The sequence below is a fragment of the Amphiura filiformis genome, chromosome 1, assembly GCF_039555335.1.
Source record: "Amphiura filiformis chromosome 1, Afil_fr2py, whole genome shotgun sequence".
NCBI lineage: Eukaryota > Metazoa > Echinodermata > Ophiuroidea > Amphilepidida > Amphiuridae > Amphiura > Amphiura filiformis.
Window position 1 is genome coordinate 55,884,190 of NC_092628.1, and position 144,179 is coordinate 56,028,368.

Here is a 144,179-nt window from a genome sequence, read left to right on the forward strand (position 1 = left end):
CATCAACAAAGTATGTAGCTAGCCTTAAGTCATGTCTTAATTATAGGATCAGAATGGGACATGTCTTACTTCATATCCTAATTAAAGACACATTATTGAATAAGTGACTTTTAACAAATCACTAATGCTTCGAGTCGTGTCTTATCACAATTTCCTATGTCTCTAAACTAGACATGACTCATATGCATAAAGACATGTGGTTATGATAATGTGACTTGCACAAAGACGCTAAATTAAGACATGTCTTCTGACGTGTCTCCATGTTAGACACAATTTTTGTAGTGTAGGCCTATCTTTTATCATGTTCAGTCTACCTTGTTGAAATTATTCTAAGTCGTACGAATCTCCCTAAAATTCACCACATCACGACCAAGCTCACATTGGGCGCCCAAATAAGTCCTTTTTAAAGGAATTTTTATTCTTCTTGTTAGCATTTCAATAAGCTTCAATATGAAATGGATATTGGTGTAGGGCTGGCACTTTCACAGTAAGGAGCATTCGGTGAGAGCAAAATATAAAAAAATATGGGGTCATTGGGTGAGAGCATAAATCTTGGCATTCAGTGAGAGCAAAATGCATAAAATATGGGGTCATCGGAGTGGCAAACGGACCGTTTGGATCTAAATTAGGGGGGCATTGGGGAGAGCGGGGAGTTCGCCCTATTTTTTCTGACCAGCCTAGCGATGTCAATTTTAAGGTCCTACTTCCAAAGTGGGAGTGCCCCCGGGTGTTAGCCCTAAAGACCGCTTCTTACCCTTTTTACCACGAGGATTCTAGACTTAGATTTAGGTAGGTGTGTACGGCTGGGATTTCGAAACCGTACCCCCAAAAGACCCACAAATTTGTGAGTATTTTTATGAATTTACGGTAACATTGTCTGCAAATTGTTCAGCTTTGGGGGGAAATTTTTTATATTTAATAGTCCTCGAAGTAAACTTTATAAATCTAATAATATATACTTAAAGTGTATCCCCCCCTCCCCTCTATGTATAGCTGTGATGAAAAGCCGGCCATCAATATTGAACATTTTGACCTTTCATTGTCTTTGAAGATACACATTTTTCCCAAAAGACCTATACAATACATTATTTTGGTGTTTGGGGGAAATCTATATCTTCAAATATACGAAAAAAAGGGCCAAAATGTTCATATGATGGACGGCTTTTCATCCCAGCTACATACACTTTAAGTACATATCATTGGATTTATACAATTTACTTCGAGGTCAGTTAACTTGGAAAAATATCAAAATTATTTGTCAATCTTAATACATTGTAAAGAAATTTTGTGATTGCAAATTTGAATAAATGGTTTTGTATTTCAATTCCAGCGATTTGTCACGATGTGACTTCTATTGTCATTTTGTATAGTGCCTTGGACCCGGCATTGAAGGTTAAGGACTTGGATTTGGCCTTGCACGACATATATCTTTGCTCAGTCCATCACTGATAACAGCAGGATAGTATATACAATCATCATGATCATGATAGCAACAATAATATGACCGTGACCCATTCCCGCAAACCTCTCTTCACTGGGCATCTACCATACTGACCATCTCCCGCAATGAACAAAGAAAAAATGTAATTGAGCGTATATGCATTTAGATTGTGGATGACCAGATAGGAATGATATACGGCGCGAGGGGGTTATTTTATTTTCTTAGAATTTTTCCATTTGTATAATGATTGCAAATACACAGTTTTCTGATAACAGTTTTGTTTTGCTTTGTTTTTTTTTTGTTTTTTTTATTATTTTTTTTTATTATGTGTGTTTTGCAGTTGCATTTTCGTGCATCAAGGTAAAGACATGGCTTCAACACCCCGTATACTCTCTAAAAGAGTGCAATTGTCAAAGAGTGGATTCTACTCGAAAAAAGTGCCATTTTCATTCTTTATGGAGCCTTATACATGATATAAAGGATCACTCCAAAAAGAGTTGGCCCTCTCATGGCTTCTTAAGAACATTGCACTCTTTTTAGTGAAATTCCGACATTCTCTTGACGAATAAAATATTTTCTGGTGCAGGAAAAATAGATGGGGTACACTGCATACTTAGCAAGATCGTTTTCAAATTTTGAAATGAGTTAAGTTAAGGGAAAAGGTCCAGTTGGACAATATACGTACAGAATATATGCATTTTGAGTGTCATCTTTTTCGATTTCTCCAAAAAAGAAGAGTGGGCTGCATTGAGGTTTATTTTGTGGTCACACATTTTGGAAAAAACCCTTTCTATCTACTGAAGATAGCACACAAACAAAAAACATAAATCAGTCTCATCCAATTTCATGAATTCACACCTTTTGGAAAATCCCTTGCTATCTACTGAAGATAGCAGCCAAATAAAAAACAAAAGTCAGTCGCATCCAATTTCTTGAATTCACATGCACACCTTTTGAAAAAAGACCTTTCTATCTACTGAAGATAGCACACAAACAAAAAACATAAATCAGTCTCATCCAATTTCTTGAATTCACACCTTTTGGAAAATCCCTTGCTATCTACTGAAGATAGCAGCCAAATAAAAAACAAAAGTCAGTCGCATCCAATTTCTTGAATTCACATGCACACCTTTTGAAAAAAACCTTTCTATCTACTGAAGATAGCACACAAACAAAAAACATAAATCAGTCTCATCCAATTTCATGAATTCACACCTTTTGAAAATCCTTGCTATCTACTGAAGATAGCAGCCAAATAAAAAACAAAAATCAGTCTCATCCAATTTCATGAATTCACACCTTTTAGAAAATCCCTTGCTATCTACTGCAGATAGCAGCCAAATAAAAAACAAACGTCAGTCGCATCCAATTTCTTGAATTCACACCTTTTGAAAAAAACCCTTGCTATCTACTGAAGATAGCACACAAACAAAAAACATAAATCAGTCTCATCCAATTTCATGAATTCACACCTTTTGGAAAATCCCTTGCTATCTACTGAAGATAGCAGCCAAATAAAAAACAAAAGTCAGTCGCATCCAATTTCTTGAATTCACACCTTTTGAAAAAACCCTTGCTATCTCCTGAAGATAGCCGACAAATAAAAAACAAAAGTCAGTCGCATCCAATTTCTTGAATTCACACCTTTCGAAAAAACCCTTGCTATCTACTGAAGATAGCCGACAAATAAAAAACAAGTCAGTCGCATCCAATTTCTTGAATTCACACCTTTTGAAAAAACCCTTGCTATCTACTGAAGATAGCAGCCAAATAAAAAACAAAAGTCAGTCTCATCCAATTTCATGAATTCACACCTTTTGAAAAAACCCTTGCTATCTACTGAAGATAGCAGCCAAATAAAAAACAAAAGTCAGTCTCATCCAATTTCTTGAATTCACACCTTTTGTCAAACCTTTTGGGAAACCCTTTGCTATCTACTGAAGATAGAGGTTATCCACTTTACTCATGCGTGACTTCTAACAAAGGGCGCTGATTCCCGTAGTATTCCTCATTCAAACTAATTCAATGCATGACCTCGGAGTTACCTGCATTACTTTGGCGGGCTATTTTGAAACAGTCATGGTTGCACATGCAGGTAGGCCTACTTCTTTTGAAAGGTATAGCAGTCGTTGATAGGATATGCAGCTTATAGAACACCGATAACCTCTATAGCAGACACATAGAAACATAAATCGGTTTCCTCTAATTTCTTGAAATAAAACAAATAAATAATAAAAATAAATTTCGGATTTATATAGCGCCTTTTTCCAGCCCTTTTACGAAACCTTTGAAAAAACCCTTAAACAAAAAACATGAATCGGTTTCCTCTAAATTCTTGAAACCTTTTGGAAAACCCCTTGCTATCTACTGAAGATAGCAGACAAATAAAAACATAAATCGGTTTTTTTTCTTCTTGAATTAAACCCAATAAAATTGTCTTTTGGTATAGAGTATGTGGGCATGGTGGGGGGATGTGCGTGACCAAAGAAAGTTAATTTTGGTATTTCCATATCTTTCATCAAACCTTAAGAAGCTTTCTATCTACTCAAGATAGCAAAAAGAAAAAGTGAAATTGAAAGAAAATATATCTTTCAAATTCGGTTTCCACCAATCAAAACCGATAAAATAGTCTTTTGGTGTGAGGGGGAATGTATGTGTGGGGATGTGGTGTGTGGGTGCGTAACCAAAGAAAGTTTACATTGGTATTTTCATGTTTTATATCACTTCTTTTCAAATACTTGCTATCTACTGAAGATCGCAAAAATGAAAAGGCATGTAAACTAATATACCTTTTTGCATGCACGATTTTTCAATAACATCTTCTCTGACTAATACATTTCAATAGTTTTGTTTGTTTGTTTGCCGGTGTTTATTTGTTTTGTTTTTGGTAGACTAAATCTTAAAACTTACCAAGTTTCAGGACCGCAGTACTAGTGATAGGCCTATACTATTCCGTAGGTCTCCTCCTCACAAATGCTGTGGGGTGTAATTGGTTCAATTGACAGAAATTTGATGTGACTTGCTAAGTATACAGCTTGAATCGAATCATTGCGAAATAGATTTGCAAAATGTCTGATATAAAAGTTTGGTGATTCTTAGGTAGTATATAAAATGTTATCTAGTCCAGTGGTACTTGAAGTATGGATCGGAGTGAACTCTTACACACACATATATTCTCCCGTATTGTTGATGAAATCATTCCACTTAATTTGTGTTGCCAACTGTTTATAATTGGCGCGCATTGTATTTATGCAGAATTGCGTAGTTGATTGTACAAATGGAAATATGAATAATAAATATACGGCGCATGTGGTCATAATTATATATCATAATTAGCACAGGTGACAAGCGAAAAACCTTCAATCAATGTAAGGTTCAGTATTACGCATTTTAATACATTAAAAGTTTCAGATTTTTGTGATTTTAATGTACTTAGGCCTAAATGAATGTGCTATATTTTTGACATTGAAAATGTCTGAATTCGTCAGAAATATTACAGAAGAGAAGTATCTATGCATCGTTCTCTTACCCTGAAGGGCATGCTTTTTAAAAGTTCAGTTGTAGTTTTATTTCATTATAGGGTCTATACATCTCATGACAATATAGGCACCTACATAACGAATTACGAATAGCACATAGCAAGGACTTGATAGTGGATAATGATATGGTTCATGAGTCAAGGCTATTTTTAATGCAGGCGTATCAATACGAACGTTTTGGACGCGCGTTTTCACCAACCAACAAAAAATTGTGCACATATATGGGGTGGAAATAACACCCATGCCATTCCTCTTGTGTGTCAGCTTTATTCGTCTCAATATTTGAGTGCAAACCCGGCTAGATCATGCTCCCTTCCTACCCGCCATGCTTACAAGTGACGTGATCAAGCAAAATCAGTCGGAACTCGAGAATATTAAATTTTTAGTTTCTTATACGATACTAAAAAGAATTAACAAAGCTGTATTTTGCAGAAAACCCCATTGAAATTGAACAACCAGTTCCAAAGATATGAGCAATTAAAGAGTTTCCAAAACAACAGGAAACAAAGGGAAATATTACCTTTGTTTGGCTATATCTCAAAATCAATATTCCCGAGTTCCGACTGATTTTGCTTGATCGCATCACAATTAAGTGTGCTTTGTGATATGGCCACATATTATTAAGGTTTTGGTTGACACTAATTAATTGCTGATCATTATAAGTCATATATCGCATGGTTCGTTGAAGCTTTAGGTATATTTTGTTTACACTTCGCTATGGTTATCCATATCCCTGCAGGGTGGAAGAATTAGGACACAGTATGACTGTATAGCGTCATGGGAACTTCTAATTATTATGGGCGTAACTGTAAAATGGCACAAAGAGGACCAGTAGAGAAATAAGAACAATATTTACGATCTATACAATAATTGAAGCTAATTAAAGAGCTTGAAAGGTCCACAACTTACATTCTCTTCTTTAATATTTCTGACAAGAACAGAATATAGCAACACTACATGGTGCCCCCCCCAAGACACAGATACCTCATTGCGCCCTCTTTTTCTCCTAATTCTGAAAAGTTCAACAATAAAAAACAGACAGATACCTCATTGCGCCCTCTTTTTCTCATATTTCTGAAAAGTTCATCAAATAGGCCTATATGTTATATGAGCCAATCCATGTCAACTCCGGGGATGTGCACCGCAGCACCTCTTAAATTGTTTTTCTTTTTCTGTGTGGTGGTAGATATTGATGAGAAAGTAAAATCCTGAAAATTTGAGCTTCATACTCCATTTCGTTTTCCCGTGGCATCAAGTTGAAATTTAGGGGGGGGGGGTCAGCGTAAAAAATGTGTCACAACGCGAAAGACCCGGGGGCGAAAGACGATGTTTCGAGGTCCATAAATTTATAAAGGGAACCCCCTACAACTTTGAAAAGTATCATTTGAACCGGCCCCCGTCTTTGTTGAGAGATGGTTCACATCAAAGCCAACCAACCATCTCTCAACAAAGACGGGGCCGGTTCAAACTCTCAGGAGTCTACGAGTCTGTTATCAGGTCAAAGGTCAAAAAGATCACGACCTGATACAGTCACTCTCTCGCTGAAGAAAGATGGAGTACCATCTGAAAATTCCGAGGTAGGAATTAATTCCTTGTGTTTGGATCATAAGTTTAAATCAAAACCATGATTTATACCAACACAGATGAACTTTCATGAAATATACAAAAGTATCAACAGGAAAACTTGTCATCATATTCTTTCAATGATGTGCTCAGTGGATACAACGTCAGAAGTGGGAAGTAAAATAGCTGCCTTGTGTAGCTGCCAAGTGTTAGGAGTACAATATAGCAGCAGGGGTGCAAATTGTGATTTCTTCCTCAGGAGCAAGATTTTTAGGCTCAAGATTTCCTCAATCATAACATGCATAAAATAGCTTTATTCTACACTTCAAAAGATGATAATGTTATCACAGCGTGTATTTTTAGAGCTTCCAAAAAAGGCTTTATGAGGACAATGTGCACGCGTAAAATTGGGTATTTTGCACTAGTTTGGGGTCAATTTTGATGGGACAGAGGCTCCTTTCCCCTTTTATTTTCCTTTACCCCCTAATTCCTTTCATTTTTTGTCACAGAGGGAGCACAACTTGTTCAGTGCTAAATGGTTCTTCTTATTAAATTTCCTCAATATTCTCCAGTTTGTCCTCTTCTCAGTGGCATTAGTATTGATACACTGAATTCCTTCGAGACTTTTGTTCCCATAAAATCCTCATTGTTACCTCTCTATAAATTTCCTCAGATATGATTGCCGCCTCTCTGTAAATCTCCTCAGATATGTGCCCTGTTTCCACCTGCCTTCATCCAACTTGGTTTTTCTTCTGGTTAAATTACATTGAATACCTCCTATGCATGGTGGATGAATTGTAAATTTCCTCATATCCCATTTCCATATTCTAACACCAACACCTTCCTCTTTTTTGCTTTTATTTCTTGAACAATAATGTGAATTGCACAACCAATGTCTTTAAAGATTTCCTCTATTCCATTCAATAGCTTCTCTGCCTCACAGCCTTCCGCAATTATCTTGAACCTCACTCTTCTTCTTTTTCTTTCCTCTTTTCCCCTACCTCTCCCCTTTCTTTTCTCTCTCTCCTTCTTTTTTTTCCTCTCTTTTCTTTTTTTCTTCCCATGGCATTATTTCCTCAATTTTGACTCTCATTTCCTAGGAGCGGTGCTCCCCGCTCCCGCACAATTTGCATCCCTGTATAATATAATACCAGTATAAATTGCCAAAATGTTCACATGGCAGCTATTTGCACTTGCCCACTTCTGTGACTGCTCAGTCAGTGGCGAACTAGGGGGCAAGGGGCAATGTGCACGGGGGGTGCTACCACTAGGGGGTGCCAAATTAACCTTACTTAAAAAAATATTGCATGATTGCAATTTATTTTAATATCATAATGCTGATGCTATTCCCACACCCCCACATCTGGGTAAGATGGAATAGCTGCCATGTGTTAAATGAGTAAAATATACTGCAATATACTGCCAAATGTTCACCAGGGGCAACTATTTGCACTTACCACTTCTGGCACTAAGCAATAAAATAACAATAAAACATGACTAAAATGTACCTTTGTCAAATATTTTATTCTCAACCATACTATCACCTAGGATTTGTAATTCCTACTGGATAAGCCATTTTTACCTTTCATGTATTATAAAATTGAAATGATTTATTTGGTTTAATGTGTTCGGTCATCATTGTTATCCGATGCTACCGCTTTCTAGATTTGGAAAAGTCAGTGTGGTCAACTACACAAAACTCTGCTCGTTTTTGTTTTTCCAAGAACATGAGCACACAGAAGCGTCACCATATAATATTTCTTTTTAACGAAAATAGTACTTTTTTTCTAATTTATAAATATGTTCCTTTGTCCAATTAAGTTTGGTATTATTTTGACAAAAATCCAATCTATCAATTACACATTAAGTCTTTGCAAAATGTGCTTAAGGTTGACATCCCTATATCGAGGGAAAGCAAAATCCAGTACAACACGACTTACTGAATGTTAACCACTGACTGGGAAAAAAACCAGTCCGATTCCCTGAGCCTCCTTTCAAAATGAGTTTTAGCTTAAAGCTAAAAAAACATGAATTTTTCTTGTGTACCAAACACCAAGATGCAATATCGTATCTTGTTTAAATTAAATCACAAATATAATATACATGGTCATGTATGCACAAAAAGTAACGCAGCTGTTATAAATACGCCTATACATGTAGCTTCAGAACTAATAATTGTTTCGCTATTTTATTGATTTGAAGTCAGCACGAAGATAATAATGTGCTACAGTCAGTACAGTGCTTGCATAATAACCATTGATTGCTGCAAACTGCAACTTTTAAATTCAGGTATTTTTCTTTAAGAGCTCCACTGTGTTGTTAATATTGAACGAAATTTGACAAAATGGAGTATCAAAATGCACGTAAATAAATCATCCTTCTCTCTATGTTGAAATATTGTGAAAACAATTATTAGTTCTGAAGCTATAGGCGTATAAACAGCTGTGTTACTTTTTGTGCAGACTTTAGATTGTAAAGTAGGTTGGATCATCAGATTTTGAATTTTCAGGAAACAATAAGTCTTATTAAGGGATCTGTGAATGAGCTGCTTTTGTGCGTTTCAACAGTATTTTTGTGGGACATGAGAGCACATCAGACATATCGAATTGCATTCTGAATACTGAAGAATGTCTTTCTGATATCAAATAATTTTCATTTTTCACGATATAATACAAATTTTATGACAAATTATTAAAATTTGATATTTTTCACATTTTTGATATATTACAATGATATATTCTTAAAGTGTATGTAGCTGGGAGGAAAAGCCAACGATCAATTGAAAATTTTGACCTTTCATATTGAAAATATGGATTTTTTTTAAAAAAAAAGAACTAATTTTTTTTGGTGTTTGGGGAAAAAAAATTCATATCTTCAATATGAAAGGTCAAAATTTTCAATTGATCGTCGACTTTTCATCCCACCTACATACACTTTAAGTATAAATTATCAGATTTATAAAGTTAAATTAAAGTTAAATAGTACTGTTAAATATCAAAAATATCAATTTGTAATCATTTGCCATAAAATGTGTATTACATTGCGAATTTCAAAAAATCAAAATTATTTAATATCAGAAGGACATTCTTCGTATTCAGAATGCAATTCGATATGTCTGATGTGCTCTAATGTCCCACAATAAATACTGTCCAAACGTTCATACCCCAGCCGGCCTTAATTTCATCTTGCACATCATTATTTTACCATTTTTCGTGGGCATTTTGTGCATACATGTACACATCCCTTTTCTTGATTTCTTTATTAAAAAAGAAACAGAAATTCACACAGCATTTTAGCATAATCACATCACAACCAATAAAGCACATAATAAACTACTTTGATGTTTGATGTCAGGTTCTGAAACTTTTTCTGAATAACCAAGGGCTCAATATACCTAAATGAGTATATGGAAAATAGAGAATTTTTCACTCAGGGTTAGTCAGTATTCACTTGTACAATTTTTGTAACAGGTACCAGTATTTATTTACTCAATAAAATTATGCCCCCTTTTTTTTACTCGACTGTAAATACCTACTGATCTGTTATTTCATGTTTTTTGTTATTTGATGTTTCCTATGTTATTTGATGTTTCTTGTTTCTAATATGTTTTATGTTTGGCACACAAAATGTCCATGATAAGTGTTTGGCAATCGATATTTCATTACTTCATTAGAGGACTCAAAATGCATTTTTGATTACAATGGCTATTTGATCAGATTCTACAAAAAGTAGCCCTTGAGTATAATTTTTGCAATTGACAAATATTTATGGGGGAAATTTAGAGGAAAACCCCCTTGAATTTTGAGCGGTTATTGGAGATGCTAGACTTGTACGACTATATTTTCATAATTTTCATATTTGTATAAGTTCATATAATGTATAGAACAAGAACATGCTGTTCCTCTGTAGTCCTATACCTTGTATACATGTAATTATTTAAAATTAACATCTGGAAAATTATATTTTAAGTGTAAAGTGTAAAAAAAAGTGGACAAAACTACAGAATGTCTGATAATCTGACTTTCTTACTTCCTAATGAATCAAAAACTACTGGTCCCCCTGATCGCTTCCTGCGATTCCGTGCAAGCTCTTTTTGTACGCCTAATGGATCCAGTGTAGCATGTGAATTAGCATTTGCTACCATAGACTCCAAATCAGTAATATAACCTTGCAGTAACGACATATCTTTAACTAGTAAAGAATAATCAAGAAGTTCTCGTGTTAAGGCTTTCATTTTGCACACAAGACCTATTCTTTGCACTTTGCGTTGAGTTTTATTCTGTGTCGTTGTGGTCTCGATGGTAGCATCAGCTGGTATAATTTCCTGAGATGATTGATCTAGTTCATGAGATACCTGTACAAGTTCTTGAGGTGTCGGCACCAGTTCTTGTGAGGTGAACACAATCTGTGTGGTAGGTTCAGTGGTTGTCATGATTTGTGACCCATCTGGTATCATGGACGTGGATGCCATCTGAGTTGTGACTGGAATCATCTGAGGAGTTGTGGGGACAATTGTTTGAGGTGGTGCATGCATTGTTGATGTGGCTACTACTTCTTGTTGCATGGTTCCTGCCATTCCGGTTGTGGTGTTAAGTAGGGTTAGGAAGCTCTCGTGCTCGGATCTTGTTGATACCGGCTGCTGAAAATATTATTAGAAAAAAGAATCACTAGTACCTCTAACATTAAGTACGCTAATGAAAGTATAAAACTGAGGTCTTCTTTGTTGAAAGTATAAAGGATGCCCAATCATGTGAGACCATATGTGACCTGCTACCACAAAATCAGTGGAAAATCGCAAGAGTTAGTCACTCAAAATGATCTGGCTACTGCGTTGGTGTTCACTCACCTGTTAAAAGCCACTAAGTATGTCTGTATGTCCTTTGTGAATGGGGGCACAATTGGCCATTCACGAAGGATAATACTACTGGCTTGTACAGGTGGCGGCAAACAAAGAACATCAACTTAGACCAAATATCTTGAAACTACCAACTCAACAAAATGAGTATAAAGTCGCGGCGACTTTACGCTGATTTCGTGGTAGTAGGTCACATATGACTAATTGCTGATCTTTTCAGTACATTAATTGGAATTCCAATTGAAAAGAAACTGCACGAAAGTTGTTTGCTATCTTTCAATGCCAAGGTATCCTGCCCTTTAGTCATCCCTCTATGCAAAGCTGTACTGGTTATATAACCTATTCATACATGATGTGATGCTCTACAATGTGGATGATGCTTACATATAAATTAGAATTTGTTGTCATCTATGGAAAAAATATAAATTTATATTCAATGAAAATATAATATCAGTGTACACACCGTGACTGCTATAAATAATATACTTGTATAAATATGAAAATTCAGTATTTAGAAACACAGTTATTTACTTCATCTTTTCTCTCTTAGAATGGTTGCATGTTGCATAGGAAACATATACAGGCTTTTTTAACAGCCATTTACAGGTCTAACAGGATCATCCCACAATGGCCTCACTATTAAATGGCCTCACTATCAAATGGTTTCAGGGTGCTACAAATGATGACTTTACATGTAATTTGGCTTTGTGTTGGGTGTCTCTGTAGTCTATACTTGTACAGAGGGAGCTGAAAATTGTGCCTAGATGTTTGATACCAACAACTGCTGGTCAATTTGAATCATCATTCCATCCACAAGCAATACATACACAGGCCTTTAACATTACCAACTGGGTGCCCAGACAGGACTTAATTATAATACTATCAGTAAATAGATCATATCGTTATGAATTCGGCAGACGGCCGAATCCAAATTCATTTTACGCATGCATTATTTTTTAATTAGAGAACAAGGGATCTATGCTTTACCTATAGAGGGTAGCATATCGATTTTTAACGGTTATCGTCGTTGACCGCACTGCGATGCACCGTTAGCTAACCCTGTATGTCGCCCTCTTTTGATTACTTACAATGTATTATGCTGTTATCATCTGATCTCCGTTAAAAAATTGATATGCTGCCCTCTATTATGTACATCATTGATCCCTTGTTCTCTAATTCAAATGTTATGCCTGCGTAAAATGAATTTACCAAAAGCCGAATCCGGATTCGGCCGTCTGCCGAATTCATAACGATATGAGCAGTTGATCAGCAGCACTGCAAAATTATATGAAGTATGCCTTTAGAAAACTGGTTTACAATTTGCATAGGCTTTACCCACCTGTTGTGGTTGGAAAGTCACACTGACTATGTGCTCTTGATGGTTATCATTCACCACCTGTGCATTGTCTGCTCCATCATCTTCCCAATCCATCAACGGTATCTGTCCTTCTACTGAGACCGTTTCCTTATCTGGTCCCCAAGTAGTACTCTTATGTTTAGTCAAGAAATTCTGGATGTCTTTCACTACTGGGAAGTATCTTCGTCTTGTTCTAGGTGGAAGTGGTTTGTCTTTGAACAGTTCTTTCTCAACGTAAGCAAAGACAAGTTTTTGTAAGGCAATGTAAGAGGACACCCCGGCATCTGCAAGCTGCTGCATTTTATCATGGACTCGTTTGTCTATTGGTTCCTTCTTGGCTGCTTCCTGTAAATAGGAAAGTAACAAAGATTTTGACACAATCCTAAATAAAGACAAATGTGTCAAAATTAAAACAAGCAGCCGATGCCTGTACTCTTTAGCTCTGATTTAAGACCTTATTTGTTGAAATTGGTTGAGAATTAAAGAAACGGTAGTCCAAAACCTGATGAAGATACAAAATAAAAAGTTGCACATTTGTGTTCTAATCAATGAAAGCACGACGCTAGTTTTCCGTGCTAATCAATGAAAGCACAGCGCTAGTTATCTTGTTCGCGAACGCGTTGTGTACAAATCAATAGGGTATGCAATGTGGCAAACTGCAACTTTTAAATTTGCATCTTCCTTGGGTTTTTGGATCGTCGTGTCTTTATTTCTTGAACAATGTCAACGAATGAGGTCTTAAATTCGAGCTAAAAGATGCAGCTATTGGCTGTTGGTTGAGTTGGTTCCAATTATGACATATCTGCCTTTGTTTAGGATATACAGGGGGTGAACGTAACTGGTACCTTAATTATTTGGCTTACTGTAGAGTCGACTTAGATTTTTAATTCTTTAATTGCAATTCCAAGATAGTCAACAGGAACTGCCATGAGGGTGTGATGAGCAGGGTTGTAGCTAGCATATTTTTAGTGCTGGGTGGCATTTTATTTAAATCTTGCATATTTGGCAATTTGTTGTCAAAATTGACAAAATTCTTGATTAATTCAATAAAATGGTGCAATTTTGGTCTCTCAGTGGTGGGCTCCACTGCTAGGCCCCAGTGCTAAAATTGTAGCTGCCTGGTGGGCTCCAAAACCGAGTGGTGGGCTCTGCCGCCCACCACCGCCTGCAATAGCTATATTGTACAACCCTGGTGATGAGTTGGTCAAAGATATGATATTGCTTACAGGCTCCATCATCAGTGCTTAAGAGTATCCTTTCCCGTTCTGCAGATCCAAATGGCTTCTTTGAGCCACGTGGTGGTCTTATCAGCTTTTCTATCAATGGCGCTTGAGTCCTCCTAATTGATGGAATGATATGTAGGGGCTACATATTCGGTGTCAGCTGATGATTTACCACTAGCATCATGCATGTATGGCATTGATTCAAATTTCATTGATGATTTTAAATTGATAAGAGTTATATAAGACCCCAGGTGGTTCAAAGAAGCCATTTGGATCTGTAAAAACACACTGAACATGGATGAGGGAGCTTCCGTAAAAGGAATTGCTCAGTTTATAATGGGTTGCCAGTCTGATGAAACCACTAGAATGTAATGGTGTCACTAAAATGTGAGTAAACATCATCATTTTATCTTGGAATTGCACAAAAAGAATGAAAAACTCAGCATTAATTTACATTCCAGATGAACTTGTTCCAAGATATAGTCGACTTATTAGTCATGCAACTCGACTGATTTGTTTATAACACGTAAAGTTTATAACAAGATGCTAGTACCGTACTTATAATTACCTCTCCCATGGGGTGATCTTTATGATCTTGTATACAAGGAAACTTTACATAGTACTGGATTTGTTTCATCACTTCCTCGCTGTCATGGTTGAGTGCTGCTAGCAGTCTCTTATTGTTTTGTCTTTGGTCATAGTTCTGTTCTTTGCCTTCCTCGAGCTAAAGTAGGATCAATGAAAATAAACCAATTTTACTTTTTAAAAAGCAACTATTAATATAACATTATTGGTTTTCATTTCATCACTTCTGAATAAATTTGTTAGAAATATGATCGCTTCAAATGTGATGTCTTTGCATTTCATGTGGATATAACATTAGGAGGAAGCAGTTTCAACATTGAATATATTACCAAGTGATAAGTGATTCAGGGTGTGCACAATGTTTGAATGACAATCGTACTAGGTACACTATAAGAACGAAGCGTTTTTAAACCGTTGAAAATAGTAACATATATCGCTACCAATTTATTTTTAGATCTGCCATTCATGCGGATTACAATTTCCAAGAACTTGCAGGAATGAGTCAGGTCTGCCAACAAAGGAGATAATAATACCCCTGGCTCTGGGCATCAGGGAGCCTTGGACAGACAGCACATGAGCACAACAGCAAAACTTAAGCACATTGCTCTAGGTGATGTAAACATACATTGTATCATTTCCCTCAGGGGGGGCCGGCCAAGATTGGCTGAATTTTGACGTTGTCATTGGTTTTACACGTAAACACAAAAATGTCTCAAATTATTCCAAAACTGTACGTATGTTATTAAGCACTATTTTATCAGTCTAAATCCGTTGAGGTTCGCCAGTGAACCTCATTGTAAGTACCGCTTTTTTGAATGTTTTGTATGAATAACATACGGTATGTTTATGATATACCTAAAATTTCCCCATTGTGTATCACGGTTCGCTTGGTCTAATGGTAACGGGTCTCGCCTGCGGTGCATAGGGTCCCGAGATCGAGTCCCGCTCACTCCCGGCTATAATTTTTTTTTTCTTCACATTTATTTTGAATCCAAAAATATTTATTTTTATGTGAAAATTTATACATTCACTGAGAAATATATTTTGTGCATTTTTTTCTGTGACGGGCCAATAGAGCTAAAAACACAACTCAGCACGGGCGCCCAATGTCCAGGCAGTGTTGCCGCCATATTGTCTGTTTTGTTTACGATATTGGCTGTTGCCACAGTGAATAATGTAGTCCACCATCGTCTGATTTCCCTGTAAAAAATGTCTCTATTTCCAACCTGATACCCTCTCCCCATTTCATCTGCCTCCAGGTCCCAGGTCAATTCAGGTCCACTCCAGCGCCCTGTTTATGATCATTCTTAAAATTAATTCTGACTTGAAATAAAACTGAACTTACTTGATACTCTGGGAATTTGACAATCTTTTTGATGGATATTTTGGCTGTACATGTACTCTTCTTGGTGGGTACTGGTGCTCTCTTTCGATACTTTCTCAATCCTTCAGCCTGAAAGTCAAATTCATTGCCGTATACTTGAGTGTCATTTGTGATAGTGCTTACTTTACATGTATATACAAAATTACACAATTTTGTTGATTGTGTCACTTTCCAGTTGACTGAAAATCAACAACACATTCTGAAATTTAATTTTGCACATTAAAAATTTAAAAACATTTGGCATTTGAAGCATACTTTTAATACTATCCTTGTATCTGGTACGGGTACCAAAAGTTTTAAAACATGGTAAGTTTAATTTATTATCCAACACCATTTCATCAATGAAACTTTAGTTGCTTAAATGCTGTACACACCTCTGCCTTGGCCTTCTGAGCTTGATATTTTGCCTTTGTAGCTTTTCCTCTGTCCTCCCCCATATGACAAGTCATAGCTTTTTTACCGACAAAACAGAACGGAATGCGGTCATATGGAATTGAAACACCATCATCATTTCTGGCATTGACATACCATCGAAAACGATTGACCTTCATCTCTGAAAATAAAGAAATCAGTGTATACATGTCAACAAGGCATGTCAGTCGTCCCTACTGAATAAGCCTACCGTACTTATTTTATCACCCTTTAATATCCTTCACTTTTAAGCTATTCTACAAATTTTAATCAATTTGTTTTTTGTTAAAAAGTGAGCTGTTGTAAACTGCTTATCCACAAAAATAGCCTGTTAACGCGGCTGTGTACTCTATCTAGACATTGTTTCTTTCCCGAAATTGAGTTTTTTTTATATGTTTGTACTTTGTTATGTTTTTTATAAATACAAGGAATGAAAATCCAGATTTATAAACTCCAACTGCAATATTTTAAGGATTTTATTTCACTATTCCACTCGTGTTTGAAATTTAAAAGGAAAGAAAATCTTTGTTGTACCAGCAGGGTACACGCGCAGCAACAACGCATCGCTCACGTATCGCATAATATGGTAACGCACAGATACGCTTACGATACGCGACGCTTATCTGCATGCGTGGCGCATCTTATGGAAGCACTGATTTCACAAAAACCTGGCGGTCAAATGGCTCCGTTTTAGCAGATAAAATGTGATTTTTTTTTCCAAGTTCTTTCTCCCGATTTAAACATCAAGATATGAATAGATTTCGCCCAAACTTCTCAAGGGGCTGTGGATTTACCCGATGTTTACGTAATGTAAGGTAGAAAAACGAGAACTGCCGCATTCTCCTGTAAGCTTCGATAAGTGCAAAATGTGACCACTTTAAACTTCAACGGCCTTTATTTCAATGTTCATTTTCTCGGTAAAATGATGGTAGGTACACAATAACTCAATAAATACAGCATCTATAGGTAAGCAATTATGCTCATCATAAAAAGCATGATTGACTTAAGAAACGGTTTTCTCATTTTTTTTATATTTTGGTCTATTTCCAATTTTAGGCATCATTTTGTGCAAATAGGTGGTTGTGAATTTTAAAAAGTTCATTTTGATGCCTTATATGGTCAATATCTCCAAAAATAAGGCCAATATCAAAAAACTAAAAAAAACGTTTTTGGAATGGTGCCTCAAGAGAAAAAAGCAAAACAAAATTTTTTGGAAAGAGTGTTTTTTGTTATGATGTACCGAACAAAAATTGCCAAAAATTCACTTTTTTGTGATTTTCTTCATAATTGTTGTTTTTACACCAAAACTATACTTATATTTAGATTCATTGATGTCTTGCCTTTATAAAAATGTATGTACTTTTACATGTCTTGCGTGAATAATTACAAAGTTATGGCACTTTTACTACATGCGTATCTGAGAGTACACAGCTACCTTAAGTAAAATTTCTATTAAGTTTATAGGGTCCTGAGCTTTCGATCCTAGCAGGATCTTTATCAAAGGCAAAGATAAAAATGAAGATCTTGCTACAATTTGTTTTTGTAACTACAAATTGTTTTTAAATTGCTCAAATTGATGGTATCACTAGTGCCTTTAATTTTTTCAATCACTAAGCAGCCCAGGCCCTATAGTTAAAGTTCATCACTTTGTGCCCTTCTTTTTCTTTGCCCAGTGGCCTTGAAACTGGGTGCCCTAAAAAATTATATACCGTATTCATTCCAATAAGCGCCGCCGCCCATGCCCCAATAAGCGCCCACCCAGGGTATTTTCAATTTGCTAAAGGGTACCATTAATGTTGAAGTGACAGATAGATGTCGATACAGGGAAATAGCTGCAGGACTACACAAGTCCTGCGTATAACTTGCAATACATTTTCTGCATCAGAAAAGCTATTAGAACGTCTCAGGACCCTTTTATAACATTATGTAAATATTCATCTCTAATAAACGCCCAGCTCATGAAAAAATTAAAGGTAATAAAATAAGCGCCCACCCAAAATGACTTTGCTTAGCGCCCTGGGCGCTTATTGAAATGAATACGGTAATTCAAGGCCTGCTAATCGGATTTGCTGAAGCATGACACCCTGTTAAGCAATAGAAGTTCAGAAATAAACACAGCTGATCACACCGAGTGATCACATCAAAACTGTTGCTAAAATTGCATTAAGTTCAATAAAATCGTTGGCCTGGTCTTGGAACTAAATATCAACAATTACTTAATGTTTATACTAGAATTTGGGCAGGTAACCTTGCCCTTACATATATCACAGTGTTCTTCTAGATGGTCAAGACCTTGACGAGTTGGACACTTTTATTTTATAGATTATATGTTATGCTATACCTGATCTCATGTACCAATACCCTTAAAGTTCAACAAAATTTTGGATTGTTCAAAATAGGCAATCTTTGGAGCGATTACCGAATAGGGTGCAACTCTACTAGTCTTATTTGAAGACTGCCCTACCCCAACCCTAACCCTAAACGAGGACTGGACTCAAGTCTAGCAGCAAGTTGCACCCTATTCGGTAATTGTACATATGTAATGTGTACAATCTTTATTCAAAATATACTCATCAAAATTACTTTCATCCGAATTTCAACTTTAATAACAGTATAAATAACGTACATTGCAAAAAATGTCAACACTGACCGACCGAAAAAAGATAGCAACATACAACTTACAAGTATACTCTTTTAAGTTCTAGCATCGATTGTCAGTGTGATTGTGTAAAGTAGGCCTATTATTCAGATTTCCTTTTACAAATTAAGCGTACTGCTAGCCGTCCAGCGCGTATTATTTTGCCCAATGGTCCAATACACACGCTTGACGTCGCGCACGTACACGACGGTTTAATTTGTAAAAGGAAATCTGAATAATATTTTAAAATGTGCAAATTGAAATTTGAAACTAGATCGAGTGACGAGTAAGATCATTGCAATTTATATTCAGAACCAGCCAGTTTCAACAAAACACATGGAAAGACCATTAAGACTTGGACACTAGACTGTGTCTAGTATATCATGGTAAAAACTTTATCCAACCAGTGGTTGTCACTGTGCTCAAAACCTGAAGAAATCAAGCACGTGCTGTTTGTTTACAAATAATAATTAATTGCATGTAAACAAGAAACGACATGCCCATGAAAATGTTTAACAACTTTTCGTAAACTTTCCAAATCTTTAACTTACCCTAATACATAAGGTTGACACAATGCCATTGATAGAAAAGGATGCAAGCAGTAATATAGAGATCCAAGAGTTGAATATTATAAATGAATTTTATGAAAACAAAAGTTTCTTACCCGAATTCGAGAAGGATTTCATGACTGTTGAAGTCACAAAATGTGTGACAGTTTCTTCTTCATAAACCCGAATAGCCTCATTTACTTCTGCCTCTGTCTTGAAAACTACAATTTGGCCTGCATATTCGGCCATTTTTGCATGGACTAAATGGTTATTATACCTAATAAATACGGAGAAAACTCGGTGGGTATTTATTCCTTGCAAGATGACAAAATGGCGAATAACAAGAAGTAAGAGGGGGTCAGCAGGGGTCATACGTTCGAGGATATTCTTATTCGTTGTAATTTTGTTTTGTTTTTAAAAGAAATAAATAATTTAAACTACTTATTGAGTAAATAAAACTTACGAAATGATAGGATTTGTTTTATTTTACTTATATATTACTCTGATTTTAAAAAGCATAAACTTATATTACCATTTAAACAAATATTGAAAGAGCCTAAATATGGCTGCGCCCATGTGACGGAAAAACAAGAAAGTCGAGGCACAGCAGTGACAGCACAGCAGCACAGAGCCAAAGGTCCAGCCCAGCATATAGCAGTCAGCATTATATTACCTGAAAGTAGAAGTTCAAAGGGAACGAATACAAAGCCGTAAGTTGACTGTTCGGCTATATGATCATGATACAGCAGGAACACACTGATGTCGCATAGGGACAGGCATAAAAATTTCAAATTAATTCTATTAACATGAATTGTTGTTTATTGGAAGAGAGAACTTCTCAGAAACAATTTGACACCAAAACCAATCTTCTACTGTATTGCTAAGTGAAGTTATGATGAAATTACTGTCGGAACATTGGGCCATTTTCTCTGATATTTACTAGGTAGGTATCCTAGGTGAATTCAAATTTGCCATCAAACTGCATCATTTTATATATCAAATTAAAGCCCTTGAGTAAACAAAGCCAAAACTGAAAACCTTTTTTTCATAGCACTTTCCGTAGCAAAGTTACATCTTGTCAAAGCCTGACTTTCATCAAAAAGATTCATCTAGCAAAATTCCCCAAAACGGCATTTCGGGGTGTTTCTAGATCTTAGTCTCATGGCGATAGCAGCTTTTTTTAATGGAACTGCTATCAAAATCCTCTGAAATTCCATGTCGGGTGACTTATCACCATAAAAATTATATATTTGGGTCAAGTGAAGTATAGAAAACATATTTATGTAGGTTTCTTTCTTCGGGCACAAGTTTTAAATTTCTATGTAAAAATGCATTGACATTGTCGGCGAATTTGGCTGACCAGCAAATGTGTTAACTAAGGTTTGCCTGGGTTACCTATATTTACCATAGGAGTGCATGGGGGACTTGATAATTTTTGTGCCCCCCTGTCAATTTTTTGTTTTCACTGTAATTTAATCTAATTTTTGTTGAATATTATGTATGTTATCATTTTCAACACATCTGTGAAATTTTGTATGAAAATTCAAATTTTAAGGTGGTAAAAAGTGATTTTTGTGCTAATTTTGGTCAAATTTTGCCATTTTTCGGCCATTTTGGGCCCATTTTAGGCAAAAACAATGATTTTTCCCAAGCGATATAACAAAAAAGTGCTTTCTCCCAGCAAATAAGTAAACTGGAATTGTTATGTGAAAAGGATGAAAGTTTAGGCTATTCCAGATGTATTCGCACCCCCCCTATGGAAGACACTTCCGGAATTCGGGGCTAAATTGACAGCCGGAATTCACATGTCAGGAAAAACCCATGGAAGACACTGCGGAATTGTGGTAATATGGCCAGCGAATTCACGTAAATGTAAATGTCTTCCATAGGGTTCCAGCTGGAATTAGAACATTTTTTTGTTTCCAGCCAGAATTCATGTAAATGTCTTTCATAGCAGGGACGGATTTAAGCAGTGGCCCGGTGGCCCGGGCCAGTGGATTTTGCGTCGGGCCAGTAAACTTCCAACAATGCTGGCCGTTGGGCCACTAGAGTTTTGAGCCTGATATAACACTTACGAGACAAGATATCAGTGATGGTCATATTTACACAGTTTTCTGCTCTGCCTGTCACTTGCAGTGAAATTTATATCTTTATTCAATGATTTTTTTTGTATAATATTTATATTCTTATTCTTGCGTTGCTAGCAACTTGGAAATATACAGCGGCTTTTTACAATGATAGCAGGCCTATGTACTACTTAGCTCTTCCATGCACTACATAATTAAATCTGATGATGATAGCGATACCGCAAATACCGCCTAGTTTGAAACTTTTGGAACTACTGACTGAACTTGTGTTAGTGACTACACTCTCTACATTGAGTAATTCAGTACAAAACAAATTAAAATGTTAAGGTTTGCTTGACCTTAAGGGATCGGATAGTGATGTTTCCACATATTTTTGTGGGACCTGAGAGCACATCAGACATATCGAATTGCATTTTGAAAACGAGGAATATCAAATAATTTTGATTTTTTGATATTTGCGATATGATACACATTGTATATGATGACAAATGATTAAAAATTGATATAGATTTTCCCCCAAAAGCACAGACAAAAAAGTTTTTTTTTGTTTTGTTTTTTGCAGTACAATGTAGAACATATTGAAAAAGCTGGGCCAGTAAATTTATTGCAGGGCCACTAGATTTGCCATTTCACTGGCCCGGAGGGCCAGTAGAAAACTGAAACCTAAGTCTGTCCCTGTTTCATAGGTTAATCGAGATGTTGATCATAAGTGAAGATTCTGCTGGAATTGGAGCATTTTTGACCATTTTCCAGCCGGAATATTAAGAAATGTGAATGTCTTCCATAGACACATCATGGCCTTTCACAATCCCCACTCTTGTTTTTTCGTTTTATTTTAGCAGCCGAATTTCACCTAATCTCAATGTCTTCCATACCCTCCAGCCGGAATCTTTACTAAAATGACTGCTGGAATTCTAGACACATCTCAATTCCAGCTGGAATTGTATTTTTTTTAATGTCTTCCATAGGGGGGGTGCGGAATACATCTGGAATAGCCCATTGCAGGAAAGCGTGCCAATTTAAGCTTCTTGTAATATCTATTGCACACAACATACGAAGTCACAAACTTACAAACTTCAATATGCACTTCAAATACAGCAGACCAGCTGTTAATTATTACCGATCCTGTAGTATAACTTGCATAATCTTCAATTTCATGGAATCCCGTTAAGTTGCTCAGCATTGCAAATGTCATTTTTATCTGTCAAATGCAGCTGAATGCGCTGTGGATTCATGTGCTCACAGATTTTATGATATGCTCCATAAATCACAGGTGTGAAACTGACTTTATACCACTCGCTCGCTTTCGCAGAAAAGCGAAGCCTCCGGCTACCTTGTGGCATGACGTCATCATGGACGTGTACAAAATTTCCGATGGGCGCCTTATTTATTTATAACCCGTTTTGTGATTGGTTGCAAACACCATTCATCGCAATTGTAAGCCAATCAATGAACGCGACGGCCTTTTACGGTATGAATTAATGTGACCCGCCAGTAAAGTATGTCTAACCTGATTGGTTTACAAAACTACTTTGCTAAGCCAGTCAGCGTGCTCGATGCTTAACAACCTGGTCGTAGAGGTTTTGGTTTTTTAAGAGGCGAATTCACATAATCTAGCGATCGAGTATAAATTCAGCATGACTTCTGCTTTCGCAGGTGCAATAACAATACATGGACACAATCAGTGACATTTACACAATGCAATAATGAATTATTTATGACATGCATGGGCTGTATTTTACGATCGTGGTAAGGTTTTCGGCCTGCCCCTGCGTGAATATTGTTAGTTTTCAGCATCAAAGATAGGGTAGAAACGATAGACGATAGTTGTACAATTGTATGAAAATATACATTTTGTTATAGGCCTAAAATGTTTACAAAAATATATTGGTCCACACGTTGTGCATGTATTCAGTTGTTCGACGTATAGGGTTAATTATATTAGGGAACACAAGCATGCAAAGTAATTTTGGTACACTTGACCTTACTTACTCCTTACATGTACACGTTGTAACTGCACAATTCCCAGCATCTATCCATTGTCCGTCTGGCCATCAGGCAGCTGGTTTGTACCCTCACTCACCAATATCTGCATTCCTCAGTTCCTCTCTCACCCCATACCATTTGTTACTCCTCACATTATCTCGTCGGCCGTATCACATACTGACGTATTCGATATTTTTAACGTTTTTGAGAAAATTGGTATATTAGTTTGTTATGTTCTACTCCAGATTCACCAAAATCCATGCCTCAAAGTGGCTTAATTAGTAAAATATTAATTAATTTAAATATGTCGTATTTACAAAACCTTGAAATGTCTGCATCACATAACGACGTATTTGCTGGCGATCACCTATATACTGCGCAAGCCCAGTATATCGTATCTGCAATTTGAAGAATTTGCTGTTTCACATACTGGCGTATTTGCGATACGTATTTGCGCGACTCTGTCATTGCACGGCAAAATTGCTGTTTTCTCCTTTTCAGATAGGCCTACTGACGTATTTGCCTCCCTCACCTCTTTCTCTACCTACATTGTACAATCTACTTCAATACTTGTATGTCTACTCATCTATCTACATTGTACTTATTATGTACAGCAGAGGAATCATCTGTTCATTCTTTTCCTCCTATCAGGTATACTTTTACACCTGTTTACTTAATTAAGTACCGTACCTATTATACAGTTTCTCAAAAAACATATTCAAAAAGTCATTCCTATTAACCATCTTGGTTTTCCATCACCTTCTTGGAAGTTATCCCTATAATCATCTTGGTTTTCCATCACCTTCTTGGAAGTCATCCCTATAACTATAACCATCTTGGTTTTCCATCACCTTCTTTGAAGTCACCCGTATAACCATCTTAGTTTTCCATCACCTTCTTGGGAGTCATCCCTATATAACCATCTTGGTTCTTCATCACCTTCTTTGAAGTCATTCCTATAACCATCTTGGTTTTCCATCACCTTCTTGGAAATCATCCCTATATGGTCATTTTCACGGTAAAGGGTGTAACTTTGGATTTTTAACATTTTGATCCGTAGTTTTCTAATAAAGCCACAGAATTCCATGATTTTTGGCCACATAAGTCATCTAGTTAGCAGCTACCATGGGTAGCATAATCATCGTCGTGAGTTACTGCATTCAGTTTTAGCAGGCTTAAATGTACCTAATATTGCCATTTTGAAAAACTGTAAAAAACAGTAACATTTTTGTAAAACCCTGTGTTTTCTTCAGTTAGTTCATGGATAATTTTTCTTATCCTGAAAGTACGGTCATATGTTCAGTAAACACTGCCACATTAGATTTAATTGTGAACAGCCCTGTATTTTTGAGAACCGGACTTGATATTTGTCGTTTCGAGGTTTCATTTTCCGTTAACAATTGTTAACAAACTTTGTGGGTATAGCTTTGGTTCATAATTCTTGGTTATTTCTTCACTTCTTCTTGATTCATAACAGTTGATATCTTAACTTGAAATGGGTAACAAAAATTAGTTGATTTGCAAGCTTTTAAAATTTTTATAAAATCTTGACTTCAAAGAGCCATTTTTCCGTTAACTTTTTTGAAGCCTCCGAAACAAACTGTTCAGCAAGCTTGGGCAAATATAAATAAAAGAGCTCATCCAATCTATTTATGGGTTGTTTTACAATCAGGGTACATTTAGGCTGAGCACCATATTGTGCCCTGTTTCAAATATTAGATTAACTTATGATTAAAAGTTGCCATGCCTAATTATTGGCCCCTATTAGTTCCACCTACAGCCACAAAGAAACTGTTTGAAATGCTTAGCAAATGATGAAAATATACATTTCTGTATGATTTTGGGACAAAATAGCCGTCTCATTTGACCTTTGTGAACTTTGCAAATGATATATCACTGCCAGCAATACCTAAAAACATTTTGACAGTTCAGAAGTAATGTTTGAAACATGATTGTTCAAAATTGAGAACCACGTAAGATTGCGACTGTTTCATTAATTGTACCATTTCTTCAAATTTATGTTGAAAATTCCGTCAAAAAATGTCCTCTCCGAATACAAGCTCGTAATCCATAGTTAAAATTGACCCAAGACTAAAATTATATTTTCTTGAAAAACACTTATATATATCCTACAAACTCATAATAAACACTTAGTCCACTTACACTTAGTTTCCATGTATCACATGTTTGAAAGTTGGACGTCAGGTTTCCAAATCAAAATGTGTCCTCTCCGAAAAATGGGGTATACAGAAACATGTGTATCAAAAACATGTTTCTGGCATAACTTGAAACTCTGAACACTTGACGCCTAAACATTTTACAGATTTCCTATTTGACCCATCTACAACACAAAAACAAATAAATTGAGGAAAAACTAGACACTTCATTTTTCACCCCCAGTGAGACAATCTGTGTACCCTGATTGTAAAACAACCCATATCAAAATGTAGCAAAGTAGATCCTCAAGTCACTTGTTTTTAAATCATGGAGATATATATCGCCCGTTTGAAAATGGGACCCAATACAAACTTTCCGTTAACAATTGAAGCCTCCGAAACAAATGAAGCCTCCAAACAACAGTAAGCTTAATTATCATCTATGCATATCTAAATTGGTATGTTCCATATTGATATCTGCATTGTAATTGTTGCATGATATGTGCAGAATGTCATAAATTTAATAAAAAATTGATATTATGGTTAATGCTTGAAAAATATACTGATATCCAAGAAAGCCTGATTCGGAGGCTTAACATGCAAATAACACCATACTTAACAAATGGGTGAAAAAATTACCATGTTATAAATCTACAATATCTGCCGCATAGAATCATTGATTCAATACACACAAGAAAATAACAGCTTAGATGATCCCAACAGTGTTGTTTTCAAAAAAACTACTTCTGCAATGTTTAACCATTGTTAACATGAAGCCTCCGAAAAAAAAAAAATGACTTGCTGTGATAATTTAATTTTTGTCACAACTGAACTTCAATACTTAGAAGCAAAGCATGAAAATTGGTAATTGTGATATTTTTTACCTATTTTTTCATGTCAACTTGTAGTAGTTAGCCAAATATTTTACTTTTATGATCACCTGTGTTGTTAACTGAAGCCTCCAAACACAAATCGCTTGAATTGCCAATTCTAAAAATAACTCCAATTTCTGTGAAACTTGGCTGGGAGGTTCCTTTCATCAAGTAGTATTTGTACATGAAGTTAGACATTTAAATTATTTTAGGAACCCAATTAAAACTTAAAAAATATGTTTAAGGTTGGGAAATTTCCATTGCAAATGACCCTTGATGTTAAAAATTTTCAAAATTGCAATTACAAACATAGCAAAACATGGTATAAAATTTAACTTATATCTGTTGACTTACTTTGGAATGGGATTTCACATGTATTCCAGCTTTCATGTCATAATTTTCTGAGCTTATGTAAAATACATTTTTCTTAGATTTTAACCAAAATGTTATGGAAATGTCAATTTTTTTTATCAGAAATCAAAAGGTTTAAGCCTTGAAACACTATTTTACTCGAATTTAAGTTGCTTCTATGCATGATTACAGTAAACAGAAACATATTTAAGTGGTTTGAAATTTTGACCCTAAAAATCAAAAGTTACACCCTTTACTGTGAAAATGACCATAATCATCTTGGTTCTCCATCACCTTCTTGGAAGTCATCCCTATAACCATCTTGGTTTTCCATCACCTTCTTTGAAGTCACCCGTATAACCATCTATTCTTAGTTTTCCATCATCTTCTTGGGAGTCATCCCTATAACCATCTTGGTTCTTCATCACCTTCTTTGAAGTCATCCCTATATCCATCTTGGTTTTCCATCACCTTCTTGGAAGTCATCCCTATAACCATCTTGGTTTTCCATCACCTTCTTGGAAGTCATCCCTATAACCAGCTTGGTTTTCCATCACCTTCTTGAAAATCATCCCTATTACCATCTTGGTTTTCCATCACCTTCTTGGAAGTCATCCCTATAACCATCTTGGTTTTCCATCACCTTCTTGGAAGTCATCCCTATAACCATCTTGGTTTTCCATCTCCTTAATTGGAAGTCACCCATAAAACCAAAATTGGTTAATGGTTATTCCATCTCCTTCTTGGCATAAAAAATGGGAGGACTGTATACCAGTCAGAAAGTTCTCTGTCATGTCCCTCTAAGTCTCCCATGCCTTAGAGGGTGTTTTAGGATACATGGAGTTTAATAAGGCTGTCCAAGGAGAATATTCCATCTCCTACTATGCAGCATATAGCACAGATTTGTGACAGTTCTCTCAATATGTCTCATGATGTTCTCCTTCAGCTTCCTTGTTGCAGGAATGTCTGGGTCTTGCGGATTCAGGATAAATTGATTGTATACGCTCTCATCCTGCATTGCTGCTTGTATTGCGGAGCTCGCCTCGGTATCCGTAAGTGAGGTCAGGATCTTGTCCATGTACTCCTTACTGAATGTCTTCAAACGGGGACATCTAGCAATAAAGTGCGCTCTGTCTTCTGGCCCAAGCCACACATCTTACATGTGGGGTCCACATCATTCTGGTTGTATTTTGCTAGGTTAGCTTGAAGTGTGTAGACTCCCAACAAGATTCTCACCCTGTACTTTGCTCTTTTAACCAGTTTGGTTAGTCCCATGTAGGAGGTCCAGACAGGATGTGGTTTACCTGGAGCGTATATTGTGCTGGGGATAGGTATTTTAATGATGGTTTGGATCCTATCCCATGCACCACCTCTTCAGTCCAGTATTCCTTGATGTTTCCCTTGACCTGTGCTTTCCATCCTTGTTTTGAGGGAGGCTTCTCAATAGGCTCACCAATGGTAGGTAGTTTGTATTGATCTAGGATTATCATCCATGTACTTCTGCATGATCACTGAACGGGTGTATGACGGGGGATCCTTGACTGCACTCAGTACATGTAGCTGGTGTATTCTGGCCATTTTCAGGAGCGCACCTATCAGGGCAAGGACTCCGTCTGTTGCAGTCCTATCTGGAACTCCTTGGAGGATCTTAATAGTCTTCAGATAGAATTTGTTGAGTTCCGCAATCTGTTTATCTGCTTTCACCCATACCTCCGCTCCATAACATAGCCTAGAATGCACATACAGGGTAACTATCCTGTTGCCAATGATGGGAATTAGACCACTGCAGCCATGAAGTCTGGTTAATGGCTCATAGAGATAACACGGTGGCCATGGTGGCGAATAAATTTCATTTTTTTGCTGTGAAATGCAGATTTAATGAAGAAAAGAGATGCAGGAAGTCTTCATTGTGTTATTTTTAAGGACTACATGTATATCACAAAACTGAACATGTGAGTACTTTTATGAATGTAGGGTGAACCTTTGAAACTGCGACATGAGTTCACAGTTCGGCTGCCTCCGTGTGCCCCGCTTTTTGCAATACTACAGAAGTCATGAAGGAACCAATAGGGCCATGATGTGTCGGGCTAGTAGATGCACATGTGTTGGAGATATCCTATTGCACAGTGACAGTAGTTAACAGCTGCAGATATGTCAGTGGCGTAACTAGTAAACTAGGGGGGCAGGGGTGGCAACACCCCCCCGGGCGCCACCCTTAGGGGGGCGCCAAATTGACCAATTCAGCATCGATTCTGCGCCCCTCCAAGCGATGAAAGTCAAAAAAAATTTGCGCGCATTTCAGCACAAAATCAATGGAAAGAACATTTTAAGACCGATATTCAACTTCTATTAACCATAATTAATTAGTTGTAGGCCTTATTTGTCCAAATTTTCAATTTTGTTTCTTGTCCCGGGCGCTACCAACCCTAGTTACGCCACTGAGATGTGTATGTGATGTATGGGCATGCATGGGGGGTTACTCAAGAAACACTAACAACGAATTTGCTCACAGCTGCCCTCGCATTTGTGGCTAGTGTTCATTCGTATACTGGGGGGGTAAACTGGCCTTGTCGTAGACCTAGATTTTAAAAGGCAAGTGGTTATCACTCTCTACTCTAGATAGCATTATGCTACGTGAGTGGTCCAATATTCTCAAATACCACTCAGGTAGAGTTTCAGTCTTCAAACAGTGTTTATGTTGAAATGCGCATGAAGCAAGCTTAAATTTGTGACTTTCTCCGCTTGGAGGAGGCACAGAATCGATTACATGCTGAATTGGCTGATTTTGGGAGATTTGGAGCAAGTGATATTTTGTGACAATGGCGAGTGAAAATCACTCACTAGAAATCGAAGTTTGGGCAAGTGGTGGCAAGCGATCGCTCACCTCAAACAGCAAGGCCTGGATAAATTTACCACATTATGGACCATTTAGATCATTTCAACATTCTCCACAACTCTCACAAAGACCACATAATTATCATGATTGTAATGACAATAAAGCATGATAAAGTGAAATAACATACCCTGATTGAAATAACCCTTTTTATCTTACCATTCTGTTACTATACTACATGTAGGTATGTGATCATCATCATTCCTTACCAGAGCTGACGTAATCGTCAGCCAGAAATAAAATGCAAAACAATATGATGTCACTCATGACAGAGTCATCCTCATTAATTAAAATAATCCTCATTATTTTTGATCTTACAAATACTTATAGGTGAAACAAAATGATACGAAGACCCAAGCCTGGGGAATCAGAAGAAGATCTTCTTCGCTTGCAAGAAGAGTTTTTAGCTAGAGAGGTGGCATCATCAGCAAATGTTGTGAAAAAGGGAGACAAACGAAAGAATGTTGCTGGGACAGCGCAACAGAACAGGGTTGAGAAGGATGTTGTTCAGTTGCCTGGGGCTGGTAAGCTGTGCATATACTAAATTGTATAAAATTCAACATTTTAATTTATCGTACACAGCGGCTTCATTTAAACAATTAGTCTTGGGTTGCAAAAACATAATACAGGTTTGTTTAGGTATGCTCATTGGCTGGTCATTGTTTTCATCTACTTCCCCCTCTACCTCACATAAAATGTATATGTACTCAACAAAAGATAAGAAACCATAATCAAGGCAAATTTCCACATTAATGATGAAAAATGTGAGTCTAATCCCCATCAGTTTAGAATATATTTAGCTGACTTAGCAACATCTCACAGTTCCACATGGAAAAGGGTTGGCATTCAGGTTGTAATTTTAAGGAAATCATGACCTAGCAACGCACCATATTTTGTATACAATGTAATCTACTGTAGTAGACCATTTAAATTTATCATCCCTCTAATCCCACCATGGAAAATCCACCAATCCTGTTCTGATCCAACAGCTATCCATGAGAAAAATGGTCTACTATATTTAGAATATACAATGAACTATAAACTCTAATACTGGGTATGATGCTATCTCATTACAAATGCAGCCTTGGTTGTTTATGCACAGATCCTGTGGTTTATGTTACCTGACCCAGATATAGAGCTACCCACCTGGACCACATGGGTAGTGGGTTGGGTTAATAGGGCCATGCATAAACATGTATGCTTGCCTATCTGTTATTGGTTAAGATTACCACCCACATTGATTTTTACTTCATTAACATTCATCTCAGTTTGGAGATGAAAGAGGTTGAGTCTATGTGTTAAGATATGGTGGGTCACACAGGTCAGTCCTTTTTTATCTGGGCAGGGAAGTCACTGGGGATGTGTTGTGTTTTATGCATGGAATGGTATGAATTGTTTAAAAAAGGAATGCAAAGCAGTCTATATTTTGTACTGAACACAGTGCTGATTATTTTATTTGTTAGACCCCAGCAGCGGACTACCCATGGGTGCAACATCAGACCCTCCTAAGAAGAAGTCAAAGTTTAGATCAAGCCGACCTGCAGCAGGGGTGAGTGTTGTTTTACTAGTATTATGGATATCTGGAACACATTGATTGCATAATTTAATTGTGTTCCTTTTGAATTTGTTTGATAGTTTAACTTTCATTTGATAGTTGATAATCTGTATTGAAGGAGTATTTTGTGATCCTAGAACCTCTTTTTATGACTTTTTTTATAAATGACAGATATCCACGAAAAAAGCTTATTCCCAAAATTTCAGTGGATTCCAATTTTGTGTTTGTGATTACGCATTCAATGAATATGTGTATTACACTGCTCCATAGGCCATTGTTTTATAATTAATAATGTTAATCAGAACGTAATACAAATTTGATGAAATTTTTGGTAAAGAAATTTTAAATCTGCAAGAAATTGTTTGTAGTATGTAGGTGATTTAAGGCATGCGATGGTGTGCTATCGCACTTGCGGGCCTTAAGGAAAACTCACATCACTGGTATAAAAATCTTAACTTGTTTTGAGGAAAGTGGGTGGATGAGGCTGTGGGTCACTAAATGCCCCTTTCAAAGAACCAATGAACATTTCATTCATACACCAAAACTAACAAAAAATGGTATGTTGGTATTGTTGCTTTCAGGATTATGGGGTCAGAGGTCAAAGAATACAGATAGAATTAGACAGGGATGAAGATCCAGAAGTTGCTATGGAAAGTAGGTACCTCATTTTGTTTATAAGATTTTGATTGAAGTTGTGATCAAACAGCTGGGTGGGTAATTCTGAAAATTACTCTGGTATAATGCTCCTGGCTGCACCTTTCTGATGATGATATCATCAACAACAATACATGTATGATATCGATACAGATACAAGAACTTGAGAAACATGTCTGTTCTCAACTTGATCAGCAAAGGAGGATGTTGGATTGAAATTGGTTGATCAGAGTATAAAAAAACAACCTCAAATGTGAATGATATGTATTACTGCAAAGTTTATGGGATCTTTATATTTCATATTTCAGGACATGATACTCACATCACATCAGTGCTGTCAAAAATAATGGTAAGTTGCTCCTATGTAATTACATCCCAACTGTATGCTGCTTTCATATTACAAACAAAGTTGAAATCATAAAGCTTTTCGATCTCCACTGGCTCCCTGTTGTGTACCGTATTGAGTTCAAGATATTGCTTATCACTTTTAACGCTTTAAATAGTCTTGCTCCATCTTATATTGCCGATCTTTTAATCACATACAATCCTGGCCGATCTCTGCGCTCTGCGTCACAAAACCTTCTCCGTCTACCAGCAAGGGGTAAAACTCAATTTTATGGCGAGCGGGCTTTCTGTAATGCTGCACCCCTTCATTGGAACAAACTGCCGGCTCACATTAAATCATCTTCATCTCTTGCACACTTCAAAAGTCAGCTCAAAACACATTTGTTCAAAATTGCTTTTAATAATTCATAGGAGCCTTTTTTGGTCTTTTTTTATGATCCTGCGTTGCTTTTCGACTTTTTAATTGTCTTTACCCCCGCAGTTTGGTTCCCTGCATTTCGATACTGTTTTTTTTTCCTGTGTAATTATGTTGTATTTTTGCTGAACCAGGAAATGGTCTCAGCCTATATGAGTGTATGTTACTTACTTACTTGCTTACTTACTTGCTTACTTACTTACTTACTTACTCACTTACTTACCAACCATTTGGTCTGAAATGGACATATCTTTAAATGCCACGAAGGTATGAACCCCAAATGGTGTCAAATGAAAGGGAAAGAAGTAAAGAATATGATAAAAATATTTCCTAACGTCAGAGGTCATCCAAGGGGTCACAGGGGTCAAAAAAGGTCATTTTAACCAAAAATGCTCCAATTAAGCTGAAATTTATATGCAATGATCCTTATGACATTCTACACATGTTTAAAATATTTTAATATTCATTTAAGGTCATTAAGGGGTCATAAAGGGGTCAAAGGTCAAGTTTCCAAAAATGCTCCAATGGAGCTGATATTTAAATGCAATGATCTTTAAGACATTCTAAACATGTTTAAAATATTTTAAAATTCATTTAAGGTCATTAAGGGGTCAATAAAGGGGTCAAAGGTCAAGTTTTCAAAATGGTTCAATTGAGCTGAAATTTAAATGCAATGATCCTTATGACATTCTAAACATGTTTAAAATAATTTGATATTCATTTAAGGTCGTTAAGGGGTCATAAAGGGGTCAAAGGTCAAGTTTTCAAAATGCTCCAATTGAGCTGATATTTAAATGCAATGATCCTTATGACATTCTAAACATGTTTAAAATAATTTGATATTCATTTAAGGTCATTAAGGGGTCATAAAGGGGTGGGTGATATATATACATGTACCACAATATACTGCCAAAGCCCCATGGTTCAGCTATGGTGCGGTAACCGCTCTAGTTAAATGATTACTTAAGCTTTACCTTGCACATAATTATTTTTGGTACTTGCGCTCGTTAAATGTGCAATGTTAGCTTATCTTTATACAGTGTTTTGGTATAGGTTTTAATCTTGTTCTTAATCATGTTAATTGGTTTTATATGTGCATAGTTTTTAACCAGTGTAATTTATATATTTGCTTTCCATGTATAAATTTGTATCATGTGTTATTATCATGTTTATTGTAAACCGCTTTGAGATATTATATTGTACTGCGCTATATAAGATATAAATTATTATATTATTATTATTAAAGAGTTTGTGTTGATGCTTATTTATGACAAAATAGACTACTTTAATGTTTTAATCCACCTAATTGATATTCAATCTTTCCTATAAAAGTACATGAGGTAACCAATATGGAACCTAATGAACAAAGTCAAACATTCACTCAAAGCTAAATTTTGCTCATCTGAGAGTTTACATATGGACCCTAATTACTGCCCATCCCTAGCACCCCTGCAGACTTAATTATCTAACGTGAAGCATCCAGTGTATACAAGTATTGTAGAAAATTGTGTACAAAAGTCTAATCACATGATGAGATATGTTCTGTCATACAATATCGCTTTTGTGTGGAAATTGGTCATACATGTATTTACACTCATAGAAGTTAAAGAGCCATTTTGTTGTGCATCCCAAATGCAATGTGTATCTGGTAATTCAATGACACATACCCAATCTACCCCATCACAAATGCCTTTATACCAGTCAATTAGTTACCACAAAATACCTTCAAACACTTCCACCACCATGTTTAAAAGCAGTCTTTTCTAAACATTTTTCAGATTTTTACCTGGGTCTTTAAAATGTCCCCTTGAAATGCTTAGAGTGCATAGGTACTAATTAGGTCAAATACAGTATTATCTTTTAACTGAATGATTGATTCAAATTAATTTGTTAATAATTAGCCTCCATGCAAAAAAAAAAATTCAAATTGATTTTTGTTGCACTTTACTAGGAGCATGATACCAGTAATGCTGCTGTTCATTTGCCAAGAGGGTCTACACAAGGCTTTCCAACTGCCTTACACAGAGGACATACAACAGGTGCACAGGTAAGCCTGAGCTGAAAGCTGCCAGCGGCAGAACCAGAATAAAGATATTAAATTTTAGGATAGCTTGCCCAACATAACCTGTAGATGACATGCCAACTATTTCACTGTGTTATTGCAGTCTTGTGGATATAAATCTTTTTCACTACTCATGTACAGTTATTCAATGATGTTATCTCACTTACCCTTTAAGGTAGGGGTACAAATATTATGTACTGGAAAAGAGCTTGGAAGTGCATTCTGATAAAAAGAACTACCCATGGAGGAATCCAGTATTAGCTATATTAAGTGTCTGTTTATTATTATTATAATATTGAAGAAGGGTGAAGAGTGCGCATAGTCCTGACTGTGAAGAAACAAAAAGGGACAAGATAAATTAAACAATAAGGAACTGGTTAAAGGAGATGAGATTGAAGAGCCATCTTGAATATCTTCAGTGTGTTGTTATTGGTGAAAGTGTGAAACTTTCATAGTTGTATTTGAACTTCATGCATTTTAACCTTTTATTTACAGAATGGCAAACCACACAAGAAACGAAGCCTGTTTGCCCAGCAGTTTGAATCCAGTACATCAAACCAGTTTGGTGTGTCGACACAGTCTCAGTCTGAGCAACCAATTAGAGCCCCTGTTTCGTCTTCGATACAGCCTCATTCCGCTCAGCCAATGAGAGTTCCTGACTTACCCTTGACCACCATGGCAAGTTCCAGTGTGGAAGAAAACATGGAGATGAGAGAAAGCATAGTTGCATCCCCTCAAGGTAATTAAGTGTGTTGCTATCAGCTGTATGACTGATATGGTAGTTTTTCACTAACAGTCAAAGAAGAGGTCCCGATATATCTAGGTAAAAGTCTTTACAGAAAAGGTTTCTATTACTAAGTATCAGTATCACCTTGTCACAGAGAGAACTGGTCAAAAACATTTCTGTAGTGTTTGCTGTTGTTTTGTCAGATACTTACTATGTAAAGTGGACACTGCTATATTGTGGAAAACAAAGCCACAGTGTGTAAGGACATATTTTATGGACTCAGCTTGTCTCTGTCAGAATTGGAACTATGTTGTGACATGCATTTATTTTACCATAACGGTACAGTGTTTGATAAGGTTACTTCAACATGGCATGATAGCAAGAATCACAGCACCAGTCATGCAAATACATACATACATACATACATACATTATAAATATTTATATAGCGCTGCTACATTTAGAACGTAGCGCTCAAAACAAAAAACAAAGCAAAAGAAGAACATGAAGAAAAAATAAATGAGAACTGCCTGTGAAGGCAACAAGATCTATGGAAACAAATGTGACTTTAGAACCCTCTTGAAAATACCCACTGATTGTGATTCCCTGATACCAATTGGCAGTCTATTCCAGGTGCGAGGCGCAACATAGGAGAAGGTCCTGCTCAGCTGACATGAGTGTTTTGATTGTGCTGTGCTCTGTCAGGAGGGTGGTATCAGAAGCAGACGCAGGCCTGCACGCCGCAGGGCAGTGCAGGGAAACACAATCAGACAGGTACTCAGGAACACTCTTGGTGAGGCATTTAAACACAGTGACTAAAACCTTGAAATTGATGCGCTCTTCAACAGGGAGCCAGTGCAACTGCTTTAAATACGGTGTGGCATGATCATATTTGAGGGCCTTACATATCAGCTTCGCAGCCCAATTCTGGATCCTTTGTAGTCTTTGAATGTCTGCTTTACAACAGCCAAGAAGCAGCCCATTGCCATAATCGATCTTGGAAAGGACAAGGGCTCTTATGTGTCATAGTGTCATAATCCAAGTACCGACGTATCCGGGAAATGTTGCGAAGCTGGTATGTAAGGTTAGAACAAAGAGTCTTGACGTGAATGGACATAGACATTTGACAGTCAAATATAACCCCTAGGTTACGCACAGAATCTGAAGGACAGATGGATTTGTCCCCAACCCTCAAAGTAACCGGTATCATTGAGCGCTTCAGGTGTGGAGTAGTGGTCAAAAAAACTCAGTTTTGCTGTCATTAAGTTTCAGCATGTTCATTCTCATCCAAGCAAAAGAGCATCAATACAACGAGATAGATTATCTAAAGCAGCATCAATGGATACCGGGTCTTTAGGATTAAAACTGGTGTACAGCTGTAACATCATCTGCATACAAGTGGTAAGATAAGTTGAATGGTAAAATATACAAAGAAAACCCTGAGGGTCCAATGATTGAACCTTGAGGTAGGCCAAATTCGAGCTCAACAGGGTCAGAAAAAGTACCATCAATGCAAACTTTGCTGGTTCTCTCAGACAGGTAGGATCTGAACCATTAATTGTATTCAATGTCCGAAATAAGGAAAATATGGAGGTTATCCCGAGTCTTGAGTCTTGAGTTTGGTACTGTCCAACACTCCAGAATGGAGACAAACGGCCAGGACGTGTGATCTGCGCTGTGGTTTTTGAATTTCTTGCTTAGTCTTGGTTGCTTAGATACATTGTAACTGCGGTTTTGAAGGTTTCCGGTTTAGTGATGCTGATTAGGTGAGGTGGAAGAGAGTTCCAATCACGTATTGTCTTTGGTATAAATGAGTTTTTGTAACAGTCTTTGTTGGCTGATATGGTTGAATAGGATTCTGGATGATGATGCCGCGACTGGCGCTGGACGGGCTGTAGAAGGTTTCCGATGGGCAGGGACAGGTCACCTAGTCTTGCTTGCTGGAATACGCAGAGTCTTCTAGCCTTCCTCCTGGTGCTGAGTGGTTCTAGTTCCAGATCTTTGACCATCTGGGTCGCACAACCGAGAGATTTAGATTTAGAATCATTGAGGATGAAACGTGCTGCTCTTTTCTGCACTCTCTCCAGCTGGTCTATGTTCTTTTTTGTGTGCGGATCCCAGACGGATGAGGAATATTCAACTTGCGGCCGGACTAGTGATCTGTATGCTGTAAGTTTGGTGGATTGGTTACATGAATAAAGATTACGTTTTATGAAGCCTAATGAAGGATAACTAAAGCATAAATTCTGCTTGTCCTCACTACATTTTGGTTGTCCCCAAAATGTGTACTACTTTTGGAAGTAAAATATAGTGGTTGTCCAGGGGATAAGTACATAGCTCAATATGGTTGTCCCCAGTGATTTTTGGACAAGAGGACAAGAGGATAAGTGCTTATTTCGAACACTGATTGCATTCCAATTTCACTCTGTAATCTGTTGATCAGCATGTTGTGATTTACAGTATCAAAAGCACTGCTCAAATCGAGGAGTACTAGAAAACACCTTTGTGGTTGGAAATACACTTCATGATATCATTCTTAACTCTCAACTTAATAGATACAAAGTCCTGTGAAAAGTACTTTGTTTGTGCATTGGACTTGTTGGTTTGCTGTAAACATAGTATATGTGTTGTAGGTTCTCTTATTTTCTTAGAAGTCACCATCCTATTTTATTTTCAAAAGTGGATCATCTGCAGTACAATCCTTTCACATTTGGTTATTACTTTCTTTTGTTTATTGTCTTCTCTTTAATCTTCTTAGAGCCACATGTGATAAGTGGAGCAGGTTTACTCCAAGGTTCCTTGGATCCAGAAAGAGCCAGGAAAGATATACAGCAGATACATCAGGAGAATCTGGGCAGATTGTCTGCAATGTCTGAAGAAGAGATCCTGCAGGAACAACAGAAACTGAGGCAAATGCTTGGTGAGATTTAGGCTTGTTTTCTCTCAAATTATCCAGTTAATTAATTGTTTTAAGGATTTGTGCTATTGATTGATAACTATATATTTAAGCCAATAAGAGATATGTTCTCACAAAATGAGTGGAGATTCAGTCGCCAGGGAAGAAAAGGAGATATGGTTCATTGAACATTCCAGAAAACAAGAGAAAAGAAAGGAATTCTTCACTGAAATAGTGACATGGGAACAACCATGACAAGTTATATATCATTTAAAGCATAATGATCCAGAGATTCTGAATCGGCACATAACTCATTTTAATTTGCAACTTTCCTCTCATTTTGTGGGAACAAGGATCATATGTGTTTATGCATGAATTTGCACATAGAAATATTATACAAAAACTACCGTATTCATTCCAATAGTGCCCAGGGCGCTAAATAAAGTCATTTTGGGTGGGCGCTTATTTTTTACCTGGTTTACCTGATTTATTCGCAAGGGGCGTTTATTAGAGCCAAATTTATGTATGTTATAAAAGGGTCCTGAGGCGTTCTAGTGAGCTTTTCTGATGCAGAAAATGTATTACAAGTTTACACAGAACTTGTTGTCCTCCAGATTTTTCACTTTATCAACGTGGTACCCTTCAGCAAATTAAAAATAGCCTGGGTGGGCGCTTATTGGGACATGGGCGCTTATTGGAACGAATACAGTACATGGTTTGCAGGGAAATAAAGAAATGGTTTTCCCAAAGTATTGTATGCGGGTTTACTTTTGTGTTTAGGGGGAAGAAATGACTTTATATCCCTGAAAGTACCATGTAGTATTTGTTTTATTACACCTCATACATAATTACACAATTCATTACAGTTAATTTGAGACATATGAATAGGCCCACTTACCTTTCTTCAAAATTAAACATGCCAAACTAATTTCTTTAGAACTATGTTTTGCTTTCTAGATCCAAATCTGCTTAAGTTCTTACAATCCAAAGGACCTTCCAAACCTACCCAAAAACCCACTTCATCAAGTACACTAACTTCAAAACCACAAGCAGATTCTGAGAATGACTCCATGGATACAGAAAGCTCTGCTCCTATGGCAACAGAGCCAATTCCAGAAGAAAAGATGACACAAGAGACTTCCAAGCAAAGAGTTCATTTTGATGATAATGCAGGAGGTGGAGTAGATGATGTGGAGAAGGAAGAACAGGAACCAGAGGCGCCACCTATAGAAGTGAAGAAAGAATGGGTCAATATGAATAAGGTCAGTGATTTTTGTTTGTTTGATTGTTCTTTGTTTACAAAATGCACAAACAAAACATGTTGGGTTTTTTTTTCTTCAAATATTAGTTTTAATCCTCAAATATTTATGTATATATTAAATTGTTGTTTGCAATTATATTGTTCATCCAATACGATGATCAACATGAGCCTTTGAAATTTGGTTCAAGTGTATGAATCCATGTATATCAGCAAGGTTTGTTGTTGTCAGATAAATGTGCAGGCCTTTTGGTATTGTCAATGCAAGAAAGCTGTGAGACTTGTTATATAAAGAATTTACAGATGGTTTGTAATTTATATTACATATTATATCAGCTTGTTCTTATGTTGTAAACTTTGGTTAATCCTGAAGTATGATTATGACTTCCAGATCATAGTTACAAAATTTATATCATACAAGGTTGTAAAAAGAGTACATGTAGAAATAGAAGCTTTTGATCAAATTCTCATTGTGTAAAAAAATTAAAATGTGGAGGGCATGGTGTCACAGAAGTACTATAGATTTAACAGGATTCTGGTATTGATCACCAAGTAAAGGTCTCAATATCTTCAAGCACTGTGGTGCATACATTATTCTAGAATAAAGCAGCACTATTCCAGAATAAAGCAGCACTCATTTTTTGGAATTAAAAAGAAATTATCTTAGTTCAATCCTAATCATTTAGTTCGATCTTACCTGGAATAATGATTATTATTCAATCAAAGTTTGGAAACAGAGCCTAAAAATCTTATTTTGCATGTTTCTGACAATAACTGTCACTGACGTCACAGATTTGGCACAAGTCTAAGCATTCAAAATCATACGTATAAGCTAAAATATCACTCTTAATTTCACTCTTTTGTCTTCACTTTAATAATTGATTATGATAATATAAAGCACCTTTGCAACACATTTTTTGTTCTGAAAGAGTGGTACCCCAGGGCCACATTCAAAATAAAATTTAATCTAGGCACTTGAGGCAACTTTACCTTTTAAAAATACACTATTTGTGACCATAGGTTGAATCAGACAAAATATCATGGCTCAAAGATATGCCCAAACCATCAGCTAAAGCAAAGGAAGGTTACCAGGCAAGGTTTGACTTCAATGGGATGCTGGTTGCCAGGGATGCTGATATACCAGTCAGAGAAGGCTTGCATCATCATGGTGAAGAACAAGAGGTAAGATAAGTTGATAAAGCCATTGATTGATCAATCAGTCATTAATATCTGTTAATTCTTCTGAAGACTTCAGGAACAGATGCTATCAAATAAATAACCAAATGATCTCATGCGGAAATATTCTAACAGTGTTCAGATTTTGACTCAAACTTTTCTGTTTGGTATGAGACATGTGATTTTGGAAGATATTACAGGCATAGACGAAAAGGTATCTTATAGAGGTAGTCATTGTGATGTCAACGCTGCCATCTTGTGGGTACAGAGTGCCTTGTTGCTAAGCTCACCGCGTTGACTGAAGAGGTGCGTTACATGCTGCGAATTCTGCGTAATCGGGGGCGTAATGTCTAACACATGACATGCAGAACGGCAGTACCCACAAGATGGTGGATCCCGCGGAAAAGGCTGGCGGCCTCTATTGCATAAAATTGTAATCTATCACCAATGTTCAAAATCAACCATGTAAATTTAATCCTGTTGAAGAACCAGATTGATCACCAAACTGAAGTAGTATTTTTATCTGTGTATAAACCAGCATAACATTACAATTTGTCTTACAGGTGCCTGGTTATTCCTTAGAGGAACTCTTTACTTTGTCTCGTAGCTCAGTGGTACAACAAAGGGTGTTGGCATTGCAGACATTAGCAAGAGTCTTATACAATGTAAGTCAAATCTAGAGGAGTGTTTGTAATATTAATGTTGAACTTTCAGATTAAGACTGCATTTGTGTTATTTTCTAGAGAAAACAGTTTTGTTTTGGGAGAAAAGTAATGACTACAACGACATAAAGAACAGAGTTGTAGATTCAGGCATTTGTAATTGTCTACTTCTAAGAACAAAGCATGCAAGTGATTTTTACATGCATATTTCATCTTCTCTCTCTCTCTAGGTGCCAAATCCTAAGACGTTGGCGATCATGTCATGCCACAATTCTCTGTTATAAGCCATCTCCAGAAGCTCTGTCGCTTTATGTTCAGCTCCCCTTTCTTTTAGCCAGTCTTTCAGATTTGATAACCACATCACTCTCTTCCTGCCTCTGCTCCTTGTTCCTTCTATTCTTCCTGTCAATACTAGGTTCTCAAACCATCCTTTCTGAGGATATGACCAAGGAATTTGAGCTGCTTAACTCTGATTTCACGTAACAGCTTCCTGTTCACATTTGCTCTACTTAGGACATCGTCATTAGACACTTTATCAGTCCACTGGATCTTCATCATTCTTCTAAGGAACCACATCTCGCAGCTCTCCAATCTTCTTTTAATGTCTGTTGTTATTGACCATGCTTCACTTCCATACATTAATACAGGTATGACATAGCAGTTGAGTACCCGAATTCTGGTCTCTATACTGAGGGCACTGTTTTTTAGGATCTTGTCTAATTTTGAGAACGCAGACTTAGCCAGTGCAATCCTTCTCTTAACCTCCTTAATACATCTGGCATCTTCTGTGATTAGACTGCCAAGGTAGTTGAAGGAGGAAACTTGCTTAATTCTTTGATCTTTCACCTTCAATATGCATGTTGGGCTTTCAGTCTTTGATACCACCATACATTCTGTCTTCTTGCAGTTTAACGATAAACCTTTCCTCTCACTTTCCTGAACCACCACATCAAGAAGCCTTTGCAGATCCTCCTCAGACTCAGCTAATAGGACAGTGTCATCTGCATATCTTATGTTCGTGATGTTATGTCCACCTATACCGAGACCATTTTCCTTTTCTAGCTCCCTTAGGATCAGCTCACTGTAATAATTAAAGAGATCTGGTGACATCACACATCCCTGTCTGACTCCTCTCTTAATGCTTGTATATTCACTACAATCGTCATCCACCCTTATGCACGCTGTTTGGTTCCAATAAAGGTTCTGCAACAGTCGTAGATCCTTTCCATGCAGGTCTAGCTTACCAAGATCTTCAAAAACCTGATCATGTGTCACCTTGTCAAAGGCTTTTGAGTAGTCAATGAAACACATGAAAACATCCTTCTGCATCTCTACCGCTCTCTCTGTTATCAATCTCAAGACATAAATCGCATTCCTGGTACCAGCATCTTCTACAAAGCCGAACTGCTCTTTACCAATCTCAGGTTTTTATTCTACTTCTTGCACGGAGTAACAGGATTCTTAGAATTATCTTTGTAACATGGCTCATAAGGCTAATTGTACGGTGTTGTTCACAATCCACAGCGCCAGGTTTCTTGGGAAGAGCAATAAAGATTGATTTGCTCAGGTCTTCCGGAAATATCCCATCATCATACATTCTGTTGATGACTCCTGCCAGTTTCTCAATTCCATAATCCTCTAATGCTTCAATCATTTCAACAACAATTCCATCTGGCCCAGCAGCCTTATTTCTGCTCATCATTTTTATAGCTGATCGAACCTCTGACTGCAATATCTTTGGACCCTCAATAGAATCTGGAAAGCTTGGCAAACCGTCCCTTACATCGTGAAATAACTCCCCAACATAGTCCATCCACCTTTTCATTACATCATCTTTCCCTACCAGCATATTACCATTCTTTGCCTTGATGCACCCAGAGCTTGAACAGCCTGATTTCCTGCCTGAGATCTCATTTATCCTCTGGTACACATTCCGATTCTCTCCAAATTGACTCTCAATTTTGGCACATTCACTATTCAGCCAGGTCTCTTTGGCCTCCTTGCAACGCTTTCTTTATTTGCCTGTCCAACTCTCTATATTCTTTCGAATCCCTGTCCATGATCTTTTGCCTGTCTCTCATCATTGATAGAATTTCTTCTGTCATCCACTTGCTTTTACTTTCTCTCTTCTTCTTTGGCAGGCATTCCTCTGCTGTTTCAACCAAGATATCCCTCATTGATTCCCATGTCATCTCTTCTCCTTCGTCTATAAGTTGCTCAAACCTGTTCTCCACTTTGATGGAATACTCCATTCGGATCTCTGGTTTCGTCAGCTGTTCAAAATCTACCTTCTTCGTGATCTTCGCTCTCTTCAACTTTCTCAGCTTATAACGCAGTGTGCATACTACTGGAATATGATCACTTCCGCAGTCTGCCCCTGGATGTGTCTTCGCATGTTTCACTGCTCTTCTAAATCTGTCATTAATGGTTATGTAATCTATCTGGTTCCTTGTGCGATCCCCAGGGCTCTTCCATGTATATATTCTTCTGGGGTGCTCCTTAAACCAAGTGTTTGTGATTACCATGTTGTTTGCTTCACACCACTGCACCCATCTATCACCACGCTCATTTCTTCTTAGCAGAAAAAAAAAGCAAGTTTCACTTTAAGAACATCTAGTCCAAGTGAAATGAACTGTGAAACCTCAATGTTTAGAAACCGCCATATTAATGTCAACTTATTTTCATTTTGTGTTTTTAACAGTGCAGAATATCTGACATAGGAGGAGAGTTGATGGAGCCTCTGGTACCTAAACTATTAGAGGCAGGTGTGCTGTTCCTGTTTCGCTGGTCTCTGGATGATGTCAATGAGGGTGTTATTACAGCTTGTATAGAAGGCTTAGCTGCACTGCTGATCCAACCAGGTGATGAGGTGAGATGATAATGTCAATGATTTACTAATAAGTTACTCACTGTTCAATGTGTAGGCAATATCACTCACTGTTCAATGTGTAGGCAATCTTTGTGCAATCGTGGGCCGCAAGTCAAATCAAACCATGCAGTTGAGTTTTTAAATTGTAGTAGAATTTTTTAAATCTAAAACAGAAATGGATTATGGCCCTAGTTGCTTACTAAGGCACATACATTAAAACACCCGATATCAATTCTATTCCAACGTTTGAACATGAGTTTACCTGGCTTGTGTGCAACCAGATTAAAGTGCACATACTGTATGTAGCTGTGTATGGTTGTTGTCTGCAATACATTGCAAAGCACCTTTACCAAAAGATCCAAAGCACTAGAAGACATAGGAAAAACATAGGAAAACAGAATATAGGGCAATTTTATCGTCAAAGCAAATAAAGCCAAATATACATTGTATTGTACATCAAACTTGTTATCCGCAAAAAAAGTTTACAAAAACATTGTTTTATAATAGTACATTATTTGCATCAAAGACAGAATGGCTTGAAGATGTTACCATTAGATTTGCATATCAAATTGTATAATGTATATAGGTACATCTGAAATGATATAAGTTGTATTTTTATGAAACCCTGCCGTTTACTACGAGAGATTAAATTCAATCCAGATTATTCCAACATACCTTGGAGCAACCAACGTTGCGGTCAGTACCACTGACCTTCAGCTGGGTTGTGATGTTAAAACCTGTAGTTTACTGTTATTAATCTTCCATTTCTGTTATATAGAGTACCTCTGATAGAGTGTTCAGCTGGTACAGAGGATCAGAGACCACACCCATGAGACCAGTTGTTGAAGATGAGGAGGATGAGAGTGGACAGAAGATTGAGGATAAAGAGAAATCAGATCCTCAGTTGGCATCACAGGATGTTATCAAGGTGTGTGTTTATGTGTGTGTGGGTGCATGCAGGGTGGGTGAGTGAGGACATTTGAGGACACTATCTTGTTCTCACATCTCCAACTGTTGACTAACAGTAACGTCCAGCCTAAAGGGTTCTTGATTGCTTGCATATGCAGTGGACTAGAATGAACAGATTGAATTTGTTCCACATGTTCCTCCACTGGAGGTTAACATACAGGTCCATGTTGCATTTCATTTGCAAGAGGGGAGTGTGAAAAATTATACACGAAAAGGCAAACAAATATCCACAGTATGTTGATTTACTACATGTATGGATATTAAACATCTGCATTTGATGTATTGCAGTGAGGGGTGTGTTTATTCAGAGGTGATATGTAAAATCTGTGTTATATAACATTTTATAATAATTTTAAACATAATTATAAACAACATCATGCACTACAAGGTAACTATGGCTCATCCTTAATCTCATGATTTTTTCCAACTTGCCTAACAAAAAAGCGCAGTGATTGAAACCAGTGTATGAAACCCCCGAAACCATGTCCATGCCAATTAGTATATTGAACTTGGAGGAATCATAGTGGTATGTGGATATTAGTCTATTTTGAGATTATTTCAGATCCAAAACTTTACATTTTTATACTTTGCATAATAAGTATTCTTTCTTTGATTCTTTCCAGGCATTATTGAGGATGAATGTTTTGGAGAGGTTAAGGTATATCTTGGAAGTTGTACGCCCTCCTGCTCCTGTGGTTCTCAATGCATTAGCAATATTGATTAGAATAGCTAGGCACTCTCAGGAAGCAACTAATGAGATCATGAAGTGTCCTCGCCTCATGCAAACTGTGTTTGCTGAATTCCTGCCATTAGCTTCTTGGAAATCACAAGGTAAGGATACTGCACGTTTTGTGTATAGAAGCAGGATTTGCTATTAGTTTGCAGCAAATGAATTCTTCAGAGTAATTTCAGAGTAAGAGCTGATCAAGCAACATGGGTAACAAAAGTTGATTTTGAGAGATGGTAAAGAGACTTTTGTAGTTTATTGTTGTCTGCAACTTGACAACATTGATATCTCTGAGTCAAGTTTCTATGGAGTTATCAGCATATTGCAGCCTGTTCAGTGGACAAGAAAGATGATTTGAAATGATACAGTATGACAAATAAGTTGATTTACATTATTGTGACATGTTTGTTGATTGTGTCTTTTCTCATATTGATCGCAGGTGATGTTGTGAGTGAAGCTTACAACTACCCATTAATTCCTGCTTTGAAACTTGCTAGAGTTATTTGCCAGAATGGAAGGCACTTTGCTGCTACATTGGTAAGTGAAATAATGGAAAGGGAAAATAAAAGATGCATATACTACACCTTTAAGCACTGCATAAGCATTTTATATAGCACTCTTACAAAGAGAACTTAGAGTATATAATATAACAGTTCTAAAAATAAAAGTAATTAATAAACAAACTGAATTACAACAAGCAAATATGAAGCAAATTTATTATCAAATAAATGAGTCTTGAAAGATGATATGAAGGTTGCCAGTGTGGGAGCATGATGGTTGTAGCAGGGAAGTTTGTTCAACTGTGCTGCTCTAGCAGCAAAGAAGCTTTTATTACTGGTTACAGAGTGAGTGTGCAAATTCTAAACAATGAGAAGTCTGGTATCTTTAGCGAACGATGACCACTTCTTTTTGGACCTATGGTTTTATGAGTACAGTGATACATATTGTACAAGGTGACTATGACCAACAATAAAGACAAGTTTGTTTAAACAGCCAAGCTTTTATAATAAAAATAGTCATAGAATTATCCATATCAAATCACACCCAAAATACATTCAGAGATTGAAACTTGTGATTTGTTACAGCTCATCAAGTATAATCTGATGTCAGTGGTTGTACGTTATGCCTCCATGGAACCAGTGGATATGCCTATGAATATAGGTGAGGCATTTCAACTTAGTACAGAGGCATTTAGAGTGTGGCAAATCTGTGTTTCATATGGATTAGCATGTGATACATATAGGTAAGAGAATATAGGTTACTACCTTGAGATGACTGCCCTAGGTCAAAATTTATAGTTCTTAGAGTAAACTGGTAATGGGTTGAATTAATTTAATAATTTGACAAGTATTGATTCCATTGTATCTGCTGCTACATCATGTAAGTAAATCTAATTTAATGAAATGGATAGCATGACAAAGTGGTTGGGTACTTGGCCCTTGTGTGTTAAATCCCTAGTTCAATCCCCATGCAAGGTAATTAGTAGACTATACCATAGTCGATTTTGATAAATGAAAATATGTTATTAATCATGATGAATGCATTCAGTTGAACTCGAAATTATACTGATTTATTACATCAAAATACTAGTAAATGGTTATGAAAAAGTTTATATAATTATATTAGTGACAGTAACAGTAAAGGCATTATTATATTATTGAATGCAACATATTATAATGATACTTCAATACTGAACAATTCTGATTTTAGAATCAACCCGTTTATTAATCGCGAAAGCCCAAGTTAAAAATCGATTATATACTTTGCATCTTTAACAAGACTTTGACCGGAGACTTATTCCCTAACACACACCGGGAACACATACTGTCAATCATACTTGTTTATCAATCCAATTTAACATGTTTAACCGCAAGTACAAAGCCTGGACATACAAGACGCGCTCATGCACCTATACATAGCTAGTACACAAAGCGCCGCACAGTTGTTTATGATGTATTTATCAATGGTAATGGCACGTGCCTGGAGGATTTAAACCATAACGCGATCTGGGCGACCAATCACAAGCCAGATCCATTTAAAGATGCATTACATCATGGCCAATTTTAGTAGGCCAGAAATCCGACAATCTCATCCATAGACAACTGTGTTAAACATGTTAATCGCAATGCAAAGTAAGTAGTCCACTTGGGAAGCCAACAGGGAGTACGGTGACTAAAAAGATCAGATCAGATGTGAAAATCTATCAATTGTGCACACATTAATTAAATCAGAGTTTTAAGAGTATGCACAATGGGCAAGTGGACTACGGAGAAGTCTAGGTAATTTGCTGCTGTATTGACATATCTACAATCTAAGGACTGACTTAATTCTTGTACCAAGGAACTGAGCTGGTTCTGATAGAGGCCCTTTGCCACCAAAGACATAAGATATTCCATGACTACAGTGTCCTAACTCTTGCTTAGAAGTTGAATCATTAGAAACCACATCACTGTTCCATTGCCACAAAAGCACTGGTAATAAGCATAATATTCCTGTCATGTTTTCACAGGGATCTCTATCCTCTGTTGATGCAGCAACTCCAGGTCTTCCAACGACTGAGCATCCTCCCACTGGACTCCACACATGATGCATCTTCAAAGGCAGCAAACAGATTACAGATGACTAGGGCGTGTACTGTGCTGTCTATGCTAGAGGGAGTTACACATGTTGCTGGATCAGCTGTAATATTACAACAAAAACAAACCATGAGGTATAGTACTAGTGTGTGTGTATTTTTTTTTTTTTTTACAAATTTAAGCCAAATGTTATCAATTTATGTCTTTCATATTTAACCTAATCCTGACTGAAGCCTTAATCTTATTCTAACCCTAGCTTTTGCTTATCTCAATCTGAATCCATGATCCAAACTTCACTCATTATTATTCCAACTTTAACCCTCACACCAACCATATAGCCTAACTGATCCTAACCTAAACTGTAACCCTAACCATTGACACAATGTCTGGTGCTATTCCATAATTAAGTCTATTACTCTTTTGGTATGTAATCTTTGGGAATGAATGAGCTGCCTTTGATGAAAATGTTTGGAAGTCTACAGGTCATTAACTTGGTTAGTAATCTGTTTGTACCCCCATCTATTTTGAACATATTTGTTTACATAGCTGAATGTAAATGTTTCATTTGTCAATACAGATCTGATGAACAAAGTCAGCAACATCCAAGAGCTCCTCCTCCTCCAATAGACTGGAGTCATGTGTCAGGCTTGATGTCTCCATTAGAGCTATGTGCTAAGAGGTGGTTGGGAGAAATGACCAACTGTTCTGACGTTCTTGAAGCAGAGGCTCTATCATTAGCTGGGAGTAGTCTTAACTTCTTAGCATCTGTGTATGAGAATTGGACAAGACAGGTACATGTATAGAATGAGCTATCTTATAGAAAAGTTTGGTTCATCTCTGTTAACAGTGCAGTCCTGATCAAACACGTATTTCGTGATCCTAGCATCCTCTTTTGTGACATTTTTCAGATAGCCATGAAAAAAGCTTATTCCCAAAATTTCATTTGATTCCAATTTTGTGTTTGCGAGTTATGCATGATTATGTGTATTGCACTGCTCCATAGGCCACTGTGTTGTAATTTTGATCTGGTGTCTCTCTCTCTCTCTCTAGGTGCCATATCCTAAGACGTTGGCGATCATGTCGTGCCACAATTCTCTGTTATAAGCCATCTCCAGAAGCTCTGTCGCTTTATGTTCAGCTCCCCTTTCTTTTAGCCAGTCTTTCAGATTTGATAACCACATCACTCTCTTCCTGCCTCTGCTCCTTGTTCCTTCTATTCTTCCTGTCAATACTAGGTTCTCGAAACCATCCTTTCTGAGGATATGACCAAGGAATTTGAGCTGCTTAACTCTGATTTCAAGTAACAGCTTCCTGTTCACATTTGCTCTACTTAGGACATCATCATTAGACACTTTATCAGTCCACGGGATCTTCATCATTCTTCTAAGGAACCACATCTCGCAGCTCTCCAATCTTCTTTTAATGTCTGTTGTTATTGACCATGCTTCACTTCCATACATTAATACAGGGACAACATAGCAGTTGAGTACCCGAATTCTGGTCTCTATACTGAGGGCACTGTTTTTTAGGATCTTGTCTAATTTTGAGAACGCAGACTTAGCCAGTGCAATCCTTCTCTTAATCTCCTTAATACATCTGGCATCTTCTGTGATTAGACTGAGAAGGTAGTTGAAGGAGGAAACTTGCTTAATTCTTTGATCTTTCACCTTCAATATGCATGTTGGGCTTTCAGTCTTTGATACCACCATACATTCTGTCTTCTTGCAATTTAACGATAAACCTTTCCTCTCACTTTCCTGAACCACCACATCAAGAAGCCTTTGCAGATCCTCCTCAGACTCAGCTAATAGGACAGTGTCATCTGCATATCTTATGTTCGTGATGTTATGTCCACCTATACTGAGACCATTTTCCTTTTCTAGCCCCCTTAGAATCAGCTCACTGTAATAATTAAAGAGATCTGGTGACATCACACATCCCTGTCTGACTCCTCTCTTAATGCTTGTATATTCACTACAATCTCCATCCACCCTTATGCACGCTGTTTGGTTCCAATAAAGGTTCTGCAACAGTCGTAGATCCTTTCCATGCAGGTCTAGCCTGCCAAGATCTTCAAAAAGCTGATCATGTCTCACCTTGTCAAAGGCTTTTGAGTAGTCAATGAAACACATGAAAACATCCTTCTGCATTTCTGGTGTACCAGAACGTAATTCAAATCTGAGATATTTTTTTACAAAAACATCATGTAGCCAGAGGTTTCCAGTGGTATAAAAATCTCAACAGGAGGGGGGATGAGGCTATGGATCACAAAATGTCCCTTTAAACTATGTCAAGCAATAATCTAACACCAAAAAGGTTTTTTTATTAAGCTAATTAGGCCTGCTTTGTGTTCAGATATCAAAACCAGTAACATGGCTTGGTAAAAATTTATTTTTACACATTATTGAAATTAGCACAGAATGAAAGGAGCACATAATTAGATACTGAATAGTTCATGTGTACACTTTTTACCTCCATAAAGTATTCCTAAAAAAATCAATGATACATCTACTTTTGTATTTATTATATTCTATCTTCTAGCCTTCATACAGCCCAGTAGATTGTTTACAACACATTGAGGAGCTAGTCACTCGGCTATTAGTGCCCTTTATGACTTCTACCAGCTTTTACTCTGTAGTATGTAATCTCAAGTAAGTAGTGAAAAAAAACCCAATGAAATATAGGCCTACATTCCATTGAAAATCTGAAGCAAAACCGAGTGTTGAATTATATATGTAGATCAAAGGTGAGGATCATACATATTGACTGTGTAATACTAATAAGCTGGCAGGTATTTTAAATCTAAAAGTTACCAGCCATCTTGAAAAAATAATTTAAAAAATTAACAGGCCCTCCTCTTTTCCCTCTTTATGAAAATAACCTGGGATATCAACTGCTTTACGTGTGCATTAAGTGTGACAAGATTAGCAGCTTCAGTAAAAAGCACAGTGTCAGCAGTATATTACATTTCTGGACAGGTCTCTTCATATTTTAAAAGAAAGTGGTGTAAATCTGAAATATAAGTGGTAGAAGTTTATTTGGAAGCAGGTGAGCAGAATGCAAGTGTTTTTTGTTTTGGTGTTTGTGTACTCATCATAGTTGCACCTATTGGTAACTGTGAATTTTGTTCATTATGAACAATTCCAACTGAAAATGAAGGTGATTTTCTCATGTTTTAGTAACGTTTCACCACTACACTAGTGGTTTCATCACATCTGACTGTTTACTTTTATGGACAACAGGAAGTACTGTAGGAGGTGTAAAGAAAGTTGGTCAAAGATGTTGTTGAGTGCGTATACCCCCTCATCCTTGTTTAGAGTGCTGTGTCCTTTTCTGTGGATGCAAATGGCTTCTTTCAGCCACCTGGTGGTCTTATCAGCTTCACACTGACTTTAGAGTTCTAGAGTAGATGTGATGAGTTGGTGGTGAAACATCACTAAAACGTGAGTAAATCACCTTCGTTTTTAGTTAGAATAGTTCATAATAACAAAATTCACAGTTGAAATTCCTAATGAACTTGTTCAAAGATTTGCACCTATTTGTGTCAACTTCTATTAAATATGTTAAAGCTGACATCATACAACCCTAGTAAATACAGTTTCTGTGACTTTTTTGTAATCTGACTTCATCGCAGATCCCATTCATCAGTGAGCCATGATGGGAACTCATCATTACCGATTATATCAGCATTGCCTGATTTCAGCTGTCATCCTGAGGACCAATCCCTTGTATATTCATGTGTAAGACGGACATCTAGCTATGGGTTTGCAGCAGGGTTACTGAGGCTTGTTACCACACTACTAAAGATACATAAAGGCATGGCAGCTAAGGTAAGATCAGAAATGTTTTACAGTTTATCTAAATATATCTATGCTGTCTAGCCATCTCAGTTATAGCAGTCACAATAAATATAACGACTTGGTCATAAGCCTGTTTTGCAGTTTTTATCACTACACTAGGGTAGACCCTCCCTCGGGTCCATGGAGAACGACTGGTAATGTAGATTACATAGCATTAAAAATCAACCCAATACATGGACCCTCCCAGTCTGTAAGCAATTTGCCTTCCAGCTCCCAGCATTTTGTGGGAGTTCACTTTTACCGATCCTGGGTCAGGCGCACTTTCTACGTACCACGTCCGTGTTCTCACTACATTAACATTTGTGTAAGCGACTAAAACAACGATATTGGATCCGACCAATCAACGCAGCTTGGCAGCGCGGGGATATTTGAAGAGGCTTCCCAAGCTAAATAATGTGCAAACATTTGCAAACCGCACGCGATAATGTACGCAATATGGACAATAGGCCTAAGTCCGATTCGAGTGGTTGCCTTTTATTATTGCGCGTACCATGGGTCTATCAGACGCGTGTCAGTTGAGCTTAATACCTCTCGGTTGTTGACAAGTGTCCCATCCGATCTTGCGTCACATCCCGCGGCATAGCTTTGTGCTACCATATTTGAATTGAAACTGGGGCAGGGCTTTCGTAATTGACATCGGAATCACCGTGCCGTTGAGCGATTATTTGGAAGGAGATCTCCAACAGATTGGACCAGTCGAGGAATCAGCGCTCAATGGACTTTCGCGTTCACTTATAATACGAGTATATTTCTATATTGCTGAATGGTTGATTGTGTGTGTAATCAGTGGCGTCGATTTGTGGATGAAGAGGAATGGGTTTTGGCATTGAGGAAAATAAGGGGGTGGGTTACAGGACTTTTCATAGGGCATTATGTAATTATTTATTGTTACCTTATCCAGAGATGGAACCGAACCGAGACTGGGGGCCAGTCTACACTGGGGTAGTGTAGCTGTGATTTTGCTTCTGGGCTGTTGAAAATAACTGAGTTAATTGTTGCCCTTCAAAATCAGGAACCAAGTGCAACAGATATTTCTAGTGTGGCATTACTCGTTTTACTGTACAGTAGTTTTTCACAATATTATGTTTGTATGTTTGTTTTTTACTGATGAACTCAATAATTTTATGCATTTATCATGTTTAATCTTGTTACATTTAATGTTCGTGGTTTGCGAAACCAGAAAAAACGTAAGACCATTTTTCACTGGTTGAACACCAAACAATGTGATGTCTGTTTTCTACAGGAAGTCTATTGCTGTCAAAATGATATTGATACCTGGGAAAAAGAATACAATGGTACCTTTTATAGTAGTACAGGTACAAATCATAGTAAAGGTATTTTGATTGGTATTTCTAATAAATTTGATCTACCAACTGATGTTGAAAAAATCTATGCTGATAATGAAGGTAGAATACTTGGTATAAAACTTTCTATTAATGATGTCAATTACAATTTGTGGAATGTGTATGCACCTAATGATATTCCAGATAGAAAATTATTCTTTGAGCATGTGCTAATATTATTGATAAATACAGTGTAGGGGGTCACACAATTTTGGGTGGTGATTTCAACACTGTCCTGAACCCACTGTTAGACAAAATAGGTGGTAATATTCCAAATCGTGCTTGTTCTGATATTATTAAAACAATGTTGGATGATTATGAGTTAAATGATATTTGGAGGCTAAGAAATGGTGATAAAAAAAGATTCACCTGGGCACAAAAATCTCCTCCAGTTAAGTGCACACTTGACTATTGGTTTATTCCTAATGCTATTGAGCACACAGTGAGAAAAATTGATATCATATCTGCACCTAGATCAGACCATTTAGCTGTATTTTTAACTATTTGTCACAATGATATTGTGAAAGGTAATGGTTATTGGAAACTGAACAATACATGGTTACAAAATTCTGATTACGACCATGGCATTAACAAACTTATTGATGAATGTGTTGTTGATTATGGTGATGTATTGTCCCCTAAACATTTCTGGGACTTATGTAAAACTAAAATCCGTGTTTTACAATTGATTTTGCAAAAGGCTCACAAAAGCAGAGGATGAGTGCGCTAAAGCAAATTGAATGTAAACTACAAAAGCTTTATGAAAATTGCATCAATCAGGACGGATGATGAGAACCTGAAATTGCAGTATAATGCTTGTAAACTGGAGTATGAAGTTATGTACAGTCATTTTATGAAAGGGTTACAAATAAGATCTAAAGAGAAATGGATTGAAGGAGGTGAGAAATGTACTAAATATTTTCTGAAATTGAAGAAAAAAATGCTTCTAAGAAGTCAATCAACAAACTTCAGTGTAGTAATGGTGTGATGACAACTGATCAATCTGTTATTTTAAATGAAGAGGTTGTCTATTTTTCTGATTTGTTTAAAAGCAAAGTTGATGTGTCTGAAATAGAATTGGATGAGTTTTTTCGAGATACAATTTTTCCTACTCTGACTAATGAACAGAGTGAAAGCTGTGAGGGTATCTTGACAGCAGAAGAATGTGTAGGCGCGCTCAATTCTATGGCAAAAAATAAAAGCCCTGGCTATGATGGTCTCACGGTAGAGTTCTATCAGCACTTTTGGCCAAAGATTGGTCCTATTGTTGTTACGGCGCTTAATGATGCGTATCTTTCTGGGTCACTTACCACCTGTCAGAATCGTGGCATAATCTCCCTCATTCATAAAGGTAAAGGGCTTCCCGGGATTCCCTTAATAACTGGCGTCCAATTGCTTTGTTGAATATTGATTATAAGATAGCCACTAAAGCATTGGCTGCTCAGTATTAAAAACATTCTTCAGTCTGTTGTGAATACTGATCAGAATGGTTTTGTTAAGGGTAGAAGTATACACGAAAATATCCGCCTTATTGAAGATGTTTTAAGATATGTTGATAATAATAATTTACCTGGTGTTATGATGTGTATTGATTTTAAAAAGCATTCGACAGTATAGAACGTGACTTTATATTTTATGCGCTGACAAAATTGAATTTTGGTTCAATGTTCAGAAAATGGATTTCAGTTATTTTTCCAATACCACTAATTGTATTATTAATAATGGTCACATCTCAAGTTCCTTTGATGTAAATTGTGGCGTCACGTCAGGGTTGTCCGATTTCGCCTTTGATCTTCGTCCTTAGTGTGGAGTTGCTCGCTTGTAAAATTCGTCAATCCAAGCAAATCCAGGGTATTACATTACCATTTGAGAACTATGAGCGTAAAGAAATTCGCATCTCTACTTTTGCAGATGATACTACCATTTTGTAAAAGACCCTGAATGTGTTAAAACGGTTATGGATGTATTTGATAACTTTTCAAGATTATCTGGTCTTTCAGTAAATCATGCCAAAAGTGATGCCGTATGGATTGGATCCTTGAAAAATAATAATTTTGGCATCGGAAATGTTAACTGGAAATTAGCGCCAAATAACACTGTTAAAATCCTTGGTGTGTATTTCTCCCCAAGTATCTCAATAAATCATTTGTCTTGTAATTGGGAGGATAAAATGAATAAGATCGAGTGTTCAATCCGTGCATGGAAGATGCGAGGCCTATCAATGGTTGGTAGAAACTTGATCGTGAAAACATTGTTGGCTTCACAACTTTCATACATTGCTCCAGTTGTAGACCTTCCTGAGAGAGTTGTAAAGAAATTAAACACTATGTTTTTAAATTTATTTGGAATAGAGTGGAAGCGGTGAAGCGGAACACCATTATTGCAGATTATGAAAGAGGTGGTATAAACATATTTCAGGTTGAGATGTTTTCAATGCTTTAAAGATGTCTTGGATCAAAAAACTAAACAATTCTAGTCCTGCTTGCTGGAAGAACATTCCACTTTACTATGTCAATAAGTTTGGTTTGGGTATGAATGTGTTTAATTGTAATTGTAGCTTCAACCAAATCAACACTGTATGCAAGAATGTTATTGACACCTTTCCTGTTTTTTATAACAACATGTTTAAAGTCTGGTTCAATACTAAATGTACTTCAAATAAAGCTGACATATCTGATTACTACAATCAAATCATTTGGAACAATGATGCTGTAACTGTTAACAAGAAAACGCTTTTCTATAGAGACTGGATTGAAGCTGGCTTTATTTTTATAAAAGATCTTTTTGATGATGATGGTTCAATCTACTCACTTGAGTATTTTAGGCACCGCATTCCACGACTGGCAACATTCTTTTCAGTACTTCGCTCTTTGCAATGCTCTGCCCGAATGATTGGAAGAATGCACCAATTCTAGACCAAATTAGGACTGAATCAATTGTCTTTAATGCAGTCCCTATAGAAGCCTGTTCTTCAAAGTTTTTTAGACATGCCATGGTTGATAAGATTTATGTTCCACCAATTTGTATGAACTATTGGTGTAGAAGATTCCCCAATTACAATTTTGATTGGGAAAAGATTTGGGGTTCAATACCATGTTGTACCAGTGAGGCCAGACTTATTTCACTTAATTGGAAAATTATTCATAACATTTATCCTACAAAAGTTTTATTATGTAAAATGGGGAAAGAAGATACAAATTTGTGCAATTCCTGTAATGCTGTTGATCATCCAGAGCACTTCTTTTTCATTGTAATAAGACCACTCCTATTTGGGAATTTGCTAACAGGGTTATTACACAAAGGCTTGGTAAGAACTTTAGGCTTTCTGTTGAAAATGTTTTATTTAATTATCATAATGACATTACCAGTGATCGGTCAAAATATATCAATTATGTTATATGTGTTGGCAAAATGTGCATTGGCAAATACAGATACTGGGATCATCCTTGTCTTCTGTTCCTCTTTAGGCAGGAACTTCAGTATGAGAGGTTTGGTCTCTGGCGATGACTTTAGCTAGTTGATCGCAGATGAACAGTTACTTGGATGACTTCCGTGTCTGTTCTTGGCTCTGTCATTTTGCTTAAATTATTTGTTTGATTTTCTTATTATATACATGTATGTAAATTTGTTTTATAACATCTACTATTATATATGGATTATGTGCAGTGCAATAACTTTTGTTGTTATAATATTTATAGTGTATTTAATGTGAATAAAAGGCATTTTGCCTGACATACTATGTCAAAAGATAAAAAAATTACTCGTTTAAATTTGGTGAATCATCGCCACTGCACCCCAAATCATTAATTCTGTAACGCTTTAAAGACAAGTTTGTTTTCATTGTGTTTTTCTATTTCAGTTTTGTCCAATCATTGAGAGTACATATGTAACAGAATATTTGAAAGCTGTATGTAAGCACCCCCATCAGTCATCAGCATCACAGCTAGTAGGATCATGGGCAAGATATGAACACCATGTATTGTATTATCTAGTCAAGCTGTATTATCATGTGGTAAGTGTGAAAAACAATGAAATTATTTGTGTTGGATTTGGAGTATTTGTATGCATTCAGGTTGATTGTCATTTCAAAGCCAAAATTTGAAAGTCGATGTGCTACTGCATCTCATAATGCCAATTGAAAGTGAAAATTTCCTTTCTGTCTCATGCAGTGAAATTAATAAACAAGTGCAGTTGGAAGTTTCAAATATAGAACAGAAGGTAATTCTGTATGGGTTTGGCATCATGTATTTTAGATCACTAAGTTTCTATTTTACATCTGTGAAGGTACACAGATACATTTATATTGTGCTAAACCATTCCTGTCGACAGAACTTAAATTTTAGTTAATAATATGTTTTGTTTAACTATTTCAAGTGAAATTTGAGCAGTTTTAAATAAATAAGCACAAAAATATCTTGCAACTTATACTAAATAAAAATTCCCCATAGAATTGATGTGAGTGCAAGCCTTTGAACCTTTTTTAACTTACTTGTTTCCAACTTGTTTCTAGTTTCACTGTTATGTTAAAAAAATTGCACAAGCATAAATAAGTGATAACACTTTACTTTTATTTCCAAAATGTCAGTGAGTTATTACATCATGTGTTGGGGAAACAGAGAAACGTAATCTGTATGTAATTGTATCAATGGAAGAAATATTATAGAATCTCCTCTGCACTTCACAGTAACCATAAACCTGAAATCTAGCCCTGAATCTTAATACTAACTCTAATCTTAAAAGGGTTATTTTTTAGGTATAATGAAATGAGATGTTATTTTGGTGCTCATGCATAACAATCCAATTTGGTTGACGAATATGCATGCTTAGCCCATACAATATCTTTAATTTTCCAGTTACACATTTTGACCAGTAACCTTTATTATGAATCTGTTGTATGTTCCCATTCCAGGCTCAACAGAGTGAGAGTTGTCATCAGTATAGCATCTTATATCACAGTACTGCGTTAGTATTACTCACATCTCTTCAGTCAGGGCAAGAACATTATGTTCACGATCTTCTCTCAACTGTGCTCTTTCACACAGACTTTTTAGCGTAAGTTGTAAGGATATAAACTCCCAGTAGGATATAGATGTAGCTTCTTATATCGCAGTATATCATTAGTATTGCATACAGCCTGGACAGGGACATTATGTCCATGATTTGCTCTCAACAGTGCTCTTTCATATAAACTTTTTAACATAAGTTATTCAGGCATAGGCCTATACATGTAGTGCAATAAGCAAAATGAGCTAAACTGATTTTGAGATATGGATGATAGAAAAGTACAACACCTTTGTATTTTATTATTTTGGCAACATGAAATATTACTTTTTAAGCTGTGAAAGATCTGTTCAAATTGGATTGGCAGCAAATTTTGGACTGTTCAATAGGCAAGAATTTGAATGAAATCAAAGTTTGCAAGATGAATTACTGCTACAAAACTACACTTTGGGACATTTATTACCTCATAGGTCTGTTATTTTCCTTCTGTAAATGGTGTGTTTGAAGTATCTTAAAAAGTAACTGTTATAACATTAAAAAAGAACTAAGGGGCTCCTTCAAAACTTGACCGGCGGTTACTGGCGGTTGAACCGCGTTCCATTGTTTAGAACAACAGAAACCGGCTCTTAACCGCACGGAACCGGCAGTCGACAGCAGGTCGAGTTTTGAATTTATCCCAAAGCAGGCTTTTTGAACTTTTTCCATGGGCCTCAAGGAAGAACAGATGATTAATTGTGTTTTCAACTGATTGAGTGTCCCAGGTTAAACAAGAAATAAAACAAACAAACAAACTTTATTAAGAGCAATTTGCTGCTTTTTGTTAACAGAGAAGGTCGGATTGGAGACCCCATTGCCTCTGATCTTGCTGACATGCTGACGATAAATGGCAAAGAGGAAACAGCACCCTCTACCAATTCATCTCATCAGGGGCTAACCAGAGGGGAGTTGCTGCAAGATGCCTATGATCATCTTGGCAGTATAAGACATCTGTATATGGTGTACTTTGGGGCTGCAGCACAAGCACTAACAAGATCAAGGTAGGTTGGGGTAGAGCTTGTTAACATTAATGTGCAATGGATCTACGATCTACGAAAAAAGTCCTTGGAACGCTTGGTACACTCTGTCGAAATTCCGTGCAGAATTTCATATGATCATGGAAATGATGTATATTTTCCCTGGGAACAAGCATGACATCTACAACAATGATTTACCCTTCCCTCTCCCCATCAATCAATGTTGGAACACATTGGGAAACCGCTGAAGACTTTGGTATTTCTCAACACATTGCGCGGGGAGAGGGGTGACAGTTTTCCGTTATTTACACTCAAGCGTTCCAAGACTTTTTTCGTTGGTTGTCTCTACCGAATGCAAAATATTTCATCTAAATTTCGTTTTTGTGTCATAACTCAAAAACGGAATGTTGTATGAACTTCATATTGCACACGATTTGAGAGTGGGTTATATGCTTTGGAATCATAACAAAATTGTTGATAAAGAAATTGGTTTATTTAGGGAGTGGTCACTGAAACCATCCCCTATGCTAAACAACACACGTTTCGTAATTATGGCTCTAAACTGCTCTAAAATGTCATTTTTGTCCCATAACTTAAAAACAAAATGTTGTATGAGCTTCATATTGCACTGCAATTGGGAGTATATAATATCCCTTTGAATCATAATAAAATTGTTGATAAAGATGTTGGATTATTTAGGGAATGGTCACTGAAAACACCTCCTATGCTAAATTACACACATTTCGTAATTATGACTAAAATCTCGTTTTTGTCTCATAATTCAAAAACACTACAAATATAGTTTTAAAAAAATATTACAATGTTTTGCAGCATGTTTTTCAAAATGTTTTTGAATTTTATTAAAATGTCTGTACCCTTTATAGTATAACCCAACATGTAAATGTTTTCTGTAAAACTTGCGTTTGCTGAGTATAGGCTTATCCGAACGAATCAGAAAGATTATGATGTAACAATTTGAAACAACTCATTTCTTAATATTATTTGTGACCGTTCACGGCGAATGAGCCGTAAATTCCTCCCCCGGTCAATTTTATTTTATTTCATGTTTAACAAATATACATCATAAGCTTTAAAATGGTATATCATTTGACTTCAACGATACCCAGAAGCGGGGTTATAGTTTGTTAAACTTTGCTCCTTCAACGACATTGAATACGACATTCGTACACATTTTACGCTGTAACTCAGAATACAATTTAGGAATTTACGGCTCATTAGGTGTATACGGTCACATTTATAATAAAATACGCTTTTGCAGTGAGAAAAAAAAGAAGAAAAAAAAGAAAGCAACAATTGAATACACTTAAAGAAAAAAAATCGACCGCCACGGGGACTCGAACCATTCGCATCAATCAATAGTCAAAAGATTACCAGTCGAAGGACTAAGCCGTTGCGCCACGCTGCCATTTCGCAAGCGAAGTAACCAGTTTTGGTCTTTTATAGTAGTCAGGTATCGGGAAAGTGTAAAGCTGTATAGTGCAAATGGCAAAGTGCATCAGTTTACCATAATGACAAAATGGTCCAAAATCGACCTTTTATGGTTTTTAGGCCGCATCTCATGAAGCGTGACATTCGTTTACATTGGCTATACCAATTGAGAATGTTTGAATACAAAAGGAATGACACATTGATCGCATTTATGAAATTTGTTAGCAGTTTACCATTTTGAATTGAAATAGATATCTATACGTATATATTAATATCAATGCATGGGCAAACTGCTCAGTATGCACGTTGTTCAATGTAGCAGTTTACCATACAGATTACCATTATGGGTTTCCACTTTACACCCTTGACTATTCGTGTTTTAATTGCGTGAATCATTGCTAAATTATGAATTCATTATTTTCTATGCTTCTTTTTTCTTTCTTTGTATTAAAAGAAAGAAAGAAAGAAAGAAAGAAAGAAAAGAAGGAAAGAAAGATCAATTAATGAATCAATGAAAGAATGAGCGAAAGACATCTTAAATAAAATACTTAGTTTCAATCAATGAAAGAATGAGCGAAAGACATTTTAAATAAATAAAAACATGAGCGTGGAAAAAAGTTGAAGTGACCGCTTATAGGTTCAAATTGCAAGCACCTTAATCATGAAGCTCACGTGGCCGAGTGGTTAAGGCAGAGGTCTTGTAAACCTGAGGGTCTGGGTTCGATTCCCAGGCGGTGTCACTTTTTCTGTCTCATTTATTATTTGCGACGGTGACCCGGTGAAAATTTTTGTTTATTATAAATACATGAAGTATACATTTTTGCTTTTTTTTACTGTCTTTCTCTGTTTGATTACTTTATTTAATCATTTCTTTATTTCTTTCCCAAAAGCTCCCAAATGAAATACTTTCCGATTTAAATGTGATCTCATAATAGTCCTACAAACCCCCTCCGCTCTACCCCACATACATCCCACGCCCTACACCATGCACGCACACACCCCCACACATTATACATACACAAAATTGTGAAGCACAAATCTGCTGAAGATAGTTGTTACATCATGTCAAAAACAAGTTAATGCTATCTACTGAAGATAGTCGTAGTTTATTATTTACTTCATTACAAATCGTAACGTACATGCGGTTTTAGTATTAAATTAAAACTCAATTTTCTTTTTTCTAACGCTCATTCACCTATCTGACAAGTGCTATGAAGGTGAACTTCAATATTAATTTTAAAAATAAATTAGGGAACTCGGAATCATGCAGCTTAGAGCCGTAATTACGAGATATGTGTTTGAAACGATTTCTCGGTTTTGAGATATATATCATAAAAATTTCATTAAATGCGTGTAAGTTGGGGTATGGGGGTGTTTCAGTGCCCACTCCCTGAACCAACCAATTTCTTTATCAACAATTGTATTATGATTCCTAAGTATATGGTCTACTTCCAAATCCTGTGAAATATGAAGCTCATACAACATTCTGTTTTTGAGTTATGGGACAAAAACGACATTTTAGAGCAGTTTAGAGCTATAATTGCGAAATGTGTGTATTTTAGCATAGGGGGTGATTGCAGTGACCACTTCCTAAAGAAACCAATTTCTTTATCAACAATTTTGTTATGATTCCAAAGCATATGATCCACTCTCAAATCGTATGCAATGAGAAGCTCATACGACATTCCGTTTTTGAGTTATGAGACAAAAACGAAATTTAGATGAAATATTTTGCATTCGGCAGAGACAATCCTTGGGAACGCTTGGTACACTCTGTCGAAATTCGTGCAGAATTTCATATGATCATGGAAATGATGTATATTTTCCTGGGAACAAGCATGACATCTACAACAATGATTTACCCTTCCCTCTCCCCATCAATCAATGTTGGAACACATTGGGAAACCGCTGAAGACTTTGGTATTTCTCAACATTGCGCTGGGGGAGAGGGGTGACAGTTTTCCGTTATTTACATAAGCGTTCCCAAGACTTTTTTCGTTGATTGTAGTTAAATGATCGCCTGCAACAATTTATCATTTTAGCCAACATTTTTACATTTCATTTTTCCTGAAGGAAAGTTTACCAGACTTGTAAAAAATGTATCTGTGTTTCTGAACCTAATTCATGTTTCCATCAAATTTCTAATAAAAAAAAAAGTTCACAATGATGAAGTATGTTACTGTCAAATATGAATTAAGGGCTCATTCATACATTTTCATGACTAAACGATTGTTTATGCCCAAGGGCTTAAGCCTCAGGGCATAAACAATGTTTAGTCATGAAAATATATGAATGAACTCCTTTCATACATACTCAACATTCTATGTGCTGTTACATTCCTCCACAACTAAGAAAACAATCATTTTAGGCTAAAACTAGCATTTCCTTTTCCTTTTTAAAAGTTTTTCCATCTCCTATTGAGAGAAAATGTTTACATGCTCAGTTCATCATGTTTGGATGCACATGAACATGGCGTACATTACTTGCGCTTTGTGTAAATAGTACGCAGGTATCAAGTGCGCATGGCTGACTCGCGAGTGTACATGGGTTCTAGTGTGGCTTGTTTATGACAAACGCATTAAAAAGTTTAAGATAAAACAACATTTTCTCTTTGATTACAGAGCCAGGTCATTGCATCAACCCCATGACATTGACACATTAACATTACCAGAATTCACTGGTCCTTTGGTGCCTATGGACTGGATATTTTTACCGCTGTTACACCTCTATGTAGAAGCACAGAAAGCGTAAGTATGGACATTTCCTTATGTTGCTTTTGTAACTAAAATGATTCTACAGCAAGAAAATTATAAAAAATTGGGTAAAATTACAAATCTCACTCATATGTACATTTGTGCTTTACATCCCTGTCTGTATTGGGCACTTGTAAAGTATACAATGAGCCAAGGAATTATATTGCAGAAGTTATAACAGTTCAAAGAAATTTGATGGAGCGATTACTGAATAGGGTGCAACTCTGCTAGTCTTATTAAAAGACTGCCCTACCCCAATATAAACCCTAACCCTAAACTCCATAAACGAGGACTGGACTCAAGTCTAGCAAGTTGCACCCTATTCAGTAATTGTACCAATTTGATAAAGAATGAGAAGGCAGTTTAATTTTGTAGCATATTTGCAATAAAATTAACAGAAATACAATGTGGGGATTAAGAAAAAATAAATAAATAAATGTAGATATTTATATAGCGCTTTATGCTGTAAACAGCCTCAAAGCGCTTTACATTTATTTCGCCGTCATTAGAATATGTCGGAACCACGTTTGCAGCCTACAAGTGGCGCAGGGTTCATCAGTACAACGACTGTGACTACCCCTAACAGCTTCCCATTGCACCTGGGTGGGGTGAGGCAAGCGAGGCAAAGTGCCTTGCCCAAGGGCGCAACATGGTGGTGGGACAGGGAATCGAACCCACGCAAAGAAAACAGCGAGTCACATATGTGATGCGATCAAGCAAAATCAGTCGGAACTCGGAAATATTAAAATTTCAATTTCTTATAGGATAGTAAAAGGCATTTACAAAGCTGCATTTTGCAGAAAACCACATTGAAATTGAACAACCAGTTCCAAAGATATGAGCAATTAAAGAGTTTCCAAAACAAGAGGAAACAAAAGGAAATATTACCTTTCTTTGGCTATATCTCAAAATCAATATTTCTGAGTTCCGACTGATTTGGCTTGATCTCATCACATATGTCACATATGTCACATACTCAATAACATATACCAATGGGTTTTTTTCTGTTTACAGTGAGATGCTGGGTAAAACAGTGAAGTCTTTCCCACCACACATCTTGGCATCAATAACTGACACACTACGCTGGGTCTTTATGTTAGAAACCTGGAGATCTAAATGTCTGCAAATGGTGCCTCAAGCTGCCAAGGTAGCCAGGCTATACTGTATCTTTCTCACTGGTAAGTGATTATAAGTCTTTTGTGATGTAGACTAATACATACAGCAGAAACTCTCATATCTACAAAAACCAAACATTAAAAAGCCCTACAAGGACCACATCACTGTATAAAGGAAACATAATTATATAATTACTGTAAACGTTCGCCTAATGGCGCTATGGGCTCCCTTGACATACAATGTAACTGGAATTTTAGACACAAATTAAAAGTGCCCTTCCATAAAAATTCCACCAGCAAATAAGGGCATATACCATTAATTCTTGTTGGGATTTTTAGAGGAGGGAGCTCTCTATTTGTACATGATATTTACCCCAAGGCAAAGAAGACCAGGTGCGCCATTAGGCGAACGTTTACGGTACAAGAAGAGACTAACAAGCTGAATAAAAATAGAAATTAGTATTAAGCAAGTAAAAAAAAATGATTAGTAAAGGAGTGATGTATCAAGTGATATTTGGACTTGTAGAAGGTGATGAGATTAATGACTCTTTGTGTTCTAATCACACATGCTTTGTTTGTGCATTAGGTAATGACTTGTTTATGGAGGATGCTGTTAGTGGATTCTTATGGCCCATATTGAGGATATACACGCAGCCAGAATACCTAAAAGCATTGGATTTTAATGTACCTGTCCCTGGTGTAGCATCCTTCCATGATTTGTAAGTATTCACAATTCTTAGTATTTGATTTTTCTCATTTTTACAAATCGTCATCCTCATAACAAAACTACCTAAGTCATTCTTACATGTTTCTCATTTGCAATTTTGATTTTCTGAGTAATAAACCCATAATTAATCAAATTTCCAGCCGCATTCTTCACTAACTTATGGAATACATCTCCGTGATGAATTCTAGGCAAGTACCGTTTCTTTTAACTGCCCAGGACACTTAACAAAATCATTTTGGGTGTGCGCTTATTTTTTTCATTGTTTAGGCCAACAGGACGTAAAAAAGCCCCAAAAATGTTCATTTATCATCATCAGTGTGTCATATGTTTCAGACCATAATTCAGATTTGCATGGGCAGTTAAAAAAATTAAAAAATAAATGTTGGTATTTATACAGCACCTTTCACATGTGTATAATGTACCAAAGCGCTTTACATTTATTCCGCTGTCGTTAGAAATTAGAATAATGTCAGCTGCCATACAATGCCCAAGGCATGTTCATACCTTAAGGCGGCGCTCAATGGACAATATTCATAACAGCTCCCCATTTCACCCCTGGGTAGAGAGAGGCAAGTAAGGTAAAGCACCTTGCCCCAGAGCACAACACAATGGCACCGCTGTAGCTCGAGCTCGCAATCCACCAATTACAAGGTAGAGCCCGTACCGCTGCGCCAACGTGCCCCCACTCATATCAGTTTGCTTGTTGTAAAGTAATTGGGTGGGCGCTTATAGGGGCATGGGCAGTTAATGGAACAAATGGGGTATTTCTTACATCAGCTTTAAAACACCGAGCTCCACAAGCAGGTGGAGGATTTGTAGTATAAATAGTAGGGGATGCCTCAACTGTTCTAATCAAGTTTCTATGTACTGTTGTTTGTTTGTGGTACAGGTACATGTCGATATTAACCCAGTATGAAGCAGTGTCATTTGGTAATCGCCTGTTTGCACACTTCATCCTACTTCCAATACAACAACAATTCAATCCATCATTGAGGAAAGCTGTTTGGTTTGATAGAGTTGGTGTACTCAGGTCATTAGGGCTACCACTAAGAGAGGTAATTTTTAAATTTTGTTGTTTGTCCCTAACAGTGCTATTTGGTTCCAAATATTTATTTTTTTAATTTTGTTGTTTGTCCATTATAGGTTATATATCTGACTGTTATAATTATGATTGATTTCTTGATTAATTCATTATTTGAAAAGTCTTTGAAATACATCTTGCTGTTACATAAGTGATGAGTGTAGTGTAATTCCAAAGGAGGCAGTGAAATTTAAAAGACAAGCTTATGATAACACAAACCTCATTATAGGGCTTACTATTATACATAGTCTGTGAGTGTTATGCACTAGCAGTATGAGTTTGAATGGATGCAGACCAAAATATGAATAACTTTGCCCCTTTCCCGGAATAAAGATGGTGGTGGATCAGTCTTACTTAGATCCAATTATGTAGCATCTCCATGGATATCATTTTCTGGTCATATCACTTATTGTCTTTCATGTTAAAGGATGGCATTGATTTGAACCGTTAATGGCTGAAAAAAGAATTTGTTTTGTATTGTTAAAAAAAAAAAATTGCCTGCCTATGTTTGAGCAATTGTATAAATATATGTGTATCACTCTGTCAAATTTGGATAATTCCATGTCACGAGGTGAAGTCAAAATTTAACATTGTGTTATTTTTTTTTATTATATGTAAGGCATTCATGCTTAGGCATTCAATATTATTTTGTATAACATCTTAAGGGAAGGGGTATGAACATTTGGACAGTATTTATTGTGGGACATTAGAACACATCAGACATATCGATTAGCATTCTGAATACGAAGAATGTCCTTCTGATATCAAATGATATTCGTAATGTAATACACATTTTATGGCAAATCATTAAAAATTGATATTTTTGATATTTAACAGTACTTGAAGTAAACTTTATAAATCTGATGATTTATACTTAAAGTGTATGTAGGTGGGATGAAAAGCCGATGATCAATTGAAAATTTCGACCTTTCGTATTGAAGATATGGATTTTTTTTCCCCAAAACACACAAAAAAATAGGTCTTTTGGGGAAAAAAATCCATATCTTCAATATAAAAGGTCAAAATGTTCAATTGATCATCGGCTTTTCCTCCCAGCTACATACACTTTAAGAATACATCATTAGATTTATAAAATTTATTTCGAGGACTGTTATACGAGGGTCATTCAAAAAGTTCTACCTGTTGGGTCATAACTTTTGTTTTGTTAAAGTTAGCTACTTGAAAATTTGCATACATATAGTTCGAAATGTCACCTACAGGTGGTGAAAAAATCATGTCAAGACCATTTTCAGATTTTTGCTGGTGACCTGAAAACCACAGTAAGATATGTACAATATTTACAAATGCGTCTCAAGTACAGTGTGTTGAAGATCCCATAATTATTCCATTTGGTCATGTTATACAGTAAAAACTGTATAAAACACAAGAATAATCATAAAATTATATGTACTGGTTAAAAGGTTGCCACAAACTGAAAATGATGGACATTAATATGCACAAAACTAATAGAACAAATAGCCAGTGTAATAAAAATTAGTGTAGATGACCACAAACTCAGTTTATGAAGATATTGACTTTAATAAAACATCATGTAAAATGGTGGCATTATGTCGCTTTCTTTGGAATAAAATACCACAATAGATCACAAAGGAATTAAATTTACTTTTTTGGCTGAAAAATATGTTATAGTAGTTTTAACTTTTGTTTTTTATCTAAAAGCGCAGCTAGAAAAGTCATGCTGTAGGGATGGACACTATGCTGATTATCATTAACTGAGATGTTACAAGATATCCCTCCAAAAATTGGAATTCTGGGTAACTTCTGTCCATCAAAATTTTACTTTTTCAGTCACAGATGATGTTTTGGACTGTAAGGTGTATATTCATTCAAAATTTATATTGTTACTAATATGATTTTTTTTTTGTATAAAGAGGAAGTTCGTACATTGGCTGCACGCATGTTTTCAAGTGCAATATCCAAAGATGCGCCACCGCTTCCGTGTACCATATCTTACTGTGTTTTTCAGGTCACCTACAAAAATCTGAAAATGGTCTTGACATGATATTTTCACCACCTGTAGGTGACATTACAAACTAGTATATGTATGCAAATTTTTAAGTAGCTACCTTTAACAAAACAAAAGTTATGACCCAACAGGTAGAACTTTTTGAATGACCCTCGTATATCAAAAATTTGAAAAATATCAAATTTAAATAATTTGTCATAAAATTTGTATTATATCGTGAATTTCAAAAAATGAAAATTATTTGATATCAGAAAGACATGCTTCGTATTCAGAATGCAATTCGATAGGTCTGAGGGGCTCTCATGTCCCACAAAAAATACTGTCGAAATGCCATAAACGCTCATTCTAGATCCCTTAACACCTCAGTTGAGTTGCACTTTACCAATATCTTGGTTTTTTTCAGTGTGCCATTCCACTTAGCAATTTCTTAGAACCTAAAGAAACAAACCCAGAGCTTGTTGAGATCTACCTAGGCTGTGTCGCATCAGGATCAGTACGTCCTTCATGGTCACCCATCATGTACCTGGTAGCCCTATCACATCTGAACAAATTTTTGTTTAGCCAAGATAATTTGGATAAAGTAGAAGCAGTCAGGCTGAAGCTGAAGATGATTCGACAAGTATTAGCACTAAAAGATAAGGTAAACAGTTGTATTTTTCTTTAGGGCACTTCCAACTTGTTCTATTAGGCCAAACAAAAAAAAGTTTGTCTCAAAGCTTGCGCACGCATTTGTAAAATCGCGAGATTTGGAAAAAAAAGAAATGCAGAATTTTTTTTTATTAAGAAAAATCCGCCGAAAATCAGACTTCTTTCTCAAAATACCATAAAAATACTAAGTCGGGAATAAAACAAAAAAATCGCATTTCGCATTTGTTTTCAAACCACTTGTGAGCTTGGAGACTAACCTTTTTTTTTTGTTGCCTTATATAATATACTATTCAGTCCAGAACTAGTTGAGCCCCATGGATCTTTCTAGTTCTTTTACTAATCATAGTTAGGCCACTCTTAAGAGTTTTTGAGAAATGTGCAAATATGTATACTAAGTTCATTGCCTATTTCTACAAACATGGTTGACTCAATCCTCTTCATCCAAATTATGATGATTTAGGAAAAGTGCAATATTTTGTAGGCTCAAATTCCTACTTATACTTTATGAGAGTAGCATAATACAAATTTCGGTATCAAGTTGGCTGAGGATTTAATAGATAACAGGTTGGTACAGGTTTCAAGCTTGTTTGTTTTCTGTACATTATGTTTTGAACCATTTGGTATTTTTCAATCAGTGTAATATATACCACAGTGATCATCACATTCAAGTTGTCTTATATTCTTTTGTCACAATCGAACAATCTATTGATAGTGGTTTACTTGCTCCTGATATTAGAAAAAAATAGCACATTTGCATTAAAAATATTATACTTATCCTGTCTTCTCAAATGAAACATAACTCAATCCTAATCATTGAGGTGGACCTGACCAGGAATATGTCATGTCACCAATTGACACACCAACCGACTTCCAACTCTACTGAAGAGAAGAAGAGCTAGAGGTTTAAATCTCTGCAAGCAGTTGTAGCAACCGTTGGATAATGGGCTAAATTCACTTAACATATTTTCATGTTTGTTGTGTGTTTTTACAGGTGTTACAACAACAGATTTTGCAATATCAAGGACTAGACCTCACACAGCCATTAGGATTTAACCTCTATCCACAATTACCATTAGAAAGATTAGAAATACTACAAGCTGCAGAGAAGAGGTAGCATTAAAGAACATTGAAATGAAAGACTCTAAGCTCTTACAGAAGGTTATTTCTACCTTAAGTTTTAACCAGAACTTCGAATAAAGGCAGTATATATTTGTTTTATATACTTCATTAATATGTTCTTTATTTATTGATTGGTTAAAAGAAAATTATTTGATGTTTGACTCTCCAGCTTCTAGCCTGAGTGAACAGCATGACCAATTTAAGCACAACCTATATTTGCCCTTCAAAAAAATTGAATAGGCTAAAATCGGGCCAACCAATTACAGCAGCGCGAAATCTCGCTATGGCAGTTTTGTGTGCGTGAACTGTTCCGTCGCATCGAATGCACGCATGCGGAAGGCATCAGGTCAAAAGTACTATTTAGGGCTTGGAGGTACTATTTACGGCTCATCCGGGACATTGAAAATACTATTTACAGCTTAGAGGTACTATTTACGGATAGGAGTACTGATGGTAGAACTATTTTTGGTCATGTGATCAACTTTTAACCAATCAATGAACAAGAATATATTAATGAAGTATATAAGTAAATATAAATGAAGAATTTCAGCATTAGCAAACTTGGTTACTTAATGCATCTTTTAATGAAAAGATCCCAATTTTCAAGTTGCTTCCTTTGCCTTGTTGGACCAGGTCATGTCACACATAAAAGACAAAATGAAAATGTGCAGATAATTAATATCTTGCATAAATCTGAATCAAAATCAAATCCTCCAACCTCCTGAGAAAATACTGGTTGAAACTATGTAGGTGGTAACTTCTAACTCTAAGCAAGAATTCGGGGCTTGCGTTTCACTTTTTTAACAACTGGTCTGCTATTCCAGATTGGGCCAGTTGGCAATTGAGTTGGCTCGACAACTTAATCACCAGCATTTACAGCTTGCCTGATGCATTTACAGGCTGAATGTTGCCACAGACAAGTGCTAAATTTGAGCCCTGAACAAGATGTTTGTGTTTCCAAAGTGTATCAATCAATTTATATTGGGCCTGGTAGCAATATATATATATTGACGCACCAAATCCGTTAGGTCTGATGCAGTACAATTATGTACATCTTTTACACTTCAGTATTCCAAAATAACAATAAATAGGTACATGGTGTGTCACTGAAAAGGGCTGTATGTGCTGTAAACAATGTATTTGTATTTGACTTAGCACTCCGTCCCTATATTTAGCCCAAAATGTTTTGTTTGGACTTCAGAAGCCAAAATGGTCAAACCAGTTATAATAAGTAAAAACTGTAGCATATAGTATGCTGTGGGTGTTTGTATTGTACTGTTTTGCTGCTCAAGTACGAGAACACATTATAGCCACACAGTGTAATTTACCCATTACCAACTTCAAAGTAATGCGCCATATTGCCTTAGCTCTAAAGCTGCAGCACCCATATTTATCCAACAGTCAAATATGTTGAAAAATCACTCATTAACTTTCATGTTCATTTATTTTTCAGGTTCAAATTATTGTTAAATTATTCAAATGCTTATATTTACCCCATAACGTATCTATACTATTAAAGAGTTTGAGATTAAACATGGACTTTGTTGTATATTTTACACCCTGCTACGATTGGTACACTCAGTCAGCAGTATATAGTGTTTATGTATGCAGGTCGTTATTAACAGAATCCATGCATGCATAGCTGACCCCCGTTCCCACACACACACACACACACACACACAGCGCCATGCAAAAGATGGATTTTTAATGTCACAAAAAACAAGAAAACCACCAAATTTGCAACGGATCCGCCTCACAAGCTTCAGGGCATTCAACGCTACGATAATACACAATGTTAATTTGAGATACACAATGACATTCATACACACAAAAATTAAATATTTGTAATTAAAAACTTTTGTTTTTGAACGATTCTGAATGTTATCAATGAAAATGCACCAATGACGTCATTGGGTTAACGATTTTCCAACTGCTGATTGGTTGATTGCGTCACTGTCAGTGATCTGTGCATGCACGGTACGGAATGATTTTTTGTATGGGTAAAATACACTGTGAGCCATGAAACACCATAGTAATCACCTGTAAGTGAGGTAGGAGTCAATGGTTATGTAATTAATTAATGTGATGACGAGCTGTCAATCTTTAGAAGGTTATAGCTCATTTTGTGGCTATTCTTTTCCAAAAATAAATATGCTTTTTCAAATTTGTATAAGTTTGAACTAGAAAAATAAATATGATAACACTCATGTGTATTTTTGTACTAGTCATTAAATAAATGTGGCATTGCATAATTTGGATTTGTTTATTATTTATTATGTTGATAGTATTTTGATAAAAATAAATTGGATCAATTCAGCCAAAAACTTACCAATACATATATTGGGCATAAAGCATCCAATTTTATTGTTTATGTTTTGGATCCAATATTTTCACAGACTTGGATTTGTTAAAACATAATGTTTATATTGGAATCTGTGATGGTGTTGGGAATGATATCTACTGAAGATAGCCACATGATATAGTGTTATCTACTGACAGAAGAATATCATGAATTGAGCTCCCTGCTAACAACATGATATAGTGCTATCCACTGAAGATAGCATTCAATCATGAACTGACACAACTCCCTGCTATCCATATGATCAAGTGCTATCTACTGAAGATATCATGAATTGAACTCCCTGCTAGCCATCTGATACAGTGCTATCTACTGAATATAACATTGAATCACAAATTGAACTTGCTGCTATCCATCTGATATAGTGATATCTACTGAATATGTGACACGATGGGACAAGGGAAATGAGTAGCATGTCGCTAATATTGATTTTGAGATATTGGCAAAGAAAGTGTTAAAATTCTTTTTTTACATTGTTTTCAGCGATTGATAAATTAACGTAACTTCACAAAGAAAAGTCGTCAACATGGGGTTTTCAGTTTCTGAAAGCTCTAAATGTCCTCTTTAGAAACATATGTATATAAACTGGCCTCAAAAAGAAACTTATAATTTTTCACAAGGTCATATCTTAAAACCCTGTCCATAAAAATGAACAAAAATTACACATAGGGTGATTTCAATACTCTACTCTAAATACATGTCAGTAACCAAGCAGTTGTCCAACTGACACAGCAGTAAAATGCACTGATACGGAACAGCTTCCATGACCACATTCACAGGCGAATAACTGGAACCCAGCAAAAGATATCTGTGAGAATGTGTACAAGTTCCTTACACAGGTGATTATTTCAAAAGAGTAAGTGGAATAGTGTGGAACGGGCTGCTTCTGCTTTTCACACACTTTCTTTAAGAAACAGGTCTTGTTCCACACTATTCCATTTACTCACAGATTTCTTGTGTTGGGTGCCAATTATTGGGCTGTGAATGTGGTCCAGGAAGCTGTTCCATGTCAGTGCATTTTGCTGTTGTGTAAGTTAGACAACTGTTTAGTTACTAACCAGTGTTTAGACTAGAGTATTGAAGTAATCCTGTGTGCAATTTTCGTTCATTTTTACATGTCACATGTAACTTGTAACTGATATAATGCTATCTACTGAAGATAGCATCATATATCATGAATTGAACTCCCTGCTAGCCATCTGATATAGTGCTATCTACTGAAGATAACATTGTATCATGAATTGAACTCCCTGCTAACCACCTGATATAGTGCTATCTACTGAAGATAACATTGTATCATGAATTGAATTCCCTGCTAACCACCTGATATAGTGCTATCTACTGAAGATAGCATTGTATCATGAATTGAACTCCCTGATAGCCATCTGATATAGTGCTATCTACTGAAGATAACATTGTATCATGAATTGAATTCCCTGCTAACCACCTGATATAGTGCTATCTACTGAAGATAGCATCTTATCATGAATTGAACTCCCTGCTAACCATCTGATATAGTGCTATCTACTGAAGATAGCATTGTATCATGAATTGAACTCCCTGCTAACCACCTGATATAGTGCTATCTACTGAAGATAGCATTGTATCATGAATTGAACTCCCTGCTAACCATCTGATGTAGTGCTATCTACTGAAGATAGCATTGTATCATGAATTGAACTCCCTGCTAACCACCTGATATAGTGCTATCTACTGAAGATAGCATCGTATCATGAATTGAACTCCCTGCTAACCACCTGATATAGCGCTTTCTACTGAAGAAAGCATTGTATTATGAATTGAACTTGATGATATCCACCTGATATAGTGCTATCTACTGAAGATAGCATAATTCATGTATGGAACTCCCTGCTAGCCATCTGATATAGTGCTGTCTACTGAAGATAGCATCATATCATAAATTGAACTCCCTGATAGCCATCTGATATAGTGCTATCTACTGAAGATAACATCTTATTATGAATTGAATTCCCTGCTAGCCATCTGATATAGTGCTATCTACTGAAGATAGCATCTTATCATGAATAAAACTCCCTCCTAACCACCTGATATAGTGCTATCTACTGAAGATATCATCTTATCATGAATTGAACTCCCTGCTAGCCATCTGATATAGTGCTATCTACTGAAGATAACATCTTATCATGAATTGAACTCCCTGCTAGCCATCTGATATAGTGCTTTCTACTGAAGATAACATCTTATCATGAATTGAACTCCCTGCTAGCCATCTGATATAGTGCTATCTACTGAAGATAGCATCTTATCATGAATTGAACTCCCTGCTAGCCATCTGATATAGTGCTATCTACTGAAGATAGCATCTTATCATGAATTGAACTCCCTGCTAGCCATCTGATATAGTGCTATCTACTGAAGATAGCATCATATCATAAATTGAACTCCCTGCTAGCCATCTGATATAGTGCTTTCTACTGAAGATAGCATCTTATTATGAATTGAACTCCCTGCTAGCCATCTGATATAGTGCTATCTACTGAAGATAGCATCTTATTATGAATTGAACTCCCTGCTAGCCATCTGATATAGTGCTATCTACTGAAGATAGCATCTTATTATGAATTGAACTCCCTGCTAGCCATCTGATATAGTGCTATCTACTGAAGATAGCATCATATCATAAATTGAACTCCCTGCTAGCCATCTGATATAGTGCTTTCTACTGAAGATAGCATCTTATTATGAATTGAACTCCCTGCTAGCTATCTGATATAGTGCTATCTACTGAAGATAGCATCTTATCATGAATTGAACTCCCTGCTAGCCATCTGATATAGTGCTATCTACTGAAGATAGCATCATATCATAAATTGAACTCCCTGCTAGCCATCTGATATAGTGCTTTCTACTGAAGATAGCATCTTATTATGAATTGAACTCCCTGCTAACCACCTGAGATAGTGCTATCTACTGAAGATAGCATCGTATCATGAATTGAACTCCCTGCTAGCCATCTGATATAGTGCTATCTACTGAAGATAGTATCTTATCATGAAGAAATTGTACTCCCTGCTAGCCATCTGATATAGTGCTATCTACTGAAGATAGCATCATATCATGAATTGAACTCCCTGCTAGCCATCTGATATAGTGCTATCTACTGAAGATAGTATCTTATCATGAATTGAACTCCCTGCTAACCACCTGATCTAGTGCTATCTACTGAAGATAGCATCGTATCATAAATAAAACTCCCTGCTAGCCATCTGATATAGTGCTATCTATTGAAGATAGCATCATATCATAAATAAAACTCCCTGCTAATCACTTGATATAGTGCTATCTACTGAAGATAGCATCTTATTATTAATTGAACTCCCTGCTAGCTATTTGATATGGTGCTATCTACTGAGGATAGCATCGTATCATAAATAAAACTCTCTGCTAGCCATCTGATATAGTGATATCTATTGAAGATAGCATCATATCATAAATAAAACTCCCTGCTAATCACTTGATATAGTGCTATCTACTGAAGATAGCATCTTATTATTAATTGAACTCCCTGCTAGCTATTTGATATGGTGCTATCTACTGAGGATAGCATCGTATCATAAATAAAACTCCCTGCTAGCCATCTGATATAGTGCTATCTATTGAAGATAGCATCATATCATAAATAAAACTCCCTGCTAATCACTTGATATAGTGCTATCTACTGAAGATAGCATCTTATTATTAATTGAACTCCCTGCTAGCTATTTGATATGGTGCTATCTACTGAGGATAGCATCGTATCATCAATAAAACTCCCTGATAGCCATCTGATATAGTGCTATCTATTGAAGATAACATCTTATCATAAATTGAACTCCCTGCTAGCCATCTGATATAGTGCTATCTACTGAAGATAGCATCTTATCATGAATTGAACTCCCTGCTAACCACCTGATCTAGTGCTATCTACTGAAGATAGCATCGTATCATAAATAAAACTCCCTGCTAGCCATCTGATATAGTGCTATCTATTTAATATAGCATCGTATCATAAATAAAACTCCCTGCTAGCCATCTGATATAGTGCTATCTACTGAAGATAGCATCGTATCATAAATAAAACTCCCTGCTAGCCATCTGATATAGTGCTATCTATTGAATATAGCATCATATCATAAATAAAACTCTCTGCTAAGCCTTCATATAGTGCTATCTACTGAAGATAGCATCTTATTATTAATTGAACTCCCTGCTAGCTATTTGATAAGGTGCTATCTACTGAGGATAGCATCGTATCATAAATAAAACTCCCTGCTAGCCATCTGATATAGTGCTATCTACTGAGGATAGCATCGTATCATAAATAAAACTCTCTGCTAGCCATCTGATATAGTGATATCTATTGAAGATAGCATCATATCATAAATAACTCCCTGCTAGCCATCTGATATAGTGCTATCTACTGAAAATAGCATCTTATCATGAATAAATTGTACTCCCTGCTAGCTATCTGATATAGTGCTATCTACTGAAGATAGCATTGTATCATGAATTGAATTCCCTGCTAGCCATCTGATATAGTGCTATCTACTGAAGATAGCATCTTATTATTAATTGAACTCCCTGCTAGCTATTTGATATGGTGCTATCTACTGAAGATAGCATCGTATCATAAATAAAACTCCCTGCTAGCCATCTGATATAGTGCTATCTACTGAAGATAGCATCGTATCATAAATAAAACTCCCTGCTAGCCATTTGATATAGTGCTATCTACTGAAGATAACATCTTATCATAAATTGAATTCCCTGCTAGCCATCTGATATAGTGCTATCTACTGAAGATAGCATCTTATCATGAATTGAATTCCCTGCTAGCCATCTGATATAGTGCTATCTACTGAAGATAGCATCTTATCATGAATTGAATTCCCTGCTAGCCATCTGATATAGTGCTATCTACTGAAGATAACATCTTATTATGAATTGAACTCCCTGCTAGCCATCTGATATAGTGCTATCTACTGAAGATAGCATCTTATCATGAATTGAACTCCCTGCTAGCCATCTGATATAGTGCTATCTACTGAAGATAGCATCGTATCATAAATAAAACTCCCTGCTAGCCATCTGATATAGTGCTATCTATTGAAGATAGCATCATATCATAAATAAAACTCCCTGCTAACCACCTGATATAGTGATATCTACTGAAGATATCATCTTATTATTAATTGAACTCCCTGCTAGCTATTTGATATGGTGCTATCTACTGAAGATAGCATCGTATCATAAATAAAACTCCCTGCTAGCCATCTGATATAGTGCTATCTACTGAGGATAGCATCATATCATAAATAACTCCCTGCTAGCCATCTGATATAGTGCTATCTATTGAAGATAGCATCGTATCATAAATAAAACTCTCTGCTAGCCATCTGATATAGTGATATCTATTGAAGATAGCATCATATCATAAATAACTCCCTGCTAGCCATCTGATATAGTGCTATCTACTGAAGATAGCATCTTATCATGAATAAATTGTACTCCCTGCTAGCTATCTGATATAGTGCTATCTACTGAAGATAGCATTGTATCATGAATTGAATTCCCTGCTAGCCATCTGATATAGTGTTATCTACTGAAGATAGCATCTTATTATTAATTGAACTCCCTGCTAGCTATTTGATATGGTGCTATCTACTGAAGATAGCATCGTATCATAAATAAAACTCCCTGCTAGCCATCTGATATAGTGCTATCTACTGAAGATAGCATCGTATCATAAATAAAACTCCCTGCTAGCCATTTGATATAGTGCTATCTACTGAAGATAACATCTTATCATAAATTGAATTCCCTGCTAGCCATCTGATATAGTGCTATCTACTGAAGATAGCATCTTATCATGAATTGAATTCCCTGCTAGCCATCTGATATAGTGCTATCTACTGAAGATAGCATCATATCATAAATAATTCCCTGCTAGCCATCTGATATAGTGCTATCTACTGAAGATAGCATCTTATCATGAATTGAATTCCCTGCTAGCCATCTGATATAGTGCTATCTACTGAAGATAACATCTTATTATGAATTGAACTCCCTGCTAGCCATCTGATATAGTGCTATCTACTGAAGATAGCTTCGTATCATAAATAAAAACTCCCTGCTAGCCATATGATATAGTGCTATCTACTGAAGATAGCATCATATCATAAATAAAACTCCCTGCTAACCACCTGATATAGTGCTATCTACTGAAGATATCATCTTATTATTAATTGAACTCCCTGCTAGCTATTTGATATGGTGCTATCTACTGAAGATAGCATCGTATCATAAATAAAACTCCCTGCTAGCCATCTGATATAGTGATAACTATTGAAGATAGCATCATATCTACCCTGCTAGCCATCTGATATAGTGCTATCTACTGAAGATAGCATCTTATCATGAATTGAACTCCCTGCTAGCCATCTGATATAGTGCTATCTACTGAAGATAACATCTTATCATGAATTGAACTGCCTGATAGCCATCTAATATAGTGCTATCTACTGAAGATAACATCTTATCATAAATTGAACTCCCTGCTAGCCATCTGATATAGTGCTATCTACTGAAGATAGCATCGTATCATGAATTGAACTCCCTGCTAACCACCTGATATAGTGATAACTATTGAAGATAGCATCATATCATGAATTGAACTCCCTGATAGCCATCTGATATAGTGCTATCTACTGAAGATAGCATCGTATCATGAATTGAACTCCCTGCTAACCACCTGATATAGTGCTATCTACTGAAGATAGCATCATATCATAAATTGAACTCCCTGCTAGTTATTTGATATAGTGCTATCTACTGAAGATAGCATTGTATCATGAATTGAACTCCCCGCTAGCCATCTGATATAGAGCTATCTACTGAAGATAGCATCATATCATAAATAAAACTCCCTGCTAGCCATCTGATGTAGTGCTATCTACTGAAGAAAGCATCATATCATAAATTTGACTCCTTGCTAGCCATGTCATATAGTGCTATCTACTGAAGATAACATTATATTATGAATTGAACTTGATGATGTCCACCTGATATAGTACTATCTACTGAAGATAGCATAATTCATTAATAGAACCTGCAAATAGCATCTTATCATGAATAAAACTCCCTGCTGACCACCAGATATAGTGCCATCTACTGAAGATAGCAATATCATCATATCATGAATTAAATTCCCTGCCAGCCACTTGATATAGTGCTATCTACGGAAGATAACATGAATTGATCTCCTGCTAGCCATCTGATATAGTGCTATCTTCTGAAGATAGCATCATTATATATCATGAATTAAACTCTGCTAGCCATCTGATAATGCTATCTACTAAAGATAGCATCTTATCATGAATTGAACTCCCTGCTAGCCAACTGATATAGAGCTATCTACTGAAGATAGCATCATATATCATGAATGGAACTCCCTAATAGCCATCTGTCAATGCTATCTACTGAAGATAGCATGTTATCATGAATTGAACTTGCTGAGTATCTACCTGATATAGTGCTATCTACTGAGTTTGAACTCCCTGCTAGCCATCTTATATCTACTAAAGATAGCATCATATATTATGAACTGAACTCCCTGCTAGCCATCTGATATAGTGCTATCTACTGAAGATAGCATCGTATTATGAATTGAACTCCCTGCTAGCCATCTGTTATAGTGTTATCTACTGAAGATAGCATCTTATCATGAATTGAACTCCCTGCTAGCCATCTGATATAGTGCTATCTACTGAAGATATCATCTTATTATGAATTGAACTCCCTGCTAACCACCTGATATAGTGCTATCTACTGAAGATAGCATCGTATCATAAATTGAACTCCCTGATAGCCATCTGATATAGTGCTATCTACTGAAGATAGCATTGTATCATGAATTGAACTCCTGATAGCCATCTGATATAGTGCTATCTACTGAAGATAGCATCTTATCATGAATTGAACTCCCTGCTAACCACCTGATCTAGTGCTATCTACTGAAGATAGCATCGTATCAGAAATAAAACTCCCTGCTAGCCATCTGATAAAGTGCTATCTATTGAAGATAGTATCATATCATAAATAAAACTCCCTGCTAATCACTTGATATAGTGCTATCTACTGAAGATAGCATCTTATTATTAATTGAACTCCGTGCTAGCTATTTGATATTATTGTGCTATCTACTGAAGATAGCATCGTATCATAAATAAAACTCTCTGCTAGCCATCTGATATAGTGATATCTATTGAAGATAGCATCATATCATAAATAACTCCCTGCTAGCCATCTGATATAGTGCTATCTACTGAAGATAGCATCTTATCATGAATAAATTGTACTCCCTGCTAGCTATCTGATATAGTGCTATCTACTGAAGATAGCATCTTATCATGAAGAAATTGTACTCCCTGCTAGCCATCTGATATAGTGCTATCTACTGAAGATAGCATTGTATCATGAATTGAATTCCTGCTAGCCATCTGATATAGTGCTATCTACTGAAGATAGCATCTTATCATGAATTGAACTCCCTGCTAGCCATCTGATATAGTGCTATCTACTGAAGATAGCATCGTATCATAAATAAAACTCCCTGCTAGCCATCTGATATAGTGCTATCTATTGAAGATAGCATCATATCATAAATAAAACTCCCTGCTAACCACCTGATATAGTGATATCTACTGAAGATATCATCTTATTATTAATTGAACTCCCTGCTAGCTATTTGATATGGTGCTATCTACTGAAGATAGCATCGTATCATAAATAAAACTCCCTGCTAGCCATCTGATATAGTGCTATCTATTGAAGATAGCATCATATCATAAATAAAACTCCCTGCTAACCACCTGATATAGTGATATCTACTGAAGATATCATCTTATTATTAATTGAACTCCCTGCTAGCTATTTGATATGGTGCTATCTACTGAAGATAGCATCGTATCATAAATAAAACTCCCTGATAGCCATCTGATATAGTGCTATCTACTGAAGATAACATCTTATCATGAATTGAACTGCCTGATAGCCATCTAATATAGTGCTATCTACTGAAGATAACATCTTATCATAAATTGAACTCCCTGCTAGCCATCTGATCTAGTGCTATCTACTGAAGATAGCATCATATCATAAATAAAACTCCCTGCTAGCCATCTGATATAGTGCTATCTTCTGAAGATAGCATCATTATATATCATGAATTAAACTCTGCTAGCCATCTGATAATGCTATCTACTAAAGATAGCATCTTATCATGAATTGAACTCCCTGCTAGCCAACTGATATAGAGCTATCTACTGAAGATAGCATCATATATCATGAATGGAACTCCCTAATAGCCATCTGACAATGCTATCTACTGAAGATAGCATGTTATCATGAATTGAACTTGCTGAGTATCCACCTGATATAGTGCTATCTACTGAGTTTGAACTCCCTGCTAGCCATCTTATATCTACTAAAGATAGCATCATATATTATGAACTGAACTCCCTGCTAGCCATCTGATATAGTGCTATCTACTGAAGATAGCATCTTATCATGAATTGAACTCCCTGCTAGCCATCTGATATAGTGCTATCTACTGAAGATAGCATCGTATCATAAATAAAACTCCCTGCTAGCCATCTGATATAGTGCTATCTATTGAAGATAGCATCATATCATAAATAAAACTCCCTGCTAATCACTTGATATAGTGCTATCTACTGAAGATATCATCTTATTATTAATTGAACTCCCTGCTAGCTATTTGATATGGTGCTATCTACTGAAGATAGCATCGTATCATAAATAAAACTCCCTGCTAGCCATCTGATATAGTGCTATCTACTGAGGATAGCATCATATCATAAATAACTCCCTGCTAGCCATCTGATATAGTGCTATCTATTGAAGATAGCATCGTATCATAAATAAAACTCTCTGCTAGCCATCTGATATAGTGATATCTATTGAAGATAGCATCATATCATAAATAACTCCCTGCTAGCCATCTGATATAGTGCTATCTACTGAAGATAGCATCTTATCATGAATAAATTGTACTCCCTGCTAGCTATCTGATATAGTGCTATCTACTGAAGATAGCATTGTATCATGAATTGAATTCCCTGCTAGCCATCTGATATAGTGTTATCTACTGAAGATAGCATCTTATTATTAATTGAACTCCCTGCTAGCTATTTGATATGGTGCTATCTACTGAAGATAGCATCTTATTATGAATTGAACTCCCTGCTAGCCATCTGATATAGTGCTATCTACTGAAGATAGCATCTTATTATGAATTGAACTCCCTGCTAGCCATCTGATATAGTGCTATCTACTGAAGATAGCATCATATCATAAATTGAACTCCCTGCTAGCCATCTGATATAGTGCTTTCTACTGAAGATAGCATCTTATTATGAATTGAACTCCCTGCTAGCCATCTGATATAGTGCTATCTACTGAAGATAGCATCTTATCATGAATTGAACTCCTGCTAGCCATCTGATATAGTGCTATCTACTGAAGATAGCATCATATCTCCCTGCTAGCCATCTGATATAGTGCTTTCTACTGAAGATAGCATCTTATTATGAATTGAACTCCCTGCTAACCACCTGAGATAGTGCTATCTACTGAAGATAGCATCGTATCATGAATTGAACTCCCTGCTAGCCATCTGATATAGTGCTATCTACTGAAGATAGTATCTTATCATGAAGAAATTGTACTCCCTGCTAGCCATCTGATATAGTGCTATCTACTGAAGATAGCATCATATCATGAATTGAACTCCCTGCTAGCCATCTGATATAGTGCTATCTACTGAAGATAGTATCTTATCATGAATTGAACTCCCTGCTAACCACCTGATCTAGTGCTATCTACTGAAGATAGCATCGTATCATAAATAAAACTCCCTGCTAGCCATCTGATATAGTGCTATCTATTGAAGATAGCATCATATCATAAATAAAACTCCCTGCTAATCACTTGATATAGTGCTATCTACTGAAGATAGCATCTTATTATTAATTGAACTCCTGCTAGCTATTTGATATGGTGCTATCTACTGAGGATAGCATCGTATCATAAATAAAACTCTCTGCTAGCCATCTGATATAGTGATATCTATTGAAGATAGCATCATATCATAAATAAAACTCCCTGCTAATCACTTGATATAGTGCTATCTACTGAAGATAGCATCTTATTATTAATTGAACTCCCTGCTAGCTATTTGATATGGTGCTATCTACTGAGGATAGCATCGTATCATAAATAAAACTCCCTGCTAGCCATCTGATATAGTGCTATCTATTGAAGATAGCATCATATCATAAATAAAACTCCCTGCTAATCACTTGATATAGTGCTATCTACTGAAGATAGCATCTTATTATTAATTGAACTCCCTGCTAGCTATTTGATATGGTGCTATCTACTGAGGATAGCATCGTATCATCAATAAAACTCCCTGATAGCCATCTGATATAGTGCTATCTATTGAAGATAACATCTTATCATAAATTGAACTCCCTGCTAGCCATCTGATATAGTGCTATCTACTGAAGATAGCATCTTATCATGAATTGAACTCCCTGCTAACCACCTGATCTAGTGCTATCTACTGAAGATAGCATCGTATCATAAATAAAACTCCCTGCTAGCCATCTGATATAGTGCTATCTATTTAATATAGCATCGTATCATAAATAAAACTCCCTGCTAGCCATCTGATATAGTGCTATCTACTGAAGATAGCATCGTATCATAAATAAAACTCCCTGCTAGCCATCTGATATAGTGCTATCTATTGAATATAGCATCATATCATAAATAAAACTCCCTGCTAATCACTTCATATAGTGCTATCTACTGAAGATAGCATCTTATTATTAATTGAACTCCCTGCTAGCTATTTGATAAGGTGCTATCTACTGAGGATAGCATCGTATCATAAATAAAACTCCCTGCTAGCCATCTGATATAGTGCTATCTACTGAGGATAGCATCGTATCATAAATAAAACTCTCTGCTAGCCATCTGATATAGTGATATCTATTGAAGATAGCATCATATCATAAATAACTCCCTGCTAGCCATCTGATATAGTGCTATCTACTGAAAATAGCATCTTATCATGAATAAATTGTACTCCCTGCTAGCTATCTGATATAGTGCTATCTACTGAAGATAGCATTGTATCATGAATTGAATTCCCTGCTAGCCATCTGATATAGTGCTATCTACTGAAGATAGCATCTTATCATGAATTATTAATTGAACTCCCTGCTAGCTATTTGATATGGTGCTATCTACTGAAGATAGCATCGTATCATAAATAAAACTCCCTGCTAGCCATCTGATATAGTGCTATCTACTGAAGATAGCATCGTATCATAAATAAAACTCCCTGCTAGCCATTTGATATAGTGCTATCTACTGAAGATAACATCTTATCATAAATTGAATTCCCTGCTAGCCATCTGATATAGTGCTATCTACTGAAGATAGCATCTTATCATGAATTGAATTCCCTGCTAGCCATCTGATATAGTGCTATCTACTGAAGATAGCATCTTATCATGAATTGAATTCCCTGCTAGCCATCTGATATAGTGCTATCTACTGAAGATAACATCTTATTATGAATTGAACTCCCTGCTAGCCATCTGATATAGTGCTATCTACTGAAGATAGCATCTTATCATGAATTGAACTCCCTGCTAGCTATCTGATATAGTGCTATCTACTGAAGATAGCATCGTATCATAAATAAAACTCCCTGCTAGCCATCTGATATAGTGCTATCTATTGAAGATAGCATCATATCATAAATAAAACTCCCTGCTAACCACCTGATATAGTGATATCTACTGAAGATATCATCTTATTATTAATTGAACTCCCTGCTAGCTATTTGATATGGTGCTATCTACTGAAGATAGCATCGTATCATAAATAAAACTCCCTGCTAGCCATCTGATATAGTGCTATCTACTGAGGATAGCATCATATCATAAATAACTCCCTGCTAGCCATCTGATATAGTGCTATCTATTGAAGATAGCATCGTATCATAAATAAAACTCTCTGCTAGCCATCTGATATAGTGATATCTATTGAAGATAGCATCATATCATAAATAACTCCCTGCTAGCCATCTGATATAGTGCTATCTACTGAAGATAGCATCTTATCATGAATAAATTGTACTCCCTGCTAGCTATCTGATATAGTGCTATCTACTGAAGATAGCATTGTATCATGAATTGAATTCCCTGCTAGCCATCTGATATAGTGTTATCTACTGAAGATAGCATCTTATTATTAATTGAACTCCCTGCTAGCTATTTGATATGGTGCTATCTACTGAAGATAGCATCGTATCATAAATAAAACTCCCTGCTAGCCATCTGATATAGTGCTATCTACTGAAGATAGCATCGTATCATAAATAAAACTCCCTGCTAGCCATTTGATATAGTGCTATCTACTGAAGATAACATCTTATCATAAATTGAATTCCTGCTAGCCATCTGATATAGTGCTATCTACTGAAGATAGCATCTTATCATGAATTGAATTCCTGCTAGCCATCTGATATAGTGCTATCTACTGAAGATAGCATCATATCATAAATAATTCCCTGCTAGCCATCTGATATAGTGCTATCTACTGAAGATAGCATCTTATCATGAATTGAATTCCCTGCTAGCCATCTGATATAGTGCTATCTACTGAAGATAACATCTTATTATGAATTGAACTCCCTGCTAGCCATCTGATATAGTGCTATCTACTGAAGATAGCTTCGTATCATAAATAAAAACTCCCTGCTAGCCATATGATATAGTGCTATCTACTGAAGATAGCATCATATCATAAATAAAACTCCCTGCTAACCACCTGATATAGTGCTATCTACTGAAGATATCATCTTATTATTAATTGAACTCCCTGCTAGCTATTTGATATGGTGCTATCTACTGAAGATAGCATCGTATCATAAATAAAACTCCCTGCTAGCCATCTGATATAGTGATAACTATTGAAGATAGCATCATATCATAAATAACTCCCTGCTAGCCATCTGATATAGTGCTATCTACTGAAGATAGCATCTTATCATGAATTGAACTCCCTGCTAGCCATCTGATATAGTGCTATCTACTGAAGATAACATCTTATCATGAATTGAACTGCCTGATAGCCATCTAATATAGTGCTATCTACTGAAGATAACATCTTATCATGAATTGAACTGCCTGATAGCCATCTAATATAGTGCTATCTACTGAAGATAACATCTTATCATAAATTGAACTCCCTGCTAGCCATCTGATATAGTGCTATCTACTGAAGATAGCATCGTATCATGAATTGAACTCCCTGCTAACCACCTGATATAGTGATAACTATTGAAGATAGCATCATATCATGAATTGACACTCCCTTAGCCATCTGATATACGTGCTATCTACTGAAGATAGCATCGTATCATGAATTGAACTCCCTGCTAACCACCTGATATAGTGCTATCTACTGAAGATAGCATCTTATCATGAATTGAATTCCCTGCTAGCCATCTGATATAGTGCTATCTACTGAAGATAACATCTTATTATGAATTGAACTCCCTGCTAGCCATCTGATATAGTGCTATCTACTGAAGATAGCTTCGTATCATAAATAAAAACTCCCTGCTAGCCATATATGATATAGTGCTATCTACTGAAGATAGCATCATATCATAAATAAAACTCCCTGCTAACCACCTGATATAGTGCTATCTACTGAAGATATCATCTTATTATTAATTGAACTCCCTGCTAGCTATTTGATATGGTGCTATCTACTGAAGATAGCATCGTATCATAAATAAAACTCCCTGCTAGCCATCTGATATAGTGATAACTATTGAAGATAGCATCATATCATAAATAACTCCCTGCTAGCCATCTGATATAGTGCTATCTACTGAAGATAGCATCTTATCATGAATTGAACTCCCTGCTAGCCATCTGATATAGTGCTATCTACTGAAGATAACATCTTATCATGAATTGAACTGCCTGATAGCCATCTAATATAGTGCTATCTACTGAAGATAACATCTTATCATAAATTGAACTCCCTGCTAGCCATCTGATATAGTGCTATCTACTGAAGATAGCATCGTATCATGAATTGAACTCCCTGCTAACCACCTGATATAGTGATAACTATTGAAGATAGCATCATATCATGAATTGAACTCCCTGATAGCCATCTGATATAGTGCTATCTACTGAAGATAGCATCGTATCATGAATTGAACTACCTGCTAACCACCTGATATAGTGCTATCTACTGAAGATAGCATCATATCATAAATTGAACTCCCTGCTAGTTATTTGATATAGTGCTATCTACTGAAGATAGCATTGTATCATGAATTGAACTCCCCGCTAGCCATCTGATATAGAGCTATCTACTGAAGATAGCATCATATCATAAATAAAACTCCTGCTAGCCATCTGATGTAGTGCTATCTACTGAAGAAAGCATCATATCATAAATTTGACTCCTTGCTAGCCATGTCATATAGTGCTATCTACTGAAGATAACATTATATTATGAATTGAACTTGATGATGTCCACCTGATATAGTACTATCTACTGAAGATAGCATAATTCATTAATAGAACCTGCAAATAGCATCTTATCATGAATAAAACTCCCTGCTGACCACCAGATATAGTGCCATCTACTGAAGATAGCAATATCATCATATCATGAATTAAATTCCCTGCCAGCCACTTGATATAGTGCTATCTACGGAAGATAACATGAATTGATCTCCCTGCTAGCCATCTGATATAGTGCTATCTTCTGAAGATAGCATCATTATATATCATGAATTAAACTCTGCTAGCCATCTGATAATGCTATCTACTAAAGATAGCATCTTATCATGAATTGAACTCCCTGCTAGCCAACTGATATAGAGCTATCTACTGAAGATAGCATCATATATCATGAATGGAACTCCCTAATAGCCATCTGTCAATGCTATCTACTGAAGATAGCATGTTATCATGAATTGAACTTGCTGAGTATCTACCTGATATAGTGCTATCTACTGAGTTTGAACTCCCTGCTAGCCATCTTATATCTACTAAAGATAGCATCATATATTATGAACTGAACTCCCTGCTAGCCATCTGATATAGTGCTATCTACTGAAGATAGCATCGTATTATGAATTGAACTCCCTGCTAGCCATCTGTTATAGTGTTATCTACTGAAGATAGCATCTTATCATGAATTGAACTCCCTGCTAGCCATCTGATATAGTGCTATCTACTGAAGATATCATCTTATTATGAATTGAACTCCCTGCTAACCACCTGATATAGTGCTATCTACTGAAGATAGCATCGTATCATAAATTGAACTCCCTGATAGCCATCTGATATAGTGCTATCTACTGAAGATAGCATTGTATCATGAATTGAACTCCCTGATAGCCATCTGATATAGTGCTATCTACTGAAGATAGCATCTTATCATGAATTGAACTCCCTGCTAACCACCTGATCTAGTGCTATCTACTGAAGATAGCATCGTATCAGAAATAAAACTCCCTGCTAGCCATCTGATAAAGTGCTATCTATTGAAGATAGTATCATATCATAAATAAAACTCCCTGCTAATCACTTGATATAGTGCTATCTACTGAAGATAGCATCTTATTATTAATTGAACTCCGTGCTAGCTATTTGATATGGTGCTATCTACTGAAGATAGCATCGTATCATAAATAAAACTCTCTGCTAGCCATCTGATATAGTGATATCTATTGAAGATAGCATCATATCATAAATAACTCCCTGCTAGCCATCTGATATAGTGCTATCTACTGAAGATAGCATCTTATCATGAATAAATTGTACTCCCTGCTAGCTATCTGATATAGTGCTATCTACTGAAGATAGCATCTTATCATGAAGAAATTGTACTCCCTGCTAGCCATCTGATATAGTGCTATCTACTGAAGATAGCATTGTATCATGAATTGAATTCCCTGCTAGCCATCTGATATAGTGCTATCTACTGAAGATAGCATCTTATCATGAATTGAACTCCCTGCTAGCCATCTGATATAGTGCTATCTACTGAAGATAGCATCGTATCATAAATAAAACTCCCTGCTAGCCATCTGATATAGTGCTATCTATTGAAGATAGCATCATATCATAAATAAAACTCCTGCTAACCACCTGATATAGTGATATCTACTGAAGATATCATCTTATTATTAATTGAACTCCCTGCTAGCTATTTGATATGGTGCTATCTACTGAAGATAGCATCGTATCATAAATAAAACTCCCTGCTAGCCATCTGATATAGTGCTATCTATTGAAGATAGCATCATATCATAAATAAAACTCCCTGCTAACCACCTGATATAGTGATATCTACTGAAGATATCATCTTATTATTAATTGAACTCCCTGCTAGCTATTTGATATGGTGCTATCTACTGAAGATAGCATCGTATCATAAATAAAACTCCCTGATAGCCATCTGATATAGTGCTATCTACTGAAGATAACATCTTATCATGAATTGAACTGCCTGATAGCCATCTAATATAGTGCTATCTACTGAAGATAACATCTTATCATAAATTGAACTCCCTGCTAGCCATCTGATCTAGTGCTATCTACTGAAGATAGCATCATATCATAAATAAAACTCCCTGCTAGCCATCTGATATAGTGCTATCTTCTGAAGATAGCATCATTATATATCATGAATTAAACTCTGCTAGCCATCTGATAATGCTATCTACTAAAGATAGCATCTTATCATGAATTGAACTCCCTGCTAGCCAACTGATATAGAGCTATCTACTGAAGATAGCATCATATATCATGAATGGAACTCCCTAATAGCCATCTGACAATGCTATCTACTGAAGATAGCATGTTATCATGAATTGAACTTGCTGAGTATCCACCTGATATAGTGCTATCTACTGAGTTTGAACTCCCTGCTAGCCATCTTATATCTACTAAAGATAGCATCATATATTATGAACTGAACTCCCTGCTAGCCATCTGATATAGTGCTATCTACTGAAGATAGCATCTTATCATGAATTGAACTCCCTGCTAGCCATCTGATATAGTGCTATCTACTGAAGATAGCATCGTATCATAAATAAAACTCCCTGCTAGCCATCTGATATAGTGCTATCTATTGAAGATAGCATCATATCATAAATAAAACTCCCTGCTAATCACTTGATATAGTGCTATCTACTGAAGATATCATCTTATTATTAATTGAACTCCCTGCTAGCTATTTGATATGGTGCTATCTACTGAAGATAGCATCGTATCATAAATAAAACTCCCTGCTAGCCATCTGATATAGTGCTATCTACTGAGGATAGCATCATATCATAAATAACTCCCTGCTAGCCATCTGATATAGTGCTATCTATTGAAGATAGCATCGTATCATAAATAAAACTCTCTGCTAGCCATCTGATATAGTGATATCTATTGAAGATAGCATCATATCATAAATAACTCCCTGCTAGCCATCTGATATAGTGCTATCTACTGAAGATAGCATCTTATCATGAATAAATTGTACTCCCTGCTAGCTATCTGATATAGTGCTATCTACTGAAGATAGCATTGTATCATGAATTGAATTCCCTGCTAGCCATCTGATATAGTGTTATCTACTGAAGATAGCATCTTATTATTAATTGAACTCCCTGCTAGCTATTTGATATGGTGCTATCTACTGAAGATTGCATCGTATCATAAATAAAACTCCCTGCTAGCCATCTGATATAGTGCTATCTACTGAAGATAGCATCGTATCATAAATAAAACTCCCTGCTAGCCATTTGATATAGTGCTATCTACTGAAGATAACATCTTATCATAAATTGAATTCCCTGCTAGCCATCTGATATAGTGCTATCTACTGAAGATAGCATCTTATCATGAATTGAATTCCCTGCTAGCCATCTGATATAGTGCTATCTACTGAAGATAGCATCTTATCATGAATTGAATTCCCTGCTAGCCATCTGATATAGTGCTATCTACTGAAGATAGCATCATATCATAAATAATTCCCTGCTAGCCATCTGATATAGTGCTATCTACTGAAGATAGCATCTTATCATGAATTGAATTCCCTGCTAGCCATCTGATATAGTGCTATCTACTGAAGATAACATCTTATTATGAATTGAACTCCCTGCTAGCCATCTGATAGCTTCGTATCATAAATAAAAACTCCCTGCTAGCCATATGATATAGTGCTATCTATTGAAGATAGTATCATATCATAAATAAAACTCCCTGCTAACCACCTGATATAGTGCTATCTACTGAAGATATCATCTTATTATTAATTGAACTCCCTGCTAGCTATTTGATATGGTGCTATCTACTGAAGATAGCATCGTATCATAAATAAAACTCCCTGCTAGCCATCTGATATAGTGATAACTATTGAAGATAGCATCATATCATAAATAACTCCCTGCTAGCCATCTGATATAGTGCTATCTACTGAAGATAGCATCTTATCATGAATTGAACTCCCTGCTAGCCATCTGATATAGTGCTATCTACTGAAGATAACATCTTATCATGAATTGAACTGCCTGATAGCCATCTAATATAGTGCTATCTACTGAAGATAACATCTTATCATAAATTGAACTCCCTGCTAGCCATCTGATATAGTGCTATCTACTGAAGATAGCATTGTATCATGAATTGAACTCCCTGCTAACCACCTGATATAGTGCTATCTACTGAAGATAGCATCATATCATAAATTGAACTCCCTGCTAGCCATCTGATATAGTGCTATCTATTGAAGATAGCATCATATCATAAATAAAACTCCCTGCTAGCCATCTGATATAGTGCTATCTACTGAAGATAGCATCTTATCATGAATTGAACTCCCTGCTAGCCATCTGATATAGTGCTATCTATTGAAGATAGCATCATATCATAAATAATTCCCTGCTAGCCATCTGATATAGTGCTATCTACTGAAGATAGCATCTTATCATGAATTGAACTCCCTGCTAACCACCTGATATAGTGCTATCTACTGAAGATAGCATTGTATCATGAATTGAACTCCCTGCTAACCACCTGATATAGTGCTATCTACTGAAGATAGCATTGTATCATGAATTGAACTCCCTGCTAGCCATCTGATATAGTGCTATCTACTGAAGATAGCATCGTATCATGAATTGAACTCCCTGCTAACCACCTGATATAGTGCTATCTACTGAAGATAGCATCATATCATAAATTGAACTCCTGCTAGTTATTTGATATAGTGCTATCTACTGAAGATAGCATTGTATCATGAATTGAACTCCCTGCTAGCCATCTGATATAGAGCTATCTACTGAAAATAGCATCATATCATAAATAAAACTCCCTGCTAGCCATCTGATGTAGTGCTATCTACTGAAGAAAGCATCTTATCATGAATTGAACTCCCTGCTAGCCATCTGATATAGTGCTATCTACTGAAGATAACATCTTATCATGAATTGAACTGCCTGATAGCCATCTAATATAGTGCTATCTACTGAAGATAACATCTTATCATAAATTGAACTCCCTGCTAGCCATCTGATATAGTGCTATCTACTGAAGATAGCATTGTATCATGAATTGAACTCCCTGCTAACCACCTGATATAGTGCTATCTACTGAAGATAGCATTGTATCATGAATTGAACTCCCTGCTAACCACCTGATATAGTGCTATCTACTGAAGATAGCATTGTATCATGAATTGAACTCCCTGCTAGCCATCTGATATAGTGCTATCTACTGAAGATAGCATCGTATCATGAATTGAACTCCCTGCTAACCACCTGATATAGTGCTATCTACTGAAGATAGCATCATATCATAAATTGAACTCCCTGCTAGTTATTTGATATAGTGCTATCTACTGAAGATAGCATTGTATCATGAATTGAACTCCCCGCTAGCCATCTGATATAGAGCTATCTACTGAAGATAGCATCATATCATAAATAAAACTCCCTGCTAGCCATCTGATGTAGTGCTATCTACTGAAGAAAGCATCATATCATAAATTTGACTCCTTGCTAGCCATGTCATATAGTGCTATCTACTGAAGATAACATTATATTATGAATTGAACTTGATGATATCCACCTGATATAGTACTATCTACTGAAGATAGCATAATTCATTAATAGAACCTGCAAATAGCATCTTATCATGAATAAAACTCCCTGCTGACCACCAGATATAGTGCCATCTACTGAAGATAGCAATATCATCATATCATGAATTAAATTCCCTGCCAGCCACTTGATATAGTGCTATCTACGGAAGATAACATGAATTGATCTCCCTGCTAGCCATCTGATATAGTGCTATCTTCTGAAGATAGCATCATTATATATCATGAATTAAACTCTGCTAGCCATCTGATAATGCTATCTACTAAAGATAGCATCTTATCATGAATTGAACTCCCTGCTAGCCAACTGATATAGAGCTATCTACTGAAGATAGCATCATATATCATGAATGGAACTCCCTAATAGCCATCTGACAATGCTATCTACTGAAGATAGCATGTTATCATGAATTGAACTTGCTGAGTATCCACCTGATATAGTGCTATCTACTGAGTTTGAACTCCCTGCTAGCCATCTTATATCTACTAAAGATAGCATCATATATTATGAACTGAACTCCCTGCTAGCCATCTGATATAGTGCTATCTACTGAAGATAGCATCGTATTATGAATTGAACTCCCTGCTAGCCATCTGATATAGTGCTATCTACTGAAGATAACATCTTATCATAAATTGAACTCCCTGCTAGCCATCTGATATAGTGCTATCTACTGAAGATAGCATCTTATCATGAATTGAACTCCCTGCTAGCCATCTGATATAGTGCTATCTACTGAAGATAGCATCGTATTATGAATTGAACTCCCTGCTAGCCATCTGATATAGTGCTATCTACTGAAGATAGCATCTTATCATGAATTGAACTCCCTGCTAGCCATCTGATATAGTGCTATCTACTGAAGATAGCATCATATCATGAATTGAACTCCCTGCTAACCACCTGAGATAGTGCTATCTACTGAAGATAGCATCGTATCATGAATTGAACTCCCTGCTAGCCATCTGATATAGTGCTATCTACTGAAGATAACATCTTATCATGAATTGAACTCCCTGCTAGCCATCTGATATAGTGCTATCTACTGAAGATAGCATCGTATCATGAATTGAACTCCCTGCTAACCACCTGATATAGTGCTATCTACTGAAGATAGCATTGTATCATGAATTGAACTCCCTGATAGCCATCTGATATAGTGCTATCTACTGAAGATAGCATCTTATCATGAATTGAACTCCCTGCTAGCCATCTGATATAGTGCTATCTACTGAAGATAGCATTGTATCATGAATTGAACTCCCTGCTAGCCATCTGATATAGTGCTATCTACTGAAGATAACATCTTATCATAAATTGAACTCCCTGCTAACCACCTGATATAGTGCTATCTACTGAAGGTAGCATCGTATCATGAATTAAACTCCCTGCTAGCCATCTGATATAGTGCTATCTACTGAAGATAGCATCTTATTATGAATTGAACTCCCTGCTAGGCATCTGATATAGTGCTATCTACTGAAGATAGCATCTTATCATGAATTGAACTCCCTGCTAACCACCTGATATAGTGCTATCTACTGAAGATAGCATTGTATCATGAATTGAACTCCCTGATAGCCATCTGATATAGTGCTATCTACTGAAGATAGCATCTTATCATGAATTGAACTCCCTGCTAGCCATCTGATATAGTGCTATCTACTGAAGATAGCATTGTATCATGAATTGAACTCCCTGATAGCCATCTGATATAGTGCTATCTACTGAAGATAGCATCTTATCATGAATTGAACTCCCTGATAGCCATCTGATATAGTGCTATCTACTGAAGATAACATCTTATCATGAATTGAACTCCCTGCTAACCACCTGATCTAGAGCTATCTACTGAAGATAGCATCGTATCAGAAATAAAACTCCCTGCTAGCCATCTGATATAGTGCTATCTATTGAAGATAGCATCATATCATAAATAAAACTCCCTGCTAATCACTTGATATAGTGCTATCTACTGAAGATAGCATCTTATTATTAATTGAACTCCCTGCTAGCTATTTGATATGGTGCTATCTACTTAAGATAGCATCGTATCATAAATAAAACTCTCTGCTAGCCATCTGATATAGTGATATCTATTGACGATAGCATCATATCATAAATAACTCCCTGCTAGCCATCTGATATAGTGCTATCTACTGAAGATAGCATCTTATCATGAATAAATTGTACTCCCTGCTAGCTATCTGATATAGTGCTATCTACTGAAGATAGCATCTTATCATGAATAAATTGTACTCCCTGCTAGCCATCTGATATAGTGCTATCTACTGAAGATAGCATTGTATCATGAATTGAATTCCCTGCTAGCCATCTGATATAGTGCTATCTACTGAAGATAGCATCTTATCATGAATTGAACTCCCTGCTAGCCATCTGATATAGTGCTATCTACTGAAGATAGCATTGTATCATGAATTGAATTCCCTGCTAGCCATCTGATATAGTGCTATCTACTGAAGATAGCATCTTATCATAAATAAAACTCCCTGCTAGCCATCTGATATAGTGATATCTATTGAAGATAGCATCATATCATAAATAAAACTCCCTGCTAGCCATCTGATATAGTGCTATCTATTGAAGATAGCATCGTATCATGAATTGAATTCCCTGCTAGCCATCTGATATAGTGCTATCTACTGAAGATAGCATCTTATCATGAATTGTACTCCCTGCTAGCTATCTGATATAGTGCTATCTACTGAAGATAGCATCTTATCATGAATTGAACTCCCTGCTAGCCATCTGATATAGTGCTATCTACTGAAGATAACATCTTATCATGAATTGAACTGCCTGATAGCCATCTAATATAGTGCTATCTACTGAAGATAACATCTTATCATAAATTGAACTCCCTGCTAGCCATCTGATATAGTGCTATCTACTGAAGATAACATCTTATCATAAATTGAACTCCCTGCTAGCCATCTGATATAGTGCTATCTACTGAAGATAGCATCATATCATGAATTGAACTCCCTGCTAACCACCTGAGATAGTGCTATCTACTGAAGATAGCATCGTATCATGAATTGAATTCCCTGCTAGCCATCTGATATAGTGCTATCTACTGAAGATAACATCTTATCATGAATTGAACTCCCTGCTAGCCATCTGATATAGTGCTATCTACTGAAGATAGCATCGTATCATGAATTGAACTCCCTGCTAACCACCTGATATAGTGCTATCTACTGAAGATAGCATTGTATCATGAATTGAACTCCTGATAGCCATCTGATATAGTGCTATCTACTGAAGATAGCATCTTATCATGAATTGAACTCCCTGCTAGCCATCTGATATAGTGCTATCTACTGAAGATAGCATTGTATCATGAATTGAACTCCCTGCTAGCCATCTGATATAGTGCTATCTACTGAAGATAACATCTTATCATAAATTGAACTCCCTGCTAACCACCTGATATAGTGCTATCTACTGAAGGTAGCATCGTATCATGAATTAAACTCCCTGCTAGCCATCTGATATAGTGCTATCTACTGAAGATAGCATCTTATTATGAATTGAACTCCCTGCTAGGCATCTGATATAGTGCTATCTACTGAAGATAGCATCTTATCATGAATTGAACTCCCTGCTAACCACCTGATATAGTGCTATCTACTGAAGATAGCATTGTATCATGAATTGAACTCCCTGATAGCCATCTGATATAGTGCTATCTACTGAAGATAGCATCTTATCATGAATTGAACTCCCTGCTAGCCATCTGATATAGTGCTATCTACTGAAGATAGCATTGTATCATGAATTGAACTCCCTGATAGCCATCTGATATAGTGCTATCTACTGAAGATAGCATCTTATCATGAATTGAACTCCCTGATAGCCATCTGATATAGTGCTATCTACTGAAGATAACATCTTATCATGAATTGAACTCCCTGCTAACCACCTGATCTAGAGCTATCTACTGAAGATAGCATCGTATCAGAAATAAAACTCCCTGCTAGCCATCTGATATAGTGCTATCTATTGAAGATAGCATCATATCATAAATAAAACTCCCTGCTAATCACTTGATATAGTGCTATCTACTGAAGATAGCATCTTATTATTAATTGAACTCCCTGCTAGCTATTTGATATGGTGCTATCTACTTAAGATAGCATCGTATCATAAATAAAACTCTCTGCTAGCCATCTGATATAGTGATATCTATTGACGATAGCATCATATCATAAATAACTCCCTGCTAGCCATCTGATATAGTGCTATCTACTGAAGATAGCATCTTATCATGAATAAATTGTACTCCCTGCTAGCTATCTGATATAGTGCTATCTACTGAAGATAGCATCTTATCATGAATAAATTGTACTCCCTGCTAGCCATCTGATATAGTGCTATCTACTGAAGATAGCATTGTATCATGAATTGAATTCCCTGCTAGCCATCTGATATAGTGCTATCTACTGAAGATAGCATCTTATCATGAATTGAACTCCCTGCTAGCCATCTGATATAGTGCTATCTACTGAAGATAGCATTGTATCATGAATTGAATTCCCTGCTAGCCATCTGATATAGTGCTATCTACTGAAGATAGCATCTTATCATAAATAAAACTCCTGCTAGCCATCTGATATAGTGATATCTATTGAAGATAGCATCATATCATAAATAAAACTCCCTGCTAGCCATCTGATATAGTGCTATCTATTGAAGATAGCATCGTATCATGAATTGAATTCCCTGCTAGCCATCTGATATAGTGCTATCTACTGAAGATAGCATCTTATCATGAATTGTACTCCCTGCTAGCTATCTGATATAGTGCTATCTACTGAAGATAGCATCTTATCATGAATTGAACTCCCTGCTAGCCATCTGATATAGTGCTATCTACTGAAGATAACATCTTATCATGAATTGAACTGCCTGATAGCCATCTAATATAGTGCTATCTACTGAAGATAACATCTTATCATAAATTGAACTCCCTGCTAGCCATCTGATATAGTGCTATCTACTGAAGATAACATCTTATCATGAATTGAACTGCCTGATAGCCATCTAATATAGTGCTATCTACTGAAGATAACATCTTATCATGAATTGAACTCCCTGCTAGCCATCTGATATAGTGCTATCTACTGAAGATAACATCTTATCATGAATTGAACTCCCTGCTAGCCATCTGATATAGTGCTATCTACTGAAGATAACATCTTATCATGAATTGAACTCCCTGCTAGCCATCTGATATAGTGCTATCTACTGAAGATAACATCTTATCATGAATTGAACTCCCTGCTAGCCATCTGATATAGTGCTATCTACTGAAGATAGCATTGTATCATGAATTGAACTCCCTGCTAGCCATCTGATATAGTGCTATCTACTGAAGATAGCATCTTATCATGAATTGAACTCCCTGCTAACCACCTGATATAGTGCTATCTACTGAAGATAGCATCCCAGCAGACACAAAAACGTTTTAGAGACGTTTTAAATAAGTTATATTTTGGCTTTTGGTTTAGGTAAAAACGTTTTAATAACATTGAAATGTCGGGTTATATAAAGGTCATGATAACGTTGTAAAACGTTTTGTATGAAAACACACTACAACAATATTTTTTAAATGTTTTCAAAAAATGTTATTTTTAACTATTATTGCAAACATTTTTGCCAAATATTTTGTCAATACTTAAGTAACATTATGTTAAAATATTTGAACCCAGCAAACACAGAAATGTTCTTAAAATGTATTTTTCAAAACCTTTTAATAACATTTAAATGTCGGGTTATATAAAGGTCATGAAAACGTTTTTAAAACGTTATTGCAAATATTTTGGGCAAACATTTTTGCAAAATATTTTTTCTACCCCAAAATAACATTCTGTTTAGAATATTTTGTATCAAGTTTTCAAGAATGTTTTTGGAATGTTATTAAAACGTTTTTATACCCTTTATATAACCCATTTAAACGTTTTCTGTAAAACATTTTTGTTTGCTGAGCAGTAGATTATCAAAAATGTTTTTAAGGTTATGAAAACGTTTTATACTCTTAATATACCCTTTATATAACCCGACATTTAAACGTTTTCTGACAACCTTTATAACCTTTTGCGAATGATGTCGAAGACGTTTTGTGTTTGCTGGGATCATATCATAAATTGAACTCCCTGCTAGTTATTTGATATAGTGCTATCTACTGAACATAGCATTGTATTATGAATTGAACTCCCCGCTAGCCATCTGATATAGAGCTATCTACTGAAGATAGCATCATATCATAAATAAAACTCCCTGCTAGCCATCTGATGTAGTGCTATCTACTGAAGAAAGCATCATATCATAAATTTGACTCCTTGCTAGCCATGTCATATAGTGCTATCTACTGAAGATAACATTATATTATGAATTGAACTTGATGATATCCACCTGATATAGTACTATCTACTGAAGATAGCATAATTCATTAATAGAACCTGCAAATAGCATCTTATCATGAATAAAACTCCCTGCTGACCACCAGATATAGTGCCATCTACTGAAGATAGCAATATCATCATATCATGAATTAAATTCCCTGCCAGCCACTTGATATAGTGCTATCTACGGAAGATAACATGAATTGATCTCCCTGCTAGCCATCTGATATAGTGCTATCTTCTGAAGATAGCATCATCATATATCATGAATTAAACTCTGCTAGCCATCTGATAATGCTATCTACTAAAGATAGCATCTTATCATGAATTGAACTCCCTGCTAGCCAACTGATATAGAGCTATCTACTGAAGATAGCATCATATATCATGAATGGAACTCCCTAATAGCCATCTGACAATGCTATCTACTGAAGATAGCATGTTATCATGAATTGAACTTGCTGAGTATCCACCTGATATAGTGCTATCTACTGAGTTTGAACTCCCTGCTAGCCATCTTATATCTACTAAAGATAGCATCATATATTATGAATTCTTAGTCAGTGGGAGTGGTCTAGTTCGTAGACACATTTCTGATTGGACAATCGCATGATTTTGGGTGCCGTCTATCAGGCCGTAGACGACCCCACGTCATCATGCGTCTTGATAATCCGTAACACGCGTGTAGAGGTGCGCGTATGTATCGCGCTGGATGCGTAGATTAGTGCGGAATACGCGAACGCGCTAGCAGTACGCGCAACAGAATACGTAAAGTTGTAAACAAGTTTCGTTCATTTTATAATGAGGGAGTTTTATGACGGTAACTTAGTTTTGCTCTAAAAAATTGTTTACAGTTATTAAAATAATATTTAACTGACTAAGAATGAGAATAAACGATAGGAATTTTTATTTTGCCTATCCTCTACCTATGATAGACGACAGGCAGGTCCAATATATTTTTATCGTAGTGGATACCGGCTGCGCCGGCATCCACTACTCAAAATATTGGACCTGCCTGTCGTCTATCACACGGTAGAGGATAGGCAAAATAAAAATTCCTATCGTTTATTCTCAATTCTTAGTCAGTGGGAGTGGTCTAGTTCGTATACACATTTCTGATTGGATAATCGCATGATTTCGGGTGCCGTCTATCAGGCCGTAGACGACCCCACGTCATCATGCGTCTTGATAATGCGTAACATGCGTGTAGAGGTGCGCGTATGTATCGCGCTGGATGCGTAGACTAGTGCGGAATACGCGAACGCGCTAGCAATACGCGCAACAGAATACGTGAAGTTGTAAACAAGTTTCGTTCATTTTATAATGAGGGAGTTCTTATGTCGGTAACTTAGTTTTTGCTTTAAAAATTTGTTTACAGTTATTAAAATAATATTTAACTGACTAAGAATATCGTAGTGGATACCGGCTGCGCCGGCATCCACTACTCAAAATATTGGACCTGCCTGTCGTCTATCACACGGTAGAGGATAGGCAAAATAAAAATTCCTATCGTTTATTCTCTAACTGAACTCCCTGCTAGCCATCTGATATAGTGCTATCTACTGAAGATAGCATCGTATTATGAATTGAACTCCCTGCTAGCCATCTGATAATATAGTGCTATCTACTGAAGATAGCATCTTATCATGAATTGAACTCCCTGTTAGCCATCTGATATAGAGCTATCTACTGAAGATAGCATCTTATCATGAATTGAACTCCCTGCTAGCCAATATAGCCATCTGATAGTGCTATCTACTGAAGATAGCATCTTATCAAAAATTTAATTCCCTGTTAGCAACCTGATATAGTGCTATCTACTGAAGATAGCATCTTATCATGAACTGATCTCCCTGTTAGCCATCTGTTATAGTGCTATCTATACTAAAGATGGCATCGTATAATGAGTTGAACATGCTGCTAATCATCTCATATAGTGCTACCTACTCAAGATAGCATATATCGTAGGCCTACTGTAGAGGTATACTAGTCATGGTATAGTGAAATTTACTTTAGATATACATTGAACAAACAGCAGCCATTGACGTCAGTGCGCCTCGGATATTATGTGAGGACATGCAATTTTAGAATGTACAGATGCAAGAAGAAAACCGGGAGAACATGGAAAAATACGAGCGTATATCATGGATTGGTAATGCTTATTTATATTATTGGTTAATTTAATTTAATACTGGAACTAAAATTTTGCAACTCGCTTTGCTACTTTGCGTCCGAAACCATCAGAAACTTAGCAAAATGTATTTCAAAATTTTAGGTCCAGTAGCTTCCAGTATTAAATTTAATTTGCAAAGTAATGTTTTGAACTACTGGATGAATAATCTATACACCATGTACCAAGATAATGCTTATTTATGGCACCCATACCTATTCATTTGGCAAAGAATAATTTTTTCTGCAATTTGGATACAAAGAAGAACAGTTATTTATTGTCAGACACTTTGAATAAATGTAATAAGAAATAAAGTCATGGACAAAATATGATTGTATATTCTGCATTTATTTCATTAACACCAGCAAGAAATGTGTTCCATCATTATGTCGATTCTCTTTGGATATAACAGAATTGGTTATACAATGTACCTGGTCAATCGTTTCACAAAATATTATGGTCAGTACCAGCACTACTATACTTCACTTCACCTTGAGTTTGTAATTTGTGCAGAACGTGTGTACATGCATACAAGGGCGGTTTGTCATCACGCTTATGGTGCAACAGCGTAACAGCACCAACTCCAGGTGAAATATATTATATCCTTGTAATTCTCATGTGTGAAAGTAGTTGTTTTATACAATGATTATGATAAACCTTCCTTGTGATGTATCTATGTATTAAGTAATTAATATTTCAAAACAAGTAGGCCTAAAGTACATGTATAATCATAGAATAATAAAACATGCCAAACAACATATGTATAAGAACACTATTATAAGTTACACTTACACTAAGGTAAGTTACACTTACACTAAGGGTACGAAAATGTACCGGGTAGTACCTTGAAGGGAATACACAATATGCGCTTACATAAATGGTTTTTTTTTATTGATATTGAACTGCATTAAATGCAGACCTCATATTTTACAGAAGTCGCTGAGGCCAATAATAAACGTGAGACTAATATACCAAATCAGGTATATTAGTCTCAGATAAAACCCTGCTAAGAATCATAGCAGTATTCAACATGTTTAGAGCCGCAGTTTTATACTGGCAAAAAGTATCGTAACAGCCAAACTGTTATCCTAGCCAGAATCAGCTCAACGTGTTTTGTTATGGTAAGCGAGGAATGGACAAGCTAACTGCAAGTTGTTCATTTTACATTTTGGCAGAGGCCCAATCGCGGCTCTAAGTTCAAGTTGTACTCAGAAAATTGAGTATATTCTTTGCATAGCAAATCATATTTATATCATAATTTAGGATACGATTAAAATCAATCTTAAATACTAGGCCAATAAATTGCACATTCAACGGAAATAATTACAACATGTGACGTGGTATGTCAAGGAATTGAGAAACAGCCCAAAGACAGACAAGGGAATTTGTATAAATTTCAGAGTTTACAAATATTTAACGCTAATAATGCTTAAAATGTTGTCTGAAAGGCGAAAGGCGATGTCTCATTTTGAAGACACTCCGAATTTTGAACGTAGCTTAGGAATATCCAATTTCAAGGAAAATAACAGTGTTGATATTTTAATAATATGTTAAAAACTCAAAATTGATCCTTGCCCAGAAGTGCCCTTCTTTTTGACATACCACGGCACATATTAACCATCAAGAATAACTTAATGCTGATAAGTGATAATAATACTGTACGTAATGCACTCAGACATAAGCCTATTCACCCCCCCCCATGCGAGCACCCCAACATGCAGAAAGTGCATGACTAGCGTTTCAATATAAAACGACAAGACACTCGTTTTACAAATTTGGCAAGTATAGGTAAACGAAACAGGAACATATTACAATAAATATGCCAACCGTACATATAAATAGGCCTATCGTCTTCGATAGATCTGCTCTATATTTTTGCGGGTTATTTATAGTGTTATGGAGCCCCGTTCCCGATTTCATTATAATCGGATGGAGACACCATGACCTCGTTAACCTAACCTTTTAACTATTTATGAGTCGGCGCATTGACGACTAAGCCAGCTTTGCAAAGACTGCCCCGCCCTTGTTGAGTCAGTTGATTGCGAGCTGGCTGGTCGACATCACGTCTTTATTTAGTGAGTACATTTTATTCAGAATCAATTTGATTTGTAGTAACTTGAAATAAGAATTAAATATATTGCAAAGAAATTAAATTATTGGTTTCAGCTAGTTATTTTGTGTTAGATCTCGGTTTCCTCTTTTGGCGTTTAACGTCATAATAATAGCAACAATAAATCAAAATTATTCATCATATTCCATAAGGGAACAAACCAAAAGTTCGATGATAAAAACAAAAGTGCTTTCGTTCTCCCTTTACTTTAGTGAAACGTAAGTGTGAAAAGGTGTGTAAACTTTGACCGATATTTTAACTAGTTTTTCTACAAAATGTTTGGCGTGTTCCCTAACTTCATGTATTGGTTAAAATAACATAACAGTTCATTTCCAAAATACAGTCAGTCCACATGCATAGCAATGAATTTCACGATGAATAACAAAGTTTGTTTGTTGGCTGCATTTGAATTTGGATTTGGAAGATACCTTCGCTTAAATAACAGTATTGCGAACCACCAGCATACATAACTCGATGTAGAGAGTCTTTCCTATTCAGAGGAAATATTGCAATTACACACCTTATTGCCTTTTAACAATAACCATTGACACTAGCACATATCAGAGAAGATGTAAGAAAAGGATGGAGAACAGAATTATATCCTTGAGATAATCCCGTAGATAATCCTGTTGCACCTATCATAGTCCTTTATTCTCAAGTGGTGGGTTAACCAACAGTTAACAATGAGAGGAAATTCCTGAACCTAGTTCAGTTGGGGATGATTTGAAGTGACCGCCAATTATGACCATTTGATATTTAATACCAGCAATGTGAAAAAAAAGAAGAAATAATGTAGTGCCAAAATAATGTACCCTTTTACGGAAGGAGCAAAGTTTAACAAGTTATAACTCCGCTTCTGAAGTACGAATGTCAGCGGCGAATGTCAGGTTATTATTTCCCAGTCTTTTAAAAAAAAATTGCAGGCAGAGGTGGGAATCGATCTCGGTACCTCCCGGTTAAACAGCACTGTGAAAGACCACTAGACCAACTAAATATCTGTTGTGAGATGTGTGACATTAATCTTTGATATTGCTTAATGGAACAAATCGCGGAATTAAATCAGTAATAAAAGAAATAGATTCTTATATAGGGGTCAAATTAGATAAAAGGGGAAATATTTGTCCCTGCTCGAAAGAAAATATAGGTTAGAAAATTATCAAATAAATTTAAATTACAAATTGAGATTTTATATTTCTTTCTTTCACGAGGCGACATTATCACAGACAAACACTGTATAAGCTAAAAACTCGACTCTCATCACTAGATGCTGTCATTTAGCTCAATGGTAGAGCATCAGACTGCTGATATCAATATAGTTAGTTCGAGGCCTCCTGCCAGCAATGGTTATATTTATGATTTTAATGCTACGCTAAAATTTGTTCAATTTTTTTCGTTTATTTATTTATTTATTTATTTATTTATTTATTTATTTATTTATTTATTTATTTATTTATTTATTTATTTATTTATTTATTTGTTTGTTTTGTTTATTTATGTAAATAATTTGATATATTTGAAAGAGGTATTTGAGCAATTTTATAATCCTATGGGGTCATTTTGAACCCCCACCCTCCCAACTTGCCAAACGCACAACACCTATGAGTTTGCATCATACATGTCATCATTAGTCACGATTATGCACTTTCAGTTTCCCACGCGTTTGAACGGGAATTGGATTGCGTACTTTTTCGATGTCTAGTGAGCAAATTTTTTCATTATTTTGAGAAAATGATGTCAAATTTTCTATTCTATATTGTTTGGTAATAATGTCTTTTGCCAATAGTATGTTTAAAGTTGTAATTTTGTGTTTTTGATCGCAAAGATCGGATATTTTCGTTCCCGATTCGAATTCTGAACCCTTCGCAAGGGTGCCGATTTCGGCAGAACTTTGACGATAATTTTGCCTTTTTGGACACTTAAAATGCTTTCGATCCTTAATTTTGTTTCAACCGAGTCTTAAATTATCAAGCACAATACAGTTGGTACCACATTTATATACATTGATGAAATTTTAAAGATTTTTTTCAAGTTTCTAACCGGCGCAAATCGTTAAGTGTGTATTTCCCATTGACATCCAAAATGGCGTAAGCCAGTCCTCAATATACATAGGTTTGGCGTATATAGGACTGGCAAGCGAGTCTATGTCATCATCATAAAAATTTAAAATTCAGGTCCCACAAAAATACAGTAATCGTGCAAAAGAGGACATAAATAATTTCTTTCTGCAACCATAATGGGCCGCAATATATCACTAACCGCATAGTCCGAGGCAAGGTTCATTATTGTCAGGGTTAGGGTCTTAGGGTTAGGGTCTTATGGTTATGGTTAGGGGTTAGGGGTTAGGGTTAGGGTTAGGGATTAGGGTTAGGGTTAGGGTAAGGGTTAGGGTTAGGGATTAGGGTTAGGGTTAGGATTATATTCGCATTTATTATACTAGTAATAGTATATTGTGTGTATGCAGTTTATTCCGTAATCAATAAGTATCATAAACAAACACCTTTCTGGCACAACGAATCATAGCACAGTCGTGTAGGCATTAGACTATGGATACAAAGGTTGTGGGTTCGAACCCCAGGTAAACCGTTATAGAATTTTAATTCTATCGATTTCTTTTATTTTATTAAGTAAGAGGAAATATTAATGGTAATAAACTCGTGTTATATCTAGCCTCATAGGCCTATTAATTACATGTATGTACTATGTGTTATCGCATTGTGGCCCATTATGGTTGCAGAAAGAAATAACGCACGCCGGCAACTAGACTACTATACAAAAAAATAGTATCAAATCTTTCCTGCTCAATCAATATAATACTTGCAAATAGATCATAGTTTACTAATCTAATCCTGTAATATAGACCTGTTATATCACCTGTATTTGCATGTAGAGTCTATACATGGTTTGTTATGGTAGGGATTAGTGTCCGATCTCTGTAATGTAATGTAAATGAAGCATATTGATATGCAGGAAGAATCGATCAGGGCGCTATCTATTAGGGAAAGATAAACACTATTCAAAATATCAATAGACAAGAAGAAAGGGATGTAGAGATTTGTAATTGAGTCATGCATGATTTAACAGAAGGTTCTTTCCAATTCCCAAACGTAATGTGTACTGTATAATTATACAAAGCACCGCCAGCTGATGCAAACCACCAACATTGACTCGTTGATGTGGGAATTGTTTGTCTGAGTACGGTTATCGCATTTTGGAAATAAATGCTCTTCAATACAAGAATAATTCAAGTTTATCAACTTGAGTTTCAACATATTTAGATTTGTTAAAGGCTCATTCAGTGAGTGACTTGCTCATCGGAAGGATCGTAAAAAATCATCAAAATTCAGGTTTTAGCACCTTCGTTAATGTCATACTGAGATGTATATAGAGCCTGCCAGTGAAAACTGTAGAAGACATTTTACACAAATCTTTAATTAAAGCCTTAATGTACGATCTTATATTATGAAATTGGTTAATTTTTTTCAAACCTGATTTTTTTTGCATATTTGTAATGTTTACACATGTCCCAACTTGCACCTAAATGGAATCGGCCAAATTTGTTGTCTTTGTAGGTCAACAGAGCAAAGTTCGACATATTATCATAATTTAAAAAATTGCATGTTAAATTGTCAAAATAACTAGTGGGGTTTCTTTCACTTTACCTTGTTATTTCAACTTAAAATGGACAGCAACCCTTCCCGGCAGTTATTACTAATATTATTTCAACATTTTGAATAAAGAATAACAAAATAAAAATTTGACGGAAATCGTACATTAAGGCTTTAAGTGGAATTCTTTTTTTTTTTTTTTGCTGTTGTTTTTTGGAATCACTGAATGTGCCTTTAAATAGAACCTAAAGAATTGCACTTAATTGTTAATATTAGACAAGAGGTTATATAATACATACATGTATATAAAAAGGTTGACAAAAATGTATGACAAATGACAATTTTTGTTGTAATTCATGTTTGAGAAAATTGTCATTTGTCATAACAATGAATGAATTGGCATTTGTCAAACAGTTATTGCGAATGATATGAAAATACATCGGCTGTTTTCAAGTATAATAATACATAGGCCCATATTGTTTCGGAAAATACTCTTCCCTGATCTTGTGAGATCAATTATCGTATTCAGAGTGCCAAAAAACCTGCTATTAATATATCGCGCTTGCCCGTAGCGCTTAATGCGAGAAAGATTATATATTAGCCTATATCTGATATGGTTTGGTCAACTTCATTTTGCTGCACATCATCACTTGTAACGTTAAAATACGTGCAAAACGTTGTCATGCAAACTGAGTGAATAGCATTAGGAAATGAATTTGGAGAAACCCTTCTGTTAATAGCCTGGGTGGCTCACGCTCCAGTAATTTCAGATGATTGAGCTCAGTAATAGCCTACATCAAAGAATGTCTTCCAATTCATGAAAACAAATAGATAATCAGCTTATCGGATTAAAAGCTTAGAGGGAATGTCTTGCTGCTCAGCGAGTGTTTGTAATTATCAGAAGGTTTTCTCCAAATTCATTCTCTAATGAGAACTCAATGTTGATCATTATGGTATTGAGTCTCAGTATGAAGAAACTCCCCCTCCAACTCCTCCCCTTAACAAACTCATGCATCTCAACCTGTAGAAACTGATGCTCGAACACAGGTACATCCAATGGGAACGTCCTCATAGCCAAATTTATATCTGCAGTAAAGAAAACAAATGATTTGCAATGAGTGGCATGTATCATTTGCATACATGTAGCAAAAATGTATGCCAACAATTTTCTTCATTTTCCACCCGGCTTAGCCTAGCCGGGTGAAAAATCGAAATAGTTAATTGTCCAAACCAAACCTAATGAGATAAGATCATATGCAATTTTCACATGAGAAAGAATGATTAAAAAAAAATATCAATACGGATACTTTTAATGGAAAGTTCAAATGAGGGCACTGATTTGCGACGGAACTACTTCGATCTCAACAAGTTCCTCTTGTCTATAGATATACGTGTTGTGTTCATTTAGGAAGGTCCATAAGCAAACAAATGGAAACAAATGAGATCAGTATGATCGGAGGACATTCCAATCATAAAAACAATTAAGCCATGGTCACTGACATTTAGCCACCCCCCTGAAAAGAACAAAATACACTTCCGTAGTAGTAAATCATGTGTTTATGACTAGTAGCTTAACAACAAGAGATAACGAAAACGCACTGTACGAAACTGAAAAGAAAAAAAATACCAGTGCACATTTGCACCGACTGTATTATTAAAGGCCGACGTTTTAAATATGGACGTTTTTCCGTTGCTACTGGCTAGTGTTGTCCGCAACCATTTAATATGAATTCGAATACAGCGTTTTTTCGCAGCAACAAACATTGAGCCAAAGAAAACAAACCAAATAAAGGTAATCATTAAGCAAAAAATTGCTGAGAAGCGAAAATCAAAATCACTGTGGAGAGGTGAACCGCAAAACGCGTAACGGAGTGCCGCAGCAGAAAACGTTGGACTTGGCCCTTACGTGTACGCGGTACCTGTATTTCCGGCAGGTTTCCCGTATTGGTTCACGTGTCGCGTCTATATGTACGGAAACCTATAATATTCGTGTCAACTAATGCGCCACGTCTAAATATCTTTTAATGTCTGCTACAACTAGAACTTGGGATTGAAACCCGGGATTGAAACTTACGTGCAATTACCATCCTCACAAGAGCCATCGCATTTCTTCAGTACTTTGACCTTATGGAGCACTTGCCTACATTGGTTTCCATGTGTCCTGTCAAAATCACTGCCATCTGTCTTTATACAGTGAGTACAGCGACACCGTGCGTACATCATATCAGTTGGGTATCTGTGCGTAAGAAAGGAAACAAAAGTGTTGCGAAAAAATAATAATCTTCGTGTTCACAACGCGTGATTGTTGCGTAACGTCAATTTAGCATCATTCGGCATGTTCAAGTGTGCATAACCAAAATGATCACAACAAATTTTCGTCTTGCTGTAAGAACCCAAATAACATGATTTTGAACTCCAAATCTTTCTTTGTCCAGGTAATGGTCATGATGGTAATCGGGGAATGTACTTAAACTTTTTTTTCTTTTCTTCAGAAATATCAAATATGAAGTAAATTGAATAATAGAATAATAATTGAATAAAGAATATGATTTCCCTCTCTTGACATGAAGATGTAGTGCAAAGCTTCATAGAGGTTATCCACTTTACTCATGTGTGACTTCTAACAAAAGGCGGTTCCCGTAGTATTCCTCATTCAAACCAATTCAATGCACGACCTCGGAGTTACCCGCATGACTTTGGCGGGCTATTATGAAACAGTGATGGTTGCACATGCAGGTACTTCTTTTGAAAGTCCTAAACAAGGTATAGCAGTCGCTGATATGATATCCAGCTTATAGAACACGGATAACCTCTATTGTAGAGGTTATAACAAAAATTATTCAATTTAGAAAATAATACTAAACATGTCACTTATTGATTGTATTGAATTTACTTGGTCGTCAAGATAATTTCTTAAGGGGGTACTACACCCCTGTGGTAAATTTGTGACTATTTTTGCATTTTTCTCAATAATATTAATAAATTAATAACAAACTGGTAACAAAATTTATGTATATTATTGGGGCAAGGAATCCATTTACTACACTGAAATTTCAGTGACTCAAGACAAGCGGTTCCGTATATATGATATGAAACAAGGTACACCCTAGCGGTACCTTATTTCTTATCATAAATAACAAACCGCTTGTCTTGGGTAACTGAAATTCCAGTGCAGTAATTAGATTCCTTGCCCCTATAATATACATAACTTTTGTTACCACTGTGTTATTAGTTTTTGAGAAATAAGCTACTACAGTATATAAGATTTGTTTCAATAAAATCGGTAGTCGACAAGCGAAGATGTAGCCAATTGTGTTTAGTAGCCCTAAAACAACTTGGGTCACTTTCGTGTCTTTGTCATAAATGTGATCTGATTGAATTGAGTTGAATCATAAATCATCTGGTCGGTAATTTTAAACAATGGGGCATTTGAAGTGGTATTTTAATTTATGATTTTGAAATAAATATCATATTATTTATTTACTAATGTTAATCAATTGAAAGAAAAACATGAAAAACCTTTGTTTTTGTTCTGAGATCTTTGACGAAGCACTAGAGTTCGCTTTTCACGAAACTTGATGTGCGAAATTCTCAATAAGTCTCTCAACTCGGGCGATTAAGTAAAATCGGGCATAGCATTTGAACCTGAACTAGGAAAACTACCAAGTAAAGTTTTTCTGTTAGGCAATATAGAACTGGTTTTACTGCAAATCACTTTTTTTTTCTGTAAAGCAAAATTGCAATTGCTGAGCATGAAAGTCGATTTTACGCAATGCAAGTTTTTCTGAACGATTTAGTGATTTGAGCATAGCGTTTGAACCCGAACTAGTAAAGAAACCAAGTTAAGTTTTTCTGTTAGCCAATATACTGATTCCACTGTATATAACATTGTTGCCATGATTTCTTTTTTTTTTTTCTGAGAAGCGAAATTGCAATTGTATAATATTTATTGTTACCGTCTTTACTGTAGGGTTTAGCGACTACATTTCTAACTAATTTAAATGCTCTTTAAGTTCAAACAAATTGGCATAAATATTTTAATTTGGGATTCACAGATCTTTGACTGTCCCGGCTCTAAAAACAAGCATCGTGGAGTGGACAATGATTATTAAAAACTAAACAAACATCTGTACGGTTTGTTGAATCCGTTAGATATATTATAGTAAATATGTCTCACCTGCTTTCGTCGCGATTTACGGTATACACCCAAGGACAAAGGCTAAGCTTATCAATACCACTTAGTCCAGATGTATCAAGAAGACTAGAACCAGTGGAACAGTCAGATACGTCTCTAACTGCAGTCGGTTGCCATACAGATGCAACACTAATTCCTGCAATAGCCACAGTCAGATTTAAACACTCTGCATCTCCGGTAGTGTTGTTAACGTCTCGTTTGCTTCTTTCTGTTTCTTCTGCATTATGAAGTGAGGTAGGTAGCGCAAAGGTAATGGCAATCATGAGGCCAACCGTTATTGTCACAGCAGTTAGGTAATTTTTCTGAAAGTTGTAAAATAATCCATATTGATATAATTATACATGTTAAACAAATCGTGAGAACTTTGTTAAATTGTACCCTCTTGATAATCCTTGCATCGTTTATAGGTAGGTAAAGGTTCATGTCTGTATGACTTTGGGCAGTGTTGGGCCAGTGTCGTGAATGTTGTTGTGGCTGGGGTTCCTCCCGCACAACGAATCTGTTAAAGGCCCATTCAGTGATCCCAGCGCAAGTGTAAAAAATTGTTTACAAATTGCTTAAAAGTGAAGGATAAGTCATTCAAATTGTCATTTGGTATTTTTGAAATGAAAAATTTGGCAAAAAACGAAGAAAATATCAGTATGGACGAAGTTGAAACCCCATTCAAATACATGAAGCTAATTTTTATACTGTCAGCCCGGGACTGTCAGTACAAATTCGTGTAAATGCCTTAATTTGTCTTAAATACACGGCTTTCGGCTGAACTAGCAAGCTATGTTAGTACATCTATGACAATGGCCGAGGCACCAAACTCTGAATTTTGAGGATTTTTACGATCGTCCGGATGAGCAAATCACTGAATGGGCCTTTAACCTTCCAAATATAAGCATGTACCCATTTCTAAACCAGGGAGGAGAGTGATGAGAGAGGTTAGAGCATTGTCATTATCGGGCACAACACGATAGCACCCGCCGGGTTCGAACCCATAACCATGAGCCAGAGTCTGTACCGCTAGGCCACCGTGTCCCCATAAAGATGATTTGATTAACAGTATTGTATAATTATAAGTATTATCGCAACCTTTTTTTAATTGAAAACCAATTGCATAGCTATTGAGTTTGGAAAAAAAAATGAAACAAGGTTGAATCGCAAGAATATTTACCATTGTGTTATCACGTTCAGATGTCAGTACTGGATCAAGAGGATAAGTGAAGTGCGTTTGATTCGATGTCGATTGATTGATTAATGAAACCCACTCATATATTAGGCCTTTATATTATAATATTTTTGCTTTTTTCAGATATTTTGGATATAATTTTGAATTATTAAATCATTATGTTGTTTGATTGGGAAAATCTGGTCCCCATCATGTTGACCCAGTTCACTGCTAAAAATAGTGACCTTGCGAACCACAACATAATAATGTGGTTGTTTAATGTCATTCCAATGTTTTATTATTTCCCACCCTACCATAACTGCGGCCCCGGATTGCGGCTTGCTGAAATGAAATGTTGGTGTAAACATGTATTGCCGTTGTCATCGGGAAGTACTTCAATCTGCGGCAACACCGAAAGCTACCAAAGGAGGTGAAATTATACCAATGAATCCGGGAAAGTCAAAATCCCTCTCCGCGATCCATTTTAGGGCTTACTTAATTATTACGACGTATGGGGTTCCATTAAGATTGTCTGCGCAGTAAGCATTACTTGTCCCACTATCCACTATTAAAAGTTAAATTGAATAATAATTTGATGCAATTTAATTATTTTCATGTGATAATTTTTATGGTATGGGTATGTGTGTGAATAATGAATAGGGGGGATTTGGTGTGTGTGCGTATTATTTGGGGTGACTGTGTTTGGGAGTAAGAGGTGCGCTTAAGAGTGAGTGAGGGAGTGAGAGTGTGTGGGGTGAGTGTGGAGATAAGAGCAGTTATGGGGTTTGCTTTTATCATTATGTGCAATATAATATTTTATGTTTTTCTTATGCTTATTTCCCAGCAAACACAAAAACGTTTTAAAAACGTTTTTAATGAGTTATATTTTGGCCTTTGGTTTAGGTAAAAACGGTTTAATAACATTAAAATGTCGGGTTATATAAAGGTCATGAAAACGTTTTAAAACGTTTTGTATGAAAACACACTACAACAATATTTTCAAAAATTAAATGTCGGGTTATATGAAGGTCATGAAAACGTTTTTAAAACGTTATTGCAAATATTTTGGGCAAACATTTTTCGCAAAATTTTTTTTCAACCCCAAAATAACATTCTGTTTAGAATGTTTTGTATCAAGTTTTCAAAAATGTTTTTGGAGTGTTATTAATACAGTTTTATACCCTTTATATAACCCGACATTTAAACGTTTTCTGTAAAACATTTTGTGTTTGATGGGCAGTAGATTATCAAAAATGTTTTTTAATGTTATGAAAACGTTTTATACTCTTAATATACCGTTTATATAACCCGACATTTAAACGTTTTCTGACAACATTTTATAACCTTTGGCGAATGATGTCAAAAACGTTTTGTGTTTGCTGGGTTGATGCTTATTTGATTTGGTGTGTGGCGCGTATTATTTGGGGTCACTGTGTTTGGGAGTAAGAGGTGCGCTTAGGAGTGGATGGGGGTGTGTGAGGTGTGATGGGTTGAGTGTGGAGATAAGATTAAGCAGGGAGTTATCTTTCATAATTATGTGCAATATAATTGTTTTATGTTTTTCTTATGCTTATTTCTTGTTATAATGTATTTTAATAACTTTTATGTGTAATAATAGTAAATAATGTTTATGTTTTAAGAATGTAAAAAGTAACGCAATTTGGCTATTTGCCACGAAGTTATTTTGAATAAATATGAAATGAAAAAATGAAAATGAAATCCCGTTGTTTCTACCTACCACAAACAATCCCCCGGGCTGCAGGGTCGAGAGATTTAATGTTAGCACACCCTACCCTGGGGCCCCAACCAGTGGCCTACATTGGGGGGGGTCGGAGTATTTGAATCCCGGAGGGGGTTCTCACTGGTTGACGGTGTACGGGGATATGCCACAGTTTTGGGTACCTTTTAAGAGATTTGAGTGAGTTGGGTGGGTTATCAGTGAGCAGCGCGCTCAATTGGCGGATGTGGGCGAAGTACCCTTAAAAAGCACATAATCTGTGCGATTTGTGGTGTTATTTGGGTGCCTTTTGTGCATAACAAATAGGGAAGTCAACATCCGAAAGTCTGTGTGGTACATCCCCGTACAAAAAAAATCGAACACCCCCGGGATTAATGATAAAAACTGCTGCCAATTAAGTTTGGGAAACCGGATGATTGTTGTAGGACATTTTCCTAAGAGAAGAATATGCCAATTCTCACATAACACTTTGTTACGTCAAAATGCTATTTATAAAAATAAATTTTAAATTATGATGCCTGATATTACACCCTGATGATTAAACAAATAACACTGAACTGTCTTCCAAAAAGATACGACGGGTTCAGATATGTACTTGCTGACCTCAAACCGTTGACCTTAAATACCATCCACCAAAAAACGTTGACAACGTAAAAGAAAGCAGCAAGTTTAAAAAGCCCCACCTCGGCTCACTTTTTGAAACTTGGTCCCATTTGTAAAATATACTGATTTAATCTCTGTCATAATTATCAACATAAAACATTTCCAGAAGTGTTATGTATCTTTAATGTGCCGATGCGATATTAAGTTGTTAGCATTCTGGAACGATCAGAAAGGTTATTATGTTGTTCTTGGCCAATATCCTATATATGTTTTGTTTTATAATAATTATTAAGTTCGTGACCAATGATTGAATTAAACGAATAACAAGTAGGCATGTAAATGGCAATGATGCTATTGTTTAAACGTAAAAAACGCCGATTTCAAAATGGGACCAAGTTTCAAAAAGTGAGCCGAGGTGGGGGCTTTTTAAACTTGCTGCTTTCTTTACGTTGTCAACGTTTTTTTGGTGGATTTCTTTCTTTTTATGAATGTAGCCAAGCAGCTCTAAGCTTGGAAAGTCATCGGGTTACAAAGTACTCAATAAAACGAATAAAACGAAAAATAGATGTTTGAAATTATGTTATCCTTGATTTATGACAGTAAATAATTTAATAAAACTTTATCAGCCGTTTATTTTGAAAACTTGCCGGTCACTGCTACCGCGTGACTGTAATGTTAATAGGGATACATATATATACATTTTAATATACTTTAATTATTCAAGGCAACTAAGAAAATGTAAATATGAACAACACATACCCAATGTTGACGATGCCAGCGAGACACAAAGTCAGTCAGATTTACTTCAAATTGAAACTATGTAGCAAGGCTTATACTACGGAAGCGTCTAAGTGCCACGACTTAGCAAGATAATTATGTTTTAATGATTGTGGTTTTTGTAGCCCTGCGGGGCAATATAGTTGGATATCCAAATTTCGCGTTCGCGGTTGATAGTTCTTTGTAGCCCTGCGGGGCAATATAGTTGGATTTCCCTATTAAGCGGCGGTTTTTGGCGGTCTTTCGCGGTTTGTAGTTTTAATTCCCCTCATTCTTCATGCCCTACCCTCAATCGGGGGTTGATTTATAGTTTAAGCTCGTTGGATAACTATACTTCGCGGTGTGTGGTTCTTTGTAGCCCTGCGGGGCAATCTAATTGGATATCCAAATTTCGCGGTTGATAGTTCTTTGTAGCCCTGCGGGGCAATCTAGTTGGATTTACTTCGCGGTGTGTGGTTCTTTGTAGCGCTGCTGGGCAACCTAGTTGGATATCCAAATTTCGCGGTTGATAGTTCTTTGTAGCCCTGCGGGCAATATAGTTGGATTTCCTATTAAGCGGTGGTTGTTGGCGGTCTTTCGCGGTTTGTAGTTTTAATTTCCCTCATTCTTCATGCCCTACCCTCAATCGGGGGTTAATTTATAGTTTAAGCTTGTTGAATAACTATACTTCGCAGTGAGTGGTTCTTTGTAGCCCTGCGGGGCAATCTAGTTGGATATCCAAATTTCCCAGTTGATAGTTATTTAGATTTATAGATCTAGTTGGATTTCCCTATTAAGCGGCGGTTGTTGGCGGTCTTTCGCGGTTTGTGGTTTTGATTTCCCTCATTCTTTATGCCCTACCCTCTATCGGGGGTTAATTTATAGTTTGTTGGATAACTATATACTTCACAGTGTGTGATTTATGAAGCCCTGCGGGGCAATATAGCTGGATGTCTCTATGTCTCTATTGAGCGGCGGTTGTTGGTTGTCTTTCGAAGTTTGTGGTTTTAATTTGTTGGATATCCAAATTTCGCGATTTGTGGTTCTTTGTAGCCCTGCGGGCCAATCTAGTTGGATATCCCTAGTGAGCGGCGGTTTTTGGCGTTCTTTCGCGGTTTCTGGTTTTAATTTCTCTACTTGTTCAGGCCCTGGCCTTTATCGGTGGCTAATTTGTCTTTTAAACTGGTTGGATATCCATATTTCGCGGTTTGTGGTTCTTTGTAGCCCTGCGGGCAATATAGTTTGACATCCCTATTGAGCGGCGGTTGTTGGCGGTCTTTCGCGATTTGTGGTTTTAATTTCCCTCATTCTTCAAGCCCTGCAGTCTCTAGGGGGGGGGGGGTAATTTATAGCTTAAGCTTGTTGGATAACCATACTTCTTTGTAACCCCACGGGGCAATTTAATGGATATCCAAAATTCGCGGTTTGTGGTTCTTTGTAACCATGTGGGGCAATCTAGTTTGACATCCCTATTGAGCGGCGGTTGTTGGCGGTCTTTCGCGGTTTGTGATTTTAATGTCCCTCATTCTTCAAGCCCTGCTCTCTATCGAGGGTTAATTAAATAGCTTAAGCTTGTTGGCTATCAAAATTTCGCGGCTTTTGGTTCTTTGCAGCCCTGTGGAAAATCTTGTTGCACATTCCTATAGGCTGTGCCAAGCTGTTCTGTGTGTCTGTGGTGGGGACAGTCCCTCCTTTCAATAGGCCTTTTTGTATTTTTGCCGCTTTGCTAATTTGTCTTTACGTATGACTTTAATGGCCTTCCATATTTGGTTGTCTCTTTTTAGATACGTTTTTGTCCCTGCTGGCCTTCCATATTAGTGAAACAATTTTTCACACCTATTCAGCATCGAAGTGGTTACGTAATTCTCTTGGTTACCGGATCACGCTACTTTGGTATGCCTTCGAGTGCCATATACTTTATGTGGTGATCATTTCGATCGTGGTTCATTACTCTAGCGCGTGATCCCGTTGACATAGTAACATTACGTAACTTCGATACTGAATAGAGTGTATGCAACAAACCAACCGGAACGGTATTACAATTGAAATGACAGTCATGTAGGAATACAGTTCTACGATAGCTGAAGATGACAGAGGGACAGGTCTCTAGATCGATTCAACAACCATTCATACATATGTGACCCCTCAGCACAACTGAGCCCTGAAGTCGCCAATCATCATTTTGAGATATTCAACCAAAATATTCTGCTTGAAATTATCTTTAAAATGATGTATATCATGTCTATAGTACTTGACATTTAAGTAGTGAAAAATCAATAAAACAGTCAATAAATCCTTTGTTTCCTATTGTTTATTGTTAAGTTCAATGGAGCATATCTCAATAGTGGCACTGGCGACATCCGGGCTCAGTTGTGGAGGATGGTCACATATTACATGTTTTATTGTCCTATTATCATGCGAATCGCCCCGTGGTAGGACAGGAAGTGTCCGGCAATCACAACATTAGGTCTTATATGTTAGAAAAATAATTATCAAGCACGAATCACATGGTTTTATTTCAATCAAACTCATATTAACCATAAAAACGAATAAAAACAGCCGTCTCTCAACACGCGATATTCAAAATTCCCGCGCCGAAATGTTCTAGAGCAGTGACGTCATGGTTATTTGTGCTCATTTGTCGACAGGCTTCATTGAACTATTGGGACGTCACTGCTCTAGACAATTCCGGCGCGGGAATTTTGAATATCGCGTGTTGAGAGATGGCTGTTTTTATTCGTTTTTATGGTTAATATGAGTTTGTTTGAAATAAAACCATGTGATTCGTGCTTGATAATTATTTTTCTAACATATAAGGCTTAATGTTGTGATTACCGGACACTTCCTTTAAATGAGAAAATATTGGTAACCTGATCTAGTTTCTTGTGTTATTCAGATTGTTGTGTTGTTCAGATTTAAATAAATAAAGAAAGTAATAAAGCGATTTCTTTTATTATTTGTTCTGCTAGCGGCTGCACTATAGGTTTTTTTTTAATAGGCCCTTAATATAATAAATAATAAACCTGAAAATCAAACATCTTGCTTTGATAAAAAAAAAAAATATCACAATAGCACTGGATGATTAAAATTGTGTTATCCTTGATTAATGATAATAAAATTATTGTTTAATACAATATTGAAAAAAAAACAGTTGATCATCGGGTTTCGAACTCGGATCGCCGGATCCGGAGTCGAACGCCGAAACCATTGAGCTACGGGACGCTGTGTCGAAGTACTTATATGAATGGATGCATCGTCCGGAAAGAACAAAAGAATTGTGAAAAACTTGATTTTTTTGGCGAATGGGGCTCAGAATTTTTATGTGGGGTATCTCAGAAAATGCTAGGGTATAATTGGAAGTAAATCTGAAAAAGTAGTGTGTAGGTGATTGCCCGCTAGTGCTGTAGCCTTGTCCAAAAATTCTGGATCAGCATTATTTTCCACTAATTTTCGCTATGAAATACCGAGTGAAATGAAGCAAAAGTGTTTGTTTATTATTAAACAATGGTTGACTGTAGGATTGGTGTCCCTTTTTGAATTAATGAGTTGTCAAGATATTACATTTGGGACTCTAAATAACATTAAACATGGTTTTAGATACACTTTGTACCCAGCGAAAAATATCATAGAACAATATTAGTCTTCTTTAACAGTCTTTTTTTTTTAAAAACTTGCTGGTCACGGCTACCGCGTGACTCTAATTATAAGACTTTGGAAAAACATTGTAAATTTTATTCATAATGTAAAGTTGTGAGAAGAAATCATTACTTTTTGACAATGTATGTACAAGAAAGTATTTTACAGTATAAAAATGGATCAATAGCCAGTGAATCCTATCGATCATTCGATGGTGACCAATTTTGGGTTGTTCCACAATTCTCTATAGGTAATTCTTTTGTTCAATTGTTATTACAAGACATGTGTTTGGGGACATTTCATTCAAATTTGAGACTTTTTTTATCCGTAAATCCGAAAAAATTTCAAGCATTTGTTGGCAACAGAATACGTTTATGGTACAAATGCGCGCGAAAAATTTTGACATATTGAAGGTGAAATATGGTGCAAAAGCAGAATAAATGCGTAAAATTTGGCACTTTTTGGGCTAAAATGACCAAATATGAGATTAAGGTGATCAGAAATTCGGTGTTGAAAAGAGCCAAATTGTGAGCTACACCTTCATGACCTTTTAATTATTTAAAATAAATGTTCTCGGCCAAATAAAAAGCAGTAAATATCAGAAGAAACCCATAATGCTTGATACTATATTTTTTTATTTTAAGTCCTGGTGTTAAACTTTAGCGTCTAGTTTAGCGTCTAGTGATAACAGTTTAGCGATTTTGACAAGCCTGAACTTCGCCCATAAGCTTTTTTTTAGGGGGGAGCAACGTTTGTGCTTTTCAAAGTAATATAATATTCATTAATGAAAGATATTTCCCAATTTTCCAAAGCACATCATACTGACTGGGCTATATTATGTCATAGTTTCGCAGGATTTCTATTTTTCAATTCCGACCACCAATTTTTTCAAAATCAACGCGTGAATATCCCCATAGATGGATGATTTTGCAAGCCACAATGGAAATATCGATTATTTCTGCTGGTTGTATTAGAAATGAAGTGTTGAGAAGGAAATTTTGGCAGTCGCAAGTAAAAAATGGTGAAATTAACGCGGATATTCTGACAAAACTGGGAAAAATCTTTCTTTAGCGAACTAAAGACTGCACAAAAAGTAACGCAGCTGTTATAAATACGACTGTTGCGTCAGAACTAATAATTATGTTCACAATATTTCAACATATAAAGAAGGATGATTTATTTACGCGCATTTGGATACCCCATTTGTCCAATTTCGTTCAATAAATAACAACACATCATTGTTTGTTTTTAAAAATACCCGAATTTAAAAGTTACAGCTACTTATATTGATTTGAAGTCAGCGCGAAGATCAAAATGGAATGTTTTACGTGCCACAATGCTTGCGTAATAACCATTGATCGCTGTAAACGGCAACTTTTAAATTCGGGTATTTTTCTTAAAACTACTACTGTGTTGTTAAAGGGGCATTCGTGATCCACAGCCTCATCCCCCACTTTTCCCAAAAAAGTTGAGATTTTTACACCATTGGATACCTCTGGCTACATAATGTTTATGTACCAAATATTTCTTGCAGATTAATTCGTTTAGCAAAAATATCGCCAAATTTGAATTTCGTTCTGGTGCACCAGAACAAAATTACAACACATTGTCTATGGAGCAGTGTAATACACATAATCATGCATAACTCGCAAACGCAAAATCGGAATCAACTGAAATTTTGGAAATAAGCTTTTTCGTGGATATCTACTGAAAAATGTCATAAAAAAGAGGATGCTATGATCACGAAATCTTCCTTTAATATTGAACGACATTTAACAATGTTTAACAAATGGGGTATCAAAATGCGCGTAAATAAATCATTCTTCTTTCTATGTACAAATATTGTGGAAACAATTATTAGTTCTGAAGCTATAGGCGTATTTATAACAGCTGCGTTACTCTTTGTGCAGACTTTATATTAGTTTGAAGCGCTAAAAAGCTTATGGGCTAAGATCAGGTCTGTTAAAATCAAAAATCTTACCGTAAAAGATCCAAGCACTATGTTTTTATCTTACATTACTGAAAAAAAAATATTTTCAAATCTCTGACTTGTGTTGATTTCAACATGTATCGATCGACTTTTTGCACGACTATGCATAACAATAGAGGATGGTCAGTAGCACGGAGCTATCATATTCGTGGAGGCGCAATAGATTACATAACGCATTGTAACTTTGTGCCGATTTGAAAATCCGCCAAGCTATTCATCGAGTGGTACCTTTTGTTCAAGACAAAAGAGTTCCGCCATTAAATCGGTAACTAACCTGACAGTGTATTAAGACTAGGGGTCTGTTACTGTCAAGCAAAATTTTAAATATGTGGACAAACTCAAAAAAATAGAAATCCTTGATTCTTTTAGCATGGAAAGGGTTTAGGGGGGACATTTTAAAAATGACATTTAAAAAGTTGCATTTGGCCTGTTGGCATGGTAACGGACAAAACAAATTTTAGTCGAAAATGACCAAAATTTACAATTTTCATTTTTGAAAAAGGGCAAAGTTTGGTCGAATGCCACAAATATATAAGATGTGATATAATTTTTGTATTTTTTTTTTGCTTCAGATAGGGGCATGCTTTGGTAGTCCTTGCAAATGAAGAAAGAGTTTGTCACTCTTTTAAAAGATCCTTTAATTTTAAGTAGAAAAAACACATTTTTGGGCAAAAATTGTAAATGTCATTTTACCCCAACATTGAAGGGGTGTAACTGTAAAGAAGAAGTTGATATTTTGTAATTGTATGGTGGCATAGCTAGAGTGAACCCTTGCTGACAGATATATAGTTTCAAAAAATTGGGGTGTCAACTTCTAAAGAAGTTCTGGCTTTTAAAAGTACCAAGTTTTTGAAAAAATGTGTATTTTTTAAGGGGAATTTAAAAAAAAAAAGACAAATTTCGCTTAAAAGTATTGTGTTTAAATAACCGTAATGAAATAATTATTGAATATATTTCTATTGATGAAAAGATTAAGTGACTTCTTAAATTTGAGTCTCAGTTTTAAATGGTACAAACAAGCTACGACTTGACATTTAATATGGAATATTTTTTCGCAAAATTCCAAGACTGGTGTCGAAGATGTCTGCATAAACCGCACGGGCTAAATATTAATTGGTGTGTGTCGGGAGATGGTGTAAAATAATTGTTTGACAGAAAATGTGCTTTCCATTGGTTTAGGTTATGGCGCTCCTGGCGGATTTAAGGAGACTGAATTTGATTTTCGTGGGGGTAAAATTTCTGAATTTGGACAACATTATTCTGATATCATCAAATTTATTGAGGTTTGAGGCGATATTTACCGAACCTAATACCAATAAGTGGTCGTCAGAACTGAAATGCACTTGTAATCTACCAGTTTTTAAAGTGGGAGGAGCTTTAAAAAATATGGCTCTTAAAAGTGGTACGCACTCAGAAAGTCTGAATGGTCCCCTGGGGACAAATGTTATAAACTTACTGTACACAAAGAAACAGCGTGAGTTCATTGGACAACCAGGAATCCGTGCAGCTGTTTTTGTATCGTAAGTTTATAACATTTGACCCCAGGGGCCATTCAAACTTTCTGAGTACGTACCACTTTTAAGAGCCCTTTTTAAACTCCTCCCATGTTCAAAATATTGGTATATTGTAAGTGCATTTCAGCAATGATAATTTCAATTGATGACGAAGTTAAAGAAATATCAACTCAAACCACTATAAATTTGATAATAACATAACAATATTGCATAAAGTCCGAAATTGTGTCCCCCACAAAGCTCAAATTCAGCCTCCCTAAATCCGCCATTTTAGGCAAATTCGCTACATTATGACCAATATAATCTAAACGTATGGAAAGCACATTTTCTATCAATTAATTAATTTACACCATCTCCCGACACAACTAAATCAATATTTAGCCCGTGCTGTTCGTGCAGACTCCGTCCAGACCAGTCTTGGAATTTTGTGAAAAATATTCCATATTAAATGTCAAGTCTGTATATTATACATACAGCCTTTTAAGCATGTTAAGCAGATTAGACAGATCGCAGCGCTATTCAAATACAGATAGAGGGCAGCGCTTGGAAGACAGGTTGCTTTTAGCATCAGAGAGCTAAATACCCGGTACAAACGACAGAGTTCACCAACTCTACGAGAACACCAATCAGGGGCTGTGCAATAATGATAAGCCCTGTAGGAAGGGTAAATATGATAAGGGCTTAGAAAAACAGTGCAGAAATGTTCAAATATGCAAAATTCTTTGCTCACTACGCTTGCATTATACATGTACATCTAGACCATTATTATAAGGTTTGCAAATTGGGAACTCAAACATATGTCATGTGCGGGGGGGCAAAGATTTGTTGGCAGGCCGGAAGGGCCAAGCAATTGTTTTTGGCACGCCGTTTGGAAGTTTTAAGCCTAGCCCTCAACATCAGGAAGCATGTAAAGTTTCATCTCCAGCAGATGGATCTTCAGGGAATTCAACATCAGAAAATGTTAACCAAGAAACATTTGAAAATCATCAACATCATGAACTATGTGCTGCTTTTAACATCAGGCAGCTACTAGTACTAACCCAGTACAATCAACAGTGTTCACCAATTCTACGAGAACACCAATCAGCAATAGGAAGTGAAGCTTTATCTTCAGTAGATGAATCTCACACGGTGGATTCAAGAGGTATTGCAAACGCTATTCAGTTACCCAAGGAAACATGTACATCGACATACATAAAGCATTGAAGCATTGACGCTAGTAGCTCACATTCACAAACATCAAAATTAAAAAGCCTTCTAGCCAAGATAAGAGGAAATACAAACGGACAGCAAAGCATTCTTTCTGAATCAGAGATATGATTAGGTCATGAATTGGCCCTAAAGGTTATATACCACTAATAGGCCAAGGCGATACATGGAAATACGACGAGTAACTATTTGTTTGCATGGCATCTGAAAAGACTGTTTTAAAATCGCTGAAATTGACCAAGTAATATAGCCAAAAAAGTACTTTTTAGGGTTTGATGCTTCAAAATGGTATATTTTCTCTCATTATATGACATTTTTGTTGTAATAGTACCATAATTCATACGCACGGCTACGGTTTTTAGTAAATATTCGCCCTACCATATTGTAACTTTCAGCTTCGAGTGCGCACTGCCATTTTGAGGTATTTACGGTTCAGTGTGTTAAAACAAGAAAGGTCTCAGGTCAACCTATGTTGAGTTTTTGAAAATCATAAATCTAAATCATATAGTTTCACCTGATATTAGTGGCATTTAACTTTGAGAGTTCTGAATATGAGAAACGTCCACCCGAAATTAGCCATTTTGCCATTGAAACCCGTGTAATACATAATTAGTGGTATTTAACCTATAGTCAGCAAGAAACAAACAAACCCAATTTCCAAGAAGCAGAAAGGATTTTTTATTGATGGGTATGAGCATGGAGAGGTCACTGGGAATCCGGGCTGGGAATAGAGAGACCCTTCTGCTGTTGCTAAGCAAATGCGTTTTTTGGCGGATGTAAAATAGCAACAAGAGGGCATTTAGCATGTTTAGCAGGCCTACATCTGAGACGAGTATCTGACCCACAACACACAAGTATTTTTTTTCCGAGAGATCAATGATGAACTTGCAGATCCTGCAGATACAATGGTATATCAAGAGTGCCTAAAGCAAGCGGTGCAGAAACCAGAACTTTATCATCCCATTACTCATATTACTTTGGAAACAAATAGATTATTTAGAGTACAAGCATGACAAGATGACAAACTTAGCAGTGTCAGCATCAAAACTCTCACAGACATCTGTCAGGCACTGTTCATGATCTCATTAGAAAATCCCACACATGAGCGACTCCGTTTATAATTCTAACAATCTACACAAAGTAAAGACTTGAGCATCACTTTATGATGGGTTGGCAATGGCTTCACCATGTCCCCATTTAACTTTCAAAAAAAAAAAAAAAAAAAAAAAATGTGACATTGCATTTAAAAAACAATAATTCAAGTGCATTATCCAGTCCCCCATGTTTTTATAAACATTTTTCTATTGTTTTGTACAATGTTTGATCTTTCTTACATTTGAGATTTGTTTTCAGTATCATGCAGTCTTATAGAACTAAATTTATAGATAACATTGTATAAAACAAAGAAAAATGTTACTTGGTATGTCAGTTGCTGTAGTTGCTATAAACCCCAGATAAGGTAGAAACAACTGGTAAAAAGGACTTTAATATTATAAATCCACGAAATTATCACATTCTCATTATGTTTAAACCATATTTAAGATTATAATCTCACCAATAATTATTGGTGAGGAATTTCAGATAAAGTCAATCAATGAGTCCAGTAGTGAATACAGGGTGTAACAATAAAATTTATACAATTGCATTTTGACTTCTCAGGAAAAAACTAAAAGAGTTATGGCACAAATGTTATATGCAATACAATCAGTAATATCTTGGCTAGAAGAAGACGTTTAGTTGGTTTCTTTACTAGCTTGTGTTTAAAAGTTACGTGTGATTAATTAAATCGACCAGAAAACGCGTTGGGCCACTTTTGCCATGTTTGCGCATATCAAGTTTGAACCGTGTAGATATGCTAATCGTGCATTAAACATCAAAGAACGGACACGAAATAATTACAATTTACACATTCTAGATACTTCTCATTATGTAATTGTATGCCTTGTTGGAGTTGGCAAATGAGGCCCTTTTTGCTCGTTTGTATTTCGTCTTTGTTATGTTTTGCTCGTCCTCCTGCCTTAATCATTGCTGCTGCTGCTTTATTGTTTTTTGCCTTACAAGGACCCCAATGGAATTAAGCTTTCTTCGGAAGGCTTTTTGGGCTATCCTTGGTACTCATTGGTATTTATTCCATTGTCACCTCGTGCAATAGTTTATTCTGGTACCCTGAATTACATACATGTACAGTAGATTTTAAAGTATTTTATCCATAATGTGCAATCTATTGTATTTTCTTTTTGTTTGCAATTTTTGATGTATATTGAGTGCTAAATAAAATGAAATGAAATGAAATGAAATGAGCTATAAACAATCGTACGGTTTCTGGTTGACTCCATGTGCTATCGAATGTCACAACCATAAAAATATGCTCTTCTAACGTGAATTGGGGTTGCAATTGTTGAGCTGCAGCCACGATTTGTAGTAGATGAGGTTGCTATGTCAGTGCTTAGTTGTGACTTTCAAAAACTCAAGGAGATATTCTATTATGTAACCATTTCGACCAGTTCGAATACCCCATTGTTTAAAACTACCTATCATAAGAGCATCGTCCAACTGGTCCATGGTTCAACTCTATCACTCAGTCACTTTTGTAACACTAAGGCAAAGGTGGCCCAAGCGGTTTTAAGACTAGGTTACATAATTGGCCATATCTTCACTTTTATACCATCGATTTTATTAGAACAAAGTTTATCTGGTGGCTAAAGAAATTATCTTGATAGAAATATAAATATCAAACCAAGAAATAAGCGGCATACTTGTTTCATCCTATTTTCAAAATTGTACAAATTTTATTGTTACACCCTGTATAGGCCTAAATAAGAAGTAGAAATGATTATTATACATGGAAACCCCCTAGCCTACTCCAGAGTAGTGACCAACTGAAATATAATGTGTTTTATTTGGTTTCAATAGTTATAATCGATTTATCCATAGTTTAGGAAGAGTAGAGATTGTAAAAGACAGATAACCACCACCAAGAAATTAATGCCCATGGTAACCATTTTGCGCCCAACTTTGCACATTTGTCATGCATTAAACCATATGGCTGGGGGAGGGGTCACTGGCAGTTTACTAAGTAAAAATTACTTAAATAAATGATAACCAATGGTTATGATGGGTCAATGAACTATTCTGGGTATGTTATTTGCAAATCACAAGCCAATAAAGGATTTTTTATACTGTGAAAGTGCTATGTAATTAGCTCATTTTTATCGAAAATAGCGACCTTTCTTCAAAGTAAAACTTCGTTTGGGGGGAAGACCCCAATTTTTTTATTGGTTGGTTGATCATCCCCATTCATAGTCATTCTCATCCAACCCCTGACGTTAATCAGCAAACTTCTTCTTGAGAGTTATTGAATTTCAAAGTTATACCACTTTTACTAATGAAAAAAATTGCAAAAAAGAGGGATTTGGCATTGCATATTACACAATATTCTAGGTGGGTGAGAAAACTGGCAATACTATTTTTGTAACGTCTAATACATAGGTATTTATCAGCAGCAATTTAAATTGTTCCATACTTCTAGCAATTTCATTAGTGCTAGCTAGAAAAATGTGTCTTTTTCGAACTGTAAAATTGAAAAAAATGTACTTTCCCTGTGGCAATCTTCAAAGAACCGTTACCATGGCAACAAGGAATTTTCGAATTGTTGATCAAGTTACAAAATCATTAGACCCAAATACCTTTCCTATCACAAGATTTAGGCAAATTCCATGAACCTTTATTTTTGGCTTTGTCCGCACATTGCTGAATTGATCCAGACCCCTTTAACAGGCAGGCTACTGTCAATAAGTGATCAAAAGAATGTCATGTGAAAGCGCCCACTTGAGCGAGAGGTACCTATTGTCTTTATTCAACCCAAGGGTGTGACTGAGTGACAATAGACCCTTCAGTGCGTTGGTCAGTAGCAACGCACTGAAGGGTCTATTGTTCTATTGTGTCCGATTTGAGCGCTGACATATTGGAAAATGTTGCCAATTAATATTCATGAGAGTGTACAATCAACGTCCAGTTAACGAAATTGGGTGACTTGTGTTTAGCAGGTGTGAAATAGATCTGACCGGGTGTTTTAATTACGTAACGCATAAATGTTTTGGCATCATTGAATGGCTGCCTAGTGCTGTTATACGCTTAGTTTCTATAATAATAATTATTATTTTCTTTATTTTTTCCTTTCTCTGCACTTATTCTTTCTTATGCCTAGTAGTGGCGTAGAATTCTTTTTGACATGGGGGTGGGATTTTTTTGTAGGCCTACCCGGTATAGTGAATCCAGTACCTGTACCTTATGGTACAAATGCGCGCGAAAATTTTTACCATAGACCTATTGAAACTAAAGCAAAAGTGGATGGCATTTTTGGCATTTTTGCGGCTAACATGGTCAAATATTAGGTTGATTTCGACAGAAACCCATACACAGGCGTCAACATGGGAGGGGGGGTGATTGTATGGACGACCCCCTGGCAAAATATTGGGGGATTTATCCCCCGGATCTATACGCCTATGTACTTTAGGGACCTGTCACTCCATCATTCTCCTTCCCCCCCCTCTCTCTCTCTCTCTCTCTCTCTCTCTCTCTCTCCTTCTCCCCTCTTCCTTTTTTTCTTTTTGTCTTCCTCCCCTCCCTACATTCTCGATCACCCATCCGCTTCTCCTCTTTTCACCCCTCGACCCCTCCTTCACTACCTCAATTGCCCCTACACTCATAGAAATTGTTCGTTGGCATTACTCAGTAAGTTGATGTAAGTCGTTGTGTCAACTTTCCGAGTAATGCCAACGCGTACAATTTTGAGTAACGCCGACTCGATATCATTATGTTGGTCGCACTCATTTGCACTTACTTTATTGAGTTGTTACAACTCAGAAAATGAAACTAGCCTAGCATAATTTTCTAGAGGTGTGCTATAGTATACAAAATTTTGCACTGATTACAAAAATAAATATTTAAATACTGCTAATTGTGCAGAAAATGATCCAATTACGTGAATTAAGTAACAAAGTACCAAATTGGAATAACTCAAAACAATAAGTACCAGTAACTTAATATGAACGAGTTACATCAACTTACATGTTGAGTTACAATAACTCAACTAATTGGTTCTTTGAACCTTGTTTATTTTTGTTCCCTGAACATGAATTCAGAAGTTGGCATTACTTAAAAAGTTGACGCAACGACTTACATCAACTTTTTAAGTAATGCGAACAAAGTTGATAAGTTGACGGAACGTTTTGAGCTTTTTCAGCATTTTTTAAGTTCGGATAACTAACATGAATTTTGTTTTGGCAACTTTTACACTATTTTTGAGTTGTCCAAACTTACTCCTTTTGAATTGCACCATTTGACTTTATTGAACAGGCCTATAACCATGATAACAACATAATAGGCCTACTGCGAAGGAGTTAATTATAGAAAGTGACACGTACAGATAGACCTATATACATAGCAGCCATGGCACGGTGTTACGGGTAATCGTTCAGCAACTCTATTAACTTGATTTAAATGAGGCGCCTAAATAAAGGTGGGTGGTAAATAATTGTACTCCGAGGTGAAGTGTGATTTTGTGTGCTGGCGAACACTCAGTCACACCCTTGGGTTGAATAAGGACAATAGGTACCTCTCACTCTAGTGGGCGCTTTCACATGACATTCTTTTGATCACTTATTGACAGTAGCCTGCCTGGTAAAGCGTTAATACGCTGTCAGGTTAGTTACCGATTTAATGGCGGAACTCTTTTGTCTTGAACAAAAGGTACCTCTCGATGAATAGCTTGGCGGAACATCTAATCGGCACAAAGTTACAATACGTTACATAATCTATTGCGCCTCCACGAATATGATAGCTTCGTGGTCAGTAGCGTTCTGAGTGTTTGTCTTTCAAACAACACATGTAAAAATTATATCACGCACTTGATTACGTAACACTCCAATTAGCATAAAACCTACAGTCACTGGCTGGAAATGAGTCGTTTTTGTTAAGAGAAATAAGATACTGAAATGAGGTACCGGTATTGTTGTATATTTTAGGATTTAAAGTATGGAGAGTGCTGGCTTTTGGAATAGTACATGTAGAACACAAACTTCCAGCTTTATAACTTTGTCGGGGTAGAAAGGCCAAGGTTTTAGTTTATTTGTAATGTGTGGTGAAATATGTGTTATTTTTGACCAAAAAAAGGCTTTTCTTTCTATAAACATTTTGATATATTGCCAACAATAGCAATCGTGGAACTTAAATTATTTTTTTCCATTGAGTTCTGTATATTTGAAACCGTGATTAAAATATAACTGTTATTCTTGTTACATTTATACAGGGTGTCCCAAAAAAAAAGAGGCCCCACATTGCGCCCTCTTTTTCTCCTATTTCTGAAACGTTGATCAAATATATTTTGGTATGTAAAGAAACCCTAAATCGTTAGCTTTAATAAACCAAAACAATTCTTTCAATCGGCTCACAATTTGTGAAGATATGCCCTCTTTAAGAAATGTACCCGATTTTCACTCTGTCCACGGATGAGGTTTGGCTACATCAAAGATTTAAACGAAACACACGGTTGATGACATGGATAGATAATAGCATTAGTCTTGGGAAAGCATTCAGTATAAGCGAGGATCACCAGCTAGCTTCAAACATCTTCGCAACCCCGTATTACTGCTGCATTCGCAAGTATCCGGCGCACAAGGCCTAAAGGATGGTACGCAACGCAATTAATGCAATGAGAACTCGGGCTGAAACCTGTATTAGTCACGGAGGCAACCAGGTAGAGAGCAGAGCAGCACAGTAAACTCACTTCAAAAGAACCAAAGACAAACTAAACAGCCCTTTTCAGGGCTACCTTTTATTCCAAAAAGAGAAATGACTTATGTTGTCGATAAAAAGAAAGCAAGAAACGAGAAAAACATAAGTAATTGCAAGTATAGCAAAAGAAGTCCCATCCCACATCAATTTCGCCCAAATAAATGACACTTAACAAAATCCATAACCCATAAGCCCACCGGTAAAGACCATTCCCTTAAATAAAGTTGTTATTTTATAAAGTTATCATCGAGGAATTTTGTATATTCATGCATGGTATATGCACTTTTCAATCTTTGAAGTAGCCAAACCTCCTCCGTGGACAGAGTGAAAAACGGATACAATTCTTAAAAAGGACATATCTTCAAAAGTTATGAGCCGATTGAAATAATTGTTTTGGTTTATTAAAGCTAACGATTGAAGGTTTCTTTACATACCAAAATATATTTGATCAACTTTTCAAAAATAGGAGAAAAAGAGGGCGTAATGTGGGGCCTCTTTTTTTTGGGACACCCTGTACAAAAAGTAGTAGTAGAGAGAGAGGGATCATCGTTTGAATGAGAAATTTATTTTCAAACATTTTCTGTTCATTTGAGGTTGAGATCATCCATAAAAAATCACATGAATTATTATTTTGTAATATTTTAAGCCCTATTTAAGCCCTAGTAACATGAAATTGTGCAATGTTCATTAATTTCCAATCGTTATATCGTTACATTATAATCGTACTGAGTACCAGCTCTCACACGTGGCCAGTCATATTTTAATCTGTTTCATTTTGAAGATAAATAATGACATTAGTAATAACGGCTTTTTCGCCATTTATGCAGAATAATGTTGCTTCCCTTCAGCATGTTCAGTACACAATTAATTAGACCCTAGAAGTAGAAATTAGAGCATTCAAGGGTCTGCGGTTGAACAGAACAAAAAAAAATCAATTGACCTTTTCGGTAAATCCCATAAGCCTTTGCGAATACACCTGAGAACTCGCCATTTTACGTCACGCCGCCGATCTGCGCCAATGCGCACATCGTTTATCGAACATCGTTTATCGAACATCGTTAGTTTTCAGGTGTACTCGCAAAGGGTTATTGGATTTACCGAGAAGGTGAATTAAAATACAAACAGGAAAAGACAAAACATTACAATAAAGTGTGAACAAAAAATCGAGGAGAATTACTGTTAAAGCAAATTGCAAAAAGGACACGTACGAGCCCGAACTTTGCCAACACAATTTCTCTTTTTTCAGAAGAAATACTTGTAAAAAAATTTGTAATGTAATAATTATTCTCTTCGAATGGAGATAAACTTGTTTTTGCAATAGATATGCCCTTTAAAGTGATATTTAAAGGAGCTTGTAGCTATGGTATTATGGTATTTTAGATGGAAATGGTGGTGGAGTTCCAGATGTTGACTTCATGCGCTTCCAGTTGAGTTACTTAAGTTTAGAGTGAAGAAGAAGCGGATAGACATTATTCACGAACCTTGTATTGTGACTATAAATTGCAGCACTGTATTGAAATGGGTTTTGGGATGGGTTTGGGATTATGGGTTTGGCATACTTAAACGTGAAATAATAAGAATTTGATTGGTACTATTTTTCTATGCCCCCTGTGGTTCACACGAGAGGTCGAAGGTCACAGTGGGGCCAAAACTAAAAGATAGTCCTATCATGTTGGAATGTATCTCAAATTGTTTCTCTTATCACCGGGAATCAAAAAAGTAAATTGTCATATTTTTCTATGGTGCTTAGTTCAGGTGGAATAGGTAAATGTCAAAAATGTCATACACAGAGGTCAAAATTTTTAAAATGGTCCGATTTCATCGAAACTAGTCTCAAATTACTCCCCTTAACATGAGATATCTCAAACATATACTTAATTCACAATTTTAGCTCATTTTTGTATTGTCATGTCACCCTTCAAAGTTCATACAGCCAAAGCCCAATAGAAATATGTACAAGCATGACATTTGGCCCATGCTTTCATCCGATTCTGAGGTTATACATTTCTCAAATAAACTATTTGCCCAGTGGAGTAATTCAAGACAGATTTCGATTGAATCAGTGCAATTTGAAAATTTGTCTTCTGTGCATGAGTTATTTGATATTTGAACTTATTTACGCCTGAAGTAAGCAGCCTAGTGCAATGTGACAATTGACATTTTTTATCAATATGAGGAACAATTTGAGGTATATTAGCCTTTTCGAGATATATGGCGCACACAATAGGATGGCGCTGCACGAAATGGGTAAAGTCTTTTGAATTTGCCGATTTTTACCCATATTGAAGACTGCCCTCCTATTGTGCACGCCATATCTCGAAAAGGCTAATTACAACATGATAGAACAAATATTGAATTTTGGCCATATTAATTATGGCCTTCGACACCTCGTGGGAAGCATAGGGGCGGCATAGAAAAAAATTAAACCAATAGAGGTTATCCAATTTACTTACATATGTGACTTCTAACAAAAGGCGCTAGTTCCCGTAGTATTCCTCATTCAAACCAATTCAATGCATGACCTCTGAGTTACCTGCATGACTTTGGCGGGCTGTATTTGGAAACTTCCATGGTTGCCCATGCAGGTACTTCTTTTGAAAGTCCTAAACAAGGTATAGCAGTCGCTGATATGATATGCAGCTTATATATAGAACACTGATAACCTATATTCTAGTTTTATCATTTGAGGTGTAATAGGTCTGTCACACTACACCGAATAGGTCTTCCGTATAAGAAACGGATGGTATTTTAGTAAATCCGTTGTTGTTCGTCAATGATCGTTTTATGTTCTTTTTATGTCCTGCTCATCATCATCATCTCATCATCTAGGCTGTTTCATCCTCTGTAGTATGAAGCCCTCTTCAAGAATCTTCCATTTCTGTCTGTCTTGCGCATCCCTTGCCCATGTGGTGCCTCTATATGCTGTTAAGTCGTCTCGCCATCTTCGTCTTTGCCTTCCTCTTCTACGCTTTCCTGTTCTTGGTTGCCACTCGGTGACTCTTTTTGTCCATCTGTTGTCGTTTTTTCTTGCCACATGTCCTGCCCATCTCCATTTTGCTTCACCGATCCTTTCCATGATGTCTTTGACTCCAGTTTTATTTCTTATGTCACTGTTTCTGATTTTGTCGCGTATAGTTATGTTCAGCATACGTCTTTCCATGGCTCGTTGTGTCGTGGTGAGTTTATGTTCCAGATCTTTAGTTGTCGACCAGGTTTCAGCGCCGTAGGTCATGGTGGGTAACACACATTGATCGTACATGCGCCTCCTCAATGTCATTGGTAGCTTTTTATCACAAAGGATGTCTTTGTACCTGCCAAAACAACACCAGCCAGCCTTGATTCTCAGTAAGACTTCCTCTCTTGTGTTGTCCTCCATTTTGACTGTCTTGCCCAGATACTTGTAACTATCTACTTTCTCAATCGGTTCATTGTCAATTTCAATGGACTCTGTAGTGTCAAAGTTGGTCATGTATTTCGTTTTCCCTTTGTGTATTTTTAATCCAATTTTCCTGCTCTCAGTGTTCAAACTATTTAGCTGAACTTCCAAGTCTTTTACTGATGGTGATGTAAGGGCTACATCATCTGCAAACCTCAGGTCAGTTAACCATTCTCCATCGATGTTGATACCTCTTTGGTCTAAATCTAGTTGTTTGAAAATTTGTTCCATGGCAGCTGTGAATATTTTTGGAGAGGGACAGGTGGGCTTATGTCCTGCTATCATCTGCCAAATGCGTTTCGTGTTAGGTGATGTTCGTTAAGTCCGTCGGCAAGTTTTGTGCATGCACAAAACTTGAAACGGAGTGTACCGAATACACATGTTCGGTATTTATCCGATGTGTGTTCGTATGGTGCTGCATATTGCCGGAGTTTGTTCGCTCTCCTTTCGTTCATGTTCGTTCTTTGTTCGTTGCACTCGGCCCGTGTTCGTTGCAAATACGTTCCTGTGAGGCCTTCACCACCGGATAGCATATTTTTGCATTCGGTGGTGTACGTTGACCCAGACCGTGTTAGTGTCACACTACACTGGATCGGTCTTCCGTATAAGAAACGGATGGTATTTTAGCAAATCCGTTAGTGTTCGTCAATTTTCGTTTTATGTTCTTCATATGTCCTGCTATTATCCGCCAAATGCGTTTCGTGTTAGGTGATGTTTGTTTAGTCCGACGACAATACGTTTCAAGTTTTGTGCATGCACAAAACTTGAAACGGAGTGTGCCGAATACACATGTTCGGAAGTTGTCCGATGTGTGTTCGTACAGTTCTGTATATATACCCTGGGTTTGTTCGTTATTCTTTCGTTTATATACCGCAGGTGTTTGCAAGGTTTCGCAGGCGCTTGTGCCGGATGTAGGCCTATGGCGAACATGTACATCGATCATGGGGGGGGGGCTTTCTGAAGGGTGTGTGACGCAATATCATATTTCCCCCAGTACTTTAGTGAAAAAGGGGGAAAGGGGAGAAAAAAGAACAGAAAGAGAGAAAAATTGAAGAGAGAAGAGAAGAGAAAAAGTTAAATTGCACGTAATTTAGTAGGCCTATGCATGTAAGTAGTATTGAGGGAGGGGCACTTTCTGAAGGGTAGAGGACGCAATATCAAATTCCTACCAGTTTTAGTGATTGACAAGAAAGAAAAAAGAAGAGAAAACATGGCAAAGGTTAAATTGTACGTTATTGAGTAGGCTCAGGATAGTATATAGTAAGCCTATAAGTATAGGCCTGTGATTATTATAGGCAGTGCTTAAATGTGGTTCCTTGGCCCAAAAGCCTGTGAAAATTACTGCCGGCCCGTCGATATGTAGGGCCCGTGAAATTTTGTCACCAAAGTCAGTATTTAAGACGGACTTAGGTCTATTACTGACTTTAACATATCAATCCATGCATGCTTTACCTGAAATTACGAGTCTGAAGTCTTATATCTAAGTGTCAGTGGATCAGTGTAACATTTTAAATTATTCAGTTCGGGCAATAATAGTGTAAAAATAATGCACCAAAAACAATTTTCCAAATTTTCCATTTTTAAAACTAAATTTTTACACAATAGGCCTAGGCCTAATAATGTAAATAGGCCCTACAGTCCCCATGCAAATGGCTTCAATTGGACCTTCATTTTGAAAAATGGACAAGTCTTCCTTTTTGCTTCTGCTATGGACATCCACGTGTTATTTTCAAAACAATTGTTTATATTATACAATAATGGTGAAAACTTTTCAATGGCTTCAATTAGGCTTTCGTTTCACCAATTTGCGGCTGTTTCAAACTAAAATAGTACCCAATAATAGTGCTAAAATTGATCCAAAAAATTACAAATGGCTTCAATAGGGCCTTCATTGTCCAAAGGTTTCTCACCTCTATTGCTCCCGGACGCTGGTTGCCCTGATATATCAGATTTGTAGCCCTTTTGTACTTATTAGCCAATATTTGACCATTTTCGTCAAAGTTTTCCCCCTTAAAAGTTGTCTTTCCCCACTTTGTTCACCTTCTGAAAAAGTGCTTGCTACGTCACTGCCTCTAAGGGGTCAAAAACCCTCTCAAACATCCTCTCCTCCCCCACTTTTCTGATAGGGTGGACGTCCCTGTTGGTGCCACATGCCACGGATTCGCCGGTCATTTGTCGGACGTTGAACGATTGAATATAAAACGCCTGCAGGATTATTAGCGGCCACAACGCATAGAGAGACGAACGGGAATCGGACCCCCAAACCCGGACATTTGTCGGACGTTGACCCCCCAAATCCGGTCATTTGTCGGACGTTGAACGATCGAATATAAGACGCCTGCAGGATTATTAGCGGCCACAACGCATAGAAAAACGAACGGGAATCGGACCCCCAAATCCGGTCATTTGTCGGACGTTGAACGATCGGATATAAGACGCCTGCAGGATTATTAGCGGCCACAACGCATAGAGAGACGAACGGGAATCGGACCCAAAATCCCACTGAATCTTCTGCCGGACTGGTGATTTTTCCACCGAATAAAATATTTTTGTATTCGGTGATGTACGTTGATCCAGTCCGTCGTAGTGTGACAGACCTATAAGGATGCCAAAACGCATTAGTTCCACTAATGTAGGAAAGCTAGATGCTAACTCAAAAATCACCCCATAGCGCCATACACTACACAGAGGACGGTGCGATTGGAATGAACACTACCAGGACTACACCAAGCCATACGAATTACTTGATTACTTGAACTATAAAAAATAATTATATTTCATAATTATAATTGCCAGTACTACAACATATCATTGTGAAAGCATTAATTGTATACAGTAATAAACCTTCCTTGTGTGATGTTGGTTTTTGTTTTAATTATTTCTTCTTTAACAATCAGCATGATCAGACATTACATTCCTGACCAGCCTTTAATTATCGGTGTACGGAATAAGAATTCCCAATTATCTATATTTCTAAAAATTGTACAATTGATTTGTTGGGGTGGTTTCTTTTCCTTGCTCTTTTTCTTCATAGTTTCCTCTTCATACAGGCCAGCATGCTTATATAAGCTTTTTAGCTTGGCTTGAGCATTTTGCTTGAGCCTGGTCCCATCAGGACCCAAGTGTGTGTGTCCACCCGGACCGACTGGTTAAAAAAACCGAGTATACTAATGTGATATGTACTCCGCACGATATACTCGTGCAATATTCTCTTTTCATTTCATTCAGCTGTGTAGGAACGACCTTGTACACATTAAACAGGGAAAGGTTTGATCACAAAAGAACAAGCTTTGAAATCCAAAAGCTACGGAGTGTGAAAACTGTCTGATTTACATAACAAGGTACAACTTTTTTTCAGAGCCAACACCCTGTTGAGCAAATTAGTTGCTGTCTGGGTTCTCATAGATGATAAGTCAAGTAATATTCTGTTCTTACTAGAGAGGCTCTTGAGGCCCAGGGATCAATCAATGCAATGGTTGTTTTTGTCATTATGTTTTATTAGAAAAAAGCAAACATAAACATAAGTATAATCACAGATTTTCACAAATACAGCTGCAAAAATATCTAAATGTACATATTATTATAAGGTACTGCATACAATATGCCCAGAGCACAAGGTTTAAGGAGTATGCACAAATAATGAATAAAGAGATACAGAGTTCCAATATACGTGTGACAAAATGGCAAAACACTATGTACATCAAAGGTCAATCCACCACTTTTTAAATGATTACCTATTTTACCCATTTTATAAGCAATATCATATTCCACTCTTCGTTTCATCAAAATAAAGTTTTTCAAAGACTCAAAATTTGGATTCACTTCTTGAAATTTAAATCTGTAAATGTAGTATTTACTACATAAGATTAAAAAGGAAAGTAACTATATATAAACATAATCTGTTTTGAATATTATCATATTATAGAATAAATCTGACTAAATTAAAACAGAAAAGCAATAATATGTCAAATACAATGTTTGACAGTTGATGTACAGTAAGTTTAGTATTACGTATCAAATAGTAAAATAATTATTTGAAGTGTGTAATTAAAAGAAAATAAATATCTTACATTATACATAGGATTTTTGTACTATAAATTATGATATACCTAAGTCACAATACAACATACATGTATAAATATTATATTACAAGTTATACAAAGGGTACGAAAATGTACCGAGTACTTTGAAGTGTCTACACAATATGTGCTTACATAAATATTTTTCTTCCACAGCTTTTGAAACGGAAGTGGCAATCAGTGAGCTAGCTAGACTGCTCTACTCAAGTTTGTACTCAGAAAATTGAGTTTACATGCGTATACTTTTGCATAGCAAAATTGTATACAATTGTTTTATATTTTTAATACGATTTAAGTAAACCTACTATAAAATTATTAATATAAATTGCACATTCAATGGAATAAGTTACAAAATATTGCATGTCATGAATAACTTAATGCTGACGTTAATAATACTCACATACAGGCTCGCTCAACACCAACACAACAAACACTCGCGCCGACGCACCCAACACACCCACACCTCGCACACACCCCTACCCCCTACCCCTGCCCCACCCAAACACAATTAGTTCACATTCATGCCAATGAATTACACAATGAACATCAAAGATCATGAAGGTACGTTTGTTAGCTGTACTGTATAATAATTATACCACGCACCGCCAGCTGATGCAAACCACCAACATTGACTCGTTCTTATAAATATTATAAATATAATATATACAAAGTGATATCAATTTAAAAGCTCTTAAATTATCCGAATAATAAGTTAATCAGCCTGAGCTGCAACATTTTTAATTATCTTAAATACAAAGTGAAGAATTGCACGTAACTATTATGAACTATAATATATACAGACAAAATATGTGAGTGATTTAGTCTAATTCAAGTAAACTAACCATGTTTTGCTTAGCTTAACTTCTACATTATTTCATCATCTGCTTTTGTTATTATTCAGCCAAGGGAATATTTGTCATCCAATATTTCGGCATATGAATAAAAAATACATAGGGTTATTTTTAAGCCAATAAAGAGTAATCGCGCTTATTAAGAACGAGTAAAGATGACAACATGGTTTGGAGAACTTTTTTCCAACAAATTCAAAACTTTTGACTCTGATATGAGTGATATCAAGTATGTCTGTCTTTCAATGGACAGAGCAAAGTAGCAATGAAATACACGAAAATAATTAATGTTGTCATCTATTCGCCGTAGAAGTAGTGATGTATCAGGATTAATTGCCATAGCAATAGATGAATATACTTTTTGAACGTATTGCCCTGGATTACAAGTAGGCTGCACTCATCACCTGTCATGTCTGTGTATATGTGCAATCATAGGATAAATACAATACTGCTCTTTTCAAAGACACTAATCGTACAGGTGTGTGTGATGTCATAATGTGAAATTTCTATAGAATTACGATCCAGGTCTTTTGCCTATGCCTATGCATCTTAAACTGTACAGACTTAATAGTAGGCATGTACTAGTATTTGCAAATGCTCCAGTCGTTACAGGCTTTGTAATCTTGGAGTATTTTTTGTCATCTGAAAAATTATGCGGTACGTGCTCGGACACAGGTACAGGCAATGGGTACGTCCTCATAGGCAGGTTGATATCTACAAGTAAAGAAAACATGAAATATATCACAATTAATTATTTGAGTAAATACATCCAAGTATAAAAGTTATATTATGTTTTGCATTATTGGGTTTGTCGTAAACAGAATGCATAATCACCATTACAAAAAAAGACTTCTGTAACATTATAGCTAAATATGAAATGCATACCCGAAAATTCCATGTATGATTTTATGTTTTTATCAGGATACAAAATACGTTGTCGCAGAGATTTGGATTAGGTATTTGGTATCAAAACATTAATTATGTTATCAGATTATATGTAATTGTCATGGGAATCAATAATGATAAATATTAACAAATTTTAACCGGGAAGTTCAAGTAAGGATAATGATTTGAAGCTGAACTAATTCGATTTCAACAAGTTCCTCTTATATATGTTGTATTCTTATAAATGTCCATCACCAAACTAATGGGGTAGGGTCAGATCAATATGATCAGAAGATACTCCAATAATGCAGTGCTCTGAACTCTAAAATATTTGAACTATCCAGGGTATCCATGTATAGTCTCGTAGCCTCGGGGCTGTGCAAAAACGTGCCAAAATTTAAATTTTACCCCATATTTTACCAAACTTCTTCGCAAAGTCTTTCGCCAAGAATCGCCAAAAGTGTTGTTGTTTCAGCCCTCTTTACAACATAACTCAAGAACCACAAGACCTACAAAAATATATCTGTGATATTTGAATTCTTCTACACACTCGCTATGAAATGATTAATGATAAATGCAATTTTTGCCAAAGCTCACAAATCGCCGCGGACAACCGAAAACGTCTGTCACAACGGAACTAACATTTCAGACTGGCTTCTAGTTGGTGCACTTTTGGAAAAATAGTGTTTTGATCTCCAACTTCATTAACGTGAGAATCACATATTCAAGGATGTCAGAAAGGGAGAGCTAAAAAGGGACGAGGCGTCCACACACTTCCCGGGAACATTTCAGTGGTTTCTGTGGCATTGTTTTGATTAGGTCAATTACCTTCCGTTTAAAACACGAGTCCACACAAGAATTGCCTTGTAACCATGGTAACATTGCTCAATCATTACGGTTTATCGGGATACTAACTCGCCAAAATGAATGATAAAATCGTTTATGCAAAGATATTAACATATATATGCAGGCCCTTATAGTGGAAATCTGGATTTTGAAATGCTTTTATCAAGATACCGCTAAATAAGACATAATTGAGTCATAAATCGTCTTCATAAAACTCCTTGCATTAGATTGTTATATATGGATGTGCGAAAACTTACGTGCAAAGACCAGCCTCACAAGAGCCCTCGCATTTCTTCAGTACTTTGACCTTATGGAGCACTTGTCTACATTGGTTTCCATGTGTCCTGTCAAAATCACTGCCATCTGTCTTTATACAGTGAGTACAGCGACACTGTGCGTACATCATATCAGTTGGGTATCTGTGCATAATAAAAAGAACAAAGTGTGTAAAGAAATTAATACGATTATTTATTATTTTTTAGCTTTGTGCATAGTGTAGAATAGTGTTCGTACGTTTTCGCAACTCATAATATTTATTAGAGTGATCAAGCAAAAGCAATCTCAAGTCGGGCATATTCAATTTTCAGTTTTCTACATGATTATAATCATTTTGCAAAGCTACATTTTGTAGAAAACTTCATTGAAATTGAACATTTAGTTCCAAAGATATGAACACTTGAAGTGTTTCCAAACCAATAGTCAACAAGAGCAATAATTTCCTTTGTTTAGCTTCATCTGAAAATTAATATTCCCGACTATCAACTTGATCATTATTGTTGCGTGACGTCAATTTAGCATTATTCGAGCTACTTTAACTTAAGGCCGCAACTTAAAAAACAAACATTATCGTTGACCATAACGAATATCATTAATTTTGAAAAAAAAAAGCGTACTATTTAGTTCCACAAAGAGCACAGATGTCTCACCTGCTATCATCGCTATTTACGGTGTACACCCAAGGACAGAGGCTAAGCTTATCAATACCACTTAGTCCAGATGTATCAAGAAGACTGGAACCAGTGGAACAGGTAGATTCGTCATTAATTGAAGATGGTTGTCCTATATGTACATTATTAATACCATTTGCTGAAACTGCTGCAGTAAGATTTAAACACTGTGTAGTGTTGTTAACGTCTCGTTTGATTCTCTCTGTTTCTTCTGCATTATGACGTGAGGTAGGTAGCGCAAAGGTAATGGCAATCATGAATGTCAGGCCAACAGTTATTGTTACAATCATTTGAATATGTACCATTGTTTTGTTTTCACGTTCTGATGTACGAAATACAGATTAAGTGGAACACGATTAGTTCGATGTTCTTAATTGTGAATGCTAATTCGATGTCCTTTGCGTGCTTTAAAACTGGACGTTTTAAATACTGATTTAACCCACTCATGGTTGTTATATTATATATATTTTTGCCGCCTTCAGATATTTTTGATACAATTTTGAATTTTTGATGGGAAAATCTGGTTCCCATGTAGTTCTATTTCACTGCTAAAAATAGCAACCTTATGACCGCAACGTAGTAACGATGTTTTTTTATTTTCACATATCAAATTTGCCAATGTTTATATTTCTTATTCCCACCCCTCGTGTATATAGCTATTTCCGTGATCATCGGGAAGT

At 36.3% G+C, this 144,179-nt stretch overlaps 3 protein-coding genes across 4 annotated transcripts; 1 reads left to right on the forward strand and 2 right to left on the reverse strand.

Annotated features, from left to right (window-relative positions):
• Positions 1-9,775: 9,775 nt before the first annotated feature.
• Positions 9,776-19,887, reverse strand: LOC140149239 (uncharacterized). 2 transcript variants are annotated; one of them, XM_072171482.1, is made up of 6 exons: positions 19,661-19,887; positions 16,322-16,500; positions 15,909-16,016; positions 14,547-14,702; positions 12,738-13,100; positions 9,776-11,179 (listed from the first exon to the last, which is right to left on the reverse strand). In XM_072171482.1, exons 1-6 carry the CDS (start codon positions 19,791-19,793, stop codon positions 10,541-10,543), a joined length of 1,578 nt encoding a protein of 525 aa, XP_072027583.1. In that variant the 5' UTR covers positions 19,794-19,887; the 3' UTR covers positions 9,776-10,540. The 2 variants fall into 2 exon arrangements, with proteins under 2 accessions (XP_072027583.1, XP_072027575.1); XM_072171474.1 differs by having other exon boundaries at positions 9,776-11,182.
• Positions 19,888-20,116: 229 nt separating this feature from the next.
• Positions 20,117-72,545, forward strand: LOC140149253 (RNA polymerase II-associated protein 1-like). The gene is made up of 29 exons (XM_072171495.1): positions 20,117-20,254; positions 30,220-30,413; positions 31,353-31,438; positions 32,026-32,098; positions 32,407-32,447; positions 34,810-34,905; positions 35,416-35,659; positions 38,405-38,566; positions 39,500-39,804; positions 40,821-40,982; positions 41,540-41,641; positions 44,340-44,507; positions 45,286-45,435; positions 46,100-46,307; positions 46,643-46,740; positions 47,289-47,446; positions 48,713-48,913; positions 49,357-49,570; positions 51,321-51,430; positions 52,414-52,609; positions 57,842-57,994; positions 58,892-59,034; positions 59,811-60,020; positions 64,067-64,192; positions 65,213-65,376; positions 65,900-66,032; positions 66,930-67,095; positions 69,512-69,748; positions 70,748-72,545. The coding sequence occupies exons 2-29, from the start codon at positions 30,230-30,232 to the stop codon at positions 70,868-70,870; spliced, it is 4,413 nt and encodes a 1,470-aa protein (XP_072027596.1). The 5' UTR covers positions 20,117-20,254; positions 30,220-30,229; the 3' UTR covers positions 70,871-72,545.
• Positions 72,546-141,471: 68,926 nt separating this feature from the next.
• Positions 141,472-143,804, reverse strand: LOC140161802 (interleukin 17-like protein). The gene is made up of 3 exons (XM_072185102.1): positions 143,479-143,804; positions 142,810-142,971; positions 141,472-141,535 (listed from the first exon to the last, which is right to left on the reverse strand). The coding sequence occupies exons 1-3, from the start codon at positions 143,802-143,804 to the stop codon at positions 141,472-141,474; spliced, it is 552 nt and encodes a 183-aa protein (XP_072041203.1).
• Positions 143,805-144,179: the final 375 nt, after the last annotated feature.

Coding starts and splice junctions, on each gene's coding strand:
- LOC140149239 (XM_072171474.1), bottom strand. CDS start 19,793: ATGGCCGAATATGCAGGCCAAATTGTAGTTTTCAAGACAGAGGCAGAA. Junction 14,703..15,908: donor TCAAATTCCCAGAGTATCAA/GTAAGTTCAGTT, acceptor ATCCTACTTTAG/CTCGAGGAAGGCAAAGAACA. Junction 11,183..12,737: donor TGACTTTCCAACCACAACAG/GTGGGTAAAGCC, acceptor TAATATTTTCAG/CAGCCGGTATCAACAAGATC.
- LOC140149253 (XM_072171495.1), top strand. CDS start 30,230: ATGATACGAAGACCCAAGCCTGGGGAATCAGAAGAAGATCTTCTTCGC. Junction 45,436..46,099: donor CATCACAGGATGTTATCAAG/GTGTGTGTTTAT, acceptor GATTCTTTCCAG/GCATTATTGAGGATGAATGT. Junction 57,995..58,891: donor TCAAGCTGTATTATCATGTG/GTAAGTGTGAAA, acceptor TTCCCATTCCAG/GCTCAACAGAGTGAGAGTTG.
- LOC140161802 (XM_072185102.1), bottom strand. CDS start 143,804: ATGGTACATATTCAAATGATTGTAACAATAACTGTTGGCCTGACATTC. Junction 142,972..143,478: donor GTAAATAGCGATGATAGCAG/GTGAGACATCTG, acceptor TATTATGCACAG/ATACCCAACTGATATGATGT. Junction 141,536..142,809: donor TGTGAGGCTGGTCTTTGCAC/GTAAGTTTTCGC, acceptor CTTTACTTGTAG/ATATCAACCTGCCTATGAGG.